The sequence below is a fragment of the Copidosoma floridanum genome, unplaced genomic scaffold (genome assembly GCF_036245765.1).
Source record: "Copidosoma floridanum isolate Cflo_tuat_1 unplaced genomic scaffold, Cflo_Japanese_pri ptg000004l, whole genome shotgun sequence".
Classification (NCBI taxonomy): domain Eukaryota; kingdom Metazoa; phylum Arthropoda; class Insecta; order Hymenoptera; family Encyrtidae; genus Copidosoma; species Copidosoma floridanum.
This window is the reverse complement of record NW_028321881.1, coordinates 35745623-35867518: the sequence shown is the minus strand read 5'-3', so window position 1 is coordinate 35867518 and position 121896 is coordinate 35745623. Positions and strand designations below refer to the sequence as shown.

At 34.2% G+C, this 121896-nt stretch overlaps 1 long non-coding RNA gene across 1 annotated transcript; it reads right to left on the bottom strand.

The window, feature by feature from the left end:
* Window positions 1–2069: 2069 nt before the first annotated feature.
* LOC149375831 (uncharacterized) lies at window positions 2070–79842 on the bottom strand. The gene is made up of 3 exons (XR_016293659.1): window positions 79696–79842; window positions 76392–76468; window positions 2070–2359 (listed from the first exon to the last, which is right to left on the bottom strand). It is a non-coding gene; the product is annotated as an uncharacterized LOC149375831 (long non-coding RNA).
* Between the last annotated feature and the right edge of the window lie 42054 nt (window positions 79843–121896).

The window sequence follows — 121896 nt, the reverse complement described above, 5'->3', positions numbered from 1 at the left end:
TAGGGTCGCCAGAGAAAAAAGTGTATTTATGCCTAAATCCTTTTATTTTTGGTGTGAAAAAAACATTATAGATGAGACAGGGGTAATCTAAATAATACCCATCGAGTGCAATAAACCTGAAATGAACTTTTATAAATGCATTAGTGTTATAGCCAGTCCTTCATTTTCAAATTCATGACTGATATCCTAAATGTGTGATTAGCAACCACATAAACTTTAAATGAAAGATTTTTTTACATTTAAAATTTATAAATACATTTCTTTTTTCACCATGATACAGTATCTGACGTTGTAAATGTTGTAATTTTAATGTTAAATTTGTAGTCAGTGACAGAAGGAGCCTTTGTCTTAACGTTTTTTACCACTATGTTAGCTTGGCTTATAAAAATTTAGTAATTCTAATGCTAAACTTGTGTTGTAAAATCTACAACAATCTGTAAAGCTAGATATTCTTACTTTTTGACAAGTTAAAACTGTTTTGGCTGCCGTATTGGATCCACCATTTTAAATATTGTAATTATGACGCAAATCTAATGCCAAATTCATGTTCAGAAATCTAAGAAACCATCAGAGCTGATATTCTGTTGGTTTTAAACAGGTGTCAACTTTTTTGGACGCCATATTGAATCTACCATTTTAAATTTCATAATTATAGTACAATTCTAATGCCAGATGCGTGTTTAGCGACCTAAAAAACTCCTAGAGCCGAGAACTTGTTAGTTTTTAGCAAGTTTCAGTTTGCTTGTTGCCATATTGGATTCGCCATTTTGAATTTCGAAATTCTGACATCATATTCATTATCAGCGACCCAAAACATTTGTAAAAATATGTGTTCGTCTGATTGAATGATTATAATATCGTAAAGATGTAGTGATTAGGGGTGCGTTTACGGGTAGTTTTTAACCTCTAATTTTTTTTCTTCCACTTCAGACCACTTTTCTTATTCTCTAGAATATTTGAGCTTTAAGGTCAAAAAAGAATCATCTTGATCGGCCTATCACAGTGGCTGCTATTTTATTTCGACACAAAAAACGGCATTTTTGCCTACTGTGCGCCGTCACTCCGTGGCTACCTTACATCCGCCCAATAGCCCCGCAAAATAGCCCTGTAAAACAGTCCTAGAGACGACGGCACGTATCCGACAAAATTACTGTTTTACAAGCTATATTTTCTACATTTTACTCGTTTCGAAAAAGTCTATGGTTTTCAAGACGTAATTGAAAAACCAATTTTTTAACTTGAGGAATTTCGTTTACATTATTCTGACGAACATTGATTGGTGCCTACGACAGTTTATTCATCTTTAATGTCCTGACCATACGATTATTTTTCTTTGTCTTGTATATTTGATTTTCTAAAACTAGGTCCCCAAGTGCTATTTCTCTTTCACTACATCATCGGAGTGCAATTCCCGATGTCCTGACCGTTAGATCTCCCAAATCTAGACTTAGTAGGATCTCGAGTCCATCCTAAATCATTCCTCAAAATGGCCTTTACGGTAACCTATGTTGGTATAGACTGCAGGATGACTCCGCAAGGCAAGCTTCCCACTGGCAGTCTAAAGGCATCTATGACAGCCTTACAAGAAAACTTATTACAGAAAGCTTTTGAAGGAGCACTAACAAATCAGTGAAAGGAACTACAAGGCGTCGGTCACTTAAGATGACTAAACATGGAGAAGGGCCAACAGTGGTGCTGTATAAGATGCATCCTGGTAAGCATCCCCGAATGGAGAATCTGTTTGGTTGGTGTACTGGGCGTAAATCTGTCCATTCCTCTGTACCCTACAATTTGTGAAAGGTCACCTGCTACATCCCAAAAAGTGAGACTTTGCAAACTCTGCCAGAAGATATGAATAGGTAACAGGGAATATATAGCCAGAGGAAAGATATCCAACATCACTGAAAACTTAATTTGCTTCTGTATATTTTATTCAAAATTAAAACTGATCATACCTTTGACTTTTTTATGAAGTAAGCATACTTATATTACTTTACTTTATGTTACTTATTTCGTTTATTTTCTGAATACAATTAATTTTCATATATTTTTATATTATATTTATTCCTAATAGACCTTTTACCCTCTGCATACCGTAGATATTTGATACTGACTGAATTGGCTGCAAGAAATACATTCTACACACACACTGGTTATAAAGTGATCCTTACACTTCAATCGTTACAGCACAGAATCTCTTACGATCTCATCACCTTACCTTTTACCTGCTTTGAGTCGACGCAAAGGTACATGATAGACAGAAGCGGGATGAAATGTATAAGGGACGCCTTTAGATACGGGAAGAGGAAAATTCATTCTATCTTCTCATCGTACGCTCTTCATTCATTCTCCCCAAAGTCTGTAACAGAAAAAAAAGTTTAGGTATTCATTAGTACACGTATGAGTATGGGCTCTGCTTAGACTCAATATATAAGAAAGAAGTAATTGACAAAAAAATCCATGTCATTTGCACCAATTTTAAACCCTTTATCATTGTAACTTCCTGAATACGCCTTTTCACCAAAACAATTTTTAATAATATGGAGACTAAATAACTCGCTCTGACTTCCTAGTCCTTGACACGTATTAAAACTTTTTATTATATATGCTTTAATTTAATAAGGTATGACGTTACCCAAGGAAGAATTATAATTGATTGAGAATCTGGCCTAAGAAATGTTGAAAAAAATGTTCCACCAAGTATACTTGTACATAACAAAAGGGTTCGTTTCAAGGATACTTATCTGATATGTGGAGCACCCCTAATCAGAGTTCGAATCTACACAGGACACTACTGATTTATATCAAAAGGGGAGAGGATGTGAATTGTGGTTACAATCATAAAATTAGCACCTGTACATTAGGAAGATCCTTCTGCTGTTCCCTTAAAATTATGGAAATCACCTTTAACATCAACGCATCGAATTCATATAATTATTAAAAGGAGAGAATAAATAAAAACAATGAACAAAACAACTAGCCCCTAAAAGTCAAAACTATCCCTACACTAACGAAATAAGTACTGAAACCTTACAAAATAATCACCAAAAATTAGATTATGTGTGTGTTCAGTTTTGTACCTGAATATTTGCCGACAAACCTTTTCTAAATTTGAATTGCGTCACGTTCGTTATTCTTATATTAAAGTTGAAGTAATTTTCCGATCATACGCCTTTATCATCGCGTACATTTGCAATGCCCAAGAGACCGTTTTACCTTTACTCTTGTACCTTTATTTATCAATGTACTAGAATTTCTACTTTAACTTTTGTCTCTATAAATATTGCTCTGCGAGCATAGTATGTTAGTTAGCGCGCCGCAGCGGCAGAGAAAGCTTCTCTCCGCTTGCCTTCACTTGAGCACATTTTCATAATTTAAGCACTGTAAATATATTGTATATATTTTTATTACACATTTGCGTTACATTTATTTTCCGCCGCAAACCACTTCCACCTCCACACGACTGAACTGGATTGGAAGCAGCATAAAACCCCTTCCCTCGTGAACATTTTTGGTAGCAGAGCGTGGTTCCAGGGACCGACGGTCAGTGCAGGAGTGGATATGTGCTAGTGCTCAGTGAAGCCTTGAATTTTGCCTTGACCATTTGATGCCGTGTAGGTGAACGCGCTCTCGCGAAGCTGCAGTAGTGAGTCATTTAAGGAATCAGAGTGTGTGCATGCTCTCCGTGCTTGAATTTGCCAAGGCAGGCGGTCGTAAGCTGCCAACACTCAGCCCTATTATAAAGCGCTTCATCGCGACATCGACTGCGTCATGGCAGACGTCAAGGAACTCAAAATTTTACTTAAGCGTCAACAGGAGTTGTACAAAAGCATTAGCAATGCTTACGAAAACCTCAAGAAGCGCGGCAAGGATAAGTTTACTCGTGCAATCATCGAGAGCCGTATACAGCAACTACGAATAAACTGGGATGACTTCAAGGACACTCATCTCAGGATTCTCAACATTGCTCCAGACGATACTAAGGACATCGGCTATTTCAATGAAGACAGCTACGAAATCGCCGAAGAAGCTTACCTCGATTCAGCAGCTAATTTGGCTGAACAGCTCGGAAAACTTCCTGCATCGCCCGCATCAGACCCAGCTCCTGTTCCACCAGCTAACTCTCGCAACCTGCCGTCCATTGCTGTGCCCACATTTTCCGGACATTTCAACGACTGGCTCGAGTTTAAGGATCTGTTCTCTGCGATCATAGTCAACGATTCTCGACTTTCCAACGTCGAGAAGCTTCAGCACCTCAAGACGCATGTGCAAGGTGAGGTGGCTGAATTGTTGAGGACGATTCAGGTAATCGACGCCAACTTCGAGGCTGCATGGAAAAGGTTGGAGGATCATTATGCAAACAAGCGGCGCTTGGTTGCCGCGCTAACTCGCGATTTGCTAGCCGCGCCGGCTGTAAGCAACGAATCGCCGCTCGAACTCAAGGCATTGCTCAGTGGCACTGTAAATGCCTTGGCTGCACTTAAACAGCTTAAGCGTCCGACGGACCAGTGGGATGACTTGGTGGTCGCTGTTACAGCTCGGAAACTCGACGCTCGAACTTTCCGAGAATGGGAGTCATCGCTCAGAAGTACCCACGAGCCTCCTGCACTTGAAACGCTCGTGCGTTTCATTGAACAACGCATCTCGATGCTCGAGATCGTCCCGTCTTCTACAGAGAAGGCAACACGGAAGAAGGACAAGACGGCGTCTTCTACTTCACACGCATATGCCGCCTTTACGGAGAAATGCCGCTTTTGCCAAGGTGAGCATTTCATACTACGCTGTGCCGATTTCAAAGCAAAATCGCCACACGAACGCAAACAGTTTGTTGAGGCCAAGAACATGTGCTATAATTGCCTTGGTGCTCACAAACTTGCAAGCTGCAAATCAAGCAAACGATGCCTAACTTGCAACGGGCATCACCATACGCTGCTGCACGAGAATCCTGCCACTACAGTGCATCTTGCATTTTCTGCATGGCCTGCTACACTCACGAAAGGGAGTCGCGTATCCTGTCATTGGATGGCATCGCCAGACTCTCCAAACACTACACTGTTGCTTACTGCGCTCGTCCGAATTCAAGGCCCGGACAGACGCACACTCATCGCTCGTTCCATGCTCGACAACTGCTCTCAGCGATCCTTTGTTGCAAAGAGCCTGCTAAGTAAACTTCGCCAGGAATATGAAGAGGCCAGCATGGAGGTCATTGGCATCGGTGGCATCAAGACTCCGCGAGTTCATGGAAAAACTTACCTTACTCTCGCCTCCATGGTTAGCGACGGAAGCTCACGTGTGAAGCTCTAGTGCTCTCGCTTATATCCAGCAACAGGTCAGGAAACTTCAAGCTTCCAGGCGACTGGAAGTATATACAGGGTTCGGAGCTTGCAGACGACTATCGAGCCGATCTGACAGAAATCGAATTGCTGCTAGGAGCTGATGTGCTTCCACGAGTTCTTCAAGAGGGCTTACGCATCGGACTACCTGGGACACCCATGGCCCAGCGCACCATATTCGGCTGGACGCTTTCTGGTCCATTACATTATTGACATTTTCAAAATACAGACTCTAAGTTTGTTTTACATAAGTGCAGTGCTAATTGTTAATACTCCGTTTACCCCGAACCGTAGTATGGCGGGCGGTATGTTCAGTTTTGTACCTGAATATTTGCCGACAAACCTTTTCTAAATTTGAATTGCGTCACGTTCGTTATTCTTATATTAAAGTTGAAGTAATTTTCCGATCATACGCCTTTATCATCGCGTACATTTGCAATGCCCAAGAGACCGTTTTACCTTTACTCTTGTACCTTTATTTATCAATGTACTAGAATTTCTACTTTAACTTTTGTCTCTATAAATATTGCTCTGCGAGCATAGTATGTTAGTTAGCGCGCCGCGGCGGCAGAGAAAGCTTCTCTCCGCTTGCCTTCACTTGAGCACATTTTCATAATTTAAGCACTGTAAATATATTGTATATATTTTTATTGCATATTTGCGTTACATTTATTTTCCGCCGCAAACCACTTCCAGCTCCACACGACTGAACTGGATTGGGAGCAGCATAAAACCCCTTCCCTCGTGAACAGTGTGTGTTTATACATATACGCTTTACTCTTTCAGATGCTTTCAAAGTTCCTTCCGCACCAAAGCGACTAACGATATATGCAAAGATAGAAATGAGACAAACATGCGTGCAAAACATGTGATGGATTGTCTATTTGGCGTCATACACAAAAAGAGTGAGCTAGGACATGTTTGCATTTTTTTTAAGGGAAAAGCTGTGAAGAGCTGACTCCAAAATATTAGATATCAATCCATGACATCTTATGTTTGCACCGATGATGCTGAGGATGACGTTGCCGACCCTAAAGAATCAAGCGATACCTGCCAAATACGAAATACATTTTTATTCCGGGGCAGTTATAGTAATAATAAGAAAAAATAATAATGTTGATAACAATAATAATGATAATAATAATAATCATATTAATAATAATTATAATCATGATAATAATAATAATAATCATAGTATTAATAATAGTAATAATAGTAATACTAATAATAATAATAATAATAATAATAAAAATCATGATTGTGATAGTGATGATAATAAAAGAAATAAAAATAATATGAAAAAACGGTACTATAACAAACATATTATAATTAATATTAATCAAATCAAAACTTCTTGATTATTAAAATATTTCAGATTTTTAGGTGATGGATTTTATTTGTTTCAGAAGGAATCGCCTAAGTACACAAGCTCTGATACATTCGCATTCTTGGACGTTCGTTCCAAGCAGCTGCAAGCCCTCACGTAAGCTCTGACTCATTTGTATTCCTGCATGTACACTGGAGGCAGCTTAATTCGTTGAGCGGGAAATTCAAATATTCGATTTCCATTGGCTGATTCCATCACATAACTTCTTTTATTGGTGAATTTTATACTTTCTGCTTAACTAATTAAACTGCCATCAGTGTACCTTTCAATAAAGCCACAATTCTCATGAAAGCCCTGACTCACTCACGTGCCCTCTACTATACCTACATTTTTTGAGCCTGCACGCAGGTTAAGTCTGCTTTGCGCCAAGCCTATCAAATTCATCAGAGTACAGCCACACCTCCAAAACAATCGTGATGAATTGCAAGTTGACGCATAATTTCCAGGATCCACATAGTCTGTAGGGCCAACACGCGAGACCCACATCACTGAACCAGGAGGAGTGTATAAAAGAGACTGAGATAAGGAAGCAGACAGAGAGTCAAACTTTAAGTTTCATTGGGACCTGACAGCTGCAGAACTTGTTACGCTTTCTCATAACCCAAAAGGCACGTACACCCAGGATGCATTAATTATTTCCAGGCACTTGCACTCAATGACAACGTTGCATATTTTAAGTCAATAATCAGTCTAGTTGCGTGTCAGCGTGATGAGATAAATTTGAGAAAGCAGATGAAGCCTTGGCAACCACACTATTATTAACTTCAGATTTACATACTCAAATTTTCAAATTTTAAAAATGAATATTTTTGCTGGTACACCTAATGTAATTTAGTTTTATTTAGTACCTTTAAACCTACTTCACAGCTGTACCAAAAATGTAGGTGATAAAGTCGTTAAAACAATGAAAACGAGGCATATGTATCTCAAAATGCTAAAATTATTTTACAAAATTGTTCCTGGCTCAGCCTTTACAAAAAGTGGTCCTATCGTTAAGTTAGATACAAGCAAAACTTTTCCTGTGTATAATTGGGATAGGCGTGTTCTTAAAATCAAATAGAGCTGCCAACAGTGTGAAATCGGCTACAGGTATTTTCTAATGTCACAGTAGATAGCACGCAGCGTTGGGAGTTCTCAGTGGCTAAGACGGTAGAGGGCTAGGTTCCCGCCTGAAAATCTTGGGTTTGAAACTCTGAATCGTCTGTTCCTTCCAGGTAGCTAGGTGGTGTTTTTTGTATGACCTTATGACAGGATATGATATAAGTAGGCAACTGGTATAATGCCTTTTACCATGGTATAGAGATTTGTGGATAGTAGTAAAGAACAAAGATGCCTTAGAAAAGGGGAAGAGAGAGTAAATGACTCTTTCATAGTACAATCGTCCCATGTACAATCAATAATATATAATTTGAAAAATAATATGTATAAGGGTGATTCTGCTGTAACTTGCTCAGATTGTGTCCAGTACTCATACTTACGTGCCGTAATGGAATCCAAAACTTTCAAAACGTTAAATTATGTTAAATGTTGTCAACTTCACTTGACATTTTTTCTAGTACCGATATATTAAATATCTAAAATACATCAACATTTTATTATTCTAACCAAAATTTCACACGACGTAAACGTGAACACCTTAATGATAGTATCTGAATTAAGATTTGTAATAAATAAGCTAATTACCAAAAAAAAATTGTTTTATTTTTTTTAGTACATTAGCTATTGACGAAGAATTGTGCAACACAGCTGTTATTGTATCAACATAATCTGATCGGTAGGATGGAACACTCTCATTATTTTTTGGAGTGCCCTGAATAGCAAGCTATAAATCTAAGCCTCAATATAGTCAGTGATTTTGGTACTTAAAAATCATACATGAATAATCGAGTTTCAAAGTAGTAGTAAAATAAAAAATATTTGGTGCGTATAATTGCAAAGTATTTTATGCAAAAATTTTGTTGGAAAAAGTTGTTTAATTCATGTAATTAGCTTACAATATACATTGCTTGGAATTATATGACAAAGTTGTTTATTAAGAAGAAGAAAAAAAAAACATCATACATAAAAATCCTACAACTGTATTTTTTCGGAAAATTGATTTTGTTCCGTAAATGTACGAGCGATTTTTACAAATTGACCTCTGCACACATTTATACATTCATACATTCAAAACGTCGTCATATGAGAAACTTTGAGTAGAAATTTAGTAGAACCATTGTAGATCTCCGTAGCTATGTTGTACAGACTTTGTTTTTATCCAGTATTTTTGTAATATAAGCAATATCTCATATTATTAAGCTTTTTAAAATACGTATTTAAAAGTGGCATTTTCCCAAAGAGTGACAATTTATCCATAAAAAAAGCCTTTAACAAAACTGAAATGTTAAGTTAGTTCGATATGTTAAGTTCTTATTTTGTAAGGAATTTTTAAAGCTTTTATAAACTGGCAATGAATAGTAGTTTCTTAATGAATCTGTAGCCTTGGAAAATTCTGAAATTCAAACATAAAAACGGTCAAGTTTTTTTTGAGCATCACACATTTTGTACATGTAACTTTTCATACTTATCTAACATTTTAGATTTGTTAAGAGCTATTTTTATAAAGTATTTGTTTACGTAGAAATTTAACGATAAAAGTTAACCGGCAGGCGAGCAGCAGCCGCTAGTTGTACGACTCCTGCAAGAAAAAGTCTTGCAGGTTGTACATAAACCTGGTTTATCGTATTCTCAAAAAGAGAGTCATGCAGTGCGATCTGGACAGCAGCATGAGTCTAGAGCTTGTGTGTAAGCAAGCAGGCAGCACCTTACATCCACAAGCATCATCATTATGATACAAACATTTTACTGGTGCACTCTACTTCTATAAAAATTTTCCAGCCCACACTGTTTCCAGTTAAAAGCTAGTTGAGCCAGGGCACCTTTTTTCTATTTTTCTAAAAAGTTACTGCATAAGGATAACTTTACCATTACCAGTCATTGTAATTAAGTTTGTATATAAACAGCTGGTGTATTTATTTTTGGAAAAGATCGTATGTAATTACTTGATGTTTTAAATACACTTTGAGCGACTTTAGAAGGTTTTTTTTTATATAGTTCTTTTGAGCTGGAGCAAAGGATCTTTGGTTTCAGCTTGAATTATAAACCATTTAGAGATATTTGAGTATAAATTTTGTGACATAAATAGTATGTCAAAATTATTAAAAACTCACACTTCATATTATTATTTAATATTTTTTCATGCAAGATCTTTTTGTTTAAATGAGTGATAAAGTTGCTGCGAAGCCATCTTCTGTGACATGAAGGGATGCAGACTAGTAAAAGAAGTATTATCACATAAACAAACACTCTGTGGTGAAAACGAAGTATTAAGGTAGTGTTTTTTTTTTTCTTTTTTTTCTATTCACGTTACAAAGATTGACAGCCTTGTAAATTTAAGAATGTACTCAGCTTCAGTAGGATCATACATTATAGCTCACGTCATCGACGATCTGAAGCTTCGTAAGCTTCGTGAACACATGATATTTATCTTGTTTTAAATTTTAACAAGGTCATTATCAAATGAATGTCAATTTTTTTCTTGTAGAAATGAATGATTGTGTAATCTCAAGCAAGTTCTGTTGATATGTGACTAACGTTCCATCAGTTTAATTTATGAAGTGACGTAGCCTGTGGTGTTGCGCTTTCCTTGTTTACATGATGCTTTTTCAAATATTTCTTTAAGAAAATGTTTGTATCGGTAATTGTAGTAGATTTCATAATATCGCAATCTAATTCTACATTTCAAAAAATATTTTGCAGCACAATCAAGTTGAATGTTGACTTTTTAAAAATGAAAAAACTAGTATCATAGATTTGAGTTTTTGAACTTTCAGATTTCTATTGGTGAGTATGTGATGCGATATTTTATAAAAGTAATTTGTGTCAAGCATCATGTTATAAGCTTTAAATTCCGTATAACAAAAGCTTGGTAATACTGTTGGCAGTGGGCTGGTAGCGACTACCTCCCACCACGTTTCTTGTAAGAGCATTTGACAAGTGTTTCAAACAGCCGTAAAACCTATTACCCTTTGCAGAAATCAGCCTTGATGATGATGGCTCTTTTAAAACGAGAATGTTTACTCAAGTAATGATATGCATTCTTTTTAACCTTTTTGTAGTTCTTATAATGTCAGAATTTAAAAAGAATTAAGTGACAACTCTCACGACCGAAAAATAAAGAACGGAAGACTACATTTCAGAGTCCTGTTGTCAACAAAAATGCTCAAAGAGGTAGAAAAATTTATGTCTGAAGGAATCCTATCAAACTGTAAAGATACAGATGAGCAGAAAATGAGATCCTGTAATAACATTACCAATAGCATCAATCACGATTTTGAAGGCTGCTTTGAAAGGCATTTAAAAACTATGGTTATAATATTAATACATTAAATTGTGAGAAACGTAAGACTCATTTTATTACAACACATACGTTATACATTAATAATACAAATAATTAACTACCATACAGGGTATACCTTATCACGATGACTGCCGGGGATTACAGCAACGGTGGAAAAGAACGGGAGGTAATTATTTAAAATGCTTACGTTAGAAAAGCGTACAATGCGTTGACTGCGGCAAGATTGGGTGAAGCATGCACTCTGTAAGTTATGAAGCTAATGCTGTGAAACCAAAGAGAACATCAATACTGGATACTTGTATGAACCTCCAGCATTCCATGCAATTCTTACACTCCCTACCGTCGTCATATTATTGTTATAAAAGAACACTGAATGTACTTAAGTATCATAGTAAGTCTTTAAATATTTGTATGATAATATACAGCATGACTTATTTACGCATATCATGTGAGTTACGATTTAATCTTCCATCCCTTTTCCAGCCGATTGATTGGAAAAGAATATCAAACTTTTATTTACTCGGCTCTAGCATGACTCTCACAAAATGTTAGGGAATGGGTATGGCTCAACTGCTTGCCAATCACTTAATTCACTATCGTAAGCACATTGCACCAACCAGACTGCGGCATATTCGATGCTATTTATCTATAGGTACAAAAAAAGTGTGGACTCACACACACATAAAGGTCATTACTACAAAGCTCTCGGAAAAATTAGCTGTACGTCACCTTATTTGGTGGTTCTTGTCAGCTACAAGTGTGGTATCGCGCTAGCAAGGGTCCTACCTTTGACCACTAAGTAGGACAAAGACAATCTCTGCTTTTACAGCAGTTGGTGACCATTTCCGATATGTGTGTGTGTTTGTGCCATGCGTCGATATGCGTGTCTCATCGGTATCCCGCATGCCTACGTATGAGCAGCCATGACTCCGGTGCAGTAGGAAAAAGGGGGCCGTAAACGTGTGGGCGAGCCGTGCAAGATACTTTCTTTAAGAACGCCATACCTAGCATGCTGTATCGACGAGACGTATTTTCCCTAAGAGACCTCTTTCATCCTGACTGTACATTTTAGAAGAGCCGATGACACGTCAAATTGCATAAGCTTCTTCACTCAAATCCTACGTCCACCGTGGGGTTCGAACCCACTCGCTTGTATAGTGCTTGGTAAAGGTCCTATGCCTATAAACTACTGATTTTATAAAGCATTGGTGTCTTTGTGTGTTTTGTATGAGTGTTTGTGTGTTATTACGTCTTCTTCGAGAAGTTGAGTGGATATTTTGCATGCTTTTTTTGTTTCTGTACTGTGTAATTTGGTGTACTGGCGCAGGTCATGTGGTATTGAGTGTGTATTTCTGAGTCTTACTAATATATAGAGCGAAGTTGCTAAGACCCTTGTAATCGCTAACCACAAAAACTACTTAACCGATCTGGCTGAAATTTTGCATACTAATTATTGACACTTCCTAGATGGTTTTAGTATAGTTTTTATCTTAAAAAAATTAATAACAATCGCAATAAAGAAGCTCAAAGTTTTGCAAAAATACGCTAGCTTTTTACGTCAGTTCAGGAGGATCCACTAGATAACGTGGACATAAAATCAAAGCTATCTAAAATATAATTAAATAAGTGTGGTTATAACAGGCCAGAGCATCTCCAAGGTTTCTATAGCCATCTATTTATAGTATATCAAGTATACAGTTGGCAGTCGTGCAGCTGGGTATCCTGGCTACGCACAAAACTCTTCTTTAATAGGCAAGCAACCCACGTCTAACTCCACCCTTATTCACCAGAATTGACGAGTGCCACCAATAAGAAAATTTTGTATACGATAACATCTTTGACAGAATACCATGAGACGTGTCTAGCAAAAGCACAACCTGTTCCAACACTTCACAGATTTGTGGCGTCCGTTTTGGTTTCGTCAGTAAATTTTTTACTATAAATACAAGCCAGAGAAGACAGCCCTGAGAAGTACAGGCAGCCACAACGGCCTTCTTCTCAGTGGTCGTCCCAACGGTATTCTTTGGTCAACGGTGTACCTCCCTCCAGCACGTTCTCCATACGTAGAGACTTCGAGGATAAGAGTTAAAGAAGTTGTTTCCTGAATCAAAAGTATCTAAAAAGGTACAAAATTGTTAGCAAGACTAACATAAGCGTCAAGAAATATGGGTAAAAAATTTACGACCAATTTACCGCGTCGTTACTGAACTAGTTTCGTTGAAGAATTACTCTTTAAACACTAGAGCAATTGTGTGAATACTACATAACCCCATTATTTTTAAAAGTGTAACTAACCACATTTCTGTAAATGATTAAAAAAGTACTGAAAACTACCGTAGACAGTGAAAAAACACATACCTTTTTTTTAGAATTTTTAACCTCATAGTTTTAAAGTAGTGGTAATTAAAAAAGTGCTCTTCGTTTAATTTTGAAAGACAACCAAATCAGTATCGCGTATGAGGCCATATCACAATGTCACATGAATACAAGTAGATAGATGTGTATTTTTATGTATGTATAAGCAAACGCAAAGCAATTACATTTTACTCTGATATTTTAAACACGGGATGATAAATAAATATTGTACATCTATATATGAGATTGACCCATATATTGGGAAACAACTACCTTAAGATACCCGTAGCCAGTTCTCCATTATCGAGATAAATCATAAAGAATAGCTAAAAGTTACACAACTGGCCCTTTTTAGGGTTACTATAAGTATTTACGTTCCCTACTTAATCATCAATCTCATCGGTTTTTTAAGAGCCAACTAAGTTTAAGCTATCTTGCCAACAAATACATTTTCACTACCATTTCCGGCAACGATTCATCGACTGAAAGACTATAAAAAGCTGGCCACTATTCAACCAAGTCAGCCATTCACTAGCTCAGACGTCCCAAGCAGAGTTTTTTATCGCAAGGCTGGGAACCCCGGTGACTAACGATCCTATATTACCCTCTCGACTTTAAGCATTCAACAAAAAATCATCGATTCCCTACAAGGTCCATGCTGGAAGAACCTAACAGCCATGAAGAAAAAATAAACTTGAGTAAACGGTACAGTCATCAACGGGTAACCATCACGAACCAGTCTTCCCACCCAAGATCACCAAAACAACTGAGTCTGTAAGAAAAGAAGGCGCTTTAGACATCAACGTCTTTGGCGTAATAGCAGAAGACGTTGGGAAAGAGCTTTACAACTAGCCCCAAAGCTTTAAACGTTGTAATTTTTCACCCAATCAGTGTGGTGCTACAATAACAGGCTAGAGAAGATCACCCTGAGATATAGAGGTATCAAGTTTGCTGAAAACTTTAGTCAAGAAAGAGTTTCCTTAAGAAGCTCACTGGTCCTTTTGAGGGCCATCGGACGTCAAACTATCTTGCCAACAAATATATTAAATTGACAAAAAACAGCACATAAGGCTCACAAAAGTCTTAACCATGCCAAAAGTCGCAAGAGGGTTAATTCGAAGGAAAACTTTAAATGCATCTCAGAAATACAATTTTAGGCATTAACAAACTAATGCAGAACATTTATTCAGATTGAAATTTTTTAATCAGTAGAATACGTATTTGTATTTTTGTGGCGATAAAAAATGTAGAAATTAAGTTCTACGACTCTATTGCTTTGGTAATAAAGTTGAGAGATGAGAAAAAAATTTGTAACCATACATTTATTGTCAGTTTGAAATCTTAACAGCTTTGATAAATAGCTTTTTTCGTATATTATACTCAGGAAACAGCAAATTAACAGCTCTTGAAGGTTAACAATTATATCATGGTGTAAGGAAAACACGCTAATCTTTAGCATGAATCAGTTTTTCTTACTGTTTATAGCTAACTATTGGACTAAATAAAGTACAAAGATTTAAAAAAAAACTGTTTCCGAGAAGAACTTTTTTGTTTCATGTTGTGTCTATAATAGATATAAAATATTAACTAAAAACATTTTACATTACTTGTAAACAAGCTTTGGTGTTCCATTCAGTGAGTCTCAGGCGCAGCCAAAACGGGTGGCTGCTAGTTTCTATATAATCTTCGCAAAAAATATGTGCACTTACACTGAATAAGAGGTGTAGGACTAGGCTCAAGTTAAGGTATTCTAGCGCTTGCAGTACGGTTCCCATGACAAATACTTATTTAAAATGTTACTTATTTATTTACGGTTATTGGGATTGTGGCTCAGGCATCAGCACCACGTACTTGCTGATTTAATAAGCTCAGAGAGAAAGTTCTGATAAAACGTCAACGGTGAAAATAACACGATAGTGTTATTATTGTATGATGGAGTCATTTTTCTCCTAACCTGCAATAGTAAGCGCCGAAATGTGTCTCCAAAGCAAACTTTCTTAATTAAGTATAATGTAATAATGCCAGGGTCTGAATGTTCTTTTATTTTATATATGAGTAATTAGAGAAAAGAAGTAGTGCCAAGAAGAGGAAAGAAGACAAGAGAGTTAAGGGGACACATGTATCGAGAGCTACGGCGTACGCAAACACACGCATGTACTTAGTAAAATAATGACTGTTGCACCTCACTTCATATGTATATATACTTGTAACCGCCATGCCTTCAAATATACATTAAAAGTATTGGTGCATATGCTCTTATTGTCGTAAACAGCACCGTGCCCGAGTGTGTGTGTATGAATATGAGTAGCTAGTATGAATGTCAATACCTATGTATGTACATATAGTGCAACAATGCACAAAGCTGCACTAATTGGTGGGCCTAACGCATCACTTCTGAAGTAGCATTTGCACGAACCAGAGCTACCAAGTAATTCGCGATTTCGATAGCTGAGTGAGAAAAAGTAAGAAACAGAAAAAGAAGCCAACTACGACCTTTTGCCAAGCTGCCCCGATCTCATGCCCGCCGTCGCGTTCCAGGCCAGCACTTCCACAAGCCAGTGCCAGAACCCTGACCTGATGACCCGCAAGCCAAGGGACGCCGACAACACTGAGGACAAGGGCTGACTTTGACAAGGTCCTTGTCACCGAGTCAGTACCAAAGGCGAGCAGTGATGGTGTACCCGGAGGTAAAGTAGCCGCGTAGTGCCCTTGTGTAAATCGTGCATTAACGTGTGTGTGCGTCGAGGGTGTAGTGCCCAGGTAAGCTGGACGAGACGGCTCCTGGAATCTCGAATCGAAGAGAGCGAGGGAAAGAAAGTGAAGCGTGTATGTTGTGCGATGTGTGAAGCGCTGGATCACACCAATATCTCCGAGCCTGGATGCTCGTGTATGCGTTCCTCGTGTTATATAAAGTGATTTCTATAATCGAGCGTAATTCCGCCTCCACCATTTTCTTTGTGTATCAAGTACATGCCCTTTTCAGACAACGTTGTTTCAGGTCACGCCAATCGTTCCTTTCTAGGAGAGTAGCTTGATTCCCGACGGGCTATCCCCGATGGGACCTCCTCTAGGTGAGAGTCTCTTGGAGCCGAGTTCGATTTGGCCGAGCCACGAGCCTCGTTAAGCGGTGGTATTTTAGCGTTTCAGGTGCAGTGCTATTTGCGTCGTTTCCAGTGTGACCATCGGTGCGTAATTTAAGTGTCTTTGTGCGTTGCTTCGGAACCGCCCTTGCCGTGACACTCTACGTGTAGCAGGGCGAAAAATCGCAACGTTACAATTACCATACTGTTAATAAAAATAAAAAAGTATTTATTTAAGAAGGTAAAGTGAAGGTCACTTTGAAAATGAATAATTAATTCAATACAAATCTGTATGGTCTTTCAGAAAAATCAAGTTTTTTGCTGTGTCAAGATCTGTACTAGTAAACTCATATTTATACACTTGAAATGAATCATTTATTAATATTTCAGGTAATAAGAAACACATTTCCGTGTTAAAAGTGTACTGTCTATTTACCAGGTAAGGAGAACGTTTTAAGAAGGTAACGGTGAAAAGTAAAAAATGTTAAATAACGCTGGAATTTTATGAGCGTATGCATTTTTTTCCAAATAAATTTTTGAAAAAAACAATTACTTATTTTCACAATTAAACGTTAGCTGTTATAAAAGTTCATTATTAAATTGTATTTAAGATACAATTTAAATTAATTAAGACGGTACAAAAATAATTTAAGAGTTTCTCCTCGTTGAAAATAAGCTCATGAGAAACAATAAATGAATATAAAAAAGTTCATAGAACAATTTTTAAAAAAGTTGCATTGAATAAAATTTTAAGAACTACCTTCATAAGAGCCAATTTTAAATTGTAGAATAGAATGGTTTTTTTTTTTTTTTTTTAAATATATCAGGTAAAAGTATTGAAAAATTCATATTCATACTTAATGTTCTCGAAAAAAACGTAATTTTTGTTTAGCGATACTTACAATTTTTTTTTTACCCCACCTCTTTAAAGAACATACTATAATATTTTAAAATTTTTTACAACATTTGGTCATTGATTGAGTGCATTGAAGTAGTCATTTAGAGACCAGAAAATATTTACTATTATTTTATTACTTGGTTATTACTCACTTCCATTGTAAGGGCTGTCAAACCTCTCTGTTCCGTCGAAAGTTGACTCCACAAGTCAGCGCATGCGCAACCACATGTACGTAGGGTACAGAAAGAGAGAGTAAGAGCTGTAGGGATGCCACGTTTATTCATTTATTCCTGCAAGCGAGTGCGACCAGCTAACACGCAAGAGAAGTGAGTGAGTATGCTAAGCTGATCCTTGTTGATTTCCGTTTGTTTGGTGCGTCGTGCACAGTTTTTTTCAACCGTCCAGGAACAGCGCCGGCCTTAGCTACTCCGGCGCCCTCAGGCAATTTTTCGATGGCGCCCCATATATATATATATATATATATACGTGTGTGTGTGTGTGTGTGTGTATATAGTTTTCATTCACAAATATAACGAGTGGCGGTCTTTTTTTCGTTTAGGTGTTGTACACAAGCTTAGCGCTGTAAAATTGTCATTCGGACAAACATACATAAATGACTATATTTTTGTTTTGATGTCCTCAATAATTTTATCTATTCACAGTCCAATTTTTGCGTGTATTTTTGAATCAAATAAAAAGAATGTTTGTCTTCTTTAATTCTTGTTCCAGTTTTAAATTATAAAGACTTTTAAAATACGATTGATTTGATGCTAATACGTTATTTGTTATTTAATTGGCTTTTGGATTAGACTATAATATGCTTGATTTAAATATTCGTATGTATATTTTCGATCTTTTGAAAGAGATTGGGTTTTTGACTTTAGTATGGAGTTGCTAAAATCTTCTTGAGTAAGTTAATCGAGGCACTTTATGTAAATTAGAGGTGCCTATATAGGTAGACTGGCGTTAACTGAACTCGACTTTTATTTGACCATCTCGACAGTAGCCCGGATTTAAACAAAGTTTCTTGTACCTCTCCAGCAGACTGAAATACTGAGGTGTTATTTTAATGTTAAATACTATGCAAGATTTCGAATTGACCGCTTTTTCAACCGACATGTGGAGAGTTCTCCAGAGGGCTCTGAGTCTGTGGAAGACTTGAACACTTAAATCATGTTTTCTGCTCTGTCTGTTCATCTATTGTTGTGTCTGCTCGCTGTTAGATCAAGTGATTACAAGTATAGTATAGTGGATTGTAACCGAAGTGTTTTTACAAGGAGTACTTTTCTTGAATGTTGGATGTGTTTATGTTTTGGTAACTCTCCCCTGTCTTCACAGATCATCGGGTGCAGAGACAAGAGCTCTTTAACCTTTTGTTTACGCGGCTAACCTACAAACTTTTTCACGTGAGAATATCCGAATGCAGACATCCATATGATTGAAGGGCAGCGTATTGTTGACTTGTCGAATTTTAACGTTGAAATCAAAGAATATTTTCTAGGTTTCTTCCACGTTAATGATTCCACTGGCTTAGGTTTATCGGAAGTACTGATTGAAAAAGTGGAAAAATTTGGTCTTAAAATTAGTAACTGTAGAGGTCAGAGCTACGATAACGCTTCAAATATGAAACGAAATGTAAAAGGAGTTCAACAAAGAATCTTAAATGTCAATCCGCTTGCGGTGTATGTGCCTTGTGGTAGTCATAGTCTGAATTTAGTTCTATGTGACAGTGCAAAATCTTCTATAAAATCAGTAAGTTTATTTGGTATCCTGCAAAAACTATATACACTCTTCTCAGCATCTGTGAATCGTTGGAAAATATTAACTGACCACATAGATACATTAACGTTGAAAAATCTTAGTGATACTCGTTGGGAAGCCAGAGTATCTTGCATTAAACCTGTACGTTATCAAATAAGTAGTGTTCATGATGCTCTTATAACCTTATCAGAAGATGATAAATCAGATCACGATACCCGGCATGACGCAATCACTCTTGCAAAGCAGTTAAAAGACTATAATTTTATTGTTTCTTTGGTTGTTTGGTATGATGTCTTGTTTCAAATCAATGTTGTGAGTAAAATGCTTCAAGCTCAAGATATTGACATTTCCGAATGTACTAGACTTCTTAAAAACTGCTGTGATTTCTTGGAAAATTATAGACGGTGTGGTTTTAAGCAAGCTATTATATCAGCTAAAGAATTAGCAGCGGAATTAGGAGTTGAGCCTATATTCAAACAAAATAAAAGAATCAGACGAGTTAAACGGTTTTTTGACGAAAAAGCGAACGATGAAATTATAATTGATCCAGAAAAAAAATTTGAAATAGATGTATTCAACCCCTTATTAGATGTCTCGTTATCATCTTTAAAAGAAAGATTCAAACAATTGGAATATTTTTTGACCACATGGGGATTTTTATTTAATATTCAAATTTTACCAGAGAAAAAAAAACTTCTCGAATTGTGTTCTAATCTTGAGAAAGAGCTTACGATTGATAATAAATCAGATATTAAAGGGAATTTACTGTGTAATGAGCTGATTAGTTTGAGAGAATTCTTAATCAGAAATTCAAAAGATAAGATTACACCTAAAGTCGTATTGGATTTCATTAAAACTTACAATTTACAGGAGATTTGTCAAAATGTTTGGATTGCAATGCGTATCCTTTTAACTATTCCCGTTACTGTGGCGTCTGGAGAGCGAAGTTTCTCAAAATTAAAGTTAATTGAAACTTTTTTGCGAACGACAATGACACAAGATAGGTTGTCAAGTTTTGGTACTTTATCCATTGAAAATGAGATAGCAGAAGATTTAGATTTGACAGAATTGATTAAAGATTTTGCAAGTTAAAAAGCTCGAAAAGTTCAAATTTAAGTGGATTAAGTAGTTAGAGCTTACTCAATCTTTTATAGAAGGAGTGTTTTAGTGTCTGTAAATAATAAATACTATTTTTTCATTAAAATCTGACAATTCTACGCCTTTTTTGAAAAATCATATCATCCAAAGTCAAAATATTCATTATGCTTTATGGTCACAAAGTAACATATTTAAACGTGAGTATTACATAATTTTATTTTGTCTATATTTAGTACGAAATTCAGTACTTAATGCTTTAAGGTCAAAGTGCCCCTTCACACTCATATATTATAGATTCGTATTGCACCAGATAAAAACAATAAATATATTTCAAAATTTACTAGGGCATGACTCTTTTGGTGCCCCTCAGAGCTCGGCGCCCCCGGGCACCGCCCGACCTCACCCCCCCCCCCAAAGGCCGGCACTGTCCAGGAATTCACCAACTTATCTTCAGATTTGTACGTTAATTTCATAGTAAGTACTCCTTTATGAGTATTATATGTTTTTGTTCAAGTAATAGTGCGTCACGTGTCACACTCGGTTCGATAAGTTTTGACAGAATTCGCAGACATTCAATTACGAGAATTTCGGTGTCTTCTTAAAGTTCGTGATCAAGACGCATTTAACAAGTCAATCGTGCAAAAACTAGAGCTATTGTCATTAATGCATTAAACTTCCTTTAAGTGTGAGAGCCGTAGTAATTGTAAACGTGTGAATAAAATTTATCTTGGTTAATTTCGCACAGCGATTAACGATAGTGCAATGTGCTTTACAGTCCGCAATTGGAAATTTAATCGTGCAATGACGTTGGATGTAATTTTAGTAGATTCGTGGGAAAAGGTATTATTTGGCAACGTGGTGTGTGCGGCAACAACGACACATATAACTATAGATAACACGCGAGTCCTTCTTGTTTACCTAACGTGGAAGCACAAACAATTCTATGAACGCTTTGTTAAATCAAAAGCACGTGCATCAGCATGCGTTTTCGTGCGATCACTACAGTTGACTTTCTTTGTGCACACACGAGATAATTGATTCGGGCATGAACTAATACACGTGTTCAGTATTCGATTACGCATAAAGCTAATATATTTTTGTAACTAGACATAATTAGTGAAAGGACAACAGTCCCTCACTTCATTTCATACCCATCATGGTCGTCAACCGAGGCATTCAGCCTACTTAGTGGACAACAGTCTATGCAACTGAGTACAAGCCCATCAGGGTCAGTTTTGCAGTCATTAGTAGACAACAGTCTACGTGACTGAAAAAATGCTTGCGCGTATACAGCTAAAATCCATGGTATTTATTGTTCAGCTGTTTAATAAAATGTATTATAATCACGTACACATGTTTTAATTGCACATATTATGATTTTAATCAAAATAATGCATTATTTGTATCATTTACCTTTCTTTGATTTGTAATTTATAAACAATGAAAACGATTTTTTTACACGTTTTTCCCTTCAAATCTGTTGTATTTTTTTGTTAATAGCTATTATATGACTTAATATTTATAAAAACTTGTAGCCTAGTTTCGGAAAATTAACATTTAGAAAGTTTGGATTTTACTTAGAACAAGAATTTATTTTATACGAACTATTCGCAGATAAACTGCTTTAGTTCACTGGAAATTTATACGGAATGCTCTTAAATAAGCATACGTACTTTTTCTAGTACCTATAAAAGACAGTAATATTTTAAGCATACTATATACTGCTCGTGTTGGGCAGTGATAACAAAACTTTTTTCACCATATTGGGCTGAAAGAAGGAACTTTCGTCCCATTCGGCTGCCTTGGAGAAAAAAAGTAAATGCACCACGTATACACGTATAGAGGTTAAGAAATAAATAGGATTATATGTGAAGCACGCTCAGATTTTCCCAAGCCTTTAAGTCTTATTCACGTGAAATCTAAGATATTCTTAACCTTGCTTGCAAGGTGTGTAATATAGTGTTTAATGTAAGACGTATATTTTTAAGCATATTAAATATCTATTTTATTGTTTTATAATATTTTATACTTACTTTTTCAAAATCAAATATGTGTATACAATAATTACCTAACCAAGTAGTGCACGTAAGAACCCTCTCTCGTATCGTTATAACGCTGTCTATAAAGGTGCGTATAGACAGAGTTTCTATCCCATTTAGCTCTGAGTCTGACATGTAGCACCCTCACCTGTGGCAAAAGTTAGAAATCTGTAGGGAAGCCAGTAGCATCAAATCCATGTTGTTTTAATACATAGATTTTTTCGAATATCTTTAAATTTAAGCATTTTATGATAAGACATAAGGCATAAAAGTTTTTAAACATTTAATCATCAGTAACTACCTTTTTATTTCATGAAAATCAAAGCAGGCATTTTCATATTACAACCGTTGAATGTATGAAAAGCATGTAAAAGTATGATCTAAAGTATACATAATAGTTTATCCAAAGGATGCGCCTGCTTGGTACTTGTTTTTCAGTGCTGCTATGTATATGGTTAAAGTTGCAACGAACAGTTATAGCTTAAACTTATCAAACTTTTAATGGCTGTTACACAAGAATGATGGCACTGATTGACTTAAGATCGAAAGGCACTTACTAACAATGAGTTCGACTGCATTTTTTATGCTTTATGTACTATCGTAGAACGCTTACTTTTTTGTATTAAAAGATATTCACGGACTGCCTGGATTTGATACCAGTTGCTTCCCTCCCAGATTCACTTGATCGGCCCCATTAGGGACTGGCGTACACCATTTTATCCCATCCAGGTTCATATTCAGAGCTAATTTTAACAGACTTCTTACTCTGTGCAAGCTATTGGAACAATAGCAGAGCCCATAGTGAGGGAAAATTGCAAACTTGCCGGATTTTTGAAAACTCAATACACTATTGATCATACAGTGTGGTATTTTTCAACCACTTTGAATTGTCAGTTACAGTGATAATGATAACTATAAAACTATTATGAACGTTAGTTTAACAGAGTATGATTGTTAATTACGTATAACCTTAAATACACTTACGTTATACAATCACAGTCAACAAACTCTTGTAACTATTTATCTGGTTTCACGGATGACTATTTTGTTTTTAAAAAATAAACTGAAAAAAAATGTGACGCATCGTAGAATTAAGAGCTTTCTGTATAGACAGAGAACACAAGAATTTGTGAAAAAAAAAGTAAGGAGGTTATCTTGATAAATTTTCTTAAGCATATTTATTTACGTGGGTACCAACAAGTGTATAGTACTTTTAATGTGGCTATGAAAGTCCACCATTATGCTAAGTGCACTGACATTATCTTTATTACAAATAAACTTGCTTATTGAAACTATACACACTCGCGCGCATGAAAAAATTATTATTCTATCTGTTTATTTTCCCGTTAACGATTTGGTGTCTTTAATCTATATTTTTAAGGTTTTGTTTAGGTACAAGAACAAAAAGTATATTTTACATTTTTGTAATAATTTTGCAAGTATGTTATAATTTTTTCTAAAATTTTTTCTTCCGTACCAGCCAGGCAAAGTTCATCAGTTCAATTGATGTGCCATATATACGTAAAGGTGTAGCTGACACGTGCTGTTTTCCTGAAGAAGCCCGTAACCCCTATTTTCTTGTTAATCTGCTAATTTGTTTTTATATATTCAGTTTTTATATATTTTTTAATATATTATAACAAGTGTAAGTTCCATAAACTATCACTGAAAAATGAAATTGTTGTTGATCAAAATACAACCATTCCCATAAGATCCAATGCTTTTACGCTAAAAATTGGGTACTTGACTCCAGCATGAGTGGCGCCACGTGAGATGTGCTTGCAGTCAATATATGTAGCAGAACCAAAAGCAAACAAATTGACACAGGTTTACAGTTGCAACAGTCTGTAAAAACAAATGCCTACTAGGCGCCATATTTATAAGAGTATAGTCTGGATACGCTTAAAAATAATGAATTTAGATCGTATAGATTTAGTACTCATTCGCAAAGAAACGTAGTCATTAATTGTTTTGTTTATAGATATAGTGTTAAAATTGGACAGAATCTTTGTAAAAATAATTTTGAATAAAAAAATTGAATTTAAAAATTCAACAATTAAAAAAAAACTTTCTACCTAAGAAGTGTAGAGATTATCAGAAAATCTATTACTAAGGTCTTCAAGCCTGCAAGATTAAATCCATAATGAACATCGGCCATAAGACATTAATGTTAATTTTAGAGCAATAAAGTCCTGGAGCTTAATCTTTACATTTTATATAGCCACATAAATACAAATACATTTTCTACTTATTTAAAAACTTGAAAGATTTAAGAGGTTACTGTGAGGGTACAATAAAAAGCTGATCTCTCACGTAATAGGTTCTTTATTTGTCAATTTTGACGCTGCTGTTTCAATCTCGATGAATTTTCTACATCAATTTCTTGACACCTTAAATTGTATTTATTAGATACATTTGAAGTTTTTCTTCCAATTCACCTTCTTGTAACTTTTGGCATGTTTAAGACTTTTGTGACCCATAAAGGCTGTTTTCTATCAATTTTTTTAAGTTCTAACAAATTTGTAGGCAAGATAGGTCGACGTCCGATGGCTCTAAAAAAGACCTGTTAGCTTCTTAAGTAAGTTCTTAACTGAAGTTTACAGCAATTGTGCCTACCTGGATACCTCAGACTTATTTTCTGTGGCCTGCTGTCAAAGCCCCCGACTGATCAGGAGAAAAATAACAAAGTCCGAAGCTTTGGAGCTAGTTGTAGAGATCTTTTCCAACGTCTCCTAGTATAACGTTGAAGACGTTGGTGTCTAAGGCACTTCTTTTTTTTCGGACTCAGTTGTTTTGGTGATCTAAGATAGGGAGATTGGTTTATGATGCTTGCCCTTTGAAGACTGTTCCGTTGGTTTAAGTTTTTTTTTCCCTTCAGAGATGTTAGGTTTGCCCAGTGCAGACCTTGGAGAGTATCGGTTATTCCTGGTTGAATGCTAAGAGTTTAGAGGGTAATACAGGGTCATCGGTTACAGGGGCTCCTAGCCTTGCGAAGAACAACTCCGATTGTGACGACTGCCAGTGAATTGGTTTAATAGTAGCCGTCTTTAGTTAACATAGTCTTTTAGTAGTAAAAATGCATTTGTTGGCAAGGTAGTTTAAACTCAAGTGGACCCTAAAAGAACCGATGAGATTAATGGTTAAGTAGGGAACGTGAATACTCATAATGTATTCTGAACAGGGCCAGCGGTGAAACTTCCAGCTATTCCTTATTATTATTCTTGATCATGTAGAGCTGGCTGCGGTTACCTTGACTCTTACTCTCGAAGTCTCTGTATACGGAGACAGTGATGGAGTGAGGCTTGCTGCTGGCCAAAAAATATCTCGTAATTGGGTCGTTCCCCGGATAACCAACTACTTATCGTTAGTCAGGAAAGTGAGCCTAGAGAATACCTTCACTATGGATATGTTGTTGGGACGATCACTGTAAAGTAAGCCGTTGTAGCTGCCCGCGCTCTTCAGGGCTATCTTCCTTGGCTTACATTTGTAATAAAATATTATATGACGGCACTAGGCTGGATGGTGGAACGGCCACATAACTCTGAAGTGTCGGAGCAGGTTGTGCTTTGGCTAGACACGTCCCCCGCTATTCTGCTGGAGACGTTATCGGTTGCAGTAATTTTTTAGTGGTGGCACTTATCAATCCTGGAGGTTCAGGGTGGAAGTAGACCTTGGTCACTTGCCAACTGCAAAAAAGTGTCATCGGTAACCGGGATACCCAGTTGGTTGACTATCATCTACATTTTTTATGCAGTCTGATGAATTGCCGGTAGTCAACTGCAGAAGTTCTCGAGATGCTCCGGCCTATTATAACCACACTTATTTAGTTATGTTGCAGGTAGCTCTGAATTTATGTCAACGCCATCTAGCGAAACCTACTAAACTAAAGTAAAAAGCTGTATTTTTGCAAATCTTCGAGATTATTTATTGCTATTATTCTCAAATTTTTCAAGTTGAAGACTATACTAATACCGTCTAGGAAGCGTCAAGAATCTGTATGTAAAATTTTAGCAGAATCGGTTTTGTAGTTTTCGAGGTTAGCGATTACAATGGTTTGAGTGACTTTATTATATATATATATGTGTATGTGTGTACTCGTGGGGCTCCACCCACTGTGCCCTTTGTACGCCAGCCCTCACTATTAGTTAGTATTGTATGCTTTTTTTATTGCTTTCCCACACGTGCCGGCCAAGGGAGTAAAGATCAGGTCTCTAACTCAAAAATCTGTAGTACTAAAGCCCTTAGATTTAAGAACTAGAACCTATATCACTTTGCTACTGTGGCCAATAAAAAGATTCATAGTTTTTTTTTTATATTATAGTGCTATACGTCCAGTTCTTATTGATGGCTCTACTCAGGGCACTAAGTGCTTTGGAGAGGGGAAAGAACAGGGATAGGTGGCCTCCGTTTAAAGGAGGTGGGTAGAGAGAAATAGGCAATTTTGCTCCAAGAAGGTCACCCTTCCTCTTCACGAGAAGCATTGTGTGGTGAAAGATCACATGTGAAAAATTACAAAAGTACTCACCCATCAAAGTCACACTGGCCAGGAATCGAACTATGATCTTCTGCATAACGATTTACGACCTAGCCAACCAAGACACCACGTGTTCTGGTATATGTAGTTGATTATCTTTGTAAACAAGTTTGAAGAAAATCTGGCGTACATAGTAAATCCAGATTAGCAATACCCACTAGATAGAGCCAAAAACGCAGCTGAAGCGTAGACCAACAGAAGACAAACACAACACAATTAAAAATTTACATTTTAAAATCACATTGTATTCTTAATACAAGATAAAATAAATTTTAAAATAAAATCTACGTTCTGGCACTATTTTCTTGTTTATGATTGCAAAAAAATTGTGAAAATAGAGTGTAGATTAACGTTGTCTAACTTTTTACTGGTGGAATTGTAAAACACATCACCAACATATATGGACTGATGCACTCTTAATTACGCAACGTTTTCGTGTCCTTGTAGGTGTGCAACCCTTAGGGCGCAATAGGTCTATGCAGCAGCAGTATAGACCTAACACATTAGCTTATGGGGACAATTCCATTCTGCAAGCTCTATGACGCACTATGGGACTGCCCCCGTGTATTCACTGCACAGCACTACCACCACTATTATGCATTAATTTTTCGCTAACACTACAGCTACAGTACTATAGATAATGTATGTCTTATTGCCTTCTGTAATATATCAATCTCACCAACAGTATGCTGTATTTTTTTTTTTATATTTTACAGCCATTCTGGAGAACTGTGAATAAAACGGGCCTATAGTGCTGTATTACAACTGTAAGTATAGGCTGTTGTCATTGGCATAGTAAAAAACCACCTCAGATTTATTTGTTGCATCAATTACTACGACTATTTCTGCTGTGACTCTGGCTTTTTACGCCACATGTAACTGCAGCCTGCCTTAAATTTACAGCTTACAGGCTCCTCTTGTAAACATCAATGTAATGTAAATATTTTTATTTTATCAAGTTGCGATTGATATGAAACTTAAGAGGTTTAAAGATCTAACTAGGACTAAAAGTTAGTGAACATTGTCCACAAAAGTTTTATTCTATAAATTGTATACACTTTATGCATTTAAAATTTTTCCTTCCATTCGCCCTTTTCTGACTTTTGGCATGGTTAAGACTTTCATAAGCCCTAAAGGCTAATTTTTGTCAACTTTGTTAAGTTCTGATGTATCTGTTAGCAAGGTAGTTTGACATCCTGTGGCCCTAAAAAGGACCAGAACGCTTCTTAACTAAACTTTTTCTTGACTGAACATTTCAGCAAACATGACTGCATCTAAACCTCTCAGGATAATTTTGTCTGGCCTGTTAATATAGTGCCAGATTGATCACAAAAAAAACTACAATATTTAAAGCGTTTAATTTAGTTATAGAGCTCTTTTTCAACGTCTCCTAATATTATGCCAAAGACGTGGGTGTCTAAAGCCCCATTTTTTTTTGCCGGATTAGTTGTTTTGGTGATCCAAGGTGGGTAGATTGGTTTTTGATACTTGCCTATTGGAGATTGCCACGTTCATTAAAATTTATTTTTTCTTTATTGCTGTTAGGTTCGCTCAGTGCAGACCTTGAAGAGAATTGGTGATTTCTGGTTGAATGCTTAGAGTAAGGTAATATAGGGTAGCCAGGGTTTCCAACCTTGCAATGAGCAACTTCGTTCGTGACGTCTGCCATTGAATGACTGGCATACAGTTATGGGCATATAATAACCAAACTTACCTTATTCTATTACAGGTAGCTTCGATTTAACTCCTACGCTACCTAGCAAATCTTACTGAACTAAAGCGAAAAGCGAGCGTATTTCTACACAACTTTTAGATTATTTATTGCTATCGTTATTAATTTTTCCAAGATAAAAACTACTCTAAAAGTATCTTGGAAAGTCAAGAATCAGTATGCAAAAGTTTAGCAAGATCAGTTCAGTAGTTTTCCTGGTTAGCGATTACAATGGTTTGAGTGCCTCTGATTCATGTTATTATTATTTTTTTATTTTTTTTTATTTTTTCACTCGTATACCACTCAAGTTAGTCTTGTCATCTATCCTCTAACGTCCTTGTGTAAAGGGTGTTTATCCGAAGTCTAGAACCTCTAGTCCTCAGTACCCAACTATACTGTAGCCTTTACTACGCCTTTTTCCCATTGAAACTCTTTTAACTGCTTTTTTCTATCCCTAGCCCCGCAGTTTTCTGTCGAAGTCCACACCCATTCAAGACAGCCACAGAAACTACCTCTACGTCATCTTGTGATAGCATCCCTCCCTCTTTTCACCTCTTTAATTCCTCACTACCTTAACTGCTTCCGCACCTACCAAGGGCTTCTTCGAGGTATGACCCCGACGTCACCCTGTGACATGGCGTAGGACCAGCTGCGAGTCTTAAGAACGAATATCGGACAAAGACAACTCTTAAAAGTATCTTTTTTAATATTTGCACCGACCGGAATTCAAACTCACGTCCTACTCAAGCAGCCCTATCTCCACCAACCAAGACTTACTATAGAGATATTATAAATAGAGAAGGCAAGCCTGTAAGTGGAAGCGTCAATACGATAAAAAGAGATACAACACCAAGCTACCTTTCCATCTTTCTCTGTGGTCACTACTAATTGCCTATTCCTATATGTATGTAAAACATCTGTAGCTAATTAGCAGCGAGCACAAAAAGAGATAGAAAGGTAGCTCGATGTTGCATCTCTTTTTATAGTGTAAACGCTTCCACTTACAAAAGAGTTAGTGGCTTGCCTAATGCCTACTCTATCTATAATATCTCGATGAGACTTACGCCTTAGCCACCTGAGCTACGACAGCTCCTGACTTGCTTTTTATAGTTTATGGCCCAAAGAATTTTTAGTCTTATGTTTTCCACCAGAGAAAAAATTGGTCACCTTTCTTTAGAATTTTTTTAGGAATACGGGAAAAATAGTTTTATCTAAATTAACCGTCAGCTTCATTTATTTATTTAACAATTGATGAAAAAATGCCAATTTTTTAATTAATTTCATGCTTGTATCTCTGCTTCTATTGCTCTTAGAAAAACTTCTCGAGCACCGATCTCTTTGTCATCCAATTTCCTATAAAAAAGATATTTCTGCAAATGCATTATTTATTGTTAATAACACGTTTAGGGCAGGAAAGTGCAAAAAAAATTTTTTATACCGATAAACCTTTAATTGACGTAGCAAAAAACCTATCTGGTCAATTTGAATGTAATCATAAGAAAATATTGATAATAATTTGTACAATAAAAAGCCATTTGTAAAAGTACAAAGTAATTATTAGTTTTCTGTTGATTAATTTTCTAAAGTGAAAATTTAAAGAAGTATCACAAGTTTTACTGATAGTTTATCGACATTTTGCTTCAGTTCAAACATTGTATTTGATATATTTAATACTAAGAAGAAAAAAGAATTGATTTTTGTCAATTTTAACGTTTTTTTGTAAAAATTATGTTCTACAACTTGAACACTTGCAAATACCTTAGTCAATTTTGCACAATTTTGTTTAAAACAAACGGTACTGTATTTGTCATGAAAAAATACAAATTTGAAACAACAATAACGCTATACTTGTTACTAGACACCCTATTACTGCGTATTTACCTCCTATAAAGTCTTCATGTTTGAGACTAGACACAATAACTGAGCACCAACCACTCTAAACAGGCACGAAGTTTTTCAGGTTAGATTTATTGAAAGTCACTTGATTGAACAAGGATGTATTTAATGATGTGAGGTGTAATGGAAAATTCAACGATATTAATATCCCAACTCGTTACAATACCTGAGCACACGAATTCCCTAATCCTTTTATTTCGTATTATTGACAAATGTGCAGTAATTCGTGCTCGTACAGCAGTTGGATCATTTACCTCTGGTATCTACTTAAGCTGCATGGGTCTGCCACATTGATTACAAAAATATTATAAGCTCTTATTACCCGACTGAGCTTCGTAGTCCACAAAAAAAAAAAAAAAATTGTATTAAAAACTTTTTTTCAAGTTTAGTGTAGAAAAATTTTTTGCCAAACTTTACCAATAGTATGAAGCCAAACTTTATGTGAACTTTAAGGTTACTTAACAAAAGATTCCAAGAACAGCGAGAATTATAAATTAATATATTTAAAGACACTTAAATTTTGTTTGATTTATTTTCATTAACATTATCATAATTGTTTGCTGACCGTCTTTTTCAAGTTACTAAATCTAACAAAAAAAAGGACTTATACGCAACAGCTATAATGTGAATTTACATAAATAATGAAGTCGAACAATAATAGTCAATATCTTTTCTTGCTCGTGGTAATAAAATAAATGTCAGTATGACTTGGTTCCATGAAATCACCTTTGTCACGAGTAATGAAATTGTTAAACAATAAAATGCATAAAAATCAATTAACGTATCCGTATAACCTTGTACAAAGAAACCATTAATGCAAAAAAAAAATGTAAAATAGCTTAAAAATTTTTTTAAAGAAATTAAAAACTGTATAAATGATTATTTACTTATTCATATTATAACCAAACAGTATTAACAATTTAATTGATTATTTTATAGAAAAGATGTTATTCAATGACAGTTTTTTAGAGTTGTGAGAACGATCATTTGATTATGTAATTCATTTATTTATGTATATTATGAATAATACAATAAGAAATAAATTAATAAATAAACAGTAAATGAATGAATCAGTTAACAATAAGTTTGGACCCCAGTGTAAGAGAAGTAAGAAGTGTCTTTCACTCAGAGGTAGCTCATGGTTGAGTGGATACTTTGCTTGGTTGATATGCAAGAGGTCGTGAGTTTAAGCACAGTAAAAAGTGATGTTTTTTTTTTTCAATAAAATAGATAACCCAAATTCAAAAATTTACTTGTGTTTCTTTTCTTTCAGTATCGGGACCAGAAGTAAGAGTGAAAACTAACTTTCATTGTATATTTTTCAAGAGATAAAATTCTGAATTCGTCGAATGACTTCTATGCATAATGCACCTATAGAAGTGTAACTTCAAAAATATCTAGAAAGCGACGTAGTAAGAAGCATTATTGGTGACAATGACACATCTTATCTGGGAGGGGGGGGTATTACGGACGTGGCTCTTGGCTCAGCCAGCCAGGTCAGCACCTGTGTGTTGGCACATTATCGTTCAACTGACGACACAATGGTGCACCTAAGAGTTCAATTAATACAGCCACTCAGTGCGTCGGTCGTGGCTCAGTGGTTAGCATAAATTCTCGGGAGTCCTTAGTTAATTGGTTAGAGCCCCAGCTCCTCCTCTTTGGTGAAGCTATACTTACTGCAATAATTTGTCAATTTTAATCTATTTATTTAATATACTGAAATAACCTGCTCTTAATCTATACTGAAATTCCCAAAGCTTCTTTCATAATAATAGAATGAAAAAACTGAGAGGTAACAGAGGATAAGGGCACAATCGATGTATTGCCTTCCAAGTAAAACTATTGTATACAGTTTAGAAACAATTTGTATGTAAATTGGATTAAGTTTTTCCTGTATGTTAATTGTATACTGCTTATATATAAGTTGTACATAGATTACAGAAATTTCTTACAATACTATTTATTTGAGAAATGTTGTGAGCACACAAACGAAGTAAACTAGTATAGAAAGATGCTTAATGAAGTTAGTGTTCACTGTATCATGACCGGGTGTGGATGAGTAGTGAGGGAGAGTAATTTCCAGACACCTCTGACGTCACCGTCTGGCGCCGTCGGTCGGGCCCGGGGTGAGTGTTTGGTCGTGCTGTTGGAGGAGGGTGAGAAGCGGGGTCCCTAGCTGGTGAATTTTGGGGACTTAGAGGACGGGTGAGTAATTTACAGACACCTCTAACGTCACTGTCTGGCTCCGACGGTCGGGCCCGAGGTAAGTGTTTGGTCGTGCTGTTGGAAGAGGAAGAGGAGCGGGGTCCCTAGCTGAGAAATTTTGGGGCTTCGAGGAGTGGCGTGATTTTTGAAATCTGGTGGGCGTTGGAGGTGGGGTGGAGAGGTGAAAATAATGAAGTCGTTTGGAATGGGGTTGACAAAATTTATTCATAGCGAGAAATAAAGTGATACACATAAAAATACAATGTAAAAACTTAAGATAATTGTTTATAGTATAAAATGTATGGTGATATAATATTAATACATATAGGTAAAGTTGTCACTGATAAGTAGTATTGTTAATCTAAGAGGTTATAGTTTTATACTATGTAAGTGATAAATAGAACGCAAGATGTCTAGTTTTTTGTGATGTGTTTTCACGCAAGATGTATATTTTGAAATTATTCAAAGTAAAATATTTCTAGACTTACAACTTTGATTACATGTTGAGAATATAACGCGCTTATTTTCTAGTTTCTTACGTCTAGTAATTTTACTGTACAAAGTTACACTTATTTCATCATTAGTTGATGTAGTTCTTGAAAATAATTAGCTACAAGGGCACACGGTCTCGTCCAAACAAACGGCAGCTTGTCTGCTGGAAATACCCCGACTGTCGGTGTCGGGATATGCCGCAGCGCTTTTTGTATTTGTAGTTAATTCATCTTCTCTTATTTCGGCGTACAATGATGCAGTAGAGTCCCCACTTTTTCTAGATTTCCAAAGGTTAATGCTTTTCATGATGTTCCCGACCTCTTATGTAGCAGCAGCATCACAGGTGGATGACGACTGGTTTGAACGTGCAGGTTTTATTATCGGCTCTTGAGTTTTTTTTTGTTTTTTTAACATCTAAAGCATCATTTGGTGTGGCATAAGAGGAAATAACTTCTGTAGAATGTACTGTTTTGTTGATCCAGGTTCATAAATAATAAACACGAGCTAGAGCACATCTGAAAGCTTCCTTTTTTTGACCATGATAACAGCAAAAGTAATCATTATCGCGAAAAAGATTTTTAAGAGATCGGCAAGAGTACTTTTCAAGATTTATTATTTGACGACCCAAAACTTTTTCCAGTAATTTTTGCTTGTCATTACCTCGAACGTAAATGTGAAGAGCACTTCTTGCTATGTCACGTAGAGCGCTATATACGTCCTCCATATTAGCTTCACCATCAAACTACTCGAGTCTGTGAAAATAACTCGTTAAATAACTATTTGTAGCTAAAAGTCCTGACGTCAATTCCGTAGTGTTGTATGGCGGTTACATAATCCAATGTGAACTACAGTTATAGTTGACACCCACCATGGTGATTTCTTTTAATAAAAAATTACCATTTTTGTCGTAAAATGCTTGAATATCTACGATAAAATTAACTTTTTTCATGATTTTTTGTAAGCAGCCACGTCCACTGTCTTAAATGGTACGCGACATACTGATCGTTCGACGAAAGATTGGGGATTACGAGATGAGGGAAAAAAGGTTTGTAAAAGCGCTCAGGAAGTGGTAGTGAATGTAAGAAGAGGAGTGATGGAGAATAGTGGTGGTAGTGGTGGTACAAAGGAGGTAATAAAATGAGAGAAAAAAAAGTTTTTTTTGTCGTTGAAATTCATAATTATCTGACGGTTTAAGTCTATTTCTAACACGTTGTCAAATTCTGTGTAAAGAACGCAATTTATCGTTTTTGTCAAAGGCGTCTCAAAACGTACTTCTATTCTGACAGACCCATTTTTTACTGAATTCCAATGACCTGCAAAGTGTGCGGACAAATCTGCTGTAAAATCAAATGTAAAAAGACAATATCCTTTTGGATAATCTTTTCTGTGTATGTTGTTTCCCTCGTTCGTGTAATGTATTCTGGAGCCAGAAAATAATGTCTGATAAGCTTCAACGTATATGGATCCGCTTCCTGTAAAAGTAGGCTGTAATGGTTTGCTTGGAATTTGTACTCCATCAACATATAATCACAAAAAGTTAATAGAGTAACTTTGGAAATTAAAGGGGTTAAGTTTTCTGTTCCCATTGAAAGCTTTGTTGTCGACAAAACCTAGTGTTATTCTTTTTGGTAACTGGCCAAGAATAACGTTTTCTAAACAGTCGCCTGTAATACCACTGTGCATAGTAAAAGATTTAGCTTCCACACGGGTGATTAGATATTTTGCAGTAGTGCTTGCTAAAGTCTTTGCATGTGGAATCAAAACTGTGGGGCTAACTTTTACTCGTTGAACAAGAAGTGTTGCTTCGGTAATACTGACTGAATAATTCCTTGCAGATGCATCCATCAAACAAAATGCATCCTTTGAACGAACCAACTGTAAATGAACTTTGACACTATTTAATTAAAGTTTGTCTTGATTAAACACATCGCAATGCAAATGACCCATCAAGTTCACCGTCATACCATCCTTTATATACTCTTGACGTTTTGCAAGAGATGTATTTTTTTCTGATCCGGGTAGTTCATCTATCTCACCAGCTACATCGGTTTCCCAAAGACTCGTGGACAAGTGAGAAGTTTTTGCTGCAAGTCCGTAATTGAATAGTTTTTCGATGTATGCGCTGTACGGATAAGCATTGTTAGATGGGGTCACTAGTATTTGATTGAAATATACATTAACTTAATCAAATATAGAGTGTAAGAAGTTGTTTACTGGAGCCACAGCCACATCTGTATTCTTGTCGCAAGGTATTGATTTTACATAAGCTCTCAGAAATGTGTGAGCGAAGTCCAAATAATCCTCATTTTAAGAGTTTATAACAAACTCTATCAGATTTTTGTCGATTAATGATGAAACAAGTTTGTAATAAGCACACCAACGTGCCTCTAACGCTGTCTGAGTTAGAGGAAGACAAAATAAATCTAACTCACTCTTGAGACACGGATCAGTGTGGCTATGCAGAAAAGACATTAGTAATATTTGAGTAAAAATATCGGTCACTTTAGATTTCTTTTTTTTCTGATCTTTTTTACTCTTTTTACTTTTAACACGCTTAATTTTTTTACTATTCTTCGTTTTCCCTCCTCTGGTCTTATTCTTTTTAACAACACTTTTCTTGCATCCACGTTTTGTCACTCGAGATGTTTTCTTTTTACCACGAGTCGTAGAGATGTGATGGGTAGCGCTTCAGCTACGAGACTGCGCTTGACGTTTTTACGGTAAAGCATTATATCTGGATCGTTCCATTAATTTAACAAGCTTTTCCGTTGCCATACGTTTTAAGTTTATACCTGATTCGGTTGCACGATTTTTCAATGCATCTTTAAATGGCAAATCACGTTGACCAATGTCATCAATTGTATTTACACTAGCTCAGAAAGCTTCTTTTCCAATAGCGCGTGCACCTTTTGTTATATATGGCATAGCTGTGCGAAAAAGCCCCGTGAAAAAAGAACCTAAGCCATGACCCCTCTGCCCATGCGAGCCAGTAAACACATGCTTGACATCTCTACCTCCACCACCGTATTGAGAATGATACACATCGTGAAAACTCATTCTGTACTACGATTCTGAAAAAACACTTTTCTAAAGTGTAACACCACTGACTGTGTCCCAGTCTCGAATGCTATCGGTTTACCGAATTGGTCTCTAATATCTATATCGATTGTATGAAATCCATTATTAAGGAGGGGTACGTATGCAACAGGCGTATACCTTTTAACGATTGTACTACCAAAATGAACTTCTTTAGCATCCAAGTTAACTATTTGTAATGAATGTGCAAAGGTGTCCCCAACAATCCATGGTTCACATATACAAGAGTAAATAAATAGATGATCGGGCACTGCTCTTGACATGCTTGCTGGTTGTTTACCGTCAATTAACATTCTGTAATCATCCTATATTTCTGCACGTTCTTTTTCGATATGAATTATTCCTTCTTTGAATCCTAAAATGCGTTGTACTGCGTTTGATAACCAGGTCAATTTTCCACCCTTTTTTTTCAAAATGTTTCATTATAAATGAAAACACTGTTCCTTTGTTTTCTAAGGTGGGTACACCAATAAATACAAATCCACCGCCCTTGTTATAAATTAACTTACGTTGATATTCTTCATCTTCAGAGATATATTCCATCCATTCGTTATTTATTGCTTCACACTAGCAGCCCCCCGTCTCGGCTTCGCCCGAGACTTACTAAATAAAACACCATAGTGTGTTGACATGTAATGTGAAACATTTTTAGTTAGAAAATTTTACACATATTCCCGATACATCTCAGAACAAAAATCTTCTCATTAAAAAGATATTTTTTCAGAATCCATATAGTTTATTTGGTCAAATAATAAGGTGTAAAAATTCAAAAAAAAAATTATGCTGAAAATTTATGCCATAAAATAATCGATGGCTATAAGAAGTTGTTAATTTAGTTTCTTCTGTGTAATTCACGAAAAGGGCTATTTTTTAAAGCTGTTAAGATTTTAAACCTTCAAAAAATTAATATTAAAAAAAAATTGTTTTTTCTCATATCTCACAATTTTATTACCAGAGCAACAAAGTCCTGGACCTTAAACCCAACATTTTCATTGCCACAAAAACACAAATACATTTTCTATTCATTAAAAAATCTGAAGTAGGATCTTTAAAGATTTCAGAGATTGCTGTGAGGGTACAATGAAAAGCTGATCTCTCACGTATACGTACGATTCCTGGTTGAATGCTTAGAGTCAAGAGGGTAATATAGAGTCGTCGGTCACCGGGTTTTCCAGCCTTGCGAAGAACAACTCCACAGTTGACGTCTGCCAGTGAATAGCTGACTTGGTTTAATAGTGCCCGTCTTTAGTTAATATAGTCTTTTAGTCGACGAATCGCTTCCGAAAATGGTAATAAAAATGTATTTGTTGGCAAGGTAGTTTACACTTAGGTGGCCTCTAAAGAGAACCGATAAAATGTATGGTTAAGTAGGGAACGTAAATACTTATAATGTCCCTAAAAAGCGCCAGTGGTGAGACTTGCAGGCTATTCTTTATTATTATTCCTGATGATGAAGAGCTGGCTACGGGTTGCTTGATTCTTACCCTGGGAGTCTCAATGTACGGAAACTGTGATGGAGGGAGGTACGCCGCTGACCAAAGAATATTTCGTCTCAGGTCGTTCCCCGGATAACCAACTGCTCAATTGCTCATCCTTAGACGGGAACATGTGGGTAAGCGCGTTGGGGACGTGACGACCAAGAAGGTAGCCGTTGTGGCTTCCCGTGCCCCTCAGAGCTGTTTTCCCTTGCTTACATTTGTAGCCACAAATTCTCTAACTACACCAGGTGAGAAGGTGGGACTGCCACACAACTCTGAAGAGTTGGTGCAGATTGTGCTCTGGCTAGATATGTCTCCTGGTATTCTGGCAGAGACGCCATCGGTTGGAATTAATTTATTTTTCTTTGATTGCACTCGTCGAGATTCAGGGTGAAGGGACACTTAGGTCCCTGTCCCCTTAGAGAAGAGTATCGTCCGTAACCGGAATATCCAGCTGCAGAACTATCACCAGCATTCTCTGAACAGCTTGTTGAGCTGCCGAAGCTCAACTATACCACTATCGATACGCACCGGCCTATTATAACCACACTTATTTTATTATGTTGCAGGTAGCTTCGATTTTATGTCGACGCCACCTAGCGGATTTTACTGAACTAAAGTGAAAAGCTGGCGTATTTTTGCAAAACTTTGAGCTTATTTATTGCTATTGTTATTAAATTTTTTAAGATAAAAACTATACTAAAACCATCTAGGAAGTATCATAAATCAGTGTGCAAAATTTCAGCAAAATCGGTTCAGTAGTTTTCGCGGTTAGCGATTACAACGGTTTTAGCGACTTTGCTTTATATATTAGTAAGATAAGCTATTTATTGAGTTGTATGTGCCATGTTAAAAATGACATTCTGTTTTATCCTCAGGTGCACTAAGTAAAGCGTCCTCTCGAGTGACATGTAAAATAGTGCACGGTACGTGAATCTCGAAAATTCTAACCTCTCATTTTTTACTTAGCTCGATTTTTTTTGGTAATTGAGTAGAAAAATTCGTTGTTGTATTATTAGGAAAATATTTCATACTGCTGTTGCTTGGCAACGTTATCATAAAATCGTTATGAATCGTCTCTTAAGTCTCTTTCAAAAATCCAAGAATTAAATTTTTCTGGATTACCCACCCAACTAACAAAATATTGTTTGTTTCTTCCCTTTCCTGAAATTTTAATTATTTTTTTAATTTTATGCTTCTGCTCTAATACTCGCTCTTTAGTGACTGGGCTTAGCTCTTTAGGGTAGAAAAATCCCTCAATACTATCACCATCCAAATCATGCAAGTAATATGTTTATAAATTCTGTCTTTTGGTAACACCGTCAATTTTAAATATTTCTTCACTCCCGGATTTCACGGCGCCTTTTTTGAATACGTTTTTCTCGTGATTGATACACACGTAATCTCCTATTTTATACTTTGATTTAGCTTGACGATTCTGACGATGTTTTTGCTTTTGTGTTCGAGAGTTTACTAAATTTTTTCTCGCAACGTGAGCGTTATGTATAGTTACTGCACTGGGTGCTAGCTTGATTGTGGTGTTGGGTGATTTATTGTACCCATCAATTAAATCTTGTAGTACATCGATGTAGCAGTATGCACTTTTATATGTAAAATATCTGTACATACGTTCCTTGAGTGTTCGTATGAAACGCTCTACTACAGCTGCTTTAACGTCAGGGTTACTCACAATCCAAAATTTAATTCCATTATGCTTTAACAACTGTTGGAACTCGCTTTCTAACAATTCTTTTCCCCGATCTGTTTGTACTGCTTTTGGAAATGGATACTTTTTAGTATCGAGAATTTTTTAAAAAGCTGAGGTAACTTCACGGAAAGTTTTATCACGTAATGGTTGAGCCCATACAAATTTACTCAAAACGTCTATTACAACAAGAATGTGCGAAATACCTCTGTTGTAGTTTTTGATAGACGTCAGTTGATTGAGATCAGCCTCCCACAAATCGTCCAAAGCGTTGACATCGTAAAAAAGGCGTGGAAACTTACGTCGAATAGTTTTGTGTAACGTATAAACGTTTTGTCTCTTCAATCATTCCTTTATTTAATCTGATGAGACATTTTAATTTTATCTTACTAAGTTTCTAGCCCCTGTGAAACCAGCCTCATGACTGGGTGTAAGGTATTGTTTTTCTAACGCGTCCGTTTTTTCAAAACCTAAGCCACTGTCCGCCTCCTACTCCTTCTCCCTTTTGAAAAGGTGTAGATGTCTTGGATGGACTTTTGATATTACTTTTAATAATTTGATTCTCTTTAATAGTAGTTTTCCCAAATGATTGATATGCTTCACTGCCGTCTTTACTCGAAAATTCATCAGTATTATCGTCATAGTCATGGTCTATTTTCTCTCTAGAGTTGAATAATTTTTTACGAGTCTTTGATGAAGTCTCGACTCGATTGACATTACGAATCTCCCACAGATCATCATTTCCTACAAACTCTCGAGGAGTAACGATCTCACGCAACATATTAACAAATTCTTTTCTACCCACAGATTTGACTGTTTTTCTGCGTCTTGCCGCATTATTTATTAAGTCAATGATATTAGAACCTTGTATTTTTTCACCATCAATGGTCACGACACCCTCACTACTCCAACTAATTTTACGGTTATTCCTTTTTTAATAATTCAAAAGTAATTCAGACTTTTTTTGATATGCTTTAGGTATAGTTTTTAGAATCATATCATCAATCATTCGATCATTTGCATCTGTATCATGTTTTTCCTACTCTTTTTCCGTTGGTACGTATGGAATTCTTTGTTCGTCTATGAAATGAAAGTATCTTTGTAAGACTCTTAAATATTTTTTAGATTTTTCACGTTCGTCCTTGAACGCATTGGAGTCAAGAGTTTGTTTCATTTCATTATCTAAACGACTGAGGTTATTTACAACAGTTTGTGTGGATTGTAAAACTCGTTGCGATGAAAAATCGTTACTAGCAGTAGAAACAGGTATTACAGCTTCATGGAGGGGCTTCACATTTTCACTGTATATTCTTTCGAGCTGTTCTTTCGAAATAAAAACCATTTTTTTTGCTTTCTCCATACCACTTTAAATCTTTTTATTTCATAGCTCTTGTTAATATTGCGCTTAACACCACTTGAAGTATACAAGGTAAGAAACCATTACCTTGTTGTACAATAATTTTTCTTTTTTTTCAAGAATCTTCACTGTCGAAGCCTTCTTCCTTGTTCTTTATCTTCTTCTTCTTCTTAAAAACTACTTTTCTCAACACATTATTGAATTTTTCAAGTTTTGACTTTTGTAATTTTTTTAAAGGAACAACACATTTTAGTACATTTAGAACACACTCGCAAATACAATAAGTCAATTTTTTATCGGTTTTATTTTAAATAATGCAACATGCTGATCTTTATTTAAATTCTCGAGAGCTTCCAATATTTTCATATGCTTTTTTTCAAACGGTATCTTTGAAGAAAACGACGAGTTTAAGAACCTATGACTATTTCGGCGACCAAAGTGTTGACCTGTCATCCGATGTGATGCAGATGCTTTCATCGTTCAAACAAAACTGAAGATACAAACTCACTGACCAGTATTTTGAACAAAATTTTATTTTTTACTTTAGGTGATGTAAGTATAGCTACTGTGTACGTATTTTGGTAAATATACATACTGATACTCATCATCAGGAAATATACACGTACGAAATCTAAACTCGTCCAGTGTGTCCTGCTTGCAATTGATCATTAAATAACCATGTCCCTTTATCATTGCATCCTGATAGGCTTCTTATACAAATTTAGGATCATCAGGAAAAATTTGTCTTGCCAAGTGTTGTATTTGAGCACGATCATGAGGATTTAAAAAAAAAAAAACAATATACGAAGCGTTGAGACTTAAATCACGCGAATGAGTAGACTTGTGAAAAATATTTTGAGTTATAAACATAACACTTATGTTTTTATGATGACTCCTTTTTGTGAAAAAATCCACAACATTGTTTGATGATTCACGCATCAAATCATCGATGATGAGTAATTTCTTACGTTGAGGATCGTTTGAATAATGTTCGGGTTTTCGTAGTCCTTTGCGAAATTCAATTTGTTGACCATTTTTTTAAAAATTGTCACTTTCATAACTATTCTGCGACTCTGCGTATTAAAATAAAATTCTATCGAATCGCACACTTGACAATTCGTCGATAAAATTTAAGAATCTTTTGACGAAAACGGTCTTACCACACCTTGTAGGACCACAAATCATACGCGTCCACGGATACTGCTAGCGCGTATCCATCGCGTCGTTTGAACTAAACTACGCATGTTAGTGTAACCGACTTGATAAAAGTGTATTAATTTACAAATTATAAAAAAAGGAAAACACAGTCGTAACAGCGGTCGTGGTGGCGGCGGCGGCGGCGGCAGGGGTAACGGTATAGCTGATTCACCGCAGGGAGTCGAGCTGACCTAGAGAGCGTGCGCCTCGCTAAGGAGCATCATCCCTCTCCCCATTCTATTTTTTTTTAGCTTGACTAAACAGAGGGATCTCTCATTTTACGCTTTTCTCACTAGGTCAGTCTAAAACCTGAAAAGCGTGCTATGTATGTTTTTATCTTCTTCCTTTCTTAAAGATCCTATCCTTACGAGTTTCAAGGGTCGAATTGCTCTCTGAAATAAAATATGACGTCTACTCGAAACACAAGACAACGTGACAGTGAAAAATTAGTGGGTCTTACAAAAAATGTACGGATCTCCTTCTTTTACACACTCAATTAATTCTAGATTCAAGTTCTACATTCAATTAATTGACGAAGATTCCGATTATGAAATTTTGGATTTAGAAATGCAAGAATATTACGGTGAAAAAAAATCTGACATTATTTGTCAAAAGTCATCAACCTTAAAAAGAGAAACTTACCTTTTTTACGAAAGTTAAGACATATGGATTTGAAGGCATGTATAACTAATGTAATTTTGTGTGCAACATTATTACAATAATGCAGAAAAATATTGTTTTTATAGCCTCACATGCAAATAGCAATAAATATCAATAGTAAATGAAGACGTTGTATGGCAGAAGGTGGGAACAGATGTAAAATGATTGATGTAGGAAAATCTTTTGATACATCGCAATCTGTGATAGAGTGTTATATAGTTATTTATGAGTTGGAACAACGATTTTTAAGTTTACCGCCTTGCGCAATTTTATGTGGGTTCAGAAATATTTCACCAATATCGTGGTTAAATAGTTCTCGTTGGACCGATCTCGAGTGTATGCTTTTTTGTTGAGCAGTTAAAATTAGAACTTTAAGAGCTTTTTTTATCAACAAAGGATTATTTTATAATAGTTTTTACGTTTTTCTTACCAGTGATACAATAAATGGATTAACCATTCATCTAAACACCATGCTATGTGCATTTGATACGGCAAGAGTTGAGTCTTTTGGATTTCATCACCCTATTTGGCCTAATGACTCATCTGTTAGTTTTACTCGTTGAGTCCGTGTTTCATCATCGTCATCTTCTTTTTTTACGAGGGAAAAATTTTTAAAATAATGATCAAAATTATAAAAAATACTGTAAAAATAATTTATGCGAGAAAATAAAATTTTTCGTACTTATTTGAGTTTTATTACTTATTAATTACAGAAATTTGATGTCGATACATATATTTGCACAACAAATTGATCTTTCTAAATACTACTTGACATTTTGTATTCGAATTTATAAATAAAGTTAAAATGTTTTAAAAATATTTGTCTGTTGCTTATGCTGCTTTGCTCTGAAAACATACTTACATTTTTTTTCATTTGATACAGAAATTTATTAGTCACACAATAAATGTTAAGTCGTGTAAGCTTATGAATAGGACAACTCCCTAGCAACAAACTTGAAAACTCTTTTGGGTATCTATTAGATACACTAAATTCGATCGACTCAATTTTATTTTCCTCTATGATGTTTATAATATCAGAAACATGTATGTTTAGAAATTTATGAAAATCATGATACCATCTACTCTCCACCTTTGCCTTATGACATTTTTTTTCTCATGTAAAACCGTTTCCCGATCAGATTTGCATTTAATACATACATCTTTACGCATTTTACTAAAGATAATGACATTAAATAATATATTGCTCTTATATTTTAATCTTCGTACAAATTTTAGCAATGTATAAGACTCATTTATTTTTATTTTATTTTTTAGTTCGTATAAACTATGAACCATGCCAATCCTTCCAAGGATTTTTTTAAATCAGGGTAGTGTTTACAATCTGGAGTACAATTTGGTGTAAACTGACATGGACAAATATAAACTCCTTTGCTTGTTTTTTGCAAGGCATCGTATAGACCTAGGAAAAATAAAAAAAAGGTTACGAATAAATACTTAAATCGTTTCAAAAAAATATTTCATTTTCTTATAACCGAATGGGTAAGACTGTTTTCCATCAATGAAAGCACGTTTTTTAAAGACAATTTCACACGTTTTATCTTCGATACGTGTTACGACGTCGTGTGTGCTAGTTTTTCTGATTATAGAGTTTCGTGTAATTATAACGTTATTTTTATTTTCTTTACTCTCATAATCGCTATTATTTTGAAATTTTTTCTCAACCATAGAGGCAATCGTATCAAAATTAAGTTTTAACGTATTTTGGTAGTTGATGCGAATACCTTCTACTTTACATATGTCATGCGTCTCACTGGTTGGGCCACGTACACGATAACCATAAGACTTTGGTCCTCCAGACATAAAAGTTTCTATAAAAGAACCCTCTCCATACTCGTCTGTTAGTTGACCTAATAACGATCCAGTGGGTGGCTTATTTTCCTCGGGGTCTTTAGTGTTAGTTACAAAAATAATCGAATCAGTGTCGTAATATAACACTCTTTTGCCTAAATTTTCTAAATAGAAATACAATTTTAATCGTGCTTGAGCTGTGGTGTGAGCAGCTATAGCTACATTTGTACAGGCAAACGAGAGAGCCGCTTCGTCCTTGTACCTTCATGCGACGTACATAACATTATCGTTTGCAGGAAGACAATGTTCAACGTGAATTTTTTTATCATATAACAGCTTTAATAACGATTTGTAATCATTTACTATGGTCATCCTTGGAAGATTTCCGCGTTGACCAAATTTACCCCAAAAACTATTTAAACACAACTTGGCTACAGATCGCAAGCCGGAATTTTTTGAAATATTATTTCTATCTAGTTTTATTTTTTCTGTGTTTTCGTAATGAATAATGTAATTATTTTTCTCTGTTTCTGTTTTTACATTGGTAGGCAAACCGCTTGCCTCTTGTTTGATTTTTAAAAAAGTATCTATAGATTCGGTAAACAGACCACCACACCACGAAACAGGGTCATACTGAGCAGTTTTGGACTGCCAAATTACATCAATTCGAATAAGTTTATACCCTAATTTTAAAACTTTCTTTATTTCATCGGAATTCCAAGTTCCTTTTAACATCCGCTCATTTACGTCGTAAGAGCATTCATCCTCGTATACTTCCTCCATACACGTCCTGCATAGACCAAAAAGTAGTCTCCCATGCATTTTTGTGGGAAGTACAGGATGAAACAGATTTAACGGTGGTAAGATCGCACATTTAACCAAACCCTCGACGTTATCGTTAAAATTTTCGTAATTATCTCCTGATAAAATGAAACAATCATCCGCATTGTAAATTTTAGAATGTTTTAAAGGAAATTTTCCTGTCTCACATATGTATGAGTATAAGGAACATGCGTCTAAATAATTTGTTTTTTGATTTTCTTGAGCGTCATTATGCGTAACAGTATTCCCCGTACGGCCTCCATAAAAAGCGTCTCTTGGGTTTAAGATATTATTTTGAGCTATCGGGTGATTTTCGACAAAATTAAAAAGTTCTTGATTTTTTTCCAAATATCGGTCGAAATCGCATTCCCACTTTTCAATTACAGTATAGCCATATTCTTTTATTCTCAAGGTCATTTTAAGTGTATTTTTATATCGCTCCGAATAGCTTTCGAAGTTTGTAAGTTTCTTCGTTCACTCATCGGGGTAACAACACGGACACCCGTAAAAATAACAGCCGTTAAATTAAAAAACCGTACCCTTGCAATTTTTTTCTCCGGCTACAGGTTTTAAAAAACCATCGACCACTTGAACTTCTATTAGTCGATATGCCAATGAACGTCCTGCATGAATTATGTCGATATTTATAATTTTTTCCTCACACAATAACCATTTAATTGATTTTTCCGAAAATGGACCCGATCGTGTATATCCGCTTTCTAAAATAATACCTATTGTATCATTTTTTTTTTTAATTTTTTTAAATAAAACCGAGCAAGCGCTGGCAATCGTTACGCTTTCTACAAAAGGATCAACGTTTCCGACTTTTAGAAAGATTTTTCTAAAAGCTGTATACGCCTGACGCAATATTTTAACATCTTGAAAGCAATAATCTACTAAATCCTTCTGCATATTAAATTCTTTTTTTTTTCCTTCATAATTTTGTCATACCAACGTACAAACTCTTGACGTTCTTTTGAACTCATTGAGTCTGGTGAAAGAAATTCAATCGCCGGATACGGTCCTTTGTAATTAAAATTCTCTTTGCTCGTAAAAAGATGGGGACAATACCCTTTTTTTAATTTATCCGCAAGTTAAAGGTTTAAGGTAATTCTGCTAATTTTATTGGTAAATAGTTAAGGCCATTGATGAATTTGGTTTTTCCAATGCTCATTTGTATGATATTTCGTCGGTTTAAAATGACGTTGGGAGTTTTGTTTTCAGAAACAAGATGTTTTAAAATAAATTGAGCGTCAAACGATTTTGCGTTGAGTGCTATACATATAAAAGAAGAAAACGTTTCACGTTTTTCTCGTACAGGAAAGTCGACAAACATTTTTAAACATTCCTCACCCCGAAAAATTATTTCTTTTACACCACAAAATTCACAAATGGATGATTCTGAATCCATACAGTCATCACATCGAATTGGAGCTACACATAAAATCGGTACATGTATGCGTATTTTTAACGTGTCATCCACAGTTTCGTCGTGACGTGTCTCAAAATCATAAAAAATGAAACAATTTCATTTCTTGTAATGTTTCTTTTTTACAGCTTAAATCATACACAATTCATTTAAATCATGTATGGTTTTACACTGTCCGCAGTATTTTTTCCACACTTGTGTTTTCCCTTTGCTAGGTTATAAAATTTTGCACAAAAGCTACACATTTTTAAGGTATCGCATGCAGATCTTTTGACTACCCAATGTATTTTTCTTCGTGCATATGACCCTGGACGTTTATGATTTTTAAAACATTCTTTATTATAAAAAGTACACCCACAGTCATTACATTTCATTTTTTCTATTTTCGGAAGTATTATTATTATAATTAGGGTTTGCATTACATGCCATGCAAACGAAAGAACACGAATGATTTACTATTTGTCGGTATGTTTTATTACACAATAAACAGAAAAACATATTTGTTTTGATTGCTAAAAAGTTTAAAATTCAATTGTGATGTTTAATATGATTGTAATACATTATGTTTATAAATGAACTGTAATTTGATGGCATATCTTTCGACCCATCATAAATTAAAGCCGTGCCAGTCCCAAAGTGTTTATAGTCAAAAACGCGAATGGCTATGTTTTTTCGTAAAAAATATTTTTGAAACTTTACAATTTCTGGATATCTAAAAGCGTCTGAATCTTTTTTAACTATATCACTATCCTTTAATAGTTTTAGAACTTTTTGTTTTTACTCTTTTTCATTTTTAATACTTTTCCACTGTTTCTTATATTTGACAGTGTCATTTTTATCTGAATAAACCTCGCCGCAAACAAGAGCCCTCGCTAGACACAAATTATCATTATTCTGAATACGTAATACTCCTTTCTTTTCTATATTTTTCACAAAATCTACGTAGCCACTTATCCCTTGAGGCACTTGTACATATGTTACCTCAACAATTATATTTTGTAAAATGTTGAAAATTCTCTTACTCTGTTCGATCCTTTCAAACAGTTTTTAAAAAACTTCGGCCGCAAGTGTGTAAAGAGGTCTATAATATAATCCTACAGCACCGTCGGTCAACCCGTCCGATTCTATTGACACTCCTACTAAATAATTATGCTGGGAATAACGGTTTTCAATCAAATCTACGAATTCCCCCATCACGAAAGCTAACCAACCATTTATTTTACCCAGCGTTACTCAATTCTCATTGGGGGGTAACATCTTAAACGTAATCAGACGCCCTGTTAATCTAAACGCCTTAATATATTTTTCTACATCGCTTATTATATTAATAAATTCTCTACCTTTTACTCCACAATCCTCTGAAACAACTTTTTTTACGTGTACGTTCGTAACACCACCACCTTTTTGCGCAAGACCACAAGCACAGTTACACCCACAATTAATTTTGCTACTCACTTCACTTGTTTCCAGTGTCGTATATGTTTTTTGCTGCTGCTATTGTTGATCCTAAGGCTGTTTTTGTTGCTGTTGTTGTTGCTGCTGAGATTGTTGTTGATGCTGCTGGTGTTGTTGAGGCTGTTAATGTTTTAGTTCTTTTTGTGGACCCCTTGGTTCCAAATCAGTCAGCTCTATCAAAATAAAAAAGTTTTTTTATTTTATATTCACAATGAACTACACTTATAATGATTTATTGAATGGGAAAATTTATTTACCTTTATCTGCTCCAAGATAACAAATTTTTTTTTGCATTCCCGATGGACCAGCCATTAATTCGTCATCGTTCTCGATATTTCTTTTCCAATTTCCAATGACCTATGTGGAAGTCATTGGACTTAGCGTCTGTGACGGCGAGGAAAAAAAATTTTTTTCCTCGGCTATCGTATTCACTGAAATTAGTAACAATAAAATTATATAAAAAATAACGTAAAAATTACTTTGATTTGAAGTGATAAAATTCACTTACTTAAAATTTCGTAGTGGTCAAACAATGGCTTTAAACAGCCACTGTTCCGTGAGTTGAGTGGTAAACTTTCGGCTACCACAACCACAGCAATGTCACTATTTTTTACACAAACATATACAATAAACTTGTCTCACTGTCAGAAACAAGCCCTTGGAATAAACTCCACAGCACCTCTTTAAGCTTTTACACTGGTGCATTCGGTAGCACCTTATTAATATAAACCGCCGGGTACTCCAATTCAATCACGTCATGAAGCGCGAATCCATACATGATACACTACAATACTATTGTCCGAAATTTTTTAATCTCCGAATCCATCATGAACACGCGTACTACTTCTTTTCAACGGTGAAGAGAATATTGTTTTGGCTACGAGTGCTTGATAGAAACTGACTCTTCCTTTTGGTCTTAAGTTCCTCATCAACTCTGTATCTTTCCTTCTTTTACCCGACTCGAGAGAAAAATGCATGGAGCGGGGAGTATGAAAATCATGTAAACAGTGAGTAAAGCCAGTCCCTTGATTTTCGTACATTTTTTAAAAAGCTCGTAAAAATTTGACTTTGACACGAAAGAAAACCACGCACTAGTATTTCTCAAAGCTCTACATCTTCTCCTGTTTTACCATACCTGTGAGAAAAACGCTAAGATGGTAATATATGAAAATCACATAAACAATGAGTAAAGCCAGTCCCTTGATATTCGTGCAGTTTTTAATGACTTTTCGAGAGCTCGTAAAAATTTGACTTTGACTCGAAAGAAGCCCAGCAGGCACTTGTTTTATAGAGTAATGTTTCACTTTTTACAACTCTAAAGTAAAAACTGATATATGATTACTATTGATACAATTGGAGGGCTTGTTGTCTGTTTAGGTATACGCTGTAGCTCTCATATGGTTTCTGTACGTAATGGTAACATCCTACGAGTTTATGACTTTAGGTCCCAACAACTGACAGTTTCCATGCAACCATCCCCTTAAAGAAAAACGCGAGATAGTAAAAGAGGATAGAAGGAGGAAGAGAGAGAGAGAGAGAGGGAGAGAGCAGAAGGATAGACCGTGAGATCTGATAAACAGTCCGTCCCATTTTTTCCGCTACCCGATCTTACTTTAGTAGTGTGTCAGCAGTCGAGCAACCGGTACGTTGACACAATTTCTAGCAATCGTAAATAACATATTTTATGATCGCAAGTGTTCAGTGCTAAAGTGGTGACTAGTACAAGAAAAATTTTTATAACGTTTGAAAATGGCTATGGCAGGTGTTGTTTCGAGATGTAAAAGGGATGCATTTCTTCAAAATGAAAACTTCTACAAGTCCCATGAAGACGAAAACACCGATTCCACATCTTATTCTAGCTCAAATGTATTAACTACTACATATGCTTTAAATAAATCATGCACAAAAACTATCTCAGTTGGATTATACTAAGATTTTGACGAACAAGTGTTCGAACCTTTGATTTTTTTATCAAGAAATGAAATCACGAAAGGGTTAAATCTTAGTTCAAAAATGTGGAGTGAAATGCGAAATCATTTTGCAGTTATCTCAGATTATTTTAATAATACAATTACCGAAGTATTGGATCGAATACATTTTAGTGACATCGAGTTGTTGTTTACCACATGTTATGAAACAAAATCTATTCTATTCGATTTTTACCAGGACAACAATAAGCAAGATGGGTGTAAAAAAAAAACCCTACGGTACTACAGTAGTGATGCAGAAACCAACCTTTTGTGGACTCGCAGCTGCAAGTGTGTGTGTGTGGATGAAAGACTTCATCGTATTGAACGTGTTACGATATTAGTAAATAAATGTAAAAATTTCATCACCGAGGAAATAATTCTAATGCTGAAAAATACCGATACAGTAAAAAAATTGATAATTCAGTGATAGAAGGTGTTGTGAAGAAAAATTCTGGTCAAATTAAAGAAACTGTAAAAGAAAAGTTTTAGTCTCCTACCAATTGTGTATTTTTGCAACATCATTTTAAAATTGTTTTCTTAGAGTTAACAAATATGTGTGTAAAAATATTTGTAAATGAAGTAAGGTCTAAGTTGTGAAATGAATAGTTTTTATGTACAAGAAAGTATAAATTAATATTCTAAAACTTATATCTTAAATATTTCTCATTTTTACTTTTTCATATTTTATGTCTTTTTTCTCAAGACAACTTACTCTGATACAAGCACACAGAACTGCAGCCCATAAACATTAATTTTTATAGCTCCTCTGACTTCCTTTCCCTCCAATCTTTGTTTTTTACCCCCCACATAATTTGAGCCATACTGCATCACATCACACATGTTTCCCTATCCCTCACCCCCCTTTATACATTAAAATTTTCCTTGTAACTAAGAAATTTTATAGCTACTTGACTCCCATATATCCCATAGTTCTTCTACCCACTTGATACAGCTTATCTTATTTCTCATTCCTCTTTATGTCGGTAAGAAAACATATGGCCCTTCCACACTCACAGCGTACTATCACTTAAAAAAACAGGTTCTTCCACGAAAACCGTAAAACAATAAAATAGCTCTCTTACTCTTCTGAGATCCTGATTTTCTCACCCTACAACTAGGTCTGTTGCTAGAGAATAATAACCTCTAGCTATATTGATTTGTATTAATCAGAAAAAGCTTATAAATAAAAAAAAAAAAAAAAAAAAAAGAATAATAACCTCTAATTAGAAGCATATGACATTCGGTCTGCATTAAGACCCCTTCACTAACATACCTCTCATACAGACCTACTATCCTGATACTTTAGCGCTATTTTTCTTCCTGCATCGATAAACAAAAGAAATACCACATGTCTCAGCCACCATTTTTTTCAGACATCAAAGATGCAAGGGAGACAGGGTCACTCCAGAAGTCCTATATTTTCACCTCTCCACCCCACTTCCAACGCCCACCAGATTTCAAAAACCGCGCCACTCCTCGAGGCTTCAAAATTCCCCAGCTAGGGACCCCGCTCCTCACCCTCCTCCAACAGCACGACCAAACACTCACCCCGAGCCCTACCGCCGGCGCCAGACGCTGACGTCAGAGGTGTCTGGAAATTACTCACCCGTCCTCAAAGTCCCCAAAATTTCCCAGCTAAGGACTCCACTCCTCACCCTTCTCCAACAGCACGACCAAACACTCACCCCAGGCCTGACCGCCGGCGCCAGACGGTGACGTCAGAGGTGTCTGGGAATTACTCACCCCTACTACTTGGGTGTGGATGTATTGAGTACTGTATACACACTAGGACTATCTATTGCAAGACTCCTGCTCACATTGCTCGCAACAACAGAGAAACAGTTAATTAACTTTCAAAATCAACAACTGGAGGCGTAGTGGCAGAATTTGAATCGCCACTTATTAAAGTACTGACAGTGTCAAATGCTGCTTAACTTTGGTAATGAATGAAACTGCAGCTCTACCGCTACACCGTCGTGATGGTATAATGTATATACAAATACACGTATAAATAGATATTAAAAATAGGTGTCACCACGTAAATTGTATCTTTTAAAATCTCTGTGCTACTGCTGCTACATGAGCCTGTCTCTACCTCTGCAGATTCTCTGCACATATTTTATGGTTATATCTTGTTTTTCGAGAGTAGTGATTAATAGATCACTTACGATCCTTTATTTCTCATAGGCTTTAATAAAAAATGATTCTGATGAATTTCAGTGTATTTAGTAAAACAAAATTTATTCATTTTAATTTCATAATTAACTTATATCACCATTAACATCAATAGGTAGGATTGAAATTTGATTTTTTTCACTTATTGCAATATTATTTAAATAACTATCAATTACTTATGTACCATTAAACACATAAGGTTTCAAAAAAAGTTTTTAAAGTGAAATTTCTTATACTGGGCCGTGAACAGTTACGTGAGGGGAAATGCGTTACGAAAAAACGTAGCCATCCACCCTGCTGCCCAAGCCTTCTCCTCAATCTCCTCTCTTACACACAGCTCCCTTACACTCCGTCTCTCTCTCTCTCTTGCATGTACGCCACTTGCCCCCTCCCTCTCACGCTGGTACTATACCTATAAATGTATGCATATATTATAGGTATGTTAGTATGTACTCAAACGGAAATTGTAAGTAGGTGATCAGTAGGGCTTACTAAGGCTGCCTCTCTTGCCAACTGAGATCCTACGTTGGCAGCGTCAGGTGGCGTTTGGTAGGCCCTAAGAAGGCTGCCTCCATTGACGTTACATAACCACCTTTCAATCGATAAATATTGATATGCACATACGAGAATACACATTATATTGTAATTGAACAAAGGTCATGCTTCATTTCAAACAAATCATAATTAATTTTTTCATAAAAATTTTTCATCACGGCATTGTTGATCACGTGTAGTTACAAAAATATAACCCTAAGATAAATAGAAATTTTATATAAATGAAGATAAAAATGTCACCTCAAAAATATCTCTCATTCACAATTGATATCAAGTTTACAATATAAATATGTGATTCGTGAGTTAATTCTGAGGAACTATTCAATAATTACCAAGAAATTACTGCAATAAACTGCTAATACCTGCAGTTTACTTTTCTTTCATACAAAAACATATTGATTCAATTAAATGACAGATGAACTTGACTTGACGGCGGACTTCTAAATGACAGTATACAAGCTGTGGAATGCTAAATTTCATAATTTTCGTACGGTTTTTAAATAGTTTTTATTGAAATTTTTTTAAACAACAATTATTATTTCCAATTCAGTACTTTGAAAAACTTTGTTTAGCTGAAAACGAATTTAATGTCGATTGATTTTGTCAGTCTCATGTGTATAAGAATACTCATTAATCATTTGTATAGGACTCAATGAAAGACACTTGTAACTTGTATACCTATGTATAATTTTACGCTACAGTTTACACTGCAACTGTAGATAATACAACTGTATATACTATTCCAGAAGTAAGACAAAGGTAGGTTATGTGGACTGCCTAATGAGTACCTCACGCATGCCCCCTGACGCGCCTACTTCTGCCCTCAGTAGGCTGCCTAAGTAGGGCCTCACGAACTAGAGAGGCAACCGACTTTCATTTCAGTTTGGGTATGGTTCTATACGCTACAATTAAACACTGAACCAATGTGCTTGCTCAAGCTGAGGTAAAGGTAAGGAGTAATGAGAAAAGAATAGAAGAACATCTGTACCTGTACTAGAGGCAAAGTATACGTATAAATCTTCTATACGTATATATGTATGTGTTGGATGTCACGATCATTACGTACATGTTTATATGTATACATGTATGTGAAAAAGCGTGCATAAAATATGAAATATGTAAAATACGACAATCTTATCTTTGAAAACAAGAAAAAACGCTGTATCTCGAAAGGGAAGCAAAACTGGCTAAAAATAATAATTTTTACGGGCCTTCTAAAGGAGAACTACATAACTGAGGTGCAAAAATATAGCAGGGTTAGACTATGTACAACATAATTTTACTTATTTCCTTTTTTGACTGTATCTTGAAAAGAACAAGTAAAAAACATTTTTTTTATTCAGTATGGCATGGTAAGAACACTAACACGAATGTTGACAAAACCTTCAAAAAATTTTTGTTATACCATAACCTCTCAAAGTAAGAAAAACAGTCGTATCTCAAAAGGGAAGCCAAATAGGCCAAAAATAATCCCACGTATAGAAAATAATTATTGCGAAACAAAAATATATGTTACACGGATTGATTCGAACAATCGTAATAATTTTAAAAATTATAAGTCATATCTCAAAGGCAAATCTACATCCTACATATCAGAGCTATAAATTGATTTACATTCTATTTTCTATCATGTATTATAAGAGTAATTGTCACGTGACCACAACCTATATTCTAATTATTTATTTTAAGATTATTAGAAATTACTTATTAGCACGGGTTAATTTTAATATTAATTTATAAACAATCATAGAAAACGAATTTAATGACAAATTACAACTTTATAATACAAACTAGTAATATGTCACTTGTTTTCCTTAATCTCAATTAGATAGAGTGGATTATTTTACTTTTACGGTACCTAAAATTTGAAAAAATTTCTTGGATACAATGATTCCAACAAGAATGGATTGTACGTATATAATATCATATCAAACGCACGAGTTAAAAAATTTTGAATAAGAAGAATCTTTGTCCCACGTAACTAGACAAAAGTACCTTTTTTCGGAGCACTAAGGTGAAAACTTTTGTTTCGTTCTGCATTACATGAACAACAATTTTTAAAATTCGTGTAACATGCGTCACATGTAATATAAGTATATGTATTTTATGCACGCACATGCTCAAATACGTAATAATAATAAATTTTTTACTATTTTAATATTGGATTCTTAAAAATCTATTAAAATTAAGTGTAATCTTATTTTCTCAGTTTCTGTTATACCAAGTTTAATAACATTTAAGTTCGAAGTCTCACTTCTGCCAGGGGTCCCGAGAAATAAAGTAAATCAGTACTGTTTAATCTATTGAATTTGCGAAGGCACTTTTTATGTGACGAAATATAAATTGATTTAAAAAAAAATCATTATTAACTGTTTTGGTGTGATAGTATACTTAATAAGTAACTTTTTAGATGCTTACATTCAAAAGTTTTTGCATTGTACGTAGCATATAGAACGAGTGCGTCAGCCTAGCACATTTGAAATCTACAAATCATCTGTAAGAATAAGTTATTTCCTAGATTTTACCCCACGATTAGTTCTGCTTATTTTTTTAGGTGAAAAAAAATTACTTGAGTCATGCTTCATGACCACTGATGGGATAAATTTGACACCTTATGACGACTTATGATGCATGTTAATTATTTTAGAAACAAAAAAAAACAGGTGTGGGTCTGGGGACCCCCAGCACAAGTGAAATTTTTAACTCGTATGTTATTAAACTCGGTGAAATAAAATCATAAAAATTAGAGTACACTTAATTTCAATAGATCCTTATTAATTAGATATTAAAATAGTAGTAATTCTATTATTATTCCATATTCGAGCACGCGCACGCAAGAAATATATATACTTGAGTATAATACTTATATTACACGTGATTAATGCATTGTAAGTACTTCTATATTTGCTATGTTATATGTACAAATATATAAACGAATTGTAGCTTATGTAATGCAGTTTAAAATAAAAATTTTCAACACACTGTGCTGAAAGAAGATACTTTTGTCCCGTTACGCACGGCCAAAATTCATTCTATCCGTGCATTATTGGTTTAAAATCATATCCACCCTATGTAATTAAGTAAAGAAGCCTCAGATCTCAAGTTAACTTTTACCCTTTGCCACGCCTCAGGTAACTATGTACGTGAGATCTGAGACTTACTTTACTTTTGCTACCTGTAAGCTTGTCATGTAGTATTCGTGCATTTGATATGACCTTAAATATATATATTTACATTCAATGGTTGTTGAAATCTTTGTATCAAACAAAAATAACTATTTTAAGGAGGTTCGGGAGTACCATTTAAAGGGACGAAGAAGGAAGAGTCTACTCTGCCCACGCAGCTTGGCCCCCTTTACAGCGCACCCCCTCTTGCATCCCACAAACTCAATATTTTCCTGACGTTTAACGTTTGCATTGTTTAAAATGCACTATAAAATGCCTCTAAATTTTGCTCACCGAATCATTAAACAATAATCAACACTAAGGTAAATTTTTGTTAATACCTTTGCACTTTTCAAAAAGTTTTGTCCATTTAAGTGAGACAAAAAGGTTACTTTCCACAAGAGCCTATGTTAATCACATGATTATCGTTCGTACAATTCTTTTAAAAATGACCTATAACAAATACTTAGAAACTCATATAAGTTCTACGTATTCTAGACTATCACGAAAACTCTATATTATTGTGGTCTCTGCATTTTGTTATTACTCCCGAACCTCCTCAAATTGTGGTCACCGTAAAAGTAAAATAATCTACTTTATCCGATTGAGATTAAGGAAAACAATAGACATCGTTATTTTCCACTGTAAAATGTCATTTTTCATTTAATTTATTTTATATAATTATTATAATTTAATTTCAAAATTTATCCGTGCCCTATCAGTTTCTACTCATCTTAAAATTAACAATAAGAATATAGATTTCGGCCATATGACAATAAGTCTTACAGCACATGATAAAGAATAGAAAGTAAACTCATTTATAGCTATGGTATGTAGGATGTAGCTTTTCCTTTGAGATAGGACTTTTATTAATTTTAGAATTAGGTATGATGATTGCTTGTATATGTCTAAATTATAAATATTTCTGCACCTTACTGATTATATTTTATAAGTAGAATTATTTTTGGTCTATCTAGCGTCTCTTTCAAGATACGACTGTTTTTTTTTATCTTCAGGAGCTTATGTTAGAACGAAAATTTTCGAAGATTTTGTGGACGTTCTTATTAATTTTCTAAACATGGCATATACGAAAGAAAAATTGTTTACTCGTTCTTTTCAAGATACAGTCAAAAAACAAGATAATTAAGGTTATGTTGGTGCATAGTCCCCTTACATATTGCATATAACCCTTCTCTATTTGTGTGCCTCGATCATGAAATTTTCTTTTAGACAACCCGTCAAAATTCTTATTGATAACCAAATTCGCTTTCCTTCCAAGATACAGCGTTTTTGCTTGTTTTCAAAGGTCACAGGTTGCCATGTTATACAAATGTCATACTTTATGCACGTTTATTTACATATGTGTATATATATTTATACACATATATAAATATATATATATATATATATATATATGTATATATATACATGTATCTACTTGTAAGAAGATTGATAGGAAAGGATAATGATTATTTAAATGGATTACTTAAATGAAGACTTTCAAAAGATCAAGTGATGTTTTGTAGCAGGCATTATTTACTTGATAGCATCTTAGCTGGGGGTCTTATAAAGTGTGCTTCGATATACTCAACACGATTCAAAATCAATGGTTATAAAACCTAGTTGATACAAGCTCGGAGGACGTTTCTTACATTTTCATCAAACTTTAGTATGCGTGACGGTAAATCTCGAAAGCAATCACGTATATCGAATGACGAAATAAGACTCATGTAAAGGAGGCCCAGTTTGGCCTTTATTACAGCTACCTTACGATTTCCACCATGCAACAGTAGATAATAATTATAAAGAGAGGCTATATTATATCATATACATAAATAGAGTATGTTTATTCAAACGTCGTGACATGAATAGCGAAATTTTTCTTTTAATAATACAATAATAAGCAAATTTTGAAAAAACATGAATTTAAAAATATATTTATATCAGTTTCTATGCCAATATACATGTGATGAGTGTACACGACTTATGAAAAAAGTCGTACAGCAGTTGATATCGAACTTCGGCTGCTGAGATTTCGCGTGCGACGTAAGCACGCTTTCCCACTTGGCTATGATGATATGGTACAAACCGTGATACGAATTGTCTACATATTGTACCAATAATATGATTGTTTTTAGAGTTCATGTTACAAAATTGACTTTATAATTTTTCTAAAAAAATTTTCCTGTCAATGCATTCAGTTATAATTAGTTAAATGTGAAACAGCGAAATTATACCTAAAGATGGCAGATTCAATATGATTAAAAATTTATTGTAGATTACATGCTTGGCAACTGCCTTAAGAAAATATTGCTGCACATACAATTACTTGTAACATAATACATGTACATAAAAATTGTTTTTGAAAAATTATGAAGTCAATTTTATAGCATAAATTTAAACAAAAATCATAGTATTGGTATAATATGTAAAAGATTCGTATCACGGTATGTACCATCTCGTCATAGTTGAGTGGATACCTTGGAGCCAGTTGAGTGGCAGCAGTTACTTCATTTCATCATGGGCTTAGATTATCATGTTTATTTTCTACTGAATGTGTTTAATGAAAAAAACCTCTTTCCTTAGACTTGTTTTCGAGCTCGTCGTTAGCTCAGTGGTTAGCATGCTAGCCTCCGAAACAACACAGCTCAAGAGGTCGTGGGTTCGATTCCCGGTCGGGGTACTCAGATTTTTTCTGATGGTTCTTGCCGGGTATCGAATTCATGAAATCGACTTAGGATTAAGATTTAGTTTTTAAGATGAAAAGAATACTTAACAATAATCGATTGAAAAATAAAGAATTGTGACGAGCTCTCGATAACCGGTCCTGCGTGACCGGGGAGATAAAAAAGATATGATATATGCGAATAATAAGGAACGAAAATGTAATGACAAGCGAAAATAAGAGAAGTGTATAATGACACGATGTAAAAGCGACATGTTAAAAAAGACAATGTAAAATGTTTAATGAATAAAGAAAGTGTACATACCATAGTAGTCAGTACACTATAATATAGAAAAAAAAATTGAATAAATCATTTTTTTTACTAAGTATAGAAGAAAAAAAATAAAAAGATCTTAACTACTCCTTATTGTGTGCGGTAATATTGTGTAGTAATAGCTTAGAGTACAGTCATTGTAGCTATTCAAATGACATGTTCAAAATATTAGATAATAAAATTGAGATACTGAACGTGTATACCAACAAGTAAAATTTAATATTTATGTTAAAACAGTATTTGCTCATAAAAGTAAGAGATTCTCTGAGAACTATTGTAATTGAGCAAAAGTAAGCTAAGGGATGTTTAAAGGAAAATCCTGATAGTTCGTAGAGCAGGCACTTATATCCGTTAATCGAAAGTGAGAATCACATTTTTCTGTGCCTTCGCTATGATGCTACAGGATATTTAAAGCAAAAAGGATCAAACTCATGAAGTAAAACAAGAATTTTTCTAAGTGTCTTAGTAATGGGATATTTAGCTCTATTAACGCTATATTATTCTTTTTGGTTATTCAGAAAAGTAAAAAGAGCAAAAGAGTTACAGAAAGTATGAGAGACAAATCGATTGACCTCGTTTGGTTGCGAAGCGTGGATCGTTAATTTCCCTACCTGTTGCCTTGCTCTAAAAATACACCATTGATTTGCATACACCCCCTTTTTGCCGTTGCTTTACAATCTTAGTATTATTTGTAATGTTCGTACGTAAACGCATACTAAGTAAGGTAAAAGTACTAGTTACTGGCCACTTAGTAGCTGTTATCAAAAGAACATCATATATTTTAAACAGCTTTTAAAACTTGAACTTCTGTTAGGTATCATTTGGAAGCTATGAATGTATTTTAAACTATACGATAAATAGAAGTCGTATATCCGACCGTAGACAATAATAATTTATAGTAATCTGAGTATGTCAGATGCTTTAGTGCATGGCCACTGAAAAAAAAGGTTGCTTTAGTGACCCAAACTTAAGAGCCAGTAACTGGCCACCCCATGCTAAATGTAAATAAATCGAGGTGGTTGGCTACTAGTGCTCGCAGAAGTAAGGTTATGTACACATTTTATGTACAAGTGCTCTAGTACTAGGCCACCACTTTTTCAAAATTATTTTTTAAAGTGGCCAGGTACTGGTCGCGGCCAGTAACTAGTGCCTTTACCGTACTGTGAGTTTTTTCATACTGTCTTTTTTTTCTATTTATGTAGAAAATTCGTACTTTGTACGTACCGATCACTTTGTAGGTTGAGCATTTCCAGTCTGAGTCTCAATTGAGTCTCAACAAATTGTGACCACATGTATGTTTATAAACATCCATAAATTAATATATATAGGCATATATTCATGCATGTACGGACACTCACGGGACTTACGCTATTATTACATAGGCTATAAAAGACTACACAGCAAGACTAGAGCTCTAGCATGGAGTACGTACAACGTATACCAATAGTCTCTGTGTTGTGTCACCAACTCAAGGACTACTAAGTGAACACAGTTTTTCTTTTTTTTCAATCATTTCTGCACACATGTACAATAATTTTAAAACGTATAATAACTTTTTGTTATCTGTAGTTTTTATTCTACGAATTATTAGCCAATTTATCAAAAGAAAAAGTTGTATTTTTATTTTTACTACCATATCTCTATTCACGCGCAACAATTATTTCTCAATTTAGAAAGACCATGAAAATTTTAATTTTGGTGCTACTGTTGTCCTGTCAGAAATTTTGCACATTTTAAAAGGTTTTAAGGTTATGTTTGAGTTGTAAGCTTGCAATAACTTTTCCTAAAATTTTCAACCTCCTTTCTCTTAAGATTCAAAACACTGAAAACTACGGTTATAGTTTCACCTCAACTTTTACTTCTCTGTGAGTGTGCTGCGATTTTTAACCTTATTAGAAAGTTTGTACTACGTGACATGACATTATATGTGACTTATAGATTAAAAGTAGTACAGGCCTTACTGGAGTAATTAGATTTTTATTTTTTTTTTCGTGGTGAACACAGTACTAAACACAGAGGTAAAAGTGTTGAACACAAAAAGTTTTTGGTGTACACATGTTTAACATGATGAAAGTTTGGTTGTATTTTTTTTAAGAGATGAAACTATTCATTAAGGCCATAAATATTTTTTTTAAGGTAGGAAGTACAGTTGAACCTTGCATTGAGCTGTTTATTTACCTGCTCTGAGCAGGAACAATGGTGGCAGCAGCAGCTGCAGAAATAAGTAGCTCAATGTATGGTTAACTGTACTCACTACTTTTAAAATGATGTTTTTGGCCTTAAAAAAAGATTTCATTACATGAAAAAAATGACAACCTCACTTTTATAATGTTAAAAATCTGAACTTTAATAACTTTTTTCATTCAACGCCTTTTCCACCATAAAAAAATAAAAACCTAATTTCTCCTATTAGGCCTATACTACTTCACTTCCAGTAGTCATATATCGCTGTCTCATGTGGTACTAGTGTATACATAATATAAAGCCCACGAAAATTAATATTTTTGTCTACCTTGCTTCATCTTTTCTAAGATAGGGCATATAGTTTAACACTTAAAGGTCATGCGAGACATTAACTATAAAAAAATCATTCGGGGAATTTTTGAATCACTTACTAAACGTGATATAATTTGTCCAATAGTCCCCCCCCCCCTATTCTATAAAGATGTATCTAAAATAAATAAAATGGAGATTATGTCAGTTCATAAGCTAGCACTTCTGAATTTGTGCTAACCTACAGACATTTTTGCCTTTAGTATGTAAATTATGAAGTTGTTTATGTCTCATATATTTATAAATCATATACCCTGTATAAAAACTGTCACTTTTTGTCCATCTATTTAAGTTATGCTCACAATATTTGTCATGTTAACCCACTAGTAGCGCCGTCCGGTTGAATTATAACAGGATCATAGTTGGCCGCTATTTCGTGTGGCCGTTCAAACGTGTGGTGTGGGTAACCTCCAATATTTCATATTTGATTTCTATTTTTAAATTTATTCCTGACGTAAAAAAACGTTTATTGAAGAAGAAAATTTTTTAAATACAGGTCATATTTTATTTTGTGGCATAATCTCTAAAACTGAAAACCAGATCCAAATGTACTTATGTACCTTGTTTTGAATATAGCACTCTTCAGTTTTATACCATTATAAAATAGGGTAATGCAACGGTAGGCTAAACAATTGATTTAAAATAAGACGGATACCTAGTTAAAAATATTAGTTTTACAACACTGTGTTTACACGTTCCATTCAGCCCTCTTGCAACTACGTACACAAATAGTTGTTTACCTTTTTTTCACAAGCTACAATATAATTTTAAATTTATAAGGGGCTCCAAATAGCTAACTTAATTTTAAAATAACAGACATTCTTTTAATCTTGTTTCCAGTTCCAGATGTTATGTCACAAAATAAAATATGACCCACGTTTAAAACTTTTTGTCTTTTGATGAACTTGTTTTTACCATCGCCTATATAATTAATGAAATCAAAAATAGAATTCAAATAAGACATATTGAAGCTTGCCCATACTATAGTTTGAACACATAATTTAGGCTCACTAGAGTTCTATTTAAATCCACCAGGGTGGCGCTACTAGTGAACTAACATGATGATGAACATTTTAGAGTTTAGTCTCAAAAAGATCGTGTCGAATATTTATAAGGCATCTACAACGATCCGCATTAGTTTCTTTAATTTTATTTTTGATTCAACAAAAAATCAGTACATGTCCAGAAATCACGACAAAAAAAAAAAAAAAAAAAAAAACTGAGTATCAGTGCCCTTTTTGTCGTTTTAATTCATGAAAGTAATACGCTAGGAGTTGGTAGCCAAAACAGCATAATAAATTACTTATTTCTGCTTCTTCTAAGACAGTTATGTAGAAAAGGTTGGGTTCGCATAATACTCTAGAGAATTTCTTGGAAAAAAGAGGTTCCCAAGGCATGTACAGTAAAATTAGAAGTATATTGGAAAATAATAAAATAACGAAGTATTCAAAATCTCACATGATAAAAAATTTTGTCAAAAAAAAATTTGTAGTGAAATATTGGACGACAAAAACCTGATAACACAAAATAATCTAAAAGTAATTGGAGATCTACTATAAATTTCAATAAAAATAATAAAGCATCTATCAATTAAACAATGAGACTCTTTGATACTGATTCAAAAAAAGCTTTTCTCAAAACCCGAGAAAATAAGCAGTAAAACTTTCAACAATTCGCAGTGTGAGAAAACTATGAGCTTGTATGAAGAGTCGAAATTTTATTAATGCAAAAATTTATGGTTCACAATATAAATAAAATCCACTCAGTTTTCTGACACTCTAAAAATTTATCTTCATAAATTTGCTTTCTCTGCATTCTAAAAAAATTATTGAACATACTTAAAAAAAAATTTATCAAAAAAAAAAAAAAAAAAAAAAAAAAAAAAGAAGAAATGATAACAAAAAATTAAAAGAATGAATGAAATATAAAGGGGATTAAAACAACTAACCAGGGGGGATAAATTGGTCATGGGACCCACGGTAAGAACGAAGTTTTTTAAACATGACATGAGTACTTATAAAAACACAATTTCTCAGGTAACAAGGGGGTCGCCAGACCCGTAGGAAGAACGAAGCTCTATAAACGTTAGTACTTCATTTATGTAGTTCACTAAGCAAAAACTTGAAAAACGATTAAAAAAAAAATTAAAAAAAATAGTTCAGTACTCACGATAGTTGAACGTGAGTACTGTATTTATGAATGACGTAGCAGAGTGGGTAAGGTACTGGACTCATATGCTGGAGGTCAAGGGTTCAAATCTCTGAAATGAAAAGTATTTTTTTTTTTTTTTTTTTTTTAATTGTAAAAGAAAAAATTTCTAAGTTAAAGAAAAATTATTGTGAGAAAAAACAAAATTAAAATTTGTTTAAAAATGAATTGCTTGGGAGTGTGAGGGGGAATGGTGGGCAAAGGTGTGCAGAAGAGTAACACGGCACGGTTGGCAGATATACATATAAAGTCGGGAGAGGGGAAGTGTGTAGAGAACAGTAGGTGAGGGGGACGGGGTAAGGGGGGGAAACTTGAGAGAAAGAGACTTCGGGTAAACCACTTCCGTTTCAAAAAATCTGTCGGTTTTAAAATTCCAGCCCCCCGAGTACGCGACATAAAGAACTTCGTTCTAAAAATATTTTCCGAAATAAAAACAAAATGGCAAGGTATTGAAATGCTCTAGCAGAAGCACAGCATCTATTTTCATTTTTTTTTTTTTTTAAATGAACATTAAACTAATTTAATTTGTGCATAATCGACATGCATATTTTTTTATCACCACACATGAAAGATAAGTTCAAATTTATTTATATTATCGTGAATAAAATAGTAGTTTTTGTACCCAAAGGCGCATGTCACCAGGGCAAGCACCAGGCCCGAGGGACTTTTTGTGCTTACCCTGGTTGAATGCGCACCAGGTGCGAGCCCTATTTTTCTTACCGAGGGCACACCCAACTCTCAAAGTACCCAAAGGTAGGAAAAAATTGTAACGGCAATAGTGTCTGTGAAAATTGTTGATGTATATTTTTACTCGGAATCAATACGTAATATATTTTTCCACCTTCTAACCTCAAAATAGCACCTTTGCCGCTTGATTTTGGGTTCTTAGGTGGAAAAACAGTATACGTAGCTCGTTCCAAAAGGCTTCTTTACGAACCTCGTTACGGCCCTTGCCTTGGGCTCGTGCCGTAAACCTCTTGATTTGTAAATCGAAGCCCTTGCAAATTCGCATGCAATATACTAATGTACGTAATAACTGCATATACATACGTAAATACGCATTTTGTGTAAGCGTGTGTATTTACATACATGCTTGTATAAATGTTGCCCATGTTCCATTATTAAATTTAATGTAAACAAAGAACTTACACACATGTTCTATAAATATAATCAAAACCTATTACCTGCAGTGAGGGTAATGCGATGTTTAAAGGCGATAGCATGTAGTGACCCATAATTAGGTAACGGAAAATTGAAAGTGTCAAAGATACGGTAAGAATATTTAATTAATAGTCGTCCTTTTTAACTGCATCTGTGGTCTTCTTAAAAGTAATTTAATTTATTCTATACATGTATATATACGTATAAGTTTATACATATACACATATATACACTAAACACATGGTGTACATAATACTATACATTCACTGCATATATATGTAGCCGAATCTCAAAGCAAACCATAAGATGTTAATACGGTAACCGATCTACTTACTGACTCACTTCAAATGATTATGAAATGATTTTTATTTGATGAATTTGTCTTAATCGAATGCGTAAAAATTATAGGTGAATTTCTTTGTATGTCAATTTTACCTCAATCTAGTGTTTGACCTTACATGCAGATAGGTCAGCATTATCTTTACCTAATGTTCAAAGTCAAGTACGTTAATACTGTTGTTATTATTTATATTCTACTAGGATCCTTATTATAAATTGGAAAAGTTATTCAAAAATTCTTACGTTATTGAGTTGACTTATTGTTAGTACCCACTGCCAGCCTATTAGTTGCTATATTCTGATAAAGATATGAGAAAATCTACTAAAAAATAATCCATTTTTGTCCCCAGTTTTATTAAGGTGGCTCCAGTGGCTTCAATGTTAAAATTATAAATAACCCAACCGAGGTTATTAAAATTGAATTATATTCTTTGAATTCCCATCTTTCTATTCGTATGAAAAAAAATTAAGGTTGACGATGAAAATTGTTAGAAATCATGCTTACAAAATCGTAGTTTTAAGACGGGTTGGATAGGAAATGCAAGCTTACGTGATATACAACCTACTGCTGCACTTATATAAATAACCCGTAAGGTGTAAAAAATATACTATCTTGTATATATTATTACGTAGTTTTCGATGACATGAGAAAAGTGTCTTGTTATCGAACAAAATCTTTAAATAATCGGAGACTAAGTATACAGTTGTGAGTGCAAGTCAGCTCTCAGCTGTCTGCATTCTGCAGAGTACATATTATAGGTATGACTGCAGCTGAGCAATGTTGCCACATTCTTGAACTAAGGAGCGTACCGTAACAGTTCATCAATTAGAGCACCATAAAACTTTTTTGTTTTTTTATATTTACTCACTAAAGTAACAGATAAAATGTAGAATATGGCTTAGAACAGTCTCTACGATAATTTTAAACCATATTTTAAATAAAATAATGATTAATTTTTAGTCTCCCTATTTTGATACGGTACTAGGCACTGGAGCCACCTTATAGTATGATGTAGGTACTACGAGAAAATAATTTTGTTTAGTGAGGGTGATATCCTTTTTTCGCAAATTGCATGTTAAAATTATATCTATGTATTTGATAGCTGTAGATGATACAGTTCTAACATGTTAAACGTGACAAAAAGGGTGTCACCCTCGAAAACACCCGCGTTCAAAAGTTTTTCCTCATAGTATACGACACTACGAGTAAAATGAGCCTCATTTTCAAGGTATGCCCTTAAAAATTTTTTTTTATTAAAATGAGGGACAAAAATGGGACATTTTTTGTGGATTTTCTTACATATCAAATTACAGTGCTATCAGTTACATACTCTAGTAAAACTACATTGTAAAATTGTCACATAAGCTAAAAATAGAATAAGGTACATTATTGCAGCATACTTTGTAACAAAATTGTCTGTTGCTTTATTTCTGAACTATAAAAAATTATAAATAGTATACTACGCACTGTGTAAGCAAGGTTAAGAATGTTTTGGATTTTACGTAAATAAACACCTGAGGCGAAGCCAAGGGTGGTTAACGGGAAATCTAATGCATTTCTTCACCTCCAGTCGTGGCACGTATACTATTTTTCATGAATTCTGCGTCGAGAGAAGTATACTTTCGGCGCAGTAGATGGAATAGTATATTACGCACCTAGTGAGCAAGGTTAAGAATGTCTTAGATTTTACGCTAATAAACGCCCGAGGCAAAGCCGAATTTTTTTCAAAAATGATCAAAATTTTTTTTATCATACTGCGCCAAAAGTAGAAACTTTCATCCTGCTTCGCGGGACGAAAATCTCATCTTTTGGTGCAGAATATATGAAAAACAGAATACGCACCACGTTCGGAGGTTAAAAAATGCATTAGGTTTCACGTTAACCATCCTTGGCTGTGCCTCGGGCGTTTATTTACGTGAATTCTAAGACAGTCTTAACCACGCTCATTAGGTGCGTAATATACGATTTTTTCATACCCCCACTGAAAGTAAGACTTTGATTCTCGATTTCTGGAAGCAAACTGCCACATTCCTCCCAGGTGAAAAATTGTATGTAGGTACTGCTCGTAGGAAAAGTATTGAGCCATCCTCTGCTAGGAAATTGTCTCCCGAGCCTACGGCCATAGGATGCCAATAGCATATTATGTACCTAGTGAGCGAGGTTATGAATATTTTAGAATTCAGGTAAATAAACGGCCAAGGCACAGCCCAGGGAGGTTAACATGAAATAAAATTCATTTCTTAAGCTCCGAACGTGGTGTGTATTGTGTTTTTCAACAATTCTGCGGCGAGAGAAGGGATTTTCGTCTCCTGAAGCGGGTGGAAAGTTCCTAGTTTCGGGGCAGTATGATGAAAAATACTCTTCCCAATAAGCAGTAAATGCGACTTTCACCTGAGAGGTTATGTTGCACTTTTCTCCCTCAAATCAAGGAAAAATGTCATACTTTCAGCGGAGGAAGAGAAAAAATTGTATACGGGCCTCGGGAACAAAGTATGGCATCATCTCCCGGGTGTTTGCTAAGGCTGACGCAAGACAAGACAATATGTTTATTTTTAAAATATTGTCTTGTTTTTGAATGACAATAAAATTCTATTATTGTCTTGTTCTTAAATTGATCTTAAAACCGGTCATCTTGTTATTGTCTTAAAACTTGTTTGATATTGATTCAAGATCTTGATCTTGACATGTATTATACATATATATTATATCTAAAATTTTTTGAATAATTGGTTAAATAATAAATAATATTGTATGGTTGAAAAAAACTAAGTAATATACAGTAATGAACAGTTTATTAAATTAACACTTATTACAAATATGAGATCGGTTACATGAGTCAGAATGTAAATTCTTTAGGTTATGCAAAGAAGATATAAAAGTATTAAGGCTGCTGATATTGTTGATTTTTAAGGCTCTATAATGGTACGTTACAAATGATTGGCTGTAATAAACACTTCATTTATGCATTGACACATAGTAGCATACGGATAGTCTCATAAGTCAACGAAGATCGCGTAGTTGTCACAATTTGAGATGTCATCGAAAATAATCGTTCGACTGGCACGGAAGCTGGCATTATCGTGAAAAAATCACGGGCAATTCGTGATAAAATAGAAAACGATTATTCGTTCTCTTTCCACCATTCCAAAATTGGTTTATTTCTGACTGCGCAGTCTAGCAGAGTGTGATAATGGATTTCTTTCTTCCAATTTTGTACAACTCTATCAAGACAAGAAACAGAATTCGGATCTAAAAAATCTTTTTGGGATTTATAATTAATTAAAGTTGCTTCATTTCTATTTTCATACAATTTTTCAAAGGTATTTTAACGTTGAATAGTTTCAAATTTTTTTATGGCTTCCTTTCTCTATTATTTACCCCATTTTGTATCTTCGAATTTTTGGTACTTATGCCATCGGTCTAGTATTAAACAAATTATGTATATCATTATCATCATCATCATCATCATCATCATCATCATCATCATCATCATCATCATCATCATCATCATCATCATCATCATCATCATCATCATCATCATCATTATCGTCGTCGTCGTCGTCGTCATCGTCGTCGTCGTCGTCGTCGTCGTCGTCGTTGTCGTCGTCATCGTCGTCGTCCTCATAATCATCATCATCATCATCATTAATTATCTCAGTTTTATTAAGCTGAATGGAAAGCTTATCATTTTTATCGCATTTTAAATTTATCAATTTAAGTACATCTGAAACACCTAAGTTCAAGATGTGTGCTAAGCAACAAAAATACTGATCTTTGCTGTTAAAAGTTAAACTAAATTTTGTATAAAGAATTTCAAGCTTTATTGTATAAGTATCATTTGAGTTAGCATTACCTAGTGTAATTCCCTCAACTTTGTCGATTACGCCAAAATTATTGAGCATGTCAAAGAATACCTGAGCCGTATGGGATCATGAATGCTCACCTTTCGATTCCAGCAGAGCTAACGCAAAAGACTAAAGATTCCACTTATTATCGATAAAATGAACAGTTACTTTAAAGTACGAGTTGAATTGTTTCGAAGACCATGCATCAAAAGTGAATAATAGCTTTGATCCATTATTTTGTGAAATTTTCTTTAAATTGTTTTGCATCGCTCTAAATGCAGTCACATACCTATCTCGAAAGATTGTTTTTTTTACTAGTTTAATATCTTTATTTAGTGAACCAAAATAATTTATCGTGATATCATCGAAAAAATTAATTGGCAAATTCTTGTAAGTTAACCAGCACAACGTCGATCGATCCATGTTCATAAATTGGTTTTTTTATGAAAAAATTATTCCACTAATTCATAAGGGATTGGACTATTTTTTTAAAACTCTAGTACATAAGTATGATAAATAAAAAAAATTTTTGCAATGTACAAAAAATTAAAAATTAAAAAAATCTTTACTTAACCATGAGTGTGCTTTTTATTATTTACCAACAATAATTTTGAAATTGATTTTTTCGTTGGAAGAACAAGGCTTAAAATTAAAGAAATAAAGGGCTGTCAAAGCATTTAATTAATGAAAATAACATTAATTTTTTGCGCACAAAGAAAGTAATAAATTCATGTACAGATTCAGACTGTTACTTATTATATAAAGATAATTGAACATAATTCCTAGTGATGATGAATAATAGAAAAAATAAATGAGGAGAGCAGTTGTTTTTATGTAGAGAAAATAATTTACCGATGGGAGGCAAGTAATATGTCTATATATATATATATATATATATATGTATATATTATATGCACAGGTGTGCTTCATCGAGCTGTTCAGCGCAAGTCAGCACGTCAGAAGCACACTATATTTTGGTGGCAGTTTTTTCTTTCTTTCTCTCTCTCCATCTCAGAACTATGTTCTGATACCAGCCCCCCACGTACTCTCGCATGCTTTCTATTTGCTTCACGTACTATTAATTGTACTAAAGAATAAGTATTTACTGTTTGTTTGATACATTGTTCCAATATTTGTTGTTGTTTTTGTAGAACGCCTACATGTTCAGGAACAAGACGTAAAAATATTTCATCATGATGCATCAGACTCAATGCTGTAGATGTTATTTGAAACACGATACACAGTTTTAGCGGTTTTTCTTTTTTTGATCTGTCAAAACAAGCACTGCACATGCACACTTTCTTTCTCTCTCCCTTTCTTTACAGGCCTTGTCTACAGTTGCCCACTGCAGACTGCACAGTAACTATAGTTTGTTTGAGTACTACACCTGTGCCTAAAAATGCGCACATGATTATCTATACAATACATTACCAACTGCCATGCACAGCGGTAAAATAGAACTAGTACAAAAAATTCTTGGGTTGGCTATTAACCTTAGTTAGGGAATATTAAAAACTGTGCTGCCAGCTATATATCTACACATTGCATATTTTACCTATATAATATACAACTGTATACAGTCAAAATTTGTGTGTGTATACATATGTAAAGTACTTCAAGATGCATTCTAGATCATGATTTCTCGAATGACTGATCCTGACAAAATGTAATTATTGATTGGTCAATCTCGTTCTCGTCTTGAACGGTATTAAACACATCTTGTCTCGATGTTGTCTTGTCTTGATATTGAGACAAGAAAAGACAATATCAATAATTCTTTGAATCATGTGGCAGCCCTAGTGTTTGCCACCCTCGCCTTCGGCACGGGAGGCAATCACACACTTGGACGGGAATGCTGTACTTTGCTCCCTTGGTGCGTAATAAACTATTTTACCATACTTTGCTGAAAGTATAACTTTTCATCCCGCTTTTTTCGTGGGACTAAAATCCCTTCTCTTAGTGCAGGATTGGTGAAAAATAGAATATGCACCACGTTCAGAGGTTAAAAAATGCATTAGATTTTACGTTAACCATTCATGTGAAACAATTTCACATAAAATCTAAGACATTTTTAACGTCACTCACTAGGTGCGTAGTATAACAACTCAGAGATTCTCAACTAGTCACAATATTCAACTTTACTAGCTTTTTTTTCCCTCTTAAAATGCGTTTTTTCAGCACTCTTACAGCTTATACTTAAACGTTCTGCTTTATCATTCTGAATACTTAGTTTCAATTTTGTAATTTTCCTTTTTTCCTATTACTATTCACTCACTATTTTTTATTTACAACATCTACTTTGTTCTTAGGATCTGATTTAGTAAGTTCAACACCATTTATCTTTTTTTTCTTAAGTTTTTCGGTCTTAATATTTTTTGAATTTCTAAGCGTTACGTAATACACGCTGGACCATGATATACATTTTTCTCTTTTAACTTGTATCTTTTTTTGGTATTCTAATACACTTATGTTTTTTAAATTTTTCAATTACCCACGAAAAAAACTTTACATTTTGCCAAACTTTCGTGAAAGCTTATATTTGGCCAAACGTTAGCTAAACATGAGCAGTAAGAAAATCCCAAACTTTGATTTTTGCTGAAATATTTGACTCGAGTTTAGCTAATGTTTGTCCAAACTTCGTGATATAAATAGCAAAAGTTCTTTTATTTATACCTACATCTTCTTTAATTATATAAAACTCTGAAGTTATATTCATAGCCATTGAAGTTGTTGCGTAAAACATGTAACTTTTTTATTTAAGCTTAAGTATTTAATTTGATATGATTTTAGTAACTTAAAAGATCATCAAGTATTTAGTACTTTACCTAAGAATATTCTATTCGATCATGTACATTTTATTAAAAACCATAATTTATGATTTTATTGATACTTATTCTTTTTCTGACTTCTTACAATGATGTTCAAACTTAATTTTAAAGTGTATTTGTTCTCTACTTTAACAGTTATTTAAAAATTTCTTAGAATCATGGTAATTGTACCTAAAATAGCTTTAAGCAAATAATAACTTAAAAGTAGATTGTATCTTCTTAAATTAAAAAAAATAGTTATTTTAAATAAGAAAATATTTAGGATATTAAAAAATATACTGTTTGAAACAAATATTTACTTGGAATTATTCTCATTAAAACTTTTTTTTTAAAGAAATTTTTAGAAACGGCTTTCTTTATGGCCTATTTTGCTGGGAAGTACACTACAAAAAAAAAAAAAAATAAGACACTTAACGAGAATTCGGTCTTTTCATCAGGTCAGTAAACAGTTTTGCAATAGCGCATATCGAACTCCTTCCACCGTAAAAGTAGAAAAAATAAAAAATTTTGGACTAGTTTCATCCAAAGAAGTCAATTTTTTTTATAATGACGAATTCCCGGCGATAATTGCTAAATTTTAATTTATTTTTTATTCTGTTAAAAGGCTTCAATAAATGTAATACATTTAGTAAGTACGTGTGCTTTTTGGTTCTAAGTGTACGAAAAATCAAACAAAAAATGTTTACGTATTCATGAAAAATTCTATTTATTGATTAAAATTCATCTTAATGGTTAAACTGGCTCATATTATCAAAATTGATCTATTCGCAATTATTTTTCGTGAAGGCCTATATTTTATGATATTGTAGTAAATGTCTGGATTGTTATTTTTATTATTTAACACCCAAACAATGAGGTCTGAAAAATGTGCTCTTTTCCTAAATATACTTTTTTTTCAATATCTTGAAAAGTCATGGTTATATCCCCATTTAATCTTTACAGATTTATCACTTATAATTTTATACAAAAAAAAAAATATATTTTGTCTTCGCTTTCTTAGTTTCCCTTTTTGTAGAAGTCAAGACCATTTAAAAAAAATACTTTGCTGTTTAATTACAAACTAAAATAAAGCTTTAAATTTTATATGGAACAAATTAGCTTACATTTTTTAAATTAGTTTTCAGTTATGCAAAAGTAGAAATCTCAACAAATACAAAAATGCACGATTATCTAAAACATACGATAGTTTAGTGCTCAAGCGAGCGATGTTATTTTTCGCCCATGCCTTACCGTGCTTAAAAGGTCGATCTAATAACTTGAAATTGAAAAGGAAAAAAATTGCTGTATCTCAGTTATAAATTAAGTAAGACACATCTAAGAAACTGCCATTTTCTTTCATTTTTAATATAAAGTAGCTCGATCAAGTTTTCAAGAGCCGTTAGGAATGGACAAAAAATAATATCGCTGGCTTAAGCAGAAAACTGTTGTAACTTTAAAATAATTATGTGTTTGTGTATCTGCTGAAAAGATTTTCTTTAACTATCTTAATTTCTATTATGCTAGGACACAATTAATTTTTCTTTTTAAATTTGCATACAGTTATGATCAAAAAATGAGTTTTCAACCCTGGTAGAAATGTTACTACATAAACTGGCTAGAAACTCGTCAAGATGTTATAAGCCCATTTACGCATGTACGTTGACGAGTTTTTAGCCAGTTTATGTAGGAACTTTCTACCACGAAAGATGTTTGAAAAAACTGTATCTTCAAAAACTGCACATTTTTCAGACACAATTTTGGAGTTATTGAGTACTACGATAAGCCCACTACAAAATCATACATTATGGGCCGTAATAAAAAATGCGCAAAGTAAATTGATTCAAAGGATATAAAATAGTTCAAATAGCAACTAATGTTTCAACAAATTTTAAGGGCTCCAGCGAAAGGAGTTAAGAGATCGTAGGTCGTTTAACTGATAGGTAAGAACCCACTGAATCCAGTGGTGTCTTTATTTATCTCTCTAACTGTAGAAAATTTCGAGATATTTGCTCTCAAAGCACGCACATTACACACAACTTCTTATGGAGCAAAATAAAAATATCTTAATTTTCTAACCATAATGTAGGAGTTATATATCAGCATGGTCACTGTTTTATAAAAAAAAATCTCAGCTTTCAAATGGTACCTTGCAAAATATAGGTAACCCTGAAAAAATTCAAGATATTTCGTAAAGTATTCTTTAAATTCTTGTATGCTACTTGTACTAACATACAGTTTTTACAGTTACACGCATACATACATGATGGTGCTCGCACACATACTTGCAGCAGTTATACTAACTGACACAATTTATTTTTTGGTTGGTACAAGTGCTCGCTGGAGCCCCGTTAACAAACGAATATAAAAAAAAAAATTTTTTTGGATGCTTAGGAGAGTAAAAGACGTTTTCTCATAAGGTTACACATCCATTAGAGCTTTTTTTTGATATTGAAAACTGTTTAAAGTGTTAAAAAACTGTTTTCATTATTTTAATGAATTAAATGGATCTCATTCAATTCTTCTCATCCCTAATTCTTAGGATCTCTACCAGATACTTAATTAAATGAATTTGATATGCACAATTATAAAATGATGGAAAGCATTTAAAACTTTATTTTTAGTAACCCAATTGAATTAAACTGTTAGTTTGACAGTGTTTAAAATAAAAGACGGATGCAACTCAGGATTAAGTTCCAGACAAACTAATTAACAAGATACAGTACAGTATTGAGTAAAAAATCAGTTTCTTTTTTCCTCATTCCATTGACGATTATATGAAACCGTGTAAGACAGTAAGAGAAACTGATTGCATAGTGCAGACATAAGAGTGGGTGGGAGCTCTCCAGAGAGAGGTAAGGTGAAGATGTTAAGAGAGAGCGAGGTAATACATGAGGGGTTAGGGTTAATGGAAAAATTAATTGCATGTATAAATATACACACATAAGGAGCACTGTAGGTAATAAAAATTTTTTTTTTAATTCCTGTACCTCCAGTCTAAAAAAGAAAAATAATTTTAAATAAAGCCCTATATTCGTGATACAATCAGTTCAAGCTAGATGAGGTGGCTACAACTTAATTGACATTCGTAGGGTTTGAAAAAAACTGTTTGTGAATCATCACTACAATGATGATTTTTTGTTTTAACAATATTTTTTAAAATTACAATTCGATAGAACGATCCTTGGTTTGGACAAAAACTAAAATGTGAAAGATAAATGATGGTAATTGCTTTGTAATAAATAGGTTAAGTGCGCAAATTAAAAATAGACATTGTGCAAAGTAAAAAAAAGTTAACTATCAAACGGTCAACACTTTTGTTAATCTAAAAACTCTTGGAAAAGAGCCTACTCAAAAAGTGGATGAATTTTCTACAGTTTATAAAATAAAATGAAATAACTGTTAAAAAGAATATGTAGGGCAGTTTAGTTGCAGGGTTGTCGTACGTATTAACAAACAAAAAGTAGACTGTAAAAACTAAAAAAACAAACCTCAACTTTGTAAACCTATGTGGTGAAAACTACATACTCTTTCAGTCTTGACAAGGACAGTATTACCATTTTAGATCAAGAAAACTCTTATTCTGAAAGACTTACATCTAAAATAATTTACATTGTCAAATGGGGTAACGTTAATAGAATGCTAGATTATTTAAGCCAAAATTGTACTTTTGAGTATTATATAATAAATTATTTAAAATAAACTGTTTTAAATGTACATCTTGTTTCCATCCAGTGTGTTTATTTCAACTGTCTCTGATGTGCAGCTCTTTTCGTTTATGTATTGTCTTTGACTTGTGATAACGATTTTTATTAAAATGCGATATTACCCTTGTATTTTAATACCTGCCTATTTTGATTTATTTAATACACTTAGTCGACATGCTTTAAGCATAGTGTTTATTTATTTTCATTGACGTTACTCACCGCAAATGTTTTAATTTTTTAATTTCTTTGTGCAATATGTACATTAGGGTGAACGTTAACATCATTTGTGTCCAATTATGCTTTACCGAGGGATAATGCTTCCTTGTAATCCAAAACATAAGCGAAGATAAAAAAAAACTTTTCGAGTTAATTCTCCTGCACCACAAAGAAAAAACTGGTTTTGATAATATTTGTGTGTTAAAAGTCATTCAAATTGTTAATCCACTGTAAAAATCATGAAATGCATTAAAATTTTAAGTTCAAAATATGTAACTCCATGTATTTTTTCTTGCTGAGTCTTATGGTATCATTAATTTTAAGTATCGTATTGACTGGAAAGGTCTGTAAGTAAAAACTCGCGAAAGAATAAGATAATGCTTGATGTATTGATAATATTTGTCATAAAATTCATGAAAATGATTAAAAGTGTAGTTCTTAAAATACGTATTCCTATGTAATTTTTTTTCTGAATCCAATAATATTATAAGTTCTTACCATAGCCTTGATTGTGAAGATGTGTAAGTATAATAATGCAAAACCAAGATGTACGCAAATGACAGTGAGTGATGAAGCTGAAAAAAATGAAATTTCGAGGTCAAAATTATACATTATTACAAATTTGGAGTAAGAATTATAAATATTTGTTATTTACCGCAAACAAAAAAAAATTTTGTACTCTCTTTCTTAAAAGTACATAGTATTTGCATTATTAAAAATAACAAATATTAGTATAAATAATAGAAGCATCACAAACATTTTGTTTGCCTTAGTTGTCGCTTATTGTTAAATAATAATTTTCTATGCAGTAGCTCATTTTTTCTCATGTTAAACTTAGTGAAATGACCATAATTGCGCATTTCTGTATGTAATGGGAATCCAACGCGTTTCAACAACACCACATTCCACTATTCGCTACGTGCAGTAATCTGAAACAGTGCCACCTGCACCAGGATCGGATTTATCTTAGGGCACTTGGGGTACGTGCTCCGAGCCCCCACACGGACGGTAAATAAAAAAAATAATAATTTTAGAGAAAAAAGTGGAAAACTAACATAAAAACGGAGGAAAAAAAAATTTATCTGAAATTTTTTTTTTTTAATTTTTGTAATAACTTGTATGTCGTCTCCTGGGAAAAAAAAAAATAGTATTTCAGATAAATTCATGAAATTGATGGCTCCTATTCAAATTATACAGGCGAAATCACCTTTTTCAATTAAAAATCTGAGATACTACCTTCTTTCTCCCAGGCAACGATGAATAGATATCAGGGCGCAGTATTTAGGTACTTCACTCAATAAGCGGTGCGCAAGGTGGTACGTGTGCAATAGCGCTCGGTTCAGACACGATTGGCTGACGTGCTCAGACAAATTGGGCGCTCTAACTTCGTTTCTTTCGTATAAAGACTGCAAAAGAGAAAGGGGATAGTCCATACAACAGTGACTGTGCCACCAATTGCTCTTCTCTCTCCTGCTCTCTGATATGTGTATTTATTAATAAGTTTCTTCATCGTGTGATAGTTAACATTTTTCATATATTAAGAGTTTGTGATGTAGGTGATAAAAATTTAAAGAATATTTTGTTACGTGTTGTGCACCTAGAAAGAATAACCTCTTTTATTGTTGCGTACATTTCAACTAGTGGCATAAGCTTAAGTATCAAGATAACTTTAGTTAAATTATCATTTATTATAAGTAAAAGTAGAAATATCATCTTTGGTGATTTTTTTTATGATAATAACTTCATAATCATTGTAAAAATTTTAGCGATCGGCATGCAGCTATCACTGTTAGGAATTCCGGGGGTACTTTTCAAACAAATGTAATTGAAGCAGTTCTACAAGTACGTCATTGAAACATAATTTTGTTATGCACTGATGATATCAAATACAATTTTTAAGTTTCAAAAATTTATCAAAAATTACAAAACTGTTATTGATAAAGACGAGCTAAAAGTATTTTAAAACAGCATTTAATAAATATTTTAAATTTAATTTAATTTTGTAAAAATTCAAAATGTTTTGGAATATTATATAATGTTATGAAATAGTATAATACGATATGTTATGGCATATTGCAGACTTAAAAAAATTTTGTTTCAAATAAGTTTTGAAACTTACATTACGCGCAATAATATTCTGTAAACTAGCAACCACAACATTTTTTTATTTTCAATAACTGTTTTATGATGTAATATTAAGTAACATTATTTATGTTCCAAAATTATTTTGAATTGTATAGGTACTGAGCTATACTTCCTACGAATTTCATTCCACCCAGGTGGAATTTTCAAAAGAATTATATGTATGGGAGCTGTCGTTGGCTGAATGGTTAGTGTGCTAGCTATCAGTAATAACATAGCTGGAGATTTGTGGGTTCAAAACCTCATGGTTGGGGCACTTAGATTTTTTCTGGTGACCATATTCATTACTCCTTTACCCCTTTCATCCCTTTTCTCTCTATTCATCCGAAAACCGAACTGATCGCACATGCATTTGTTCACAAGCCTTGTATTATATTCCAACGCCTTGGTGTTAGCCCCCCTGATCAGAAAATGTCAGCTTTTAGCTGCCATTTTCGCAAGAGGGATTGCCCACCAGGTTATATCATCATCAAATGAGATCAGGATCATCTGCGGCCCTATTACAGAATTTTTCTGACAGCCGATTGACCTGATCAGGCCGGAGGCGAACCTCTGAAAAATTCGTGGATAATAATAAGGAGACTCACTGGAAACTCATAAACTGAACTTAATATTTTCTCTTGCGAGTTTCTAATTGTCGCCCTGACACCTAGCGGTTGAAAACGACACTAGCTGGTGTTGTATTGTATATCTATATAGTTGTACGATATGTCAGGGGTAGATGTCGGTAGAAGTAGACTGGAGTGAGAGAAAAACGATGATATAAATTAAAAAATTATTAATAAATTTTAATTTAATCCTTTAAGAAAGTTGATACATTTGTCGCATTATTTAAATAAGTAGCGTAACTACTCAGTTTCTTTGATAAAATATCGCAAGTCCAGTCAATGGTCCGACGTTTCAGTGATATTACTTGTAATAAAATACTTAACAAAAATCTAACTAGCAAAATATTTGCAATATAGTGTTATAAAATAAAGTTTGTTATTAATTGTTTAAACAAATATGTAAATACTTGAAGACTTGTTTCCGTAAGATACAGAGGATTTTCCGTGCTAAACTATTTACGACTTTTTGACGTTTGTACCTATACGTCGCAATATCTTACGAATTACATTAAGAGAAATTTGGCATATATTATGTGATACTGTAGCTGGGGATTACGACTAGCGTGTCTGTGTGTGGTTTTTACCTTAATCTTTTTAATTAGTTATAGCAACACTCAGTTCAATAGTATATTTAGATTCTACTAGGGAAAGGGACCGGGATTCAGCTGGCAGTGTACAGTGCTGACTGCAGCAGCATGTAGTGCAATATAGCAAGTATTGTGGACTAGCTTTTTATGACCAATGTAACGGCACTAGTCTGCTGCCACTACAATCAGCACGGCGCACCTCCAATTAGAAATAACACTTTGCGTCTGGTTGTGAACTGAGCGTTTATTAAAATCCACCTAGTTACTAAAATATAAGATTCGATTGGCACACCACGAGGACGCTTCCTCTGATGTGGCTTACTAGTCTATGTGTTGCTATACGTTACTAACTTCCGTAGGGGTGCTTTGGGTTGACTCTATTTAAACGTTTAGGGATGGGTAGTTATGGGAGGACCACTTTCACTCACTGTATGCACAACGCTAAGATAACCTGGCGTCACCTACCAGTTCAATATTTCGGCCGGACTAATCGTCTTGTTCCCGGCGATGCTGCGTGCGTCACGGGCAGCGGAGAGCTTGGGCGACCTGGTTAACGTCGTCGAGGTTGTGTGTTGGCACTAGCTTGCAGTGTTGCGACTACTTAGTGGCTCGGCAGGCGAGAGTCTAACGATGCCACGTCGTGCAGCACCAGTACCAGCCTCGCAGCGAGCCCAAGTGTCTATCCTTGTCTCGCCGCGCAGGCGCAACGTACTCTCTACGGTCTGCCACACACACCACCCAACACGGCCTCACCGGTCGACCACCGCTACCAAGCTATCTCCCAATACACTGACAGCTATCGCTCACGGACATACAGCCTACTTTCATGATATTTCTCATGTACACATTACTAAGGTGCTTTTGTAGGACCACGGGAGGGAGAGTCAAGCCGAGCTCTTAGATTGTTTGTATTATTACGGCCTCCGGGCCTTGTATCGAAATTCCGCGTGTTATACTTAGTAAGCCACATACACGAGGAAAAGAGAGAGCTATCTTTGAGACTCTCGCCGTTTATTCGCGATGATAAGGGCTCTGTGACGTGCTTGTACACACCTTCGCTTCGCCACGTCACAATTATAAATATGGCACATATGCATGGGCACGCTTTTGTTCGTCTTCACTTGCGATTGTTGCGCACTCGACTCTTTTTTTTACTTTGTATTTGTGAACCCATTTAAGAGGGAGCTTGCACGGTCAGAGACGTCATCGCAAGGGTGTACAAACAATTTTTTTGACTGCCCGTTTTTGCGAACGAGTACGGGGATGAAGATGGTTCAAAGCACGTTTGGTGGTAATTCAATGTTTAAATAAGCGTTAGATTTGCCATTTAATTAACTCTGTGTGCCAAATGTCTAGTTAAAAAATACGAAAGACTTTAACTTAATTGACATTTTTTAAATTTGCACGCATTTCAGTTATGAGTACGTGATTTGCCACTAACTCTGTAGTCCAATTGTGGAACGTAACGTTGACGAGTCTTTAAATCGGAAAGTGCTTGCAAGTTTTCATTTTATTATTTCATACTTTAATTGCTGAATATGCATTATCTATACTACAGAATAATAACAAGGCATTTTAAGATGACAATCAGCGAATCATTTTTTAAAAGTACCTTTTTGCTTATGCTAAGATAAAAAGAGTAAAAGTAAATTAGGTTTGGGAAATAAATCGGTAGCATGAATGCAAAGAGCTAAAGTACCGCGAATCGTGGCAAGAGATTTCAAATACAAAAAAGAAAGTACAGCGTAAAAGAAAGAGAAAGAGAGAGAGAGAGAGAGATTAAAGCGGTGAAATATGTATAAAATGTTCACCTTCAACATGCATGTTATACCAATGTATTTGGTGGTACGGGCAGGAGATGGGGCGTCTAAAGAGGTAAAGAAAAGATCAAGGCCCTCTCACGCGCGTCATTCGCGGTATGCAAACTTGCAATATTTAAAAAATTTTTTTTTTTATAAAAATGAGGGCCCAGCTCATAAAATATATACATATTATGTGCTTGGTATTTTTAACAGTTGCAAGTTAACGCGTTTATGTGTGCATTTGTACAAATGAAAGTGCCGTCCATTCCTGGATGGAAAAATAGAATTTTGAGTTGCCTGAAAGTATACCTTTGCTGGAAATAAATCAAGGAATTTTCGGAAAAACTTTAATATGCACAAAAGACAACTGTTTCAACAAATTCATAAAATTTTGGCATCTTAAAGTATATATTTCTTTGTAACAAAAAATGAGTTCTCCGTTATGTAGAGAGTTGTGGTAAACTTACACCAAAAAAAAAAAAAAAGAAACGATGGTAGTAATGTAAGTATATAGTTTTATTAAATAATTTTGGAACCTTACATCAAAATTAACTTTTAAAGTAAGGAAGTGAGCTAGTGTCCGTTTTAATTAAGTAAATTTTTATTTACACAAAAGAGAGTAAAAAGGATCATTGCCTTGTTAATTACGCGAGTGAAAATTACAGACACTATCCACAAGTCCAAGTTTATAACAAAAATATGGGAATCGTCTGCAGAAGTTTCGCACATACAAGTTTTTAAACTCATTTTGTGCGCATAGACATTTGCGTCCTTTCATGCCCGAAGCGAGAATGATATTAACGACAAAATAAATACATTATTAAATAGGACTGCAGCAAAATATTTTATTAATGATTGAAGAGCTTTAAGACAAAAAGCAATCATTTGTTCACAGAAGTGCAAAAGCCTATTTTCCAGAAACAAGGTTTTTTTCTCCTAGTCAAAAGTACATACTCCCAGGGTACTTATTTTTTGTTTGTCTTATCTCATAAAAACGCCCACAGCAGCTTATTTGTATCACCTTAAACGCGCGCGTTTTCAACTGTGTTTTAGCAAAATTGGAGATTTTATTCATATTGAGAATATGAGAAAATAACTATAAAAAGTTTATACTGTTATACTTGTACTATACTTATATTATATATTATATTGTTAAACTTTGTATTGTTTATAAATTCCATAAGTTTAAAATTTATTTGTCACCCGATCCCGATCAGCAAAGCTTCGGCTTTGAGAAAGTCGAACAAGCATAGAAAAGTAAAGTTTAGCTCGCTCAACTAGTGGTAGGTATGTACGTGTTGTCGCCGTGAAAGTCCACTGCAGATGTCCACCCACAAATTTTTGTGTTGTAATTTTATGCAATAATGTATAAGTTTGTTCCGGTTATCACTAGTTTTCGCACCAAGCATGAATCTATGTGCATCTGGTTTATTTTCCATACGAATTTACGACAAGAAATTAAGTCGTTAAAATAATCAATAAAAGCTTTTGTATAAATTTTTTTTTTATTAACCAAATTAAGTATATCTCAACTCCAATAAGTAATTTTTCAAAGTTATTACAAAACTATACGTTTGTATACATTTTTTCTATGCATACTTATGTAATTTTTGTGTTTATTCACTTTTTATGTTTTTAGGCTCAAACTAGATATTCCAATGATTTGGGCAAGGGGCCAGATAAAATGACAGAGCAAATTGATTTTTGGGTGAAAAATTTTGATTCCAAATTGCAAAATTGTAATGCTGAACTGCTCAAAGAAAAGTCTTTAATTCAAGAAGATAGGAATAAAAAGAGAAAATGCACAGTCAACATGTTTCAACGAAGAACAAAGACTGGTGAAAACGTAAATCGTTTTTAGATGTGCTTCTCATCTGCGACTGGTCGATTGTATAGTTTTTTTTACAAATTTTTTGTCGAGCATAATGATACAAATTTTTCTCAAGACGGATTTTGCGATTGGAAACACGCTAATGAGCGACTTGTTTCTCGTAACTTCTACTGCTCATGTTAAAGCGCCGATTCATTTTAATAAATTTTCAAAAGAATGAGAGCGTATTGATAAGAAGCTAGCAAATCAAATTGAGTCTTCTATGCAATACTAGCAAAAAGTCTTAAAGCGTGTTATAGATGTTGTTTTATTGCTAAACACACGCGGTCTAGCTTTTAGAAAGAGTAACAGTACTTTATAGAACCACCAAATAATGGGAATTTTTTAGCTTTGATTGAATTTTTGGCGAAATATGATTCTTTTCTCAACAGCATTTAGTAAAGTATGGTAATTTTGGGAGTGGTAACGTCAACTACCTGTTGTCCACTATTTATGAGGGGCTTATAGATAAAATAGGAACACATGTTTAAAGAAATAATTAAACAAATAAAAAAGTCTAAAATTTATTCAATATCGATGAATGGAACAAGTGACGCAGATCACGTTGATCAACTAACATTAGTTTTCCGATACATAGAAGTTGACATACCCGTTGAAAGATTTTTCAAAAATTTATTCCGAATCAAGCTCATAAAGCCGAGGACATGTTTCAAGGTATCATGAATTTTTTGAGTGAAAATGGATTAAGCATTGACAACTGCTTTAGTCAGTTGTACAATAACGCTTCACCAATGAGTGGCAAATGAAACGGATTATAGGCTTTGATAAAAAAAGAAAATAACATGGCAATTTGGGTGCCTTGTTTTGCTCACTCATTGAACCTTACAGGGGAGAAAGCATTGGATGCTTCTCGAGCTTCGATACATTATTTTTTTTTTTTTACAAAAGATGTATGTGTTTTTTTAGTTTTGAACACACGTTAGGCTTTACTTATTAATGCTTTAAAAAAGAAGAATGATGAAATTCTCGTCCCTCAAAGAGCTAAAAGTACTCGTTGGTCGAGTCGGGTAAATGCGAATAAAGCATTAGTAAAAGGGTTAACATCCATCCGAGAAACTCTCTCTAATACATCTGAAAATACGAATCTTAAGTCTAAAGCGCGTTGTAAAGGCTTGGAATTATATAATAAGGTATGTCAGTTAGAGACCGATATAATGGCGTTGTTTTAGGATGATGTTCACCAAATTCTAAACAAAACAAGTGTTTCACTGCAAAATTCAAAAATACAATTCAATACTGCGATTGCTCACGTTAAACCACTAATAAATGTTATTACATTTATGTTATACACTATATAAAAAAGATCTATTTTCGAAATACAAACAGCTTGGGGCAGAACTAATAGGAGTCACTAATTATAAAATCGCTCGGGGAAGGCGCCAAAATGTACGGTTCATTCCATTAGATTATGGTAAAGCTCCGCAAGTAGAATTGACCCCCCAGAAGCATTTTGTGTTTTGAAATTCATTGCAATAATCAATACATTTGCCAGTGCTTTGGAACAGGAAATTTCTGCTTGCGAACAAGTTGAGTTGCAATTCGGTTTTTTATCGAAGTTTGATGCTTTAAGTGCAACCAAAATATCCAAAATTTCTAAAAGATTGTTAAATTTTTACAAAAATGATTTGGATGATAATATATGCTCGGAATAGCTACATTTTTAAAAGTTTTGTGCTGAATTTTCTATATTTGATTCTAAAAACAATGATAATATTAGTCAAGCTATGCTTTCTTAAATAATTGAGAAAAATGTTGGAGAGTCTTTCCCCAAAGTAGAAATGACTTTGCGTATATATTCAACGCTGGCAATTACAAATTGCACTGGAGAAAGATCCTTTTCAAAATTAAAATTAATAAAAGACTGCTTACGAATTACTATGACTCAAGATCGTTAGAACTCATTGGTATCATTCGTATTAATAATGACATAATACAGGAAATCAATAAAGATGAAATTATGAGTCATTTTGCCAAAAGTAAAGCCAGAAAAGTTTTTCTTTCGTTAGGTTTTATTAAAGTAATCAAAAAATTATAATTTATTGAAAAACTTATTTCGTCAACCTGTTAAAAATACTAAAATGTATTGTGTATATACCAATGCTCTCGAGATTGAACAATGTTTAATGATTGTTATGTATTGTTATAAGTAGCACGACAAATGTAAAAAATAAGCTTTAAAGATTGATTTTTTTGTTTTATTTAGCATGGAAGTAAGATAATAAGAAATTTAAAAAAATTGTATAATTATTCAATTCTGTTAAAATTCACTACCTAACAAGGGGGCCCCAGAGCAAAAGTGACCAAGAGCCCCTGAAACACAAATGCAGCCCTGATCTGCACGTCAAGATGATGGGATCATTGGGATGCTGGAAAGCATGATTACATTGCCTGTTACATACTGCAAACATTGTTAGTTATTTCTTGTAAGTTTAATGCATTTCTTATATTAAGGTATTACTTCAGTAAAACGACTTGACGATAAATTTTTATAAAATTTTTATAGAAAGTTTAGTTTCTTAAGTTTGCTATAGTTCATCACGAGTCCAAATTTGGAAATGCCTAGCTGTGTAGTTTTGGAGATATTAAAGATTTACTGTTGATCTTTTAACACGTGAGAGATGGGAAAGCGCCTGGTTTGGGGTATGATTCGAAACGAAATCATTTATAACTCCTAAACGAAACGATCAATCCTGTAAATAAACGATATGTTATAATCAATATTATAAATAAACTAAGTACTAAGTCTCAAGAAGCCTAGCCGTACAGTTTTTGTATTTCAGCTTTCCAAGGTTAAAAACTATCGTGTAGTTGTGTGAGAGGAATAATGACAGCTGTATAGTAAAGACTGCATAACCTATGCATACTATATAGTGCAGTTTGCCACACGATATACCTAACTGAGCTACTACCTTGAAAGTATCGATTTTCAGTGTCAAAAATTTTTTTTGAACAGTTAACAACTATTATATTATAGTTGGAGAAAAAAAAAAAAAAAAAAATCAATAATGTAACGAGAAATTTTTTTCTGTTAAAGGCAAATAACACAAATTCTTAACACTAAAAATTAATACTTCAAGTATAAAAAATTTATTAAAACCACAAATAATAATTAACACAGTTCGCAGCATACAAGAAGCTTTGTATTCGTGTTATCCAGCATCACCCATTCTTAGCGTTCAGGTGGCATTGTTTAAGACTGCTGCACATGTAACACTGCTTTTTCACCTAAAAATAAAAAGAGGCACTGGCATAGTGTTAGCAAATGTTATTCACAAACGTCACCTTTGTTTCTCTTGCACCTTGGGTTTCGTCTCATAAAAAAGGATATTACCGCAGAAGTTCTCCCGTTCGACGGGAATAACTATTTAATGGACACCAACGAATACCTTTAACTATTTCTTTATTCAATCACTATTACACAGTATCTCCTTACACCATACACGACACAACGCTTGACATCGTCACCTGGACTGTGCTGTAGTAACTCTGCCTTGCACCACGCGAGTCATGAGAGCACGTTCACTACGTCCTGCTCGTCCTAAGCCAGGAGGAGATTTTGCTTGTCCTAGACCTACACTACTATGCACACACTTATACTCCATCCTCAATCCCACACACGTATATATTCTCTCTCTCTCTCTCTCTCTCTCTCTCTCTCTCTCTCTCTCTCTGTGAGTACGACTGTTTCCGAACTTGGTTTCCAGAGGGCTGGGGAAGATCCATGGCTGATAGCTGCCGCAAACTTTTCTTTCTTGTACCAGGAGATGCTTAAAAATACTTGAAGTCTGCTCACATAACCTCAAGGCTGCTGGCACTATCGTTCAGAAGGCCTGGTGGTAACAACACCGCCTAGTTTCTTGTTCTGATACCTGTGGGCCCGCCCCGCCTTACCATCATGAGTATGATCTTCAGAGATAGATTTGGAGACTGCAAGACTTTTGCTTCTCTGCTCACAGCAGACGATGTCATGCGTCTACATGCTGAGGTTTCGTTGCACCACGATCAACTTTTAACTTGGTTAACCAACGAGAAAGAAACCACACGCCAGAAAGAGGTACGTGCTGCGGTCAGCGGTTTCTTTGCCACATTTAACACCATAATATTTGCTTATACCGCGTGCCTTGCGTCTAATAGTGCCCTAACCACGTGCACACAGGCTATCGCCAAAGTTTAAACCAGTGTTAATGCTGCTTGTGGGTCCATGTTACAGGTGCTTGTCAACGGTAAATTGACAAAAACACTGCTACTTTCTTATGCTGATGCTGTTGCCAAGCCATCAAAAGCTTCCACCAAGGTTCTGTTAGGACATGGTAAATCTATTCCCGTCAAACGCTCTGAGAGGATTACCATAGGCCCTCGCAGCTACCATGCGGATGAGTTCACCTCTGCGAATGACACCAAAAAACCTTGCTCAACAAAGTCAGCGCTGCCGCCCTTCAACTTTGAGTTAGACGTGTAAATCTGCGCTCGGATTGTTCGATCATTGTCAAGGGCGAAACTGTTAAAGCTCTCTCTACAAGCCCTGTTCTTAGCGAGCTAGAACTTAAAGTCAAGCCTATTCAGAAACTCTTGCCTCCCATCATTATAAATGGCATACCCGTCAAGTACTCCAAGGAGGACATACTTCAGCGTGTTATTGCGCAGAATTCATCTGACTGCGGAAGCGACGAGGTTAAGATCGGCTACCTCTACCCAGCTAAGAACAAAAACTACAGGTCTTGTGTCATCGAAGTGCCTCGGAAATGCCGTACTGCGCTCTTCTGTTGAGATCATATATGCCTGGGTTGGTTCCCATGTCGTTTTGCTGATCATATTTCCTTGTTACAGTGCTATAAGTGCCTCAGGCTTGGGCATGCAGCTGCCCATTACTCGAATACTGTAGCGTGTGGCCATTGCGCAGATGAGTACTCTACTGCGGACTACACCCATAAGATTGCTGTCTGTTGCATCAACTGCAAAATCAGCAAGCAGGTTAATCATAAGCACAACGCCTTCGACAAGGATAAATGTCCTCTTTTGCGAGCCAGCATTGAGCGAAGAACTCGTAGTATCAACTATAGAAAAAAATATTGACTCAAACTGCATAGGCAAGATTAAATTGGGTAATATCAATACTTAATCTCTCAGTGCACACTTAGTTGACATCCACCAGAGATGAGTAGAGAGATTGCTGACGCCAATGCTACGATGCAAGACGACTTTTTGGCACTGATCGAAGCGCCCTGCCGCGGCCAGCCGTCGAGCCGGGAACACATCTTACTAGTCGTATCGAACAGCGTGCACCTACGAAAAGAGAAGTGGATTCGCGTGGAAATGATCATATAGGCGCACATTTTGGAGAGACGTGGAACGAGGTATACCGAATGTGTGTCTACGAGGAGAGGAGTGGAAATGTTGACTATAGCTATATATTTAAATGCACAGCCAAAGCAAGCGACGACACGAGTTTTTCTCTTTTGACTGCAACCAAGTATATGCTATATATAAATTTAACTGATTTTTGCTCCCACTGATTTTTTTTTTTTTTTGATACGTTGAAATAAACATATATTTTTATAATAAATCTATTCAATAATTTAGTAAGTTGATACTTCTCGTTGGCAAGGCCATTTTGCAACTTCATAATAATAAAATAAATTTCTTAAAATTTAATCATAATTCATACATTTTAAGACTCACAAGACGTTATAAACATTTAATGTAAGAGTTAACAATCAATTAGTAAAAAAAAAATTTGGCACGTTTCTAAGGCATAACGAATTTTTTAAATTTTTTATAAATTTGTTAATAACAAAAAGAAACTATAACTTATCAGAATGATGCAAAGAAATTAGGATTTAATTTTTTAAATTAAAGCGTTAAGAGTGGTGTTTATGTATTACGTATTTTCTTAAAAAAACACACACACACACACTCACCATAAATTAATTAATTGAATAACAAGTAGTTGTTACCACAAAGTATAAATTGTGAGGAACATAAAAATTTTGCTTGTAATAATCATACTTAATGCTATTGTGATAAAAGTGAGTTTTCTTGTGCCTTCGGATTTGTAGTCTCATTTGATAATTGCATGTTTTCACTAATTGAAATTTCAACCTGCAGTAATTGCAGTAGATGGGCACTGATGTCATTTTTTACATTTTACAATAAAAAAAGCAAATCAAAACGTTAAGGAAGTGTAAAATACGTAATAACAAAAACACCGCTCTTAATGCTTTAATTTAAAAAATAAAATCTTTATTTCTCTGCATCATCCTGATAAGTTGTAGTTTCTTTTTTTTCATTAACAAATTAATAATATATTTTAAAAAATTCGTTATGCCTTAGAAACATGCCAAATTTTTTTTTAAATTATTGATTGTTAACTCTTACATTAGATGCTTATAACGTCTTGTGAGTTTTAAAATGTATGAATTATAATTATATTTTAAGAAATTTGTTTTATTATTATGAAATTGCAAAATGGCTTTGCCAACGGGAAGTATCAACTTACTAAATTATTCAATAGATTTATTATAAAAAATATATTTATTTTAACATATCAACAACAAAAAAAGTTGGCAATATTATTTATAAATTTAAATAAAAAATAAATTAAAAAAAATTTAACCAGAACGATAAACTGAATTAAAAAAAGAAAATCAGCAGAAAGTTGAAATCTGTCCCGTAATAGCAAAACAGTTCGAGCGGTGGCATAAGCATGAATCAACTTAGCCACCGAAACTCTGATTCTTAGGAATCTGAAAGCCACTTATGTTCATTAATAACCTTCGGAGCTTGTCCTACAGTTCATAATAATTATGAGGAAAAATAATAAATTAGGGATTTTAACTGAACTTCCATCCTTAAAAAAATAGCTAAAATTTTTTTTAAAAATAAGAAAAAGAGAAAAATAAAGAACAAAGAGTGGGAGCAAAAATCAGTAAAATATATATATAGCATGTACTCGGTTACAGTCAAAAGAGAAAAACTCGTGTCGTCAATTGCTTTGGCTGTGCGTTCAGATATATAGCCACAGTCAACATTTCCACTCCTTTCCTCGTAGACACACATTCGCTATACCCCTTCCACGTCCCTTCAAAATATGCGCCTATATGATCATTTCCACGCAAATCTACTTCTCTTCTCGTAGGCACACGCTGTTCAATACGAGTAGCAAGATATGCGCCCGGTTCAACAGCTGGCCGCGGCGAGATGCTCCAATCAGTGCCAAAAAGTCGTCTCGCATCGTAGCATTGGTGTTAGCAATCTCTCTACTTATCTTTGCATCCACAACTTGATCATTGGCAACAGCATATCGATTTTTGGCATTAGTGAGAGTTTTTTGAGACCAGAGATACTGGATCAATTGGTACAGCTGCAGCAGCACCGTATTAGCCAGGGAGATGGTGGGGTTGCCCTCTACGTGCATCAGTCTCTGACCTGAAAAATACTCGAAACATCTAACCGTCCTATCAAGTACTCTAAGGCTCTGGAATTCATACTTTCGGTCATACAATCGGTTGCTTTCAGAATACTGTTCATTGTTGCGTATAGCCCCCCTAAACCTGGTTTCCGGAAGGACGTTGAAGTTGCCATCCTTAACTGCCCTTGTGCTTATGACACCCTGATCCTCATGTGTGATCTCATCTTAAAATGGAACTCCAACCTGACTACCTCACGAAATTCTAAAGAGAGCATTTGTCTTTTTGGCCTGGAACAGGTACCTTTTTCACATACTCCTCACAGCAGCAACTCAGACTTCACCATCGATTACATTTGTTTCAGCCCTCCTCATCTTCTTCTTCAGCACGATCAGCTCAGGACACCTTTGATATCGGCTTATGATGCCATTATAGCTGTGCTAAATATCTCTGCTCCAGATAAGACACCATGCTACATCACTTTCAGGTCCCTTACAAGCTTCAGCGAGCGGGCAGTCATTCAAGACCTTAACCGATATAACTGGAACCAGGTAACAGAGTCTGCAGCGGTTGAAGAGAAAGTCTCTCTCTTCACTGACATTCTAAATGCCACCTACGATAAACATGCACCAATTTTTACTGTCTAGGCCAGAGCACGCCCAACACCATGGATTACCTCTGAAATTAGGGACCCGATTGAAGCCCATAACCAAGCCTGGCGTGACATCAAGCGTAATTCATCGGATCACCACCATGCGAAGTACTAATCCCTGCGTAACGCGGTTAAACAAGCTACTCACGACACTATGCTTTAGTACCACAAAATCAGGTTTCTTAAATACCGCACTACTGCGGAATCCTGGAGAGTGATCAAATCGATTGGTCTTGGTGGACATTGACATTATAAGGCTCAACTTCCTTCCTCCTCGTTGGAGATGAACAAGTTTTTTGTGGATTACAATGAGCCTGTGTCACTCTCGTCCCATCAATTCGCTCAGGTGGAACTGGATGAACGATTCTACTTCAGCCACGTCGAGGAATCCGAAGTACTAAGGGCCTTTAAATCAGCTAAGTCCAATGCTTGTGGCTCCAATGGGCTGCCTGTTCGATTTCTTGAAACCTGTCTCCCCTTCATCATGCCTGTTCTGCTTCAAACTTTCGACTCGTTGTTTTACACACGCATATTTTCTACTCTATGGAAGCATGCCACTCTTGTCCCTATACCCAAAAAAAAACAAAGCTGTTGCTGCTAAGGATTTCAAGCCTATAAGCATCCTCGCCGCAGGGGGAAAAATACTTGAAGCAATTGCACTCTACAAAATTTCGGATATCATAAGCAGCAGAAATATTCTCGACAGTCATCAATCGGGCTATAGGTCAGGACATAGTGCCCATACCGCTCTAAGTAACATCGTCGACGATATCTGAAACGCCATGGATAAGGATCAAATCACCCTACTCGTCTCTATTGATCAAACTCGAGCTTTTGATCTTATAAACATCGATCTACTTGTCAATAAGCTCAAATGTTACGGATTCTCAGACCCTGCCGTGAAATGGATCGAATCTTATCTGTTAAATCGTACACAGACTCTCCACTCACCAGATGGTGAGCTCTCTCAGGCTTTGTTTCGCAGCCTCAGTGTACCGCAGGGGAGTCTACTTGGACCTCTCCTATTTTCTGTTTACATCAATGATCTACTTGCTGTCTGTCAGGATTGTGGATACCACATTTACGCTGACGATTTCTGTTTCTATTTCCATGGCCATCTAAAAAAAATGAGCGTCTGATCAAACTAGTGAACTCCATATCATCACAAATTTCTATCTGGGCTGAACAGAATGGAATAGCACTTATTATGAGTCTAAAAATGTAATAAGGATGAAAGTAAGTAAGCGCGTGGACAATAAACAAATATCAATGTGTAAAAGTACACATGTACATGACGATGTGTGTTTACTGTTACTAATTATCCTAAAATTTGTGTTATTGACTTGATCAGCTTATAAAATTTCTGTTCGTGATAAACTGTATAAGATATGAGTTTATTCATCTAAAAAAAGATACTAATAGTCAAGTGAAATTATCACACTTAAAACATTATCGTTATAATATTTGCAATGTTATTTTAATAACTGTTATGATTATTAGTAGATGATACGTTTATCCCATTACACTCTTGTTGTTACATGATTTGACACGTTTTCCTCGAAATATTCATGCAATCACATCTGAATCATGGCTTTAAAACATAACATCACAAGGAGCAGACAATATTTATTTTGTAACATCTAACCTTTAAATTACCAGCAGTGTAGTACGGCAGACACTCGTGCGTGCGCACATGGATATAATCAGTATACAGTTCTCACTGCTTACTTAATAAGCAAAATGAAAATGTGGCAACATTGCGAGTTCATGCAGGCGTGCCATACCCTTCCAACCCCATTTAGGGGTAGTTCGAAACGTATTTTCAATCGCCTACTATTTAAAAACTATTTGCTCTAAAAAATTAATTCCAACAGGATTCGCTTCAGAAAAAATTGCTCTACATACTGTTCCCGGGAAATGCCACCGATACATATTATTTTGTATATATTTCCCGAGCAGGCGGTGGCACAGTGGGTGTACCAGCTATAGTAGGCCTCCTCTCCTCTCGCCGTCGGCCTTTTTTTTTTATTATCATCTTTCCGACTTTCTGTCTCTATATTTTTTGTTTGTCAAAATCTAGATTAAAGTGATTTCTGGTGCATTTTTTGGCGCTTTTTTGAATGGTGCAATCTGTTCTTTTGCTACGCACTAGCGTTCTTGAGATATTTTTGTTTTTCTAAATGATTTGCAAAAAAATGGCAACTTTACAATGATCAGGGCTCATTTCGAACTTTTAAGTAATTTTCCCGTGGTTAGCGCACTTGAAAATGTAATGTATCAAAAATTCAGCCTGCTGGAAATTTCGCAGCCTGGCTTGTTCCTTTGCTGTTTTAAATAAGCAAAAATAATACAAAATGCCTAAGTTTTTACAAACAGTTAGAAACAACCCGTACACACTACACTGTTAGCGAGCAACAATATTACATATTAACTAGGGTAAACTTAGTGACGTAACCTTATCAATTTTCAAGGAATTATTCGATTCTTACTACTCATGTTTGCAGGCTCATGATTTAGCGCGTAACTCTTTTATATTCCATTAATAACTTTATTAACGTACTGCAGCTGTCTAGTTTATAATTTATTTAAATTTTGTCACTTCTTCAATGTTAAGAAAAATAGGAAAGTCAACCCTTCCCCTTTTTTTGACTCAGAGATGTTGAAAGAAAGTCTGTACTCCTGCCTCCAACAGAAGTAACGGAATTTCCGATACTCCAGGGTACCACGAGCTGACTTCCTCTCTAACGAGTAGCAGCAAAAAACCCGTTGTCTGAAACTCTGTATCATTTTTGCAACGTTATAAACAGTCAAAACTACTTGTTAATCTAATTATGTTAACTCATTACATGCAAAGTACTATTGTTTTTATCATTATCCCTACTACGACAATTATTATTACCACTATTTTTAATATTGTTATTATTATTATTATTATCATTATAATTATTATTATCATTATAATTATTATTACTATTATTATTATAACTACTAACACTAAGATTATAATCATAAGATATTATAGCAACGGCCACCGATAATGCTGTTTAAGTACAAGTGATGATTGATACATTGTAACACACTGATCGTTTATTCACCTTAGCATTATTTCAACCCCTAAGCAATTTTTACCACTTTTTTCGAAACGAGTTCAGTTGAACAAACGAACGGTTTTAGCATTAAAAAATATCATTAATATTCTATTTTACTAATAATATTAAGTTATATTTAAATCCTGTAGAAATTAGATGTAAAAAGGAAAGAAAGGGTATGAGTAAGTAAATCACCTTCCCTTCTCCTGACGCACAGACGAGAGTAAGCTGAATGTGGGAAGTGCCAATCTCTGAGTAGCTGAACTTGAGCAGTTTCAGCCAATGAGATTTTGGGCTATTGTCATTTCTGCAAGATTTTCCCCTGGCAAGTCTTCTTGCGTCGTTTTTGAGCCAGTGTGTGACTGAGATCCACTACACCTTTTAAAAAGGCCTGAAGGCACTAGAACAATAAGTTAATATGACTTTCACCCTTGAATGGTCGACTATATAGCTAGAGTCTGCGTCTGCTATTCTAGGTCCTCCAGGAGTGCGGTTACCACTTCAAATATCTCACTTTCCCGCTGGTTTGCCGATTTTTCTGATTTAATTTTAAGTAAAATGTAAGTGTTTAAAGTTATAATTTTTCTTTATCTCTTTTCTTCCTCTTATTTCCTTTCCAGCAAGGGCTTCAGTTCAGATCCAAACACTACTACTTACTATAGTAGAGGTACCCACAGAATAATAGGAGGAATTTAGTGCAGACGGGTACACCACTACTCGCTACGGTAGTGGTACTATTAGTTCACCCCATAGTAAATAACTGAGTGCATTATCGTAATCTCTAAAAAGAACATCAATACTCGTGAGGGTATTGATAGATTATAGACAGGTTGTGAATTAAAATACAATTACAACTAGCCCCCTTCACATAATCTCCAGAAATGACACCTTTACTCGTAACGGTACTGGTAGTTTCTAAGCTACGAATGGTCACCTATTCGACACGCCGCTCCAGATGACTTCAACAAACCTTAGGCGCGCCGTGAGTTAGTGCATCGGGATACTGCACGACAGTCGTGCCCCCTTTCGTAAATACCCCATTTTGTTTAATTTAACTACCCTCTAGCCCCACGTCCCACCTACTCACCCAGTGTAACTCCCAAGTCATTAAGAACAAGCTTAGACTAACAAATAAATCGTCGCGCTGACATAACAATACATAGGAGGTGAGAGATTTTTATTTTTAACACAATCCTTCGCGTAACCTTGAAGTTTTGTCGACATGGTCTACAACAATTGCGAATGTGGGTCTTCTACGATGTATGGTTTGTAGATATCACTGTTAATCATTAGCATTGACGGTAAAGCGAATTACGTTATTTTCCAAGAAAAGAATATTGCACTTTCAAAGCCCATGATTTGACGTAATTTTTCAGATAATAGTAAGCAATACGTGTATTCACTGTACGCTGTTTTAGAACAGACTAACTTAACCACTACGTAATCATCTCTTTTCAAACTTCAGACGTTCACCCTTCTTCTCCGTAGCACAGGCAATATCATGCTGATGACAAGCTTTGTCCAAGGAGTTTATACCCACATCATCGTGTTCAATGCGCTTCGATAGTTTCGTTCCAGGACCGCAAAATTTGTATTCAGGTACATGCATCTCAAACGGTAGCAAGTCGATTAAAGCGTCGAGATCACTGTTTTTCTCCTTTTTTTCAAGTTTTGCTTCTATGTATTCGCCTTGGTCACTTTCCGGCAAAACCGATGACATGTTTGCACTGGTTTTGATGGAGGTGTATTTTTATTTTTATTTGTTTTTATTTTGGCAAAACCATTGATTAAGTACCATCAAGAAAACTCTCACTATTTTACGTAAATCTTGGACTGTTATTTAGCGATTCTTATATCTCGTCGTCGTCGTCTTTTTCGATCAGTAATTTTAACACTCGGGCGTTCCCAACACACTCTTGTGGGATGTTTGCCATATGAAGTGCCACTACGCACTGATCACGCCTCATCGGTGTGCGTTTTTCCCTGTCTCTAAGGGCATCGTTCACCAGATCGACAATGTTCGACTGTAGTATGCGAATGATACCTACAATAACGGTATGTTAATTGCTCAAAACTACCGGCAGCTCACAATCGTCGTACGATAACTGCAGCTTTTTGACTTAACCTTTTTGGTATACTTTTAATAATCTTGGAATCCTATCTTTCCTCCTTTTCACGCTTTTCTCTGTCCTTGTTGACGTCACTGTCAGAGGGATTGTTATCTTGAGACGCTTGTAGTCCGGTAGCTGAAGCATCAAAAAATAGCCAATAAGGAACAAATCGGAGATAGCGTCCAAACTTTGCAGATCGCTTTGTATTATGGTCTGTAATCTAATAGTGTATATTTTTACACAAATTTACAAAAAAAAATTTTCACGATATGATGTTTTTAACTATAGTTATTAACAATTTAGTGTTTTTTGCAATTGTTTAATTTCCATCGGTTTTTTCGATTTGAAAAAAATATTATAGTATCTACATAGCATCTGTTGTTGTAATATATGATTTACAGATTTTTTAACAAATAATTCAAGTTAGAAAAAATTACTTATTTATACAGTTTTACGTGCGATAACGGCCTGTGTACGGCGGATTGCATATTTCAGGCGTTTCCACACCAGTTCGAATAATCATATTATTTGATCTTTTACTTTTATTATTGTTTTGTAATAACTAAAAATACATAAACATACATTTTATACAAAATTTACTATGTGAATGCAAGAAAATACGATGTACATGATATTTGTTGCATAAATTTTTTATAAAATACTATTTCTTATATTTTACGTTTTTTTGTTACTGGTGTGTGATCACTATCACTCTCGGTGTCATCTTCTATTTCGGCGAACAAGATGTCATGAGAATCGTCTTCTAATACTATATAATTAGGAAAAGCATTTTACTGTGAAGGTAAAAATTGTGCTAACATGAAAGACAGAATAGTGTCTCTTAGTGAAGATGAAGATGATAACGACATATACAGTACTCAGAACGTAGAGCATGAGCAAATTCAAATCCAGATGAGTGAATTAGTATAAGAAGACGATTCTGATGACATCTTGTTCGCTGAAATAGAAGATGACACCGAGAGTGATAGTGATCACACACCAGTAACAAAAAAACGTAAAATATAAGAAATAGTATTTTATAAAAAATTTATGCAACAAATATCATAAACATCGTATTTTCTTGCATTCACATAATAAATTTTGTATAAAAATGTATGTTTATGTATTTTTAGTTATTACAAAACAATAATAAAAGTGAAAGAACAAATAATATGATTATTCGAACTAGTGTGGAAACGCCTGAAATATGCAATCCGCCGTACGCTGGCCGTTATCGCACGTAAAACTGTATAAATAAGTAATTTTTTCTAACTTCAATTATTTGTTAAAAAATCTGTAAATCATATATTACAACAACAAATGCTATGTAGATACTATAATATTTTTTTCAAATCGAAAAAACCGATAGAAATTAAACAATTGCAAAAAACACTAAATTGTTAATAACTATAGTTAAAAACATCATATCGTGAAAATTTTTTTTTGTAAATTTGTGTAAAAATATACACTATTAGATGGAACTAGTTCTACTTCTCCACAATAAAAAATGATCGAGTAATGTTAATTTGTTAATATTGCAAAATTAAATTTTGTAAAAAAATCGGGGTAAAAATTGAAAAAAAAAATTTTTTTTTTTACAATATTGAAGTCCTTTGTATTCTGAATAAAATCCATTTTAAAGTTTCAGTCTAGCTCAATTTTAACGATTAGGACAATCAAATGAATTTTTTAATTAGTTATAGTTTATTTACGTTATTTTTCATAATACAAGAAAAGCCTTAAGCATGGCTTAAGATCTCTTTAAGAGCTATCGAATACCAAATTTTGAAGCATTTTCATCAAACATTATAAAAGTTATGTATGTTTCAAAATGACAATTTATAACGACGATTTTTGCACTTTTTTGCAATATAACTTCGCGAAAAAAAGTCTTTCAATAATCTAATTTACACAGATTGGTAGATAATTAAATGACGAACAAAATATCTTTAGCTATTTTTGCAATCCGACAGCCACAAAAAAAGTTATATGAGAAAAACTAAGAAAAAAAATGATAAATTTTTACTAATTGTTTAATAACAATTGAATCCCATGGTTTGGTTGGACAAAACTATTTTTCCATGTTTACAGACCATAATACGAAGCGATCTGCAAAGTTTGGACGCTATCTCCGATTTGTTCCTTATTGATTGCTTCAGCTACCGGACTATTGGTGTTTACCGTGATCGCGTAAGCATGTCGTTTTCTTTTACTGTGCAATTTCTTAAGGTGTAAATACAGTTGCAAAATTTATTAACGCTTCTTTTACTTTTCTCACTTATCAATATACGGTAAATTCAAGATGTCGTTCATTTCTGCGTTGAGTCGACTCATTGTTGTACCCATCGTTTGCACAGATTTATGACCATCGTTGAGAAATGTGCTTCGTAATCGGTTTTTTGAGAACGTTGGTGTGTCTACACGAGCGTTTCTTTGCAACGCAGTTAGCAGAACGTTTCCTTCGAGAATGTTCAAGACGCACTCGCAAATATACTCGATTAGTGTCGTATTAGCTGTGCGCAACAGGGCCCCTTTGTTGTTCGTTGTCGAGATAATAAAGAGCTCCCAAAATGGCGACGTGTCTTCGAGCAAACGGGGAACTTGACTTTGACGTTATGTGGATGAGTTGCAATAGAGTTCTATTTACTTCGTTTCGGACACATCTTATCGGTTGGTTGTTGAAACGTTCACCATTAGAAGGTAAATGATCGAACCAAAGGGGACAGTCGTACTTTGGACAAGTGCGCATTCCCCCTTCAAATATTCCATCATTATACCGTAAACTGATTGAGTCATTACAATGCAAAAAGCATCCGTAAACTTACTACTCAACCATGTGCTTGTCATTATATGGGTAACTTGCATCTGCAGTTACAAATGTCCTTTTCCGTAAACCGGTTGGCAAGTTTTTGTTTCAGGTTGTATTATAACGTCATAAAAAGCTGTTCACCATTTGACATTATTTTACAAGGTGACTTGTGATAAATCCTATGTAATCAATTTGTGGGCTGTGTCAAAATTTATCTTTTGACTTTTGATATGACTTAATATACTACCCCTTACCTTGCAAACGTACTCTTCTTCACCATTAGACTTTTTATATGTGTACGCGTAAAACTTTGGCCCACTGGATATAAACGATGTTATGTATGTACGAATACTTTTATCAGATAATATATTCATAAGAAAACCAAGTGTTGTACTGAGGGGTAAATCGGGTTCTGCTTCTTGACATACATAAATAACAGAATCCGTGTCATAATAAAGTGCACGTGGTCCTACATATATCAATGGGTGACCAACGGGAAAGTTATCATGTTTACATATACATGGGACAACGAACAAATGTCAATGTACTTGATTGTTTCTGTCCCCTGGCATTTGTACTATTCAACTGTACTTCCAGTACGGTTTTCAAAAAACGCATTACGTAGATTGAGAGGCTTTTGTCTCCAATAACCTTTATTTTTTAGATAAAATGTCGAAGGTCCTCGTTGTTACGAATTTCTTTATTAAAAAGGTATTTCCTTTTTTCGATCAGCTGGTATTTGCTCACCATTATTTTTTTTACTGATGGTGCAGATTATCTTGTATATTTTGTACATTGTATCGCCAATTATTAAAGGAAAATCTCTGTTTATTTTAACATATCTTGGACAATCATGCCAGAAACAACTGTGAAACTGAAATACGATACCATGATGATTATCCACACCAATTTGGGGAGCACAATAGCCATCAATAACGATACCTTCCGATAATTATTTCTTTTTGCATTGTCCAGTAAGTAACACGCTTCTCGTCTAACACAGTCACTGTAGCTCTATTTTAGACTGATTATTCACTAATCTGTAACCTTTTGGTGCTATACTACCAATTTAGTTTTTCTTTAAAAATTTTTTCTTGTAGACACGCATACATGTCGAGGATATTATTGTGCACTTAATTAAAGCATCCACTTAGAATTTTGCGAAATTTTTTCGAAAAGCCACACAAGCTATTTAATAATTTTTAGCTATTTACAGTATTCAGCGATTTCCCGTTGAAAACCAAATATATGATTGTTGGCTACTTGTTCATTGTATCATTTCAAAAAATTTTCTCTTTCTTGTGCAGAAATACTATGAGGTGAATATACATCTAATAGTGGTAGAGAACCGACGCATGATTAATTTTCGGGTGTGTTGAAAAAATGTTAGAAAACACCCTATGCAATACCAGTCAGACGATACGCTTTGGTTAAACTACTTAAACGCATGTAAAAATAATTAAAATTATCAATAAATTTTATCTTCATAAATTCCATAAAAATAATTTTAGCCCCATTTATAATGACAAATGATGTTACTCGCACACTGTGTGTTTTAGCAATGTACTTAAAAATAAATTGTGCATCGAATCCTTGAGTGTTGTGAGCAATAAAGACAACTCGTGGAATATATTTTTGATGATCTTGCACCAGATCTATTAATTTTTTTATCGGATTAATTCGAAAAATATATTTACGTTCTTCACAGTAGTTGCATCTTGTTGGAACTGACTCTTGTTCCAAGTCGATACAAAAATAACAAACTTGTTTTATGATGCATAGATTTACTACATGAATTTTTTTTTTTATTGTCACCCAATACAGATACTGACTGTTATTGTGTCATTAAATTAAGACAAAAAAATAACCGCTGGACCAAAATTTTAATCACTTGGGAAATAGCTAATAAAGAAACCTTTGTGATTTTTCAAAATAGAATTGGAAAGTGTAGGTCTTAAGCTTTTATTTCCTTTTTTGATTTCTATGATAGAATCGTATAAGTAAAGTTATACTTAATAAAAAAATATGTCTTTTGGGGGCATGAATGGGCACCCAAGATAAGGAGCAGTGGGCACGGACAGCTAGAAAAATAATTGTGCATCGTCAGCCATCAGCTGTGCTCCGTGCGTTTGTAGGTTGAGTGTAGCTCTTTGTTGCTGTCGTCATTTCTATTTAAAAAAAAGTTTTTAAGCACTTATTCTTGTTGATATGTTAGGTCAAAATGGTTCGTTAGTACAAAAAAAATTCATCAGACATTCTTGGACAGAGGGGGACGTGAAATTAGCCATAAATAGTATTAAGAGTAGGAAATCAATAAAAAGTTGTGCGAGCGAATTCAACATTCCACGAAGTGCTTTGCACAGAAAGTATAACGAATCGACAACAGCCTCTTCTAACGTAAAAAGTAAGTTCATCTTTTTTCTGTAATATTACCCAAAGTCAATACCTTTGTTATTAATCTACTATTTTACTGTATCAGCAGCAGCAGTAGGTTTTAAACCAACTTTTTCTTTTGAGCAAAAAACAGTTCTATTAGAAGAATGATGAGACTAAAAGCTTTAGATGTCAAAAAGCTAGCCTTTGATTATGTGACTTATTTGCAACTGCCACACAAATTTAATCGTGCAACATGTATACGTATACACAAGATATCAATGTGCATTTATCAATGTAACTACATTATCATGTTCCTAATGTTTTGCAGATACTAAGTAAATTAATTATTTTTAGGTGTTGTTGGGCAGGATTGATTCATGAGTTTAATGGAGACAACTAATCTTTCCCTCCGAAAAACAGAGCACACTTCAGTTTCTTTGGCCAATGGTTTCAATAAACAAGCAGTCAGTGAATTTTTCAACATTTATCAAGAAGCCATGAACGAATACAACTTTCAGCTATGTAATATATATAACGTGGACGAAACGGGTACATCAGTCGATCCAAACTCATCGTCTAAGGTTATTTCTCGTAAGGGAATGCGTCATGTTGGAGGACTGGTTGCTGCCGAGAGAGGTGAAACAGTGACTGCTGAGATATGCATGTCAGCCACTGGATCATACATGACTCTAATGTTGGTATTTCCTAGAGTCAAAGAAAACGAAGAGTTTTTGAAGGAAAAGCCTGCAGGTGCTTGGGTCAAATTCCATTAAAGTGGATGGATGCAGCATCAAATTTTTACCAGAGGGTTTAAAAAATTTATCAGCTTTTCTAATGCATCGAAACAAAATCGAGTGCTCCTGCTCCTGGATGGTCATTCTACACACGTAAGAAATTTGGAGGTAGTGCATCTGGCACGTGACAATGGGGTGGTAATTATTTGTTTCCCCCCCACTGTACACATTGGCTACAGCCCCTTGACGTTGGCTTTATGAAGCCATTAAGTCAAAATTAGACTGTGTAAGGGTCATAATCATATTAAGATATTTTAAGCATAAATTCAATAACTGTTATTTGATGGTTCTTTTATGTGACGTGATGTATTCATGTGAGTTAGTATTAGTGGATATACTTTTAAGAAGGATAGAGGACCGTAGGGACTCGTGGGTACAATGTTGGATTCGTATTGCCCCCAACTTGTATCACGAGATACTTCAGTGGATGTGTGCAGGGACGTAGTCAGATTAGCAATGCCCCTGACCCGTGGTGCACACGTCTGGTGGTCTTACATATTAGTAAATAAAAATTAATAGGACTTTTTTGTGTTCCTGTTGGGTGCAGTAAGTTGCCGAGGAATCGGGATTGCTCCAGTTTGTATTGCTCTGAAGGTCCGCCAGTTCGTTAGCTTCCTTACCTAGAGGATGGCTCCAGTTCGTATTGCCCCAGAGATCCCCTCCTTACCCGAGGAACACAAAAGAGGAATAACTGGTGTACGGGGAAAACTAGGAGACTGTAATAGCCTCTTCATCGCCCTTATAGCCAGTGCAGTATTTTAAATGAATAGTATAATATAAGAAATGATAATCAAATATATATGTATAAATTCGCTATTTATTGCGATAATATTACAACAGTGCTTTAAAGAGCAGAGCTCCCTAGTCAAAGCGCCGGACTCGTTGCTGATGGCAAAAGTGATTAACGTGGGCTTGCATGGGCCTTTTATACCCTCCAGATTCGCAGCGGTGTCGGCGGCTTTGATTAGGCGGCTCGAATGACTTGCTCATTTCGCCGCGATTCACAATCATTGTTTGTTTCGGCATACATATAAGTGTTTTGTATAGTCGCGTTATAGGCGCTTGTTTCATCCATCTCACGTATTTACATTCTAGCAAACCGGGTAGCAAGTGTTTTAGGGGTAGCATCTTGAACTCAAATTGGTGATAAGCAAATAATTACTTACTATATGAATTAGACCCTCACAACTGATGCAGTAAATAACTATCAACGAGAGGTCTATGAAGTCTCAATGAGAAAAATTTTTTATTTTTTTGGACTTGCATTTGTTAAGGCTACAAAAATGGAAACAGCCATATATGCATTTCGCAAAACAAGACTATATCCATGCAATCCAGCTATTATCTCATCTGATTTTGCTTATTCTCATCAAGATAATATACCTACCTCTAACAAAGCAGCTGTAAATAACGAAGGTAGGTGTACCTTTAAGTAACTTTGGATGCAGTTATATGCACTTTTTTTATAAACTTGATCTAATTACTCCTTTACATAATGGTTAAAAAAATATAATTTTTTTTAGAATCTACAAAGTTGGTTTCCGAGTACTCAACGGTTATTCATAATTTTACTAGTCAGTCTAAAAAATGTGAACCAAGTCAGATGAGCCAACATGTAAATGGTAAGCCGATTGTGCAAGTGCCAAAGAAACTATAGCAATACCTATTTCTTACATAACACCGTTAATCAATTATTTGGTAAAAAATTATATCAAGTTTCTTAATGAGTGATTTAGTATTTCCTAATATTTTCAAATTTTTATTTGTAGACTTCTTGCGTAACTGCAGATAACGTATCAACCAACTTTGTCAATCTATCGTCAAAGCAGAACGGTTTAATCTCGAATACAATGAATGACACTGTTAACAATCAGAAAAATAGTCTTCCAGAAGATCAATACTTGAGAAGTCTTGCAACACAGTAGAAAGGGCAAAATTCGTCACCCGAAACCACTGATACATTTTAAACAAGCACAAGTAAGAAGACTTTTATAATCGAACCATTGGAAATAGATCAAGTTACGCAGAAAGGGTTTATGCAACCAATTGAAATTTTGTCAATCAATTAACTGGTTGATATAACTGATTAAAGGTATGCTACTTATGATTGTGATCGTAGTAGTAACCTTAAGATACCAATCAATGAAATACCAAAGAGTGTAACACTATAAAAAAAAGGAAAGGCTGCTATAATAACGTCCGATGATTACACACAGCAATTGATTGCATCAAAAGTAAAAAGTCTTAAAAAAGAGTCTTCCGGGGAAAAAACATTAAAACTCAGAGTTAAATTAAATATCGAGTTAAGTAAAATCATAAAAGTCTGTCAACTTTGTAAGGTCAAAAACATCAAAGCACTGTCTGAGCAACTAAGCTGTACCACTTTCAAAACAGATACAGTTAAAGCTGCTATCGAAGATGTTATATGTAATTTCAGCCGATCTTATGATTTGACAAACGATAATAGTCTACAGATAGAAAACACACATATTGATTTCAAAGATATCTAATTTTCATTTTTTTCCTTCTTATCTACTAAGCTCGTGATACTAATGTTAGTTATCTGATTTTGTCGATTTAAAAAAATTAAGTAACTCTTGAATACTGTAATTTAAAAAAAAAATTTCTTAATGGAATGATAAAAAAATAAAATTGATTTACATTATTAAGGGTATTACCCTTATAAATTCAGTAATTAATCAACGTTAAATAGTTTTATAAAATTTTGTATAACAAACGTTGGTTGATCATTTAATTCATAGTTATCAAGTATATAAAAATGTTAGTCGACATAAAATGACACATGCAATACAAGGTATTACAGCAAAAAAAAAAAAAAATTATTTACGAAATTTTAATAAATTATTATTTCGATTATGTAGATTATTTCTCTTAAATCAGTTATACCTTCCTCTCCTTTATCATTAACAGCTCATTTTATTCATAAAAAATATAATATACATTATATCTATGTTCGTTAAGCTCTTGCACATGATCTCCGGGCCCACCATGACCTATTTCCTGCTCATTCGTTCCCCGTAATGGGGCACGACAAACTATTTTTAATGTTCCTATTTTCAAGTTAGAATTAAAAAATTTTAAGAAATAGATCTTCCACGGTTTATCATATAATAAAGTTCATAGTCTTATCAAAACCATACCGTTTTGAAAAATGATAATATCTATAAGCTTGATATCACAATAAATCAATTTAAAAGAAATGCCCATCACACCCCATTCTTTTCTACCACCCTTGTCGTAAGCGTTCTTTACACCTATTGCAAAAAGAAATTCTACAAGAGTATATTTGTTTTTTGTTTCTTCGCACAATTTTACAACATATTCGACAAACTTTTTTTTTCGCAAACTGTGGATAATTTAGTTAACTCCCCTTCATCTAAGTAATTTTGAAAACAGTTGTTATTAATAAATCATCGATTGCATGAGTCACATTTTTTAGAGTTGCCACTTATTTCGCATTGTGGTGATTAAAAACATTTGTAACATTTATCAGAGCATCTATGATCTACGCGCCAAAAGTTTTTATGACAATGTATACAGTAACCCGTGCTTCCACTCACGGCTATTAAATTTAGAATCAATTCAAAACGTTATTGATTTTCGTAATACATTAATCGTAATATGTTACTTTCACTTCCGTATATATCTACAACAATACGTGTACCATCAAATAGGGGGAGATAACACTGACCAAAATTTCGTAAAAAATAAACAACATTGACTGCTCCACGAGTGGCAAAAAATAATTGAAAATCGTGATTTCCATTGAGACTGTATGCCGTTTTCGGTACGCTGACCCTTATTTTTCTAACTTAATTATTCGCTGCTAATTTTTAGTGTCGATCCAAAATAGCGTCTAATAAGACTTTAATATGAATACAACCTACCTGTACGTATTTTCCCCCTAATCACGTAAGCATAGGCTGCCATTAAGGCTCTTGGATGGCAGAGATTGTCATAGTTTCTAATAGTTAATATAGATTGTTTCTTCACTGTATCTTCGCTTAATCGTACACGGCGACACTTTCTAGTACCATTTACGATTGCACATGTAGTCGACAGTGTATCGTCAATTTAAAGGTCGTTTTAACTTAGCACAGCATTAAACAACACTTTTCACAAATCTTCGACATGAAATAGTGCACCGGTCTAATTGAAGTCATTGGATTCACTATGACCAATGAGCTGTCTATGCGAATCATTCATACACACTTCTATCCAGGTATATATATATATATATATATATATATATATATACATATATATATATTAACGTTTGGCAGTGGTCTTGACAATTATCCACGCACCTCTCGTCTTTTATAGTTGAAGTTACGGTAACGTTTAATAATCTCACACTCGAAAATAAAGAATGGACACTCTCTTCCTCCGTACTGTAAATGGAAATCTGTAATGACGTTTACAAAAAATCAATAGAAGTGATAATAATACTCAATTTTATGTTGCGTACCAGTATCGTTGCTACTAATGGTGTCAGTGCTGCTGTTGCCACTAGTACTACTACCGCTTCTGCTACTGCTAGTACCTACACTCTATTCACCTTCTTTTATAGCATTGACACATTGCATCATTATTTAGCTCATCTCCAGATGTATCGTCATCCATACGTCTAAGTACTGTAATAAGTGCTTTTATAAAAAAAAAGGAACACAAAAATAAAATAATTTATACGGATGAAAATAGAAACCTTGCAGTAACGTCGTAAAAAATCATTTTTCAGCGGGTCCTTGTTGTTGACTCTTCCTCTGACTGCTTTTACAACTGTTCCGAAAATCACTGTATAGTTAAAAAGTCCGCGCTTAAAGGTATCACTAATCGTTCTTATCTGACAATTTAGAACAAGAAAGCACAACTTTTTAAGTTAAACAATCATCGATAATAATCTTAAACTACGACTCAACTTACTACCACACATCGTATGAGTGTGGAGTTTGTAAAAAATCGCGTAAAAAACACCTAATAATGCCAATTAAATGCATTTTAGTGATAAACTGTATAATGATAAATATTGTACGAAAAGACAGAAAATGCTGTGAACTAGTGGCTCACAGAGTATTACATTTATAGCTTATCTGTATGACAAATGACATATCCACTGAGAATCGTTTTTTACATTTTATATATTCGATAACAAAGAAAATTGCAGATTTTATATTTTATACGAATAATCGAACACCTTACGTAGCAATTTTACACAGTGTGTATCATACAGCTACACAAGCGCGTGTATGTAACTTGAGGTTTCTGAAGCGCATTCTACATAACACAATGTTTATTGCAGAGAAAATTACGACTTTTACAAGTTTTTGTAGTTTATTCGAACAATCGAATGTCTTACACAATGGAGTTCTCTATATCAACGCAAAAAGAATCTATCAATAGTCTTATCCATGTGTACTTGCACAGTGTGCATTTTACAGTTGTGTGCACGCGTGCACGTGCGCATATGTAACTTTAGACGCTTGGTACCTTAGACAGACTGTTTTGATGAAAGAATATCGTACGACACGAACATTATTAAAAGAAAAATACAATTCTTGCAATTTTTGCATTTTATACCTCACAATAAAAAACTGTTCTATAATGAGTTTGACAGAAATATTGTACGTTACGAGAGATCGTGCAAATAAAGAAAGTCAACAACGGTATCCGTTTGTGCGTAAGCGACTCTACAAGCTGATTTATAATTTTTTTTATTCCTACGATGTGATCGCCATTCATTCCGAGGAGATTTCTTTCCTTAAGTTTCACGGCATTTTTTGCACAGTGGGCATTATACATACGTGTGGGTGTTCGTATAGAACTTTATACATGGTACTTATTGTCGATCTGTGTAACGAAAGAAAAAAATATGTAGTGATAAAATCAACCTTAAACGAGCCGCGAGCAAGTGCATTGAAATATTGCATAGCAGTTGGTTCTAGTCGTGTGAAAACAGTCGTATCCTCTTTGCAAATATCGTGTTGTTAGATTGAATTACCCCTTTAGCCCCGTGTCCTACTTAAGTGTCCAGCGTGTATCGTGAGACATTAAGCGAAAGCTTACACTTAAATGGTACGTTGTGCCGACGTAACAGTGACAAAAAAATGTCATTTTTGTCAGAAACGAAGAATTTGTAATATTAAGTGACTTTAATTAAGTGAAGTATTTAAATAATGTTTTGTGTGATGGTAAAAATAATATTGACTAAGTTTGTGATTTTCGTCGGTATTGAAATACCTTACAGTAGTGAAGAGTATACAGTCGTGAGAGTGACATAAAAATAATTTTGAAGGACTCAACAATGCTAACTATACCTGTGAAGTGTGTGAACAAAAATTAATTTCAGTAATATATGGATGTTCGGAAAAAATAAAAATTAGACGTGGTAAGAAGTGTCTACGGTGTTATAAAATTTATTACAGGGAGAACAAAAAAATAAATATGTATGTGGGGATACTAAAAAAGTCTTAATGGTTGGTTGTGCCAAAACTGCCAATCTAAGTTTAATAAACATTAAAAACTTTTATTTGGTTCATATCGTAGCTACCAATCGTCGTTATGAATAGAGATAAGAGTTTGATAATTTTTTTTAAGCATAAAAATTTTAGTAATACTCAGAATTTCCGTAAAGTATTAAGTGTTCAAATTAGAGCCATAAGCCAAACCAATACTATAACGTGGACTCTTTTATACTATCTCTTTCTCTCAATTTATCTTTATACGGTAGTTTAGTTATTTAAAATTAAAACACATACATGTTTGCGAGTGGGGTTCAGATAATCTTAGTGGTGGCGAGAGAATAATTAATACACTCAAACACATACACAACGAGGGTTCAGGAAATCGTAGCAGCAAATTGATAAAAAAATGTGAGAAGAGGGTATGTGCAGTGGCCTGCCCAAAAAATCTCTCCAGTTCAGGTGTAAGAGGAGGGGATACCCCTTCTGTAGTAAGTATACAGCGGCACAGTGGCTCCATTCGGAAACTCTCACTAGGTGGTGGGAGTTTGTTGTGACGGGCTACTGTGTCGCAATAACTACTGACGCCATAGCAAAGTTGATAAGATCATTTTTATTTTTAATAACTTAGCTTAATATTAGTTTTTTATTCAAGATAAATTATTTTGAAGGGAAAAAAGCGCTAGTGAGAAATAGCTTCACTGATATAAGTTTTGTACAACAGTCAAACTAATTCTTAGTGCAACCATGAATTGGTTTTTATAGAGTATAAACTGATATTGAGGTAAGCAAATGATGGCGTTAAGGAGCCCAACTACGGTGTAGATTTTAATTACAAATAAATTTATTTTTGGGCACGTGAAGGCTAGTAATGAGAAGGCCAATTATATAGACAATTTTTTTACAGGCAATAAACCATATTTTAGGCAATTAAGTACTGGCAATGAATAGCATAGTTATAAATTAAAATTTTTAGAAAATAGGGTAACTGTGGGTATGACTGGCACTTTTTTTACTTAGGCTACTTTAATGTATATAATTATATATAATTTGTAGTATGAAAAAAAAGAATGTATCAATCTAATACATATTATTTTATTATTAACTTTATTTCAATAGAAAACAATAAATGATTTTTTAAATGGACGTAAATAAAATCACACTATTAATAATAAACATTTTTATAAATAGTCAACAGGCTCTTATTAATAACACCATGCACGTATTACTGGTCCCCCAATGCTGTCTAAATTTAAATTACTGGCCATGTAATACTGACAAATATAATTTTTTGACTCTAATCACCTGAAATCACAATAAAATCTACCTAATCTACTAAAATCTTTAACAGTTAAACAAAATAGTAAGATTTAGCTGTCAATGTGTTCTTATTTTATTTTTAAAATTTCTTCTTGGGATTTATTTTTTTGTTCTATTTCATTAACTTTTTTTTGGTGTGCAACGAATTTGGCCTTTTATTTTTCGATTCTAGTTTGTTGTTTTATAAAATTTTTTTCTTGCTTGATTAATTTGTCGTTTTGTATTTGTAACATTTCTTTTTCTGATCTCATTTTTTTTCTGCTGCTATTTCCAATTTAACAACTTTATCTTTTTTTTCTTCACTGATTTTTTGCTACAGAGGACCTGATTTAACAGATGAAGTTTTAGTTATTATCTTTTTTTTTGTTTACTGATTGAAAAATATCTTCAGAAGGCTAAGAAAATACTGAGCAAGAGGCTTTAGTGGTTAATGACTTTGTTAGGTAAGATGGCTGTACCTGACAGAATCACTGCCAGTAATTCAGCAGTAGCGACAAATATTGTACCAAATACTGGTTCAAAATTTAAAAAATGAAAAGCACTCAAAATCAATTTTTATTGCATTTATCGAAAAATTGAGGCTTTTATAATTCAATAAATTGTTTCTTTTGTAATTTTTCCATATTTATTAATAGTACTACCATTAAAAGCAAGTCGCTTTTTGCTGTAAAATTTAATTTTTTGAGACAGAATCACACACCTGTCTGTCTTATCATTGATAGAATAATTTAAATTTATGTTTCGTACTAATATGCGATTCAATAATATTTTTGCAGTTATTTACTTTACGACAAAATTTTTTTTGCATATTCATCGTTATAAACTAATTTTGTATGTCTCTATTTCTATTGACTGCCAGTAATCGGAGCAATACCAGTGATACCCACAATTACCATAAATTAAATTTTAGGCAAGCAATAAAATTTTAGCAAGTGTCAGTGAGAAATAGCTCAACAGCTTTTGAACTTTCTAACATAGTTAAATTTGTTATTAAGTGAGTAAGTGCTGGCGATAAGTAGCCTTATGATGGATAAATTTTTGACAGAAAATAAATTTAATTTCAGGCAAGCAAGTGCTGGCTATGAGAAAATTATCTGTATATTTCTTCGTGTAAAATATAAATTGATTTCTAGATGCATACAACTCAAGAGCAGTAGTACTTTCTATCACTAGCTCCTACTTACCTAAGGATAAATGGACTTTTCATAAAAATCTAAACCGTAGTCAGGCTACTAATCGCCAGCATTTGCTCGCCCGAATTTACTACTATTGTACAATCACTTACCCTGAAAAACTTTCATTAATTCAAATAAGAGTTACTTACTCGTAGACATTATATATATGGATTAACTATGATTCTAGTTAAAACTGTTCACTTACTACAATTAAATAAGTCACACTTACTTGGTGTATTCAAAATAGTAGGCCTATTATACTACATAACTTGCTTTATTTTGAGATTTAGTTTTTTGAAATATCATTTTTATAAATGTGAAATTCAAGATCATGAGACAAAAAGTTGAGCATTGTTCTTGGTTCGTTGTTGCAGTTTGTTTAACTAATTTTATTTTTATTGCTATCTCATTACTATCATTATTATTATTATTATTATTATTATTATTATTATTATAACCATTATTATTATCTTTACTGTTTTCATTGTAAGTCCTATTATTATTATCATTGTTATTATTATAACCATTATTATCTTTACTGTTTTCATTGTAAGTCCTATTATTATTATCATTGTTATTATTATTATTATTATTATTACTTTTATAATCAGTATTATTAACATCATTACTTTTATTATTATAATTATTTAATATTATTATTGTTATTGCTTATCATTGTTTGTGTTATTATTTTTATTAGTATCGCTATCCTTATTATTATTCTTATTATTGTGATTATATGAGCTAGTGGTTTTTGTATGGCAATAGCAAGTTTCAAAATATAGAGAAAATAGTTTTCGTGATTATCAAATATTTGAATTTAATTTCTGATTATGTATTTACAATGACACATTGATTGTGTACATATTACTATCCTATTATTATTTCTGACTTAACTGGTAACGGCGTCACTATTTTGATATTTTTATATTTTTAAAATTTTGAAAATGTTATTCAAATTGTGGTGCTTTTGGATGAGGATGGTTGAGTCTTGGGAACTGGAATCTAAAATGTAAGGTGCAATCAACTTAAAACTTGCATCTTAGGTAATCCCTAAAGTGGTATCTAATCTGGTGGGGAAACTCAAACATGTACTTAAACCTAAGCACTTTCACCAATTAACCTGGTAATCTTGAAAACCTAAGCCAACTCTGTTATTTCGCAGTCTTATATCCCATGTGTAAAAAATCCCAAAACCTTCAAATTCATAATCTCGTAGCCATAGAGTATTTTACTAGAAGTGCTTCTAAGCGTAACTTCTTTTTATTTTGGTAATTTACAGTTTCACAGTAAAACGTAAGGAATTGGACTAAAAAGCTTTATCATATCTACGTCCATGGTAGAGATCCATTTTGACGTATAGCTTATAACAAACGCTAAAAACGAACTTAAACAAGACGAAAATAAAGAAAGGAACCTACATAAGCTTAAATGTAAAAGAAAATTTCATCTAAGTTTCCATAAACACTAAACTCAGTGATAATGTGCCATTAAAATAAGCTCTAGTTTTACAGCCAAGATGTTTGACCTGCATATATAATAACAGAGGAGTAGAGTGCCCATGCAATCTAGCTCTTACTATGTAGATGCTGTTTCGATGTCACGGACATAGTTAGCACTAACTAAACTCTTTTCTCTCTGGCAGTAGCTCAAATTTTATTTCATCTCCAAACAGTCTTAGACATTTGTATACGTAAGATTGCACAGATTATACATCTCCATTTGCTTATGTATCATTATTATTACTTTTCTTCGTGTTATCTTGTTCAAGACGGTTTTCGCATTACGATTTCAAAAAAAGTTGCACTACCATGCTGTCAGTTTACTATGAAAGAGACTATTGTGTGCCAAACGGCGATGTCGAAGAAGTAGAGAAGTGGCTTTTAAACTGTGTTACATTTTTTTTTTCAGATTTCGTAGAGATCATTGTACTCGAATCTACAAAAGGCATGCTAAAAAAAAAAAAAAAATTTTTTATTTGCGTGAGAAGATTTGCCAAAACGTTCAGTGAATATTGAGAATAATTGTGAGAGTTGCACATAAAACTACTTGTGAAACTGATTTTCTGAAAAATTTTTAACAGTTAGTAGGAAATTGAGCTTGTTGCATAGGCAGATACAGCCACAGAAAATTTTTAACAAAGAATTTTCTGCTACTACGACAAAAATTGTGGAAATCTCTTCGTAGTGTAAAATAAAACATGTAGATATAGTTTTGGCATAAAATGTTGTTAGTTATTTTTGGCATTCAACAAATACTTAATATTGACTAGATCTTTGATTATGAATTTTTTTAAAGCATCGTTTTGTTAAAATAGCTAACAACGATTTGCTTTTTACTTTTTTATTAATCGATTAGTACTACATAGATCATCTAAATTCTTTTTTAAGGTTATAGTGCAAATAATGTAAGAATCTTGTAAATTTTTCAGTAAAAATTCATCAAAATTCAAAATACGATACCACTTACAAGGATCTTTGACCACACCCAATGATTTTTGTCTAATATTCAAAAGGACAACACCAAACGATTATTAATTTAACAATTTATTTGGCTACTCCAGATCCCAATTTTTTATAAAAACTCAATTTTGCAACATAATTAAATCGATATAACTGATGTTTTATCAAAAGAAAAAATTTCAGCCGCATTTTAGTGCAGCACTTGTGGACTAAGAAGAGAAAAACGAGAAAAGAGGCAGTTTCTTGGCAATCATATTTTTTACATACATTTTACATATTCGCTATCAAAGACAGAGCTGTAGATCGTACTGCAGACGATCTCTAACTAAAAATCGATACGAAAACAGTGAAAAACATGTTTTTTGCCGTTTAAAAAAATAAATATGTTGAGTATGTTGTACATTTATACCAACGAACATATATGTATATGTATAAGCCCGAATAGAAATGTGCCGTAGCTTGCCTGACTGCCTGTGCAGGTCCTGCACAGGCAAGATAGGCATTTTCTGCATATGTGAGTTTAGGCTGTGCACAGTTCCTGTACAGGTCCAGTGCTCTTGCCTGAACTGACATCAACTGTCTGCTACTACAGTATAGTCTTAACCTTTTTTTCAAATAATCTAAAATGGAACAAAATCATTATTCTCGACGAAAGACGCGAAATAAATATACAATGCAAATTAAAGTTAGTCAGAGCCGTCAAAGGAAAGACATGAAGAATTGGGGAAATAAGGTAGTAGTAATGACGGAAAAAAAAACTAGGAAGGTAGTAGGATATAACATTATACGTAAAAGTTCAAGAATTGATACTGGGAATATGCCTATACCACGTGATATGGCGATATGTATATGGAAATGAGAGGAAAAGTAGTACAGGCCTTATGTGAGAAATAAAGTTTTCATCATACTACGCCGAAAGTAGGAACTTTTTTTCTCGCTTCGCGGAATGACAATCCCTTTATTCGGTGTACATGCAAGGGCGATAAGCATACGATCTGAGACATTATTTATTTTTCCTCCCTACGTGGGTAATATACTATTTTTATTCTTTTTCGTGGTCGAAAAGGTGTTAAACACAAAAAGTTTCCGAAGTACATATTTTTAACATTGTACGAGTTAGGTTCTTATTTATTTATGTGATGAAATCGTTTATTAAGAACTAAAATATATTTTGAAGGGTACGAAGTACAGTTTAACCTAACATTAAGCTGCTTGTTTACCACTGAGCAGGCGCAACAGCGACAGCAGCAACATCAGAAACGAGTAGCTTAATGACGGGTTAACTGTACTTCGTTCATTCAAAACGCTGTTTACGGTCTTAATAAACGATTTCATCGTATGAAAAAAATAACAACCTAACTCTAATAATGTTCAAAATATGTTATCCAATAACTCTTTGTATTCAAGACCTTTCCCATTATGAAAAACAATAAAAACTTAACGTCTCCCATAAGGTCTGTACTACTTTTCCTCTTATTGTCATATACATATCGCCATGTTACATGGTACAGGCATATTCTCAAAACGTTTGAATCATACTACTACTACCACAACTACAACTTTAAATGTTATACTTTATAAGATTTGTAATAAGTACAAGATACATAGAAGGTATGTACAGTGTTTAACTAATTAGTACTGCAGTGTCAATATACATTTATGTATGCTTCAAACGAAGCTTATAAATACTTTAAACAGTTTATACATTTAGGCTATTTTTTATAAAATAACTTTATAACTTTATAAGTTTTGACAAAACACACATAACAAGCAGTCAAATTGGACGATTCTATATGTTTCAACAGGCATTTGGAAATAATTGGTTGGTATGATATGGTTGAACTTAACAGACGGTTCTTCATTCCTAAAAGAACCTCTTATGTGAGCATCGTGGCAAAAGTAAGGGATAAGTATGGACGTCAGTATTAAAATTCGCCTTTCTTCTTGCAATACAAAATAGAATAGAGCAGCATGGGTTAAAACATCAAAGAGCTTGTAACAAGTAGTCATATTATTAACAGGATTTGAAAACAAACTTTTAGAAATCAAAACAAAACTTTAGTTTTTGAGAGCCTTTTTGAATATGTGTCTGCAAGAGCTGTGATTTTATTATACTTCCCTCTACTTCTATGAAAATACTAGAACTGCTCAAATTCCAGCTAAACTGTTGAAGTAAAGAATGTGATTCTTATTTCCACATCGAAAAAAGCACTATTTCATTAAAAAATAAGTGTTATCTTTAAAAACCACTCTGATATTATGCCTTGTCGTAAAAGGTGTCTTAATCAATTTCGAAAATCAGCTTGTAAGTACATTCATCTCTAGTCAACCTTTGCTGAAGTTATTCCATGCAATTGTTGAAACAAAGAACTTAATGTATATTAGACGATCCAAGTGAGGATGATTTGAGAAAAGTATCTGACGATGTGAAAATTCAGTTTCCTGAAGCGATAGGTAATAGTTTTATTTACTCGGCTTATCAAAAAGAATCTGAAGTTCAATCGATCAAGAGTGAATCCTCAGACAGTCAATCACAAAAAACATCAACTGAAAGTCAAACTCTCGAACGTCAATCTTCCTATGAATGCTTGACGCAATCAATGAAAAATGTTTTGAATATGTCTCCAGTACAAAAATTTTAGTAAGCTCTGTGATCATAACAAATGAAATTGTCATCCTTCGAGGTAGTAATGTAAGTACTCGATTGTGCGTTTATTTAGAGGTTGTAAAGTGACAAAGATTTCAAGTACGAATAGAACGCACTTGTATATTACTCGCCCTCTTGTCATCAAGTTACACAATGTACTTTATTTACGAATAATTATGAAAATCTTGCAGATGTGATCAAGAGTCTTACGTCACAAGGATGTATGAAGAAGTCATTACATGAGTGAGAAAAAATTTTTTTCTTAATTTTAATGTTGACCCTAAATCAGAAAACGATAAAAAAGCCGAGAATTTTGATAAAATTATTAAAACTATAAGAGTTCTTATCAAATCAGAAACTGACAAGTAAATATATAATAGTTAATGCAAAATAATTGATGTATTTAAAGCTTGTAATTTGACAAATTTTAATTTTTTATTTTATTGATACTTTAAGAAAACGAACTTACTTGTTATTAGGTATTTTGCCAAAAAAATGGGGTAAATCAAAGATTAAAGGAAATTTTCCAGTGAGACCAAGTTTTATTCAAAATTCGAAAGCAAAGCTAAAGAAAAACGTTAATAATGATACTTTTTATGAGAAAACAGAAAAATCAGAAAAATCTACTGAAATAAAGAAAAATGTTGTTAATTTTTATGAACGAGAAGGCAATTCTCGTCAATTACTTGAAAAAAAAGATGTCAAATCTGTTAAGGATTTAACTGGAGAAAGGCATTAAGTGCCAAAGAAGTTAATATTGTTGAATTTGAAGGAACTATTTGAAAAATTTAAAGCAGAATATGCCGATCACAAGTTTGGTTTAACATCATTCACTCTTTTAAGACCGCAACATTGCGTATTGGCTGGAAGAAGTGGCACACATACAGTGCGTGTTTGCACGTATCATCAAAATGTTTAATTAATGTTCGATGGAAAGAACTTTTCATAAATTTGTTTTAAGAATAAAAAATTACTTTAAGAATCAAATATAAAGATAGAATACTATCTAAAATTTCTTATATTATTTAAAAAGTAACTAATTATCAATTCGTGCTCCAATTAAAAAAAGAAAGTTTACGGTTTTATTCATCTTTCATTGTTTATTATTTTAAGGAAGTACATTATTCTTTTTGCTCGAAAATAACGAATGGATTAACAAAGCAGGTAATAAGAAATCGCTGTACAAACAGTTGCTCTTAAAACTGGTGTGCATTGATCCAACAGAAAAGTGTTTTTCTCGAAAATGTAAAAACTGCCCACCACTCGACGATTGAAGACAACCATTACTGCAAGTTTTCGATAGATCATCAATGACTGAAATCTCATATAAATTTTGGTGTATTGAAGAACGATGTACACTACTGAAAATAATATGCAATATTGAAGACTTTATAGAGAACTTAATAGAACGTTTGGAAAAATTGGTGCCTTATGACTTAGTTTCAAAATCACAAAGTAAATTTTATATTGAACTGAAAATAACTTGAAAGAAAACGAGTTTCTTATTGTGCTCGATTTTTTCGAAAATTATGCGCTTGTTCATCAAGAAGTAGCTCAAGCTTTCTTCAAGCTTTTCACTGGAACAACAATCAGTGCACAATATTTCCAGTAATTATTTACTACAAACAAAATGGTGAGCTAGAAAATATAAGCATGGTTTTCCTGTCAGATTGTCTCATACACAATACAGTTGCTGTCTACATGTTTCAAACAATAATAATCAGTTATTTAAAGAGTATATTCACAAGTATTGACGAGATTTTTTATTTTTCTGATGGCGCTCCACAACAGTTCAAAAATAAGAATGCTTTTAAAAATGTATCATTGAATCATAGAAATTTCGGTATCCATGCAGAGTGGCACTTTTTTGCTACCTCTCACGGAAAAGCGCCATGGGATGAATTAGAAGCAACAATTAAGTGCAATGCACCTGAACAGAAATCTATTGAGGATACCTCCTTAGTTCGTGAGCTCCTGTATTGGCCAGGTGCAAGTGATGGGAGGGGATAGGTGAGTCAACGCCAGCGTACGTAGTGGGGAAAACAGGAAACCTGGGGTACCAAATTACTGTCATTTTTGCGGATTTAATGAAAGAATAAAAGTATTTTATCAAATTTACAAATGCTATCATCACGTATGCATAAATAGTATCAATATTATGAAATTGCAGTTACACAAATGTAAAAAAATGAGCTATGTGGTGCCAAGAATGTTTGTGAAATGTTTGAATGTAACAGTATATTAATGAAGTCTAGTTAGTTTTCGATTCAGAGCACACTCTCAGAAGCAGACGGCAAAAAGAAAGATAAATACGCGAAATAAGACATGATCATTGTGATTTCTATTATTTAAACGTTTATGAAATGTGGGTGTAAGAAAGTGCTGTGTTGTTCAGTGTAATGTAGTTCAGTAGGGCAAATACAAATGGAGTAAAATTACATAAATTTTAATGATTATCCAACTGTAAATAAAAGTAATATTCATGTGCATTGCAACTTAGACAATTTTTAAAATAATCTAAATAAAACGTACATGCAGGTTAACTTTGTAGGGAGCTGAAGTTACCGATCAAGGTCTGCCTTATGAGGCTCTTTTACCGTCAAGCTTGAATCAGATGGCGCCAGGGCACGTCGCGGCTGTCATACTTACACACCGTCAAATTTACAGTTGTGTATTGCGTTCGTGAGCCTATCTGTGTAATGAGCAAAGCAGAAGACATAACCTTTGTAAATGATTGCTGTTGTTTGCAGACAATTTTTGTTTGCATTTACGTTTAAAGATAGTAGGAAAAATGAAGTGCAGTGTAATATCCTGCGATAAGAAAGTGAAATTTAAATTTCCTTCTGATAGTGTGATAAAAAAAAGTGGCTCGAAGCAATTGGGAGACCAACATTTTTGCCGCTCCCAAGTCATGGCTTACCTGTCCACGAGTTCTGCTTTTCTTTCACTGACTCTTGCTCCTTTCCCTTTTAAAAGCTTTTTCAATTCTGAAACTTTTAAGCTCCCATAATATTCTTTCTTGTCTTCCTTATTAATTTCAAAATTTCAAATATTGCGCTTTACCACTACACTTTAATTTCCTATGTACATACAATGCTGAAAAGTAATGTTGTGTGAGTGAGACGGCCATGACAGCCGCGACGTGACCTGGCGCCATCTGATTCAAGCTTGACGGTAAAAGAGCCTCATTACGACGGCACTTGTCAAATTGCTAACTTCATCACTATGAAATTCTGTAACATCGCACACATGACTACTTTCAACCAACTGTTTAACTTTTTTTAAGGCTTCAGAGTTAAAACAAATCGAGTGCGTGATATTCCTAAAGCCTGTTTTTATGATAACATCCATTATCAAATGAATAAATACACTAATTTTTTGCTAGTTAATTAATAATTACTAAAAGTGTGTGCGGTGTATGTTGTTGACGTGTAATGTGGGTGCCCGCGGTTGCATGACTTTGACAACAAGGGTGGCGCTGCATGACATGCACCTGGCCAATAGGTATCCTACAGCGGACCTACTGAGGAAAGTAACGCGGTGTACAGTTGGTCCTCTTTAGGTATCCTAAATAACTGTGTATACATAACCAAACTTAAAGAATTTTTATAGTTAATACATGTGTGAATCCAATAAAAGCGAGGGACAGAAATACAGTTGATCTATCTGAGTAAGAGAGCTGCTAGATACAGTGTACAAATTATGAGGATAATCGTTTAATAAATGAAAAACAATCTATTGTAGATTATACATGTAAATTTTGATTAAATGAGATATTTTGTGTCTCAAAAGTACTTAAATTGCTTATACTTTTAATAGTTAATGTAGTTTTTTAACATATAAGTATATATTATGTCTTAAAAGTATAAGCAATGTCAGTAGGTACGTTTGAGATGCAATATCTCAAAACTATACACAATATGCTTAAGTATAATGCCAAAAAATTACATTTTTCATTACTTTACATATTTCTGTTAAATAATAATTATAATTGTGGCGTTAAAGTACTCGTGATTTCTTTAATTATTGTACAGCACGTATAAGTCATTTAAACAATTATACATTTTTTGCACCAATCTATTTTTTATTCTATAATAAAACACCTGTCAGTATAATAGTGTATTTCATTATTATTCTATCTTACTCTCTTACATTGAATTTATACATATATTGTAACTCTAGAGATTCTTCAATTTTGGTTGGGTACACAGTTCTTTAGGATACCCAAAGAGGACCAACTGTACGCCACGTTACTTTGCCTCAGTAGGTCCTCCATAGGCTATTTAGGTATCTTCTAGAGGGCCTCTCATTTGCCTCAACAAGATTTCTGTTCGGGCATCAAGAGCTAGTTTGAGAAATCAAACTACTTTAAACGCTCTCTCGTTACATAAGATACGATGAAAAATGTTGAAATTTTTTTTTGTGCCACAAGACGAGTATTTGACTTTCTCTAATTATCTCGAAACAAGATTCTTAAATCTAAGGACTATTAAAGTTACTTTAAGTTATCACGCTATCATACCCTGCGAAAATAATAAAAATCTTACTGTTAAAACCATTTCAAACTCAATCCATTACATAACTAAAATTGCACATGAAAAGGTAATATTTATAATAAGATTTTGATAATTAGAAATAAGAGTATATTTATTTAGATTACAATTTTGTTACTTTTATTTTGAGTTTGAAATGGTTTTAACAGTAAGATTTTTATTATTTTCGCAGGGTATGAACGCGTTATAACTTAAAGTACCTTAAATAGTCTTTAGATTTAAGAATCTTGTAAGAATGAAGTGTAAGAAGAGTATGAAGTGTAAGAAGTGTAAAAAGAAACAACGTTTTATGTAAATGTAAAATAATAATGCTGAATAGTTGTTCGGTAAAAGATAAGTTTAGATAAAAAAACTTAAATACCACGTTTTTCAACGTTTGAATGTTCATTTTTTCACCTGAATACCAATGCAAATCCCCATTTTCTATAACTGGTGTTTATGTTAAATTTTCCGCTCTTTCTGACGGTGAACTCAGATTTCAGCTTATTTAATGAGATAACACTGAAAAATTGATTTTTTTAATAACATAAAATTTTTTCACAGTACCTATGCAGATAGAACAAAATTGACATCGCCATTAGAAAGAGCAGGAAATTTTACGTCGGTATACGGTTAAAAAAAATGTTTTTTTAGTGTTATTAGAGCTACGACAAAAGAATTTCGAAAAAAACGCATAATTTATGGGACAGTCCATAACTATGGCTGTACTTGATATTTTTGCCTAAAAACTGGTGAGTTAACTCAGCAAATGGTAGGAAGTATGTGGTTCAATTTTGAGCAAATTCTGAGGCATCGACTCAAAATTGCTCACAGAAGTTTTTGATTTTACCCACATGCACTGTACATACATAAACATACAAGCATAAAGATTTAAGTCCAACACAAGTATCGGTATATAATGGCAGAAGAGAGCAAGAGATTACGGTATTATCAGTTTTATTGTGGCAGGGCCGTTATATTTAGACAATGTACCTTGGCAAAACTAATAATTTTTTAGTATCTACTTTCCAGTGGTTTTTCCACGTATTATTGATTCATTCATGTATATATACGTATTGATAATTCATTGAATCACGTATATAATAAATATAATTGTTAAA